The following is a 144,179-nucleotide window of genomic DNA, read 5'->3' on the forward strand; positions in this document are numbered from 1 at the left end:
GTGGTCTAATATGGCCCTTTTTCCCACAATGATGACAAGTGACATTTGCATTGCGCCCACGCGACTTACTACGCGACTTGCCACGAGATTTAGACCGACCCTTCTGCGAGTCACGGCCTCGGCCATTACCACGGTCATACCTGTCATTCCTGCCTCTAACTGTCAAAGCATGACTACCACAAGAGGCATCCAAGTTTTTGCGATTCACCTCTTCCTGAAGAAGAGCACTCTCAACATCTGCCAATTTTAGAGTAGCACTAGAGGCACAAAGAGCAGTGCGGAATACATCCCATGACTCATTCAGAGTCCCAAGCAAGAAAAGAGGAGTTACTTCCTCTCCAAAGGTGATATCCTGTGAAGTCAGCTTCTTCAGTATAGCATGGAACTGGCTCAAGTGAGCAGACATAGTCGCATTATCCTTCATGCGCAGATCCATAAGCTGCTTCAACCAGTACATCTGACTCGCCGGACTTTTCTTATCATAAAGATTCTTGATCTTATTCCATAGATCCCATGCACTCTGTGCTTCCTCAAATACATTATAATGTACCTATTCAGTGAGAGACAATACAATCGTGGACTTGCATAGCTCATCAAGTTCAAGCCAGTCGTCAATGTCCATAGTTTCAGGCTGCTCCCCACTCAACCGAAGTGGCTTAATCTGAGATTTCTGCACCAAAACCTGCCATATTTGACTCTTCCAGTAAGAGTAGTTGGTACCATCCAACTTTGTAATGTTAAAGATGGCACTATCATGCGAAGATGATGCCATTATGCAGGCTGGAAATGCCCAAACAGTCCAAAACTGCTTGCTGTTTTATTGCAGAAACTGCCCAAAAGTGACCAAAACGGGGTCCAAAGGGCGAGCAAAGTGTGCCAAAAGTTGCTGCCCACTTAGTACTAGGTGCGGTACACCAAATCAGGATATTTCAGCATGAAAAGTACACCTCAGTCCACCAATAACTGCTTGCTGTAATAAATTGCAGGTATGCAGTCTAGAGAGCAAACTGTCCCAAAATAGGATCCAATGTCAAGCAAACAATGCTAGGTCCAAAGCCAACATGAAACGGACATAAGCAAGGCCAATGACAGTGAAAAGAATATGAGCTCAACACCGAAGCATGTCAAAATAACATCTGCCAGTGAAAGGCACACCCCCAGACACTCTATGCAAAGTGTTCCTGTAACTGCCAAAACTTGACACAAATAGGTGTCTGCTCAAAGAGAAAGATCCAAATATGAGACTCGACTCATAAGCATCCTGTGAACCAAGAGTACATCAATGCATATCCATAAAGATCGGAGTATGATCCCAAAGTCTCAATGCGTATGTAGCTGCTCAAGACATAAACTGCTCCAAATACATGTAAGTGCTCCAATAGCATGCAACTGTCAAAGGTCAAGCAAGCATGTAAAATGCTCCCACTGGCACAAAAGGCGTACAAAGCGAGCTTAGAAGCTCAAACAACCCAAGAGAAAGCACCAATGATAAGTGACCCTGTCAATGCATCAAGCGCATCCAAGAGAGCATGACATACATGAAGCACCGGTCGTATTAACCATGAAGCAATACATAAGCCCAAATAAGCTCTCGGTCAACTCAATGACATCCAAATAGCAACCAAGATCAGTGATCAAGTAAGCCGGGAATGCTCAAATACATCCAAATCCAAGCTCCAAATGTCGGTATGGCATACATGAACCAAATAGCATATGTCACGAACCAAAGCATGTAATGCAAAAGCCTAACTGTCAAGCAGAGACATGAGGCATAGGTGGTCCATAAGCATGCCAAGTCGGTCCAAATGCCAGTGAAGATGGAGCTAATGCGAAGCTCAAAAGCATCCCATAATCTCATACATATGCTCCAAGTCGTCCCCAAATGTCAGAGACATCATGCCAAAGCTCAAAGCATACATCTGGTATCCGTAGGTAAGTGCCAAAGCATGTAAAGTACCTTCAGCCCACTGTTATTCCAGCATGTATTTACTATTCTAAACAGTAGATTTCAGCCCCGTATTCAAGCCAAAAACATGGTCAAACCAAATGCTTACATCCCCAATACATCCGGGTAGGAAGTAGACCGCATACGGGCATCAAATAAGGTAACCGGAGTAGAGTATAAGCATCAAATGCCAATGCCAAGTGTGGCTGCCCTGTTTCCAGCACTGTATAACAGTAAATAACAATCCCAAATCAGCCAATATTTCAGGCCAAAATCATGACATAATCATGTGCATACATTCCCAAGGCACTAGGCATCATGTAGACCGCATACGGGCATCAAATAGCACAACCGGAATGGAGTATAAGCAACAAATGCTAATGCCAATGGTGCTGCCCTGTTTTTAGCCTGTTATGACAGTTTATGACAGTCCCAAATCTGAAGAGATCAGCCCCGAATGATCAAGACCAATGCCCAAAGCTTGAATGACATCAAACATGAAGTCTATAGCCCTCTTGATCAAGGTAGAGAGCAAGAAGCAATGGCCAAGTGTGGAGCTGAAGTAGATGAGTGCTCACAGTTTGGAAAAAAATGATGCAATCTGCCCTATTGGTGCTGAACTTGCTGCTGCTCCACATGGGCTGAAAAGGGGGTAATGGGGGCTCAAGAAGGGCCTATCAAAGGCCTATGACAAGCCTCTTTGAGCCTTGATAGGTGTAAGGCACAATATGAGGGGAATAAGCTTCAAGGGTTTGAAGCCATGGCTACCCTTGCTGTTTGTAACCTGTAGACTGAAATAAAACCCTAAAAGAATGATCAAATACCTCAGTATCAATGCCTTGAAGGTGCCTCAATAGGCTGGGAAGGTGCTCGGGAAGCCGGGGAGTGACGGGAGCTCGGGGAGATCGGATATGGCTGCCGGGATGGAGACCCAATGCATGAAGCGAGTCGATGCGAAGGTCGGGAAGCACCGAGTCGAGCTCGAGCAAGAGAATGCCAAGCTCTAATACCAATTGAAAGGTGAGAAGGATCGAAGCTTGCATGCGAGCTATGGCGGGAGAGCAAGAGCAAGAAAGAGAGAGACAAGAAATGGGAACTCCAACAGTCACAATGTGTGACCGGGCCTTAGTTTGAATACTAAAAGAATAAAGAATAAAGTGACGCGACGGGCGCCCGCCACCTGCAGTGTGCAGTGGCGGGTACTGTCAGTGTAGTAATACACGGGGCGGCACGGCGGAGGCGCCTTTATCCCCAACAATTTGGATGCATTAGAGTAGGAGAAAACAAAGAAAAACAAAGAAAATAAGCATTAGGGTTACTGTTGCAAAACAGGGCAGAAACAGGGCAAGAATCATGCAAAAGTGGTAAAAAACTTACTTGTGATGCCTAAGGTCGATAAGTGAGTTATTGGGGGTGCCAATACCATACCTGGAAGAGGGTATAAGGGCCAAAAGTGGCAAGAAAGGCCACATTGTGCATTGCAGGGTTTCAGGAGAGCAGGAGAGAAGAGGAAAGCTTAACGAGGAAATCCGCTTCAATCTTGGCATCAGGGAGATCTTTGGCTAGCCCAGGTAATTCTACACCTCCCCCTACAGTAGTAGGACCAATCTGGAGTTGCTCGACAAGGGGGAAGACCCCCAACGCCTTGCACGATGAATTTTGCGAGCTTCGGCGAAAAAACACGCATGACGTTCGGCGCATCCGAGTCACGTCGACTCTGGTCCGAGGCCCAGACTCGGCCCTCGGACCACCCGGTCCACTCGGCCAAACCCTAGTCGGCCTCCAACCGTCCGAAGAAAAACCCATCCGAGACTCAAATTCGGCCCTCGGCCACGTCCCACATTCGGCTCTCAGCCCAAGTGCCTCGGCCTGCCCGAGTGACCGTGTTCGAATTCGTTCGAATCATCCGAACTTAGCCCTCGGCCCATGCGCCTCGGCCCGTTCGAGTGACCCACTCGGACCCTGCAATTCGGACCTGTTAGGCCGAATTTAGATTTTCTCAAATTTTAACCTGAAGGCAGTGAAATTAACCAAGAAACCATATAGAGTTGAAACCATATCACAGATCCATTACCGGGCTGAAACCGAGAGTAAGTGGTTCAAATTTGGCTATAAATGGTCCTCCAAATTGTGCATGGCTTTTACCGTAATGGCCCTGCGGGCCGGGGGGACTGCCCCCCCGGACCCCCGCAGAGGGGGCTTTCCCCCCTCCACACCTCCCTCGAGTAGGTTGGAGAGAAAATGCGCGCTGTGACAGGTCCTTCAAATTGGACCCTAGTGTAGCAATGGCTCTACACGAGCATGGAGTCTCACTTGCAATAGAGCAACCAAAAGCCCATATCCGAACAGAGAGAAACAGAGACCCTAGAACATCAATGGGCCAATCTAGCCATCAAGGGCAAAAAGGCCACACCATGAGAACACAAAGACATTGTGTTCAAACCGTGTCTAGTCAGAGCAAAATGCAACTTCAGCAAGCTACAAAGGTGAGGATGACTAGACACGACACTCTTGACGAGAGATGTACCTTGAATAGCATTGCACTGACGATCCAAGACAGCAGTGGAGAATCCACATCTAGTCCTGTAGTCAAGAACTCAAGGGCATCTGTCAGAAGGCTTAAATTTACAAGCCAAGACCCGGAAGATGAAGACATAGTACCACCTGCTTATCTTAGGGTCAAACTCACCGCGAAAAGAGAGCATACTATTGATGCTCTAATTGACGAAGGAGCAGATTTTAATAACTTGACCTATGAATCATGGACCCTACTAGGCCAACCAGAGCTCACACCGACAGATGCAACTCTTAATCCTTACGGGGAACACCCACAAGCACTTCTAGGGAAGTACAGAATCCTTGTAACAATTGAAATAGAAAGCTTGCCACTCCTGTTCTATGTTCCTCCCAATAGCAAGAATGGTGGAAAGGAAATCCTCCTAGGAAGGCCCTTCAAAAAGGCTACCAAGTGTGAGGCGGACTACGTAGCTCAGAGGATACACTTGACACTACCGGGTGTGAGGATAGTCATGACCTTTAGCAAGGGTGACCTCAGCAAACCTCGAGGGAAAGGCAAGGAAGGTGCTGACATAATAGTCAAGCCCATTAATGAGAGCAAGGACTTGTTGGAAGAGTTAATACAAGCACAGGTCGAACAATGAGAGCCAGTGAGTGAGGCCATGCCTGAACCAAGAAGGTCAAGAGACAATGCCAAGGACAGGCTTTGGACTTACAAATATCGTAGAAGACCCCAAAAGAAGCCCAAGCCTTATAGACGCAAGCATCGATGGAGAGCTAGCACAACACCATGATGGATACCCAAGGCATGGCTTCGGGCTCAAGGGTATTATGCAGGCAACCGATGGATTTGGGTGCCAAAACCCCTTGCTAAACCTCCATGGTCAACTGAAGGCCAGATCGTATCAAGAGCAAAGAAGTGTAGGAGGAGATCTAAGTGAAAAACCAAGTCCGAGTCAACAACAGTGGAGTGACCAAGCCCCTCATGGTCGAAATCAAGAAACCAAACGGGACCAATCAGAGGGTAGATCCTCAGCCTAGCGTGGAAGATGCCAGATGTAATCGTTGAGGATACGTAGAAGCCGCTAGTGCCCAAGGAGCTTTTGATTCCCCAAGAGGATAGCATGCATCATAGGCACAACATTGCTCAGGGCAAGGTTGAACGCTCAATAAAGCAAATAGCACAATCATCTAACAGCCACGAGCAAATCTCCAAGCCAGTGTCAAAGACACTTAGGAGTCCTAAGTCTCCTGCACCCTCTTCCCCTACACGGACACAGGAAGCACAACACTCGTCAGGTGCGGCTATTCAATCCCAATCTCGACCTACATCAAAGCTTCCAAATGTCCAGGAGGCAGGACACGACACCATCCATGGCTCTCGGCCCAAGGATATGCCTATGCAACCTAAGGTGGCTAGCTCAACTGATACTCGGCCTACACAAGGGAATGCTCTAAGAGCAACAACCACTTCTAATTTCCCTAAGGACTTGACACCGCAACCCACCAAGGGTAGCCAGCCCACTAAACTAGCTGCTCCTACTTCCAATCAGGAATCACAGCAGTCACAGCCCTTAGCCGTGACAAGACCCCTTGTGGACGGTATCCTTAGTAGTTTACCTATGGAAGAGGTGTCGCAACCAACCTCCTCGAAAACTCCAGCACTTTCCGAGTGCCTAAAGCCTAGGCTGGAGGAGTTAAACTCAAGGGAGTTGGTTGAAGAGCTAGACTCTCCGAAAAGGGAGGTAATTGTGCTCTCACAACCTAGCAAGGCTATTTAGGAGGCCACGGCCATGTCCCCTAAGGACACACTAGAGGAAGAGAATGCTGAGGCCCAACCAAGCACATCAATGGTTGATCTAGTTCAGGGTCCTGAGTCGTTGAGCGATGCACCTTCATTGACCAAGAAAAAGAGGAGAAAACAACGAAGGCAACAACAATCACAGGTGGTTGTGAACCCCAAGAGCATTGAGACCAAGAGCGATGGAGAACTGGGGAATAAAACATCGAGTCCATCCACCAATGAACCCGTTAACGCCTCTCCTAATGGCGGTGAACCCTCAGACGCGCCCGCATGCTCTGAAAAACCAAAGCAACCGTTGCCATCAACAGTTGCTTGCAACACTCTATCCACTGACAATAGAACTCGCATTGACCAATCAAGAGTGGATACAACGTCATCACAACAGGGTGACAAATCTATACCAGTCACATCCAAGAAGAACCATGACGAAATAGCATCAAAACCTCAGGAGAAACGTGAGAACCCCAAGAGCATAAGAAATCCTAGCGTTGACCAATCTTGCTCATCTAGACCTGAGCCCCCAGCCATGCTAAAGCCTAAGGAGACTCTTAGAACTTTGCATGAGATAGCAACTAAGTAAGCCCTCATTGAACATAGAAGTGTCACAGAATGCTTAACTGAGTTGGATGCTAAGCTCAAAGTGGTCGCACGTGTCTACATCCTGGCGAACATGGGCACAATCCCCAAGGAATAGCTTGGAGATTACTTGACCTTCCCTCTATCATGGGAAGAGCAAGAACGTCTTAACGAGCACTACGACAGGCTCCTGCATGAACGCATGCGACTCATCTCTGACGAGGAGGCTGACGAACTGTGCTTAACCATCACGTTCAATGAAATGCTCTGCCGACTGAATCTTGTAGACATAGAGAAACTAAAGCGACTGTCAGCAAGCCAGAGTCAATTTGAGCAGTGTTGGTGAGAAAGCCGCGTTGTAATGGCCGAACTAGGGGCTCAGATCATGACAGTCTTAGAAGAGCGATTGGCCAAATGGCAGTCTCTCAAAAGGACCCAACCTATCTAGCACCAACTTCCCTTCGAGTGCTAACTGACATCCGAGGTACGGACTTAGCTGGAACTAGACTAGAGGGCCCTTTGATTGATAAGGTTCTCATTGAGGAGGAGTTACATATTGCCAGTAGACTCGGTCAAGGTTCCATGCTACTCGACGTGGCAAAATATCTATCGGTATTAAGTAAGCTTCCGCGAATACTAGATGCGTGTGCCATTTATGGCTGTCCCATCCAGCTCATTTAATGCATAAGTAGCACTATCAAACACCTGTCTTACCACATAAGGTCCAAAGCATCTTTTGGAAACTTTACGCATGGCATTATGCTAGTTGTCTAAAATATATCATAAACCAATACCCAATCCCCATCTTGTATGGTTCTTGGCCTCAATCTATGTCTTTTGTCAAATTGTTTCTTGTTCTGTATCCTTGTTGCCCTTAACTTTGCAGTTGCTGAATCTATGTCTTCTGACTTTCTTTCCAACTGTCTAATGCGTAAGGCCAACAACTCGTCTTTGTTCAACTCCTCTTCCCAAGGTAGCACACTCCATGTGACTATCATCTTTTCTATCGGCATGATAGGTTTTTGACCATACATCAATTCTGCAGGCATATATCTTGTAACATCACTATGAGTTGTTTTGTTAGCCCACAGGGCATAAGGGAGCAATTGTGGCCACTCTTTTACCTTCTCTCCACATGCTTTTGTCAATGCCTTCACAATAGGTGGATGACCTCTTTTACTTTTGCCATTTCCTTCAGGGTTATAGGCTGAAGTTAAAGCAAGCTTTATCCCCAACCATGCAAGGAAATCATGAACTTCATCTGCATCCAACTCACCCCTATCTGCAATAATTTTTTCCACATAGCCATACCAACGAAAAATCTCTTCTAAGAGAAAAGTACACACAACATTTGTTGTCTTAGTACGTAGAGCTCTCCCTTCCACTCGATTAGTCAAGTCTTCACGGGCACGCAGAAGATATCTCATTTGCCAAAAAGACATGTAGGCATTGTGACCAAATCCACCACCCACTTAAAATGAAGAGACAATGGATATGTGGGCTGCAATCCATCCCGATGTCTCATAGATAAATACATTTTGACATGTCGTACATGTTTCCACAAAGTGAGCAACATCCTTGTACATACCTTGCCACCAATATCTTTCTTTGATCTTTGCAAAAGTACCCCAAACACCTCCATGACCAGCCCATAAACTTTCATGAAATTCTTGCATAAGATTTACTTGTGAAGCTCTATTACCCAAAACTCGCATTGGCATACCCTATTTCTTTTTAGCATATTTCCATAAGTATCTATCTTTTAAGAAAAACCCACAGGCTTTCCTCTTGATCTTCTTAAACTCCTCATCTGACCATTCATCTCTCTTTGCTAATGTACTGAGATATTGACCAATTCTCAACCACTCTCCTGCATATTTGTCTTTCAGAAACGCTTTTACACAAGATGCAAAACATCTAAAGTGTCTTCTCTTTGTTGTCCAAGCTTCTGTTAATGCTGTAGCAACACCTTGCATTGCTAAATTCACTCTTACAACATCATTTTCAGCCGCAAGAAAGTCATCTTCTTCCTCCTCATCCATCATCCCATCTTCATTCTTATAGCATGCTCGAGATAACATGTCTGCCATTGGGTTATCTCTTCTTGCAATATGCTAAAATTCAGGGTTCAAAGATTTGATATATGCAATCCACCTGAGCATAGCAATGTCCACGGTAGCACAACTAGTAATCATACCCAATACCGTTAAACAATCAGTCTCAATGACTACACGAGCACCCATAAAATACTCCTTATCTCATTTAAGGGCTGTCACAATTTCCCATAATTCTCTTTTTGCCTATGGATACCTTCTTTGTCATTTTGTCAATACTTTAGCACCAAAGTGAATTGCATACATTTGCCCTTCCTCATCATCTTGCCCAATTGCCCATCCAATCCCGATTGGGCTTGTATAAACAGTAATAATGATAGGCTTTCCATGTGAAAGGGAGCGACAGATCCAAGATTGGACTCGAGAGCTATGGCAAGAGGGAGAGACTAGAAATGGGAATTCCAACAGTCACAATGTGTGACCGGGCCTTTCTTTATTCAAAGTCTCACTAAAAGAATAAATAATAAAGTGACGGTGATGGGCGCCCGCCACCTGCAGTGTGCAGTGGCGGTGACTGTCAGTGTAGTAATACATAGGCGGTTAGGCAGAGGCGCCTTTACCCCAACAACCTCCCACTTAAAGGCGAATCTGCCCCAATGAGGAGTGAAAAGAAAAAGAAAAAAGACAGTACAACATGTACACATGTACAATAGGATGAGGAAAGACTTCATCTCATCCCACACCCATCAACCTCTTGAGGAAGGCAAAGTGCTTTGTAGAGAGGCTTTTCATGAGCAGATTTGCAGGATTCTGGTCAGTCAAGATCTTGACAAGATCAACACACTTGTCCTCAACAACCCCACATATGAAGTGATACCTCACCTCAATGTGTTTCTTCTTTTCATGGAAGACTGGATTCTTGGCTAATTGAATAGAACTCATAGAATCCGAATGCAGTGTAGGGATAGCATCAATACCAAGGTCAGTAACTAAACGACCCAACCAAATGGCCTCCTTGCAAGCCTCAGTGGCTGCAACATACTCGACCTCTATAGTAGAAAGGGCCGTGCATTTTTGCACCCTCGACATCCAAGAAACAACGCCTCCAACATAGGTGAATACATAGTCGGAAGTGGACTTCCTACTATCTGCATGTCCTGCATAATCAGAGTTAGTGTACCCTATGACTCCTGTATCCTGGCAGCCATAGCATATGCACATATCTGCAGTGCCCTTCAGGTACCTCATGATACCCTTCACGGCATCCCAATGCTTCTTGCTAGGTGTAGCCATATAGCATGCCACAATACCAACTGCAAAGGCAATATCTGGACGAGTGGCTATCATGGCATACATAAGACTGCCCACTACGGATGCATAGGGAATCTTGGCCATCTCGGCACTCTACTCATCTGTCTGTGAACAATCAGCTTGTGATACCTTCACATAAGAAGGCAATGGACAGTCAATAGGCTTTACGTCCTACATGCGGAAGCGCTTAAGGACTTTATGAATGTACTCCCTCTGTGACAAGTAGAGGAGTCCCTGATGCCTGTCGCGTCTAATGAGCATACCAAGTATGTGAGCGGCCTGTCCCAGATCTTTCATCTCAAAGCTCTTCTTGAGCTGAGCCTTAAGAGCATCTAGCTCATCATGACCTTTCCCTGCTATTAGTATATCATCCACATAGAGTACCAAAATCAATAAAGAACCATCACGGGCTTTCTTCGTGTAAAGACACGGATCCATAGCACTCCGGTTGTATCCCTGTGACTGCATAAAGGCATCAAACTTATGATACCAGTCCCTAGGTGTATGTTTCAAGCCATAAAGACTTTTCTTCAATTTGCACACTAGGTGCTACCTACTAGGTTCTGCAAAGCCCTTAGGCTGCTCCATATAAATCTCATCATGCAAGTCCCCATGTAAGAAAGTCGTCTTGACATCCATCTGGTATAAATCCAAGTCAAGCTGAGCAACCAAAGCCAAGACTAAGCATAGGGTGGTCATCTTAACCACAGGAGAAAAGACCTCGTCAAAGTCCACACCATGCTCCTGCTTAAAACCCTTTGCTACCAATCTAGGCTTGTATGCCGGCTTGGGGTGTCCAGGGGTACTTTTTAGCTTATACACCCACTTGTATGGCAAAGCCTTCTTGCCCGTAGGTAAGGAAACCAAATCCCAATTGTCATTCTTATGCAGAGAGTCTATCTTAGACTGCATAGCCCTCTCCAGGAGTGATTGTCACCCCTGCGCATAGCCTCATCATAGGTGAAAGGCTCTCCTGCATCTGTAACCAAGACATAATGCATCGAGGGTTGAAATCTATCAGGTGGATGTCTATCTCTAGTAGACCGTCTTAGGGTAGGCTCTGCTGCTTGCCCAGCTGCCTGTCCAACACCCTGACCATGAGCATCTGTTGTAGCTATAGGCTGTCCAACTGGCTGTACGAGAGCTCTTGGCCCCTCCTGAAATATGACCCTGCGGATCTCAACAACTCTCTCAGGCTGCCTATACATTTTGTCTTCATGGAAGACTACATCATAACTGCGGATGACTTTCCGCGCTTGCGGATCCCAGAGATGGTAACCCATCTCGCCTACATCCCCATAACCAAGGAAAATGCATTTGACACTCTTGGGATCCAGCTTACTTCTCTTGTCCTTGGGCACATGGCAAAATGCCTCACATCCAAAGACATGGAGATGTGCATAAGAGGGAGGTTTTCCAGTCCATACCTCCTCTGCAACCTGGAAATCCAAACCACTAGAGGATGATCTGTTTATGACATGCACAGCTGTACTAACTACCTCAGCCCAAAAGCTTTGTGGTAGGCCTGCATGGCTAAGCATACTGCGTACACACTCCTGGATAGTTCTATTCATCCGCTTAGCCAAACCATTCTGGGGGGGTGTAGGGGGTGGTCAACTAACGCTTAATACCCCTCTTATCACATAACTGCTCAAAAACATGCGAGACATACTCATCCCCATTATCTATCCTTAGGCATTTTAGCCTATACCCAGACTAGTCAACCAATGCAAGCCATCTCTGAAACACAGCCAAGACATCGGATTTCAGCTTAATGGGATAAGCCCAAACTTTCCATGAAAAATCATCTATGAACGTAACAAAATACTTTGCACCACCCATAGACTGACAAGGCATGGGCCCACAGACATCCGAATGTACCAATGCCAAGGGCTCATTCATACGTGGCCTACCAGACTTCTTATGCGTAGACCTAGTTTACCTGCCATAAAGACAATGCTCACATGAATTAAAACATGCATAATCAAGGGGCGGTAAGTATTGCAAACCAGAAAGCATTTTCATTCCCTTCAAAGACATATGGCCCAAATGGGCATGCCAAAGAGATACATGTGGGATAGAATCCACAGACAAAACATGATCAAGGGAAGAAGGTGATACAATCAAGGGGTAGAGACTACCAGCCTTGGCATCTCTCGCAATCACAAGTCTGCCCGAGTGATCTTCCATGCAGATTCTCCAAAACATACATGATATCCTGCATCATCAAGCTATCCAGCTGACATGAGACTACGTGTCAAAGTAGGTACATGACGTACATCCTGCATAACAAAACTGCTGCCAAAAGGAAACTGCAGCCTAACATCACCAATGCCCACAATATCAAGAGAGCTGTCATCACCCAAGCGCACAGAACCCAAAAGAGTACGGTATGAATGAAACCACTCTCGGCAAGGTGTCACATGAAAGGACGCACTTGAGTCCAAGAGCAAACACTATGCATACATAGAGTGTATCTCTGTCCTCTGCGAAGCACTAGAAGAAGCTGCTAGGATATAATCATCATCATCAACATTCTCAGGCTGCATAACATTGATCTTTTCAATTTTAACATTGGACTTTGTAGGTACTATGTTGCGATTAGAAGACTTATCCCGCACTTTGTCTTTCCCCTTATCTTTGCTCCTTTCATTGCACAATTCATGGCATTGTGGCCTAATATGGCCCTTTTTCCCACAATGGTGGCAAGTAACATTTGCATTCCTGCCACGAGATTTGCTACATGACTTCCCATGAGACTTGGATCGAGATTTTTGAGAATCCCGTCCATGGCCACTACCACTACCATGCTTTCCATATCCATCATTCTTGCCTCTAATTGTCATAGCATGAGACACACGAGAGGCATCCGAATTCTTACGGTTAACCTCTTCTTGCAGAAGAGCACTCTCAACATTAGATAATTTCAAGATAGCAGTAGAGGCACATAATGTAGTGCGGAATACATCCCATGACTCATTAAGAGTACCAAGAAAGAAAAGAGGAGTGACATCCTATGTAAAAGTGATGTCCTACGAAGTCAAGTTCTTGAGTATAGCATGGAACTAGCTCAAGTGAGCATACATAGTCACATTCTCCTTCATGCGCAGATCCATAAGCTGCTTCAGCCAATACATCTGACTCGCTGGACTTTTCTTGTCATAGAGATTTTTGATCTTTTCCCACAACTACCATGCACTCTATTATTTCTCAAAGACATTATAGTGAACCTGTTCTGTGAGAGACAATACAATATGGACTTGCATAACTCATCTCATCTGGCATAGTTGCAGGCGGATGCCTGCTTAACCTCAAAGGTTTAATCTACGATTTCTGCACCAACACCTGCCAAATTTGGCTCTTCCAATAAGAGTAATTCGTACCATCAAGCTTAATGATGTTGAAAATAGCATGATTAGTGGACGAACTCGCCATAATGCCGGCTGGAAGACTATAGACAGTTCAAAACTGCTTGCTGTTTACTGCAGAAAATGACCAAAACATCACAAAATCGAGGAAAAATGGCGAAGAAAGTGAAATCAAAGCTGCTATCCACCAAGTACTAGTGAAAGTACATCATTTCAGAGTGTTTCAGAATGAAAAATCCATGTCAGTCCATACATATGTGCTTGTTGTAATAAATTTCAGATTTCAGTAAAAGAGAGCTAACAGTGCTAAAAATAGTCCCAAGGCAATCAGATACTGGCAAGACCAAAGCCGGCATCATGCGGACATAGCATAAGCATATTGTGGGAGCTTTCGCTCAACTGCCAAGACACTCGGATCGCTTATTGTTTCAAGCATTCCAAGCCAAGCACTAATGGCTACCTCTCACATAGCCGATGCGCCATCCATATCTATGGGTGTAGTGAGCTTACCTCCATGTCGATCGAGTTACCTCCTCTCTTGCGCACTTCTGTAGCTCCACAATCCAAGTGCAAGCTTCAAGCAAGCTCCATCCTCAAGCTCCATGCTCCAAGCTCCATTGCCGTGAGCAAGACAAGAGAAGGGAAGAGAAGAGAATAAGAGAGGAGAAGATGGAGAGCTTCTCCTCCCCGGTCCCTCACCCTCACACACTCACTCCCTCACACTCTCACACTCCCTCTCTCAAGCACAAGCTCAAGCAAGCAAGAAGAAGAAGAAGAAGAAGAAGAAGAAGAAGAAGAAGAGGAGAGCCACTTTTTGCCACACACAAGAATGAGCTTCTCATTCACTTTTCAACTTTATATACAAAAACCCTAAATCCCTTTTGGGCGGTCATCCCCTTATCCCCTTTTTTACATGGCCGGCTGTGGCCTAGGCCCTTTTTCCCATTGTCCTTTTATCTTCATAGCTTCCTTTCCACCACCCATCTACATTTACAAATTGCACGGGTGAGAGCCCAGCGCTCCTTAAATTAAATCATGATGTGCTTGTGCTCTTTTACAAAAGTAGTGACTTGCGCTTTTCCTTGTGCGCCTTTCTCCCTTATTTAGGACTCTTCTCCTTGTGCATCTTTGTCTTCTGTTTCACTTTGCCTTGGTCTTTGTCATCTGCTTTAGCTTTTTCAGATTTTCTACCTTGTTCATCAGAGGGTTAACACATATGACGGTCGATAAGCATGAATCCAACACCCAAGTATGTCATACAAACATCTGCCAATGAGTAAGCACACCCCCCAGGCAACGGGGCAAAGTGTTCCTGTCCCACTACCAAAACTTGACACAAGTAGGTGTCAATTCACAAAGATACGGATCCAAAACTGAGACTTAGTTCATAAGCATACAGTGAACCAATACATATGATGTATTATCCCAAAAGGTAAGAATTCCCAAAGTCTCAAGTGTCTGTAAGTGCTCAATAGTATGTAACGGCTCAATGCATAAAAGTACCACCTGCTCAATGCATAAAAGTACCACCTCCTCAATGTCTGATAAGCATTAAAAAATGCTCCCATTGGCACAAAAGCCGTATGTACGAGCTCAAGAGCTCAAGCCAAGGCAAGACATAGTGCCAATGACATAAGTCCAAGACAATACATCAATAGTACATCCCGAACATATAGGCGGTAGAGCATCCGTATGTAGCATCCATAAGCATGTAAGACATCAAGTACATCCCAAGATACAACTCTGGCAAGCTAATAAATAGCTCAAGTAAGCTTCGAGAATCCAAGGTCAAGCCAAGACCGAGCTCCAGTAGCAATAGGCTCCAAACAATGTAACTAGCATGTAGTAATGGCATAGGCTAAGGATGTCAAGACCGGTCAGACATAAGCAATATACATGCCATAAGTACATCCAAGACGGAGCATCCAAATGCTTTGCAAAGCGAGCTCATGCTCAACCAATGATCTCGAATCAAAAACAAGCTCTATGTCGAGCCCCAAGTGTCAATATATCACCATATATGCCCGAAACATAGCCCGAAAGCATATGCATAAGTATACATGAGTAAAATGACTTCATCCCAACTGTATATAACAGTGATTTACTATTCAAAATTGAGAATTTCAGCACCAAAATCAACTCCAAATGGTTGCCAAACAATAGGTATACATTCCCCTAACATCTGGGCATCAAATGGGACAACCGGGTCTCAAATGACAATGCCAAACAAGCTGTAACATCAAATGTTAGTGTAACACTATCATAAACTGCCTGTGGATTGTTATGACAGTCCCAAAACAGTGTTAAATCAGTCCAAATGCTATGCCAACACATCAACCATCAAAACCAAGCATCAAAGCATGTTCATATGCCCGAAATGGAGCCTTTCCAAGTGCCAATAGAGAGGGAGAGCTGCTGTTGTGACTGTCAATGCTGAAGAAACATATGGAAGGGCTGCGTGATTCCGACAACTGTAAATGCTGGTCATGGGGCTGCAAAAAATGGTGGCCAAGCTTCGAAGGGGTCCGGTTAAAGCCAAGGAAGGCCTCAAACAAGCTCCAGCAAGTCTTGTTCAAAGGCAAGTGAGATATGAAGCAAGGGAGCTTCAATGGTGGCTACCCCAATCTTGTTTACAGCCTATGAGACCTGAGAACTGAAGTAAACCCTGAAGAAAATGATCAAATACCTTTGATGTAATGCCCTGAAGGTTCCCAACAATGCCAGGAAGGTGCTCGGGAAGTTGGGGAGTGACGAGAGCTCGAAGGAGTCGGATATGGCTGCCGGGAAGGAGACCCACTGCAAGTAGGGATTCGATGGGATGTTGAGAATGCCACGAACCAAGCTTAAGAGTCGGAAAGCAAAGCTCTGATACCATTTGAAAGGGAGCGACGGATCGAAGATTGGACTCCAGAGCTATGGCGCGAGAGCAAGAGCAAGAAAGGGAGAGACTAGAAATGGGAATTCCAATAGTCACAATGTGTGACCGGGCCTTCCTTTATTCAAACTGTCATTAAAATAATAAAGAATAAAGTGATGGTGACGGGCGCCCACCACCTACAGTGTGCAGTGGCGGTGATTGACAGTGTAGTAATACACGGGCGGCTAGGCAGAGGCGCCTTTACCCCCAACAATATGTGAATAGTCAGCCTTTCTTAATGTAGGAGTAGATTTTAAGAGCTGCTTCAATTTCTTCATTGCATTCTGATACTTCCTTTCCCAATGAAATCTCTGACCTTTCCTCAAAAGCTGATATAGATCATCAGCTACATGTGCAAAGTGAGGAATCCATATCAAATAGAATATACATGCTCCCAAGAATCTGCATCTCTGAGACATTCATGCATACATATTGCATATTATCAATCCCATCTATTTTTGCTGGTGATGGTATTCACCCATAGGGCCCACACATATGCCTAACAATCAAAACCTCTTCAACTCCAAAGACAGACTTTTGTCCAAAAAGAGTTAAATGCACCTCTTTTAGACATTGTTACGCGAGCGGTGATCGAGAGCAAGCCTCACTCACAACCCGATAACGAGACGTTAAGGAGTGCCGGTTGGGGTAATTGACTTTATTGAATACACGACACAACTTGAAAAATTAAAATATTTGACAAAACATCACGAACCACACACGAAAACAAGACAACACACAATGCCTCTCGAAGCTCAAAACAACTAAAAACTCGAATGTGGGTAGAGCATCACACAACCACAACACAACGAAAATCGAACAATTCGAAAACAAACCAAGTGAGATATATTTTCGTACTTTAACAACCTTGAGCCGATGCTCGGCATTTTGACACCCAAAAGCTCCAACTTCCAAATTGGCATGACAAGAGCTCACTCTAGCATGCGACCCTCCACTCTCCTCTCTCACAAAATACAATTATAATCAAGGGGGAAGGCCCTTAACTCTTCAATCTCCTCTCCTTATATAGTTTTCTATCCACACTCACACACATTAGGCTTTTTGCTTTTAGCTTTTGGCTTTTGCTTTTCTACTGCTTTTCACTATTTTCATTTTTTCTGCTTTATGCATGTTTGCAACTTATTTGGATCATAACTTCGTCATTTGAGCTCTGAATATAATTGTTTGGGTACTCAAAACGATCGGAACACATCTAATCGACAAGTTAGCGTGGGCAGAATTACGGAAATCTATGAAAAATGGGCAAAAATATTGTTTTTTGTAAATCGTATCATTTTTTCCATCTTTTATCTTAGACGACTTATTCTCTTCCTTGGCCTATTGTTCTTGTAATTGCACACACTTTCAGGACACATCTCCTCTTTTTCTTCAAGAAATACTCGCTGACGATGTAAAACATACGATCTTTTCCTTTGATCCTTGAGTTTTTAAAATAAATATTCTCTGGATATAAACCTATTTTTTATGCAGTGTGCCCTAGCAAGAATATGGTTTTTTGAAATGAACTCCATGCACAAACATACATGATTTAGAATAATATGCAATTTATCGAATCCATGACATGCTACCATTCAAATAATGCTCACACAAAAAATATGGATGCATTTGAAGAATTGTGCCTAGCCTATCTACATGTGATCGTGCGTCATGCAAAATGTAAACAAAATTCCTTGATTAATTTAAAATTCCTTATCCTCACCTCTCAACGCTCTTCAAAAAAATATAACATACTCCGCTCCTCCCATCCAATTCTCACAATCACTTTAGAAAATGATAGTTCTTAAGATGTTGACCAGATATGAACAACCCATCTCACAATTGGTGGCATCCTTCACGACCCTCTAACTCACCCAACCTCCTTACACACTCAACCAAAGGTTCCTAACTTTATGATGAGCATCCCAAATATCGTGCGTGTAAGAAATGTGCGTGCTCAATGACAGGTGCTCTCTCATATGCATGTGCATCTAAAACTTACTGCATATAGTTGCAACGGACCTCATGCCGTGCTAGTGCTCAATGATGGTGCAAAATGTGCATAATCCCAACCCATGGGATGGAAGTATTTGATAAGAAGAACAGGAGACGATCCCCGAGTGTAGTGCATCAACAAGTGCAACGTGAAGTGCTCGTGAACCCATTATCCCGTGATGTGCAAAAGTCTCGACAAGAAAACATACCTAGCTCCACAAATTTTGGTAGCTAATAACAAACTCCTACTTCAACCTGTCCAAAACAATACCAAGCTCGACCAAGGCTATCAAGTTTCACACTCAATAAATCAAACAAAATGACAAAAGCAAATCCTAGGCTAAACAAACACAAGAAATCTGACTGCGAAATAACAAAGCAAATTGTCATGCAAATAACTAAGCTAGCAAAAACCTAACTACAGTTTGACTAGGGCTTTTCAGTTTTCAAAAAAACACTTGACAATGTGTCAAAATCTTCTTACAATCCACAATATGGTCTGCAACAAACTGTCTGCATCCATGAGCATCCATCTCTTCATTTTTTTCATCCATTGCACACCCTTTGATTGGAACATCATCCAAGAAGGGCATTGTCAATTGTGGTATAAAATCCATGAGTACTCTATTCATAGCATTTGTGATGTGTGCCACTGAGTTTGTTGCACCCTGCGAGAGAGTACACATTCGAACTAACCCTAAAGGAGTCTTCATGGTTATGATATCCCTGCTCTCAATTGCAAGTTGAAATTGATCATACCCCGAGTAAAGATCACCCAAAGAATAGATCACTCTGCTTGCAAAAGCCTGTGCAATTCATCAACCATAGGACCTGCACCCACATTTCTTATGGTCACTTTATTGACCAGTTGCATATCTTGAATAAATCTCAAAGCCCCATTCTTTTTGGGCACAATAAACTAATGATTTGAGTACGGGGCTGAAGAGGGCTCCAAGATCTTCATGCGAATCTTTTCATTTAACAAATCCATCAGCTTTGGCAAGTAAGCTTTAGGTACTAGAATAGGCCTCAAGTTCCATGGTACATGTGGCATAGTAAATATTACCATAGGAGAGACAACATTTGAATCCACACAACCTATTTCAGTTGACAAAATAGGATCCACACAACCTATTTTAGTTGGCAAAAATGCAAATGCCTTTCCATGCCTAGCCAACATCTGCATAAAACAATCTCTTTCAATAGGCAAAATAAACCCTTCTCCACCAACTTTCAATTCCTATAATGTTTCAGATGTAAACTGATGACCTATATCTTTAGGATCCCGTAAGCTTGGCTGCATTGACACTTTTTTATACAAACCCTCACTTTCTGGTGGAAGTGGCAAAGCAATTGGTTTCACCTCCAGTACTTACTTCATGCGCATATTCAGCTCGAATACCCAACAAACCAGTTTGCTCTTCAAATTGCAATAATGCACTAGTGGTATCACCATGAAACTGATGCTTCCTCTTAATTATGTCAATGATCTCATCATGAAATTCTTGCTTGACGATGCCAAGCACCTCTCCTAAGGTGAATTCCACCTGACTGTTTAAGATCCGTTCTTCAAGAACCTTCTTAAGATATGTGGTTGTCTCAATGTTAGACTGCAACTTATGTCATGGCTGCTTGCCCTTCTTTTTGCCCTCTTGTTTGCTATCCTATTTTTGCTCATGACTGACCTCTTCTATAATATGCTAAGGAGGTGGTTGATTTGTAGCTTTAGGTTAATCTACACTTCTTCTTGTCACTGTTTTAGATGTCCCTGCATTATCTTAATCTCTCTTTCGTTTCTCTTCCACAAGTATATCCGTGTTTTGTACCTTTGCTAAATATGCATACACTGAATATGCATCTACAAGTGATTCCTAACCAGTTATGTCACGAATGTCTTGCCCTGCATTAGACATTTCACTATTAGTAACCTTTCTCTTTTCAACTACATGTAAAGCATGTGTCCATATTTCAACCTTTGGACCAACCATCACTTGGCCATGCATTCTATCCAACTGTAGACCAAAAGTAGAAGCATGTACAGCGGCATAAGCATTTCAGATAGCCAAGTCTTCCAACAACTTCTGCATACCTCCCTTTCCAAAATTCAAAGCAAGAGGCAATCCCATTTCTTGTGCACGGATCTTGCTATCTTTCCAAAAGATGAGCTGTCGTGCCAAGGCCTCCTGATAGGCAGCACAATCTTTTCTCTCATACTGCAAACTATCGCACCATATAGATCTTTTTCTTGGCCTAGGGGCTACTACCTGTCCCCTTTTCTCTTGTCCTTTTTCATCCAATTTTGCAACTTTCAATTGAAAATATCACATCCCTTTGACCAATTCATATAAGACATATTTGTTGGGGGTAAAGGTGCCTTTGCCTCTTGCCCGTGTATTACTACATTGACAGTACCCACTACTGCATAGTGCAGGTGGCGGGCGCCCATCACTATCACTTTATTCTTTATTCTTTTAGTGATAGTTTGAATAAAGGAAGACCCAGTCACACAGTGTGACTGTTGGAGTTCCCATTTGTGTCTCTCTCTCTTCTTGCTCTTGCTCTTTGCCATAGCTCACTTCTACCAAGCAAGATTCGATTCTTCTCACCTTTAAATTGGTATCAGAGCAAGGCTTCCCGACTTTCCAAACTTGGTTTGTGGCATTCTTAGCTTCCATTCAAATACCTACAGCATTGGGTCTCCTTCCCAACAGCCATATCCGACCTTCCCGAGCTCTCATCACTCCCCGGCTTCTTGAGCACTTTCTCGGCCTATTGAGGCACCCTAAGGGCATTGCTACAGAGGTATTGAAGTGTTATTTCAGTGCTTTTATTTGGTTCTCAGGTTGCAGTCAATTAGGGCAGCCATAGCTCAAACCCTTGGAGCTTGTATCTTGGTCCCTCTTGCATTTGGGCACTTGAGGCTTGTTGTGTGCCTCCCTAGGCACCCCTTGGACCTCTAACCACTACCATTGAGGCCACGTGAATGCATTTGATGCTCTATCTTGGATGTACATATGGCATGTATGTTACCTATGTCTGATTGGTCTTAACATGCTTGGCCTATGCCACTACTACATGCTAGTTACATTGTTTGGAGCCGATTACTACTAGTGCCTTGTCTTGGCTTGCATCTGGCCTCTCGAAACTTACATAGGATATTTCTTGGCTTGTCAAAGTTGTATTTGGGATACAATTGATGTCTATGGATGCTGTACTTGGAAGCTACATAGCCTATATGCTCATGATGTCTAGTCTTAGAGCTTTCGTCAATGGTGTTCTTATATGCCTTTCTTGAGCTTCTTGGCTTGATCCATACGGCTTTTGTGCCAGTGGGAGCATTTTTGGATACTCGACAGACATTGAGCAGGTGGTTTATGCTATTCAGCTTTGAGTCTTCTGAGACTAGGATCTTTTTCACTTGGATGTTGCATGGTTGATATGCCTGGTCCGCATACATGTACTTGGGCTGATTTGGGCTTCACACTCCCTGAGCATACACCTCTTTGTGTTAGGTCTTGCCATTGTTGTGTACACTTTGCCCTATTACACAGGGGGTGTGTCGGCTTATTGACGGATTCGTTTGACATGCTTGGGTGTTTTCTCAATGTTCGTATGACTGTCATATACTGATTTATGCCCGCTTGATGCTGGTTATGCTTTGACAATCCGTGGTTGACTTGGTGCATTGATTTTGCCTACAGTTTGCTCTCATTGTACCTAGATATAATTTATTATAGCAAGCAGTTATGTATGGACTGATGTGGAATTTTCATGCTAAATCATCCTGATTTTATGTACTTTTGATATTACTTGGTGGGTAGCATCATTAACTATTAGTTCGTGGTCATTTTGCCTTGGTTTTGGTGGTATTTTGGTTGTTTATAGTAGAAAATAGCAAGCAGTTTTGAACTATTTGCAATGTTTTGGACTGCATTATGGGTTCTTCTTCCACTAACAGTGCTATCTTCAACATCATTAAGCTTGATGGTATGAATTATGCCTATTGGAAGAGCCAAGTTTGGTAGGTATTGGTGCAAAAATTGCAGGTAAAGCCACTAAGGATGCATGGCGAGCAGCCTGAAATTATGACCGATGATGAATGGGATGAGCTTGATGAGTTATGAAAGTCCACCCTCATCTTGTCTCTCACTCAACACATGCATTATAATGTGGTTGAGGAAGTAGAGAGTGCTTGGCAGCTTTGGGATAAAATTAAGAACCTCTATGACAAGAAAAGTCCAGCAAGTTAGATGTATTGGTTGAAGCAGCTTATGGACCTGTGCATGAAGGAGAATATGACAATGTCTACTCATTCGAGCCAGTTCCATGCTATTCTCAAGAGCTTGACTTCGCAAGATATTACCTTTAATAATGAGGTTACTCCATTGTTTTTGCTTGGGACTCTGAGTGAGTCATGGGATGTATTTCGCATTGCCTTATGTGCTCCTGCTACTATTTTGAACTTGCCTAATGTAGAGAGTGCTCTTTTGTAGGAAAAGATCAACCGTAAGAACTTAGATGCATCTCGTGTGTCACATGCTTTGACTGTTAGGGGCAGAGATGGTAATGGAAAGAATGATTGTGGGAATGGCCGTGGCAGAGACTCGTAGAAGTCTAGGTCTAAGTCACGTGGTAAGTTACACAGCAAGTCTCGTGGTAGAAATGCTAATCTGACATGTCATCATTGTGGCAAGAAGAGTAATATATGCCCGTAGTGTCATGAGTTGTGTAATGAGAAGTGCAAAGAGAAGGGGAAAGACAAAGCTCGGGAAAAGTCCTCTAATCGTAGCATTATGCTTGCGAAATCCAGTGTGAAAATCAAGGAGATAAATGTCATGCAGACTAATGACTCCGATGGGAGTACATACTTGCAGCTAGTTCTTTGTTGCTACATCGTTGAGGATGTTCACTCTATGTATGCATAGTGCTAGCTTTTGGTTTCTAGTGCTTCATTTCATGCTGCACCATGCCGTGAGTGGTTCCACTCCTACCACAGTGTCTCTAGTTCAGTTCCCTTGGGTGATGACAAGTCACTTGCTATTGTTGGTATTGGGGATGTATGGCTGTAGTTCTCTACTGGCAATACTTTTCTGTTACAGGATGTACATCATGTACCTAGGCTTACACGGAGTCTTATGTCTGTAGGTTAGCTTGATGATGTTGGGTTTCATGTTTCATTTGGGGATTCTGCCTGGAAGATCACAAGTGGCAGACTTGTGCTCGCTAGAGGTGCCAAAGCTGGCAGCCTCTATCCTCTTGTAGTTGATGGGTCCTCTGTTGACCATGTTTTTCAGTGGGTTCCATCCCACATGTGTCTCTTTGGCATGCTCGTTTGGGCCATATGTCCTTGAAGATGTGAGCATTGTCTCTATGATAGACAGACTAGGAATACGCACAAGAAGTCTGGTAGGACACGCATGAGTGAGCCCCTGGCATTGGTACATTCGGATATCTCTCTCTTCTTGCTCTTGCTCTCTGCCATAGCTCACTTCCAAGCAAGCTTCAATCCTTCTTACCTTTCAATCTTCCCTAAGAGTGGAACAATAGCATGTACAACCATAAGGTTAGCCAGAAGTGGGTTGCTTACTGGACACTTCAATTGTTTTGCCCATAATAGTGGGCAAGCTAGAGACATGCAATATTTCTCTTCTTCTATGCTTTTACACAAGTGCAGTAACAAATTTCTTGACATGTCTCCACTTTGTTTTAAGATCTGTCTCTGTGGTTTCGACCCTCCAGCAAATCATCAAGCTTCTCTTGAAGCTCAAGATTTGTTGCTTATAAAAACAATTCAATTTTCTGACTTGCAAGAGCTTGCTGTTCTGCAAGATCCAACTGCTCAAATCAACTTTCAAATTCTCTTAACAATTCTGTAGCCACAAGACCCTTATTGGGTTGTAAAACCCACTCCTAAAAAGTCTTGCCGATAATCAAGCTGGTATCTTCAATGTAAAATTCTTCCTTGAGTGTCTTCTTGAAAGCTATCCAGTCAGCATCCTGCATGTATAATTTAGTAATTCATGCTTTCAGTTCATGTACAGTGATCCGAACAAAATACTGGCTTCATGCAAGTTGAGCCACTTCAAAGAATTCCATCTTTTGAGCATAGGTATGTACATATGCAAATACATTCTTGCCATTGAATAACTTCATCTCATGCTTAGCTGCTTATAGGGCATTCGTCACAACACTTTCTGTTTGAGCAGAAGCCTGCATCACCTATTGTTGTTGTTGTACTTGCATAAGCGCATTCATATTTTGCACCAACTGTTGCAAAACATAACTGGAGATTGTGTTCAAAGGTTCTCCCATCCTGTCTTTCCTTCTTCTAACGACCTTTCATGTCGGGTTCACCAATGTCAAAGGGGTTTCTGTCGAAAGGTCGAATCCACTAGGGATCAGAGATAGAAGGAAGTAGAGATAGGAGATGGAAGAGAAGAAAAAGAATAGACAAGAGGTAAACATGAAAAAGACAAAGAAAAATGAATTGAATCAATATGTATTGATAGAACCTGATATTCTTTTGTCTGGCACTACTCAGAAAGCAATCTCTAGGCATTATATCTCCTGGAGCTTCTTCATCAAACAAAAACATGCATCAAAATAACAGCTCCTTCTCTATTGCTCGGAGCCCAAATCTAATGGCTTCGTTGGCTTCAAAAGGGGGGTAAAACCTCAGGACTCAAGACTCCTGGTCAGGGATCTCCCAGACCACTTCTTTTTCTTCCAATTCAAAGTGCAGACTTTAGCTTGTCAACAGCGATCGCGACATGCTTGATTTCGTCAATCTCTCTTTTTTATGAAAAATTCCATAATTGGCTGAAAAAGTTACTTGCTTTTTGCATGCCATCCTAATCTAGAAGCTTTTCTAACTTTTTTAAATTTTTACAATAAATAATATAAAAAATAGGCTAAAATTATCAAAAAAATAGTATTTTTGGACCATTCATGCCACTCACACTAGTACTAATGACTTAGATCACATTGACTCTCTTGATCAATAAGAAAGTCGGATGATGATTGTAATGAAGCATTCAACCAAGAAAAGAAATCTAACTAACAACTGGAATAGACATAAAATAACCAGAGAACTATTGCATCAAGACATCTTGCCATGTATTAATGATGAGAGTTCCAAAAATACATGACAGCCATGGCTGATGCTTCATCTAGCAAGAATGAAGCTAACATCAAGAAAGTGAACAACAAAACTTAGTGAATGAGCCAAAATATGTATTCTCTTAGCCTCTTGCCTTCTTTATCCTAACCCCTCGTTTCCAAAGTTAAGGGCACATTTACATAGGCAAGGGCTAAATTTACAAGGGCTGGAAATTACTAGGTATGGAATTAGCATGATTCCAAAGTACAAAAATATCAAAGTATTTTTCCTTCATGACAAACCATCTCGTCCTAAGATGGTTTTGTCCTCAAAACCAAGGATAAATGGACCAAATCCATGCTAAGGATGATAGTAATCATGCCCTTGTAGCTCCAATATGATAGGAAAGCACTTTCCATGTAAGAGAGACCTTTATGTATACCAAACTGTGAGTAAAATGGCTATTGTCAAAACAGGGCTGATTTACAAAAAATTGTCATAGCTTTTGATAAAGTGGTCCAAATGACACATATGAGGTATGGATATGAAGTATACAATCCCTAGTATCACTTCATAACATCAAAATCAATTTTTGATAAAGTCACGACAATTTTATTGCCGACAGTAATATCTCACAGCAAGTAGTCCTTGCTCAGTCTATCATGTATCATCCTGTAATAAGCAAGGAAAATCATTCACATAAGTGGATGGTTGCCAAGAAGATTCTAATGCGCAATAGCCTTCGAGCAGCTCGACCTTAAACCCACCTACATCAAATATCTGGTGTGGTAAGTGTCATGGTTATGGCCATGTGGCTACTGAATGTCCGACGCCTTCGCGATTAATGCCTGATCATCCTCCATTTTGTACTTTTTGTCTAAAAATAGGCCATTTAGAAACAAATTGTTGGCACAAGATCGACCAACAACAACAACAAGATCGTTCGATGCAAACAAATTACAATTACATGGATCGTAATAATACTACTTATGAGATCGGGCCACCCAATCAACCTTTCAGGCCCCGTGGATTGCCTACCCAAGGCAGACCTCCAGTGCCACGAAACAATTATAATAGTGATGGAAACCGAGGAAGAAATTCTCCTTTTAGGAGAAACAATGGTAACTTTCGTAATCCAATGGGCCAGAGTGGACAACAAAGGCCTAGAGGACCAGTAATTTGTTATCAATGCCAATAGGAAGGTCATATAGCTACTTATTGTCCAAATGCATGAAAAAATCAGGACTATACTCCCCTTTGTAGGAGGTGTAGCGGTGAAGGGCATCATGAAGAGAATTGCCCTAAGCGAGAGGATAATAAAAATAATGATAGGGGTAAACAAGTTTCTAATGAACCCTCAACCTCATCCGCAAATTTAGTTGAAGTAGAAACAACAAGGCAAGAGATTGGGTTTAGGTCTAAATTCATACCACGTAGGGTGACCTTTAAGGCTGACCCCATGATTGGTGTTGTTACTAGAGCACAAAAGCAACAACAAAAGGAGCATGGTCTAGAGGAAGGAAGTCCCCAATCAAAAGAAGCCGTGAAGGATAAATCTAAGGACATAGATCCTAACATAGAGCTACCTGAATCAGATTCTCCTCAGCAGTCTTCAGACCATTCGTTATTGCCCGTGCCTCTAGCAAATCCTAAGATTTAGTTGGGGGTGGCTCCTTTTCCTGAAAGACTTGTACCTCCAAAAGAAGGGAGTAAAGAGCAAGCGGAAACAGTGAATAAGGCCTATGATCTTTGGGCAACATTGGAGGAAATAAACTTAACAATTAATCTCAGGCAGCTGCTTGAAGTAGCGCCTATATGTCGAAGGCAGCTTTATCATAAGCTAGTTCGACGTACGAGGAAAAGGATTGAGACTAACGCTTCTAAAGTAATTGCAAATGCATCCAAAAGGAGAACGACTAAGGAAGTAAAAATAGTAGATTTATTTGTGGATCCAGGAGCACCAGTTATAGACACTACCATCAATGGACATTTGCTGAGTGAAGTACAATTGCATGGTGGTTCAGCAGTCAATTTAATGACAGACCAGACGATGCAAGAATTAGGTTTGAAGAATTTAGAAACTACTCATATAGTTTTACATATGGCTGATCAAAGGAAAGTGACTCCTTTGGGGTTACTTCGCAACGTGAAATCTGTAATTGCTGGACTAGAATTTCATGTAAATTACTTAGTAGTTCGCTCATTGTCGAATATCTCTTCATATTCTGTGTTGCTGGGTCGACCTTGGTTGTACCAAGCAAGGTGCACTCAGGATTGGTATAAAGGTTCAATTGTGATTGGTCCTCGAAGTGATAGGGTCAAGATTCAAGTTACCACAAAAGGGTTTTTGAGGGAGTCAGGAGATGAAATAGTTAGTGAGATGGATGAAAAGTCTAATAGTGAATTCTATGATTCAGAAGTAGAGAGGACCGATAATGAAGGGCCTTATGCTTGGTTATTTAAAACACAACGACCAGCAAAAGCAGAAAAATTAGAGGTTAATATTGTGCATCAGCCTAGCAAAGCAGAACAAGTGGGTATTGGTGAATATGCTGTTAATTTTTCATCAGACAATGATTCTGATAGTGATATTATTCGCTGGTTGTCTACCTCGGAAGATACAACCCTAGACTGTTTAATGGTTTCAGTAAAGGAGGATAAATATCCTGTGGATGTAATCCATGAATTCAATGATTTGAATGATTCATTTTTCGATGCATGTCCTGGATTTGGTAGAAATGAGGAAGAAGGTGACCTTGGAGATGCATTTTTTGCATATAACAGATCGGAAATCTTTTCCCCTAATGACTTAGAAGAGGAGGGGGAGAATGAGGCAGGAACATCAGACTTAGATGAAGCTTCAGTAAGCTCCTCTATGGAGGAAGTCAATACTATTGAGAATGATCATGACGAACCTGAGGAGAGTTTAGTTACAACATTTCCTTATGAGTTAGATATTCTGCCTTTTGGGTTCGAACAACTTCCAGTTGTTGCTAAAAGATCTTACTATCGTCAGCTAGAAAAGAAAGAAAGAGAAAGAAGAAAAAGGAATGGTTGCAAACCTTTACAATAGTCGATATTACATGATGATAGAGATGACCCATCTCCAGCTTTAAATAGATTTGCGCATACTTTTAATGAATGCCATGGTAATTATGATAGGATAATCAATGATTTAAATGAGACTTTGGAAATAGAACGTGAGGCAGCAGTGACAGCTGTGAATGAAGCAATGAAGAAAATTGCGGAGTTACAAAAAGAAAAGTCAGAATTCCAATTTAGGGAGAGGCGGTATCTAGAAGAAATTTCACTTCTAGAGATGTATTTAGAAGAGCAAGAATCTAAATTAAAAAATGATGTACAACAAATGGAATGAATATCGCCTATTCCTAGGAAATGCTCAGTGGAATGTGGGCAAACAAATGAATTTTATACAAGAAGTAAACCTCTGGCTATTTCTGGAATTGGATTGCAAGAGAAAAAGAAGAAAAAAATAAAAATAAAAAAACGTACCAAATAATCCTTTTAAAAAAACTTTTGATTTGTTGTTAACTTCATATTTTAGGTTTTTGCGCACCTTAGCTTAGTTAGTCTTCACCTGGTTAGGTAGTTAGTTGCACGCACGGTCGGGATACTCCTTAAGTTTTTGCTAGGAACTTATTACACGGGAGTTTGACTACGTGGCCAGTTTCTAAAGGAGTTTCATTCTTTATTGAGCTAACCTATTAATGGTTTAGTGGTTAGTGGTTGCGTTCTGTGCAGGTTTAATGATTTTTGCAAATTTGTGAACCACTACGTGTTTATTCTCGCATTATTTTGGAGCCGCCACGTCAACATTCATAACAGGTTGTTTCATATCTAATCTATCTATTTATATTCGTTTGAAATAAAGGACAATAACAATCTCTATAACTTGATTGAAATAATTTAGAGATTTCACAACCTAAGTAATTACAGAAGGAACATAAAACATTTAAAACATAAATACATTGAAAGATACATAAACAATTTAGTCTATATGAGAGTCCACTCACATGGGATGGGACTTAGTACCAGGGAGTGCTTAAAAGGGAGTGATGTGTGTGCATGACATAGTGAATTCCATTTTATGGATGTCTAATTAGGAATCCAATCGAGTTTTCCCTGGACTTTTTGTCACTTTTTAGCGATGTGGGGTAGCTAAATAACAAGGTTCTCTCCACGAAATTTTGACTAGGAGTAGAGTGGAAGAGAGATGTTGAGCTGGTGAGTATCTTTGCTTGTCATTTGCCTAGGCAAGGTGACTGATAGTATGTGCTAGATTAGATTCCTCGTGCGACGCTGTTGAGCTAAAATGTTTGAAAGTTCAATTTGGTGATGTATTCCTAGCCTTCTAGTCATTCCTATAAGTCACGAGATTCAAAACTAAAGTAATAATAATAAATTAAGTTCGGGAGAGTCGATCTATTTATTCTTCTAAAAAGACAAAGAATAAAAAGAAAAAGAAAGAAAGGAAAAAAAAAAACGCCCTGAGACTGCAGGGTTGAAAAGAAACAAAAAAAAAAAACAAAAGAAGATAACCATCGCCTCTGAGGTCCTGGTAGGCTGTAGGGATTTCCTTGACGGGTGCCCTGCGTCCGATGCCTTGCATCTCTTTGGGGTGGGACCTTTTGGGAAGGAGAATAAATATATATACTCTTTTGAATTTTTTTTAAAAAAATCCAAAAACAAAACAAAGAAAAGTTATTCTAAAAAAAATCAGGAAAGTTTGGAGTTAGGGACCATTTACTGGTTGTTCTAGTAGAACATGGAGGGTTAGCAGTTAAACCATAGGAGTCCTATTTGGTATTGTAGTATTGGATTGCCTTGTTTGGGTTCTTTGATAGGCATGGACCTTATCAGTGACGCTATTTCAGAAGCAATATTTCTAGTAGGATAGTAGTGTGGCAATTTATTGCCTAGAGGGATTATTGTTGTTTAGCGGCTCTAGACAGCTTCCTAGTTGGTATATTCAATGCAATGGATGACCCTCTGTTATGCACTTTAGTGGGTAGAGTGAGTAAGGGGAATGTTAGTTTGCACTAGTTTTTACATAATTTCCTTGACATGTTTGTATTGTTTGCGTTTTACTATGACACCAATCAGTATTTTTTTTACCTTTGCAGTGTCTACTAGTTGTCCATGTGTGGTTTTGAAGATTTTGTAGCTGTGCTCGCGAGGACGCTTCGCAATTAAGTGCGGGAGAGAATATTTTTTCTTGAAGTTGCGTAGCAGTGTTTGTGATGCTGAATGTTCGTGAGGAGATGTGCTCGTGAGGACACTTCGCAATTAAGTGGGGGAGAAATGACAACACCTAGAAACAATGCCTAGCATTGCAAAACTTTTCAGCAATATTCTATACAATTGGCACACTATTACCAAATTTTCACATTAATTTAATGCAGATGCAATCGTAATTTCGTCTTTGGAGGACGTGTCTCTGTAGTCTGACAAGTGGAAAATCCTAGTTCAAAGGATTTTTGTGCTAGAGGGTGGACCTAGGAAAATACCAAATAGAATTCTATAGTTTTATCTAATTAGAAGGGATTATTTTTTATTAGTGGAACCATGAGTATTTGAGTTAATATGAGCAAGGAGGGGAAACATTTTGATAATGGCAACCTCATAGGCAAAAATGCAAGAGAGGTTAGTCGTATAATGAAAGTGGAAAAGTAGCTAACATTTTAGCCTAACAAAAAAAATATTATGTAAGAGAGGATGCTAGTTGAAAGAGAAGGGGGGTGTTCTTTTATGTGTTATGGTTCTAAAGGTTAGGAAATGAGTTTTTTTAAAAAACCATAACTAAAAGAAAAAATGTTGCATGTGGATTTGAAGAGGTTATGACCAAGGAGAGGGCGCCCTCATCCTAGGGGGCACATCATAGTGGGAGATGAAGAGAAGAATGGGAAAAGACTAACTGAAAGAGGAAGAGGAAAGTGGGAGGAAGTCCAAAAGCCAATTGGAGAAGAGGAAGGGGAGGAGTTAGTGGAAGTTGAAGAGTCATGAGAAAGAGAGGAGGGGGTACCATCCTATAAAGAGGGAGAGAGAGCAAACTAAGGAGAGAGAAGGGCGCCATCATCAAGAAGGGGACACTATCATCCTGAAGGAAGTGCCATCAATTCAAGCCATCCAAGCAAGAGGATTTGAAGAAACAATTGAAGTTGGAGAGAGCAAGAAGAGAGAATTGAAGCCCATGCCTATTCCGTTAAACAATTATGAGATGTGATATTTTTTGATAAATTATGTATTTTTGGAAGTATTTTTAAAAATTTCTTGAATTTTTGAAAACTGATTACTATATCTTAAAAATAAAAAATAGTTATTTTGGATGAACATTACATTATTTTTTGATAAAAATCATGTTTTTAATTCATCCAAAAATTAGGATCTTCTTTAGAAAACTTAAGAATATAGTTTTGGCTATTTTATGAAAAGTTCTTAGGGTTAGAGAAAAATAAAATTAATTTGATGATATCTGTTTGTTTGAACATTATTAATATAAAAGATGATGTGTCTAACTTTATGCAAATTAAAAGTGTTGACGAGGTATTAAGTTATATTAACATTAGAAAAAGATTTTTTAAAAAAATAAAATTAGAGTTTATGGGATTGAGGGATGTTAGTTGATTTGATAATAAAAGGAATGAGAAAGAACTATAGGGTTTATGCTTTGAAGTTAATTCGCGAAGGGATTAAAATCCTAGGGTTAGTATTTAAGTGTCCAGTATAGAAATAGAGATGAAGAGCAAGATTAAGCAAACTTTTTGAGTTTTCGATATTAAATTAGTTGGACTACTACAAACGAGTGTCGTAACTATTGAGGAAGGCTAGTACAAATCATAGAAATTAGTTATCAATATCACCTATTCAGTGCAACAACTCCTAGGAGTTGGCTTGACATCCGGGTTAAAAGTGGCTTGGTCTTTGGCGAGTCATTTTTTGGTGCGTCTGCCGGGAGCCAAGTGCGCTCGAATGGGTGATCAATTTTCCTAGGGTATTTAAATCCTAGGTGTTATTTATGAGTGAATACACAGTCTCTTTTCTAAGGGACTATTTTCCTAATTTGCCCCAGGAGTGCCAAAGAAGAGTGCTATATTGGGCGAGAGATACCGAGTTAGTAGAGGGAGGTGAATATTTTGGCCCTAAATTAACTGTGGACATAGAGCAATTATCCTCTTGGAGTTGGGGTTACAACGATTGTGCACAAACCATAGTTCTACTAGCAACACATTTTAGGCTAATAGACGCAGTAGAGGTAAATACAATTAGTGTATCGTACCACTTCGATTGGTATTATCGCAGCTCTTACCGAACCATAGAAGAGTGGTCTGGGATGATGTGCGGCCCTGGATACGTGTGTCTAGAGGTTTAAAATTTACTTTTGATACAAAAGACGTTAGAGAGGTTGCTGAAATCTTAGGCTTAATCCCCAAGCAAGAAGAAAAGTTACCTTATGGGGAAATAGACCTAGAGTTGTCGATTATATTGAATCTTCTAAGCGCGCATACAAGCGAAAACCTAATTTTATAGCTTCAAATAAACCGTGCGTAATTTTGGAGTATGACAGTAAGAGCTAGTTTAGTAATTGTGGATGAATTCAGAAGAGAGACGGAGGCAGCAAAACGAAGCTAGAGATCAGCGAGCTAGAGAATGAGCGGCGCGACAGGAGGCTTGGTTATTAGAAAGGCTTGACAGGGTCAATGAATTACTGAACTTAGGGATAGACACTGTGTCTAATTCAAACGTAGAATCCTTAGAGCCTAACATATCATTTGATAGAACACCATCAAAGGAAAGTGAAGCAACTTCATTCCAGTGGGATCGACTGGTTTCAAGCACTGATAGTGCCACTGAGGTAAAGAGTACACAAAGTGAGAGCGTGGAAAGTGAAGCTAATGCCACTATAGGGAGTAATGAATCTACAGTTAGTTCGAATTTAGAATCTATTTTTGGGTTAAATTACTTATTTAATGCGCCAAAAGAACCTTTGTGGATAGATAAAGTGACAGATCTGGGATTACGTTCTTTGTTTCGTATTCCCCGTCAAAGAGAGCAATCAAGAGCCGTATATGACTTTGGACTAAGATCCTTATTCAGAGAATGCAAGGGACCCGTGTGGTCTGACTCTATTTCAGATTTTGGACTAGGAACACTATTTAAGGAAACAATGGCTCGAAACCCAGTCAGATTAGCTGACTTTACGCAATTTGGGGGACTGTGGGACGAAGATCCCGATGCCTATTCGCAAAGATTTGAGGTTACCTAAAGGCCAACGAGATAATAGACGACGACCAAAAGCTTCATATTTTCCCTGCAACATTAAAAGATGAAGCAGCGAGGTGGTATGGGAACCTGGATGCTCAACATAAAGGAACCTATGCTGCCTTATCAAGAGCTTTTCTCGAAACATTTAGGCGACAAGGTTTTCAAGATAGATTGGCTCTGCAATTGGATTATTTATCCCAAGGGGCAGCTGAAAGTGTCGAACATTACATTGAGCGTATGGAGACAATTATACGAAAGATGAATCCAGCTCCTAACGATCCCATGCAAAAGTGTAAATTTATTGATGGGCTTATCCCTGAAGTTCATCAGCATGTTAGTTTACAACGACCAGCCACACTAGCAGATGCTAAAACACATGCCAGATGGTAGGAAGAAGTGCAGCTTAGTCAACAACGATGGAGGGATTCATTCAAAGAACCTCGGATGGAATATCCGAGCACTTCAGGCGGGGTACCTAAGAACGTGCCTTATGTGACCGTTCCCTTAAATCCATCGGCAACTGCAAATTCCAATGTATCAAGTGTACCTTTAAATCCGTACACTTCAATTCCAGCCTATATGATGCAGACAGGGATGCCCTCTATGCCTCAACCTCAGTCCCCTCTTGATGAAGCAAAAGTAGCAGATATTATTGCAAAATCTTTGGGAAAGTTGAAGGAGGAAATCATGGGTGCAGTACAAGCACCCTTGAAAGAAATTTATTCGATAACAACACGAGGTTCTAATGCGCAACAGCCTTCGAGCAGCTCGACCTTAAACCCATCTACATCAAATATCTGATGTGGTAAGTGTCATGGTTATGGCCATGTGCTACTAAATGTCCGACGCCTTCGCGATTAATGCCTGATCATCCTCCATTTTGTACTTTTTGTCTAAAAACAGGTCATTTAGAAACAAATTGTTGGCACAAGATCGGCCAACAACAACAACAAGATCGTTCGATGCAAACAAATTACACTTACATGGATCGTAATAATACTACTTATGAGATCGGGCCACCCAATCAACCTTTCAGGCCCCGTGGATTGCCTACCCAAGGCAGTCATCCAGTGCCACGAAACAATTATAATAGTGATGGAAACCGAGGAAGAAATTCTCCTTTTAGGAGAAACAATGGTAACTTTCGTAACCCAATGGGCCAGAGTGGACAACAAAGGCCTAGAGGACCAGTAATTTGTTATCAATGCCAACAAATAGGTCATATAGCTACTTATTGTCCAAATGCACGAAAAAATTAGGACTATACTCCCCTTTGTAGGAGATGTAGCGGTGAAGGGCATCATGAAGAGAATTGCCCTAAGCGAGAGGATAATAAAAATAATGATAGGGGTAAACAAGTTTCTAATGAACCCTCAACCTCATCCGCAAATTTAGTTGAAGTAGAAACAACAAGGCAAGAGATTGGGTTTAGGTCTAAATTCATACCACGTAGGGTGACCTTTAAGGCTGACCCCATGATTGGTGTTGTTACTAGAGCACAAAAGCAACAACAAAAGGAGCATGGTCTAGAGGAAGGAAGTCCCCAATCAAAAGAAGCCGTGAAGGATAAATCTAAGGACATAGATCATAACATAGAGCTACCTGAATCAGATTCTCCTCAGCAGTCTTCAGACCATTCGTTATTGCCCGTGCCTCTAGCAAATCCTAAGATTTAGTTGGGGGTGGCTCCTTTTCCTGAAAGACTTGTACCTCCAAAAGAAGGGAGTAAAGAGCAAGCGGAAACAGTGAATAAGGCCTATGATCTTTGGGCAGCATTGGAGGAAATAAACTTAACAATTAATCTCAGGCAGCTGCTTGAAGTAGCGCCTATATGTCGAAGACAGCTTTATCATAAGCTAGTTCGACGTAGGAGGAAAAGGATTGAGACTAACGCTTCTAAAGTAATTGCAAATGCATCCAAAAGGAGAACGACTAAGGAAGTAAAAATAGTAGATTTATTTGTGGATCCAGGAGCACCAGTTATAAACACTACCATCAATGGACATTTGTTGAGTGAAGTACAATTGGATGGTGGTTCAGCAGTCAATTTAATGACAGACCAGACGATGCAAGAATTAGGTTTGAAGAATTTAGAAACTACTCATATAGTTTTACATATGGCTGATCAAAGGAAAGTGACTCCTTTGGGGTTACTTCGCAACGTGAAATCTGTAATTGCTGGACTAGAATTTCATGTAAATTACTTAGTAGTTCGCTCATTGTCGAATATCTCTTCATATTCTGTGTTGCTGGGTCGACCTTGGTTGTACCAAGCAAGGTGCACTCAGGATTGGTATAAAGGTTCAATTGTGATTGGTCCTCGAAGTGATAGGGTCAAGATTCAAGTTACCACAAAAGGGGTTTTGAGGGAGTCAGGAGATGAAATAGTTAGTGAGATGGATGAAAAGTCTAATAGTGAATTCTATGATTCAGAAGTAGAGAGGACCGATAATGAAGGGCCTTATGCTTGGTTATTTAAAACACAACGACTAGGAAAAGCAGAAAAATTAGAGGTTAATATTGTGCATCAGCCTAGCAAAGCAGAACAAGTGGGTATTGGTGAATATGCTGTTAATTTTTCATCAGACAATGATTCTGATAGTGATATTATTCGCTGGTTGTCTACCTCGCAAGATACAACCCTAGACTGTTTAATGGTTTCAGCAAAGGAGGATAAATATCCTGTGGATGTAATCCATGAATTCAATGATTTGAATGATTCATTTTTCGATGCATGTCCTGGATTTGGTAGAAATGAGGAAGAAGGTGACCTTGGAGATGCATTTTTTGCATATAATAGATCGGAAATCTTTTCCCCTAATGATTTAAAAGAGGAGGGGGAGAATGAGGCAGGAACATCAGACTTAGATGAAGCTTCAGTAAGGTCCTCTATGGAGGAAATCAATACTATTGAGAATGATCATGACGAACCTGAGGAGAGTTTAGTTACAACATTTCCTTATGAGTTAGATATTCTGCCTTTTGGGTTCGAACAACTTCCAGTTGTTGCTAAAAGATCTTACTATCGTCAGCTAGAAAAGAAAGAAAGAGAAAGAAGAAAAAGGAATGGTTGCAAACCTTTACAACAGCCGATATTACATGATGATAGAGATGACCCATCTCCAGCTTGAAATAGATTTGCGCATACTTTTAATGAATGCCATGGTAATTATGATAGGATAATCAATGATTTAAATGAGACTTTGGAAATAGAACGTGAGGCAGTAGTGACAGCTGTGAATGAAGCAATGAAGAAAATTGCGGAGTTACAAAAAGAAAAGTCAGAATTCCAATTTAGGGAGAGGCGGTATCTAGAAGAAATTTCACTTCTAGAGATGTATTTAGAAGAGCAAGAATCTAAATTAAAAAATGATGTACAACAAATGGAATGAATATCGCCTATTCCTAGGAAATGCTCAGTGGAATGTGGGCAAACAAATGAATTTTATACAAGAAGTAAACCTCTGGCTATTTCTGGAATTGGATTGCAAGAGAAAAAGAAGGAAAAAAAAAAAAAAAACGTACCAAATAATCCTTTTAAAAAAACTTTTGATTTGTTGTTAACTTCATATTTTAGGTTTTTGCGCACCTTAGCTTAGTTAGTCTTCACCTGGTTAGGTAGTTAGTTGCACGCACGGTCGAGATACTCCTTAAGTTTTTGCTAGGAACTTATTACACGGGAGTTTGACTACGTGGCCAGTTTCTAAAGGAGTTTCATTCTTTATTGAGCTAACCTATTAATGGTTTAGTGGTTAGTGGTTGCGTTCTGTGCAGGTTTAATGATTTTTGCAAATTTGTGAACCACTACGTGTTTATTCTCGCATTATTTTGGAGCCGCCACGTCAACATTCATAACAGGTTGTTTCATATCTAATCTATCTATTTATATTCGTTTGAAATAAAGGACAATAACAATCTCTATAACTTGATTGAAATAATTTAGAGATTTCACAACCTAAGTAATTACAGAAGGAACATAAAACATTTAAAACATAAATACATTGAAAGATACATAAACAATTTAGTCTATATGAGAGTCCACTCACATGGGATGGGACTTAGTACCAGGGAGTGCTTAAAAGGGAGTGATGTGTGTGCATGACATAGTGAATTCCATTGTATGGATGTCTAATTAGGAATCCAATCGAGTTTTCCTTGGACTTTTTGTCGCTTTTTAACGATGTGGGGTAGCTGAATAACAAAGTCTCTCCACGAAATTTTGACTAGGAGTAGAGTGGAAGAGAGATGTTGAGCTGGTGAGTATCTTTGCTTGTCATTTGGCTAGGTAAGGTGACTCATATTATGTGCTAGATTAGATTCCTCGCGCGACGTTGTTGAGCATGTTTGAAAGTTCAATTTGGTGATGTATTCCTAGCCTTCTAGTCATTCCTATAAGTCACGAGATTCAAAACTAAAGTAATAATAATAAATTAAGTTCGGGAGAGTCGATCTATTTATTCTTCTAAAAAGACAAAGAATAAAAAGAAAAAGAAAGAAAGGAAAAAAAGAAACGCCTTGAGACTGCAGGGTTGAAAAGAAACAAAAAAAAAAACAAAAGAAGATAACCATCGCCTCTGAGGTCCTGGTAGGTTGTAGGGATTTCCTTGACGGGTGCCTTGCGTCCGATGCCTTGCATCTCTTTGGGGTGGGACCTTTTGGGAAGGGGAATAAATATATATACTCTTTTGAAATTTTTTTAAAAAAATCCAAAAACAAAACAAAGAAAAGTTATTCTAAAAAAAATCAGGAAAGTTTGGAGTTAGGGACCATTTACTGGTTGTTCTAGTAGAACATGGAGGGTTAGCAGTTAAACCATAGGAGTCCTATTTGGTATTGTAGTATTGGATTGCCTTGTTTGGGTTCTTTGATAGGCATGGACCTTATCAGTGACGCTATTTCAGAAGCAATATTTCTAGTAGGATAGTAGTGTGGCAATTTATTGCCTAGAGGGATTATTGTTGTTTAGCGGCTCTAGACAGCTTCCTAGTTGGTATATTCTATGCAATGGATGACGCTCTGTTATGCACTTTAGTGGGTAGAGTGAGTAAGGGGAATGTTAGTTTGCACTAGTTTTTACATAATTTCCTTGACATGTTTGTATTGTTTGCGTTTTACTATGACACCAATCAGTATTTTTTTTACCTTTGCAGTGTCTACTAGTTGTCCATGTGTGGTTTTGAAGATTTTGTAGCTGTGCTCGCGAGGACGCTTCGCAATTAAGTGCGGGAGAGAATATTTTTTCTTGAAGTTGGGTAGCAGTGTTCGTGATGCTGAATGTTCGTGATGAAGTTGTGCTCGTGAGGACACTTCGCAATTAAGTGGGGGAGAAATGACAACACCTAGAAACAATGCCTAGCATTGCAAAACTCTTTAGCAATATTCTATACAATTGACACATTGTTACCAAATTTTCACATTAATTTAATGCAGATGCAATCGTAATTTCGTCTTTGGAGGATGTGTCTCTGTAGTCTGACAAGTGGAAAATCCTAGTTCAAAGGATTTTTGTGCTAGAGGGTGGACTTAGGAAAATACCAAATAGAATTCTATAGTTTTATCTAATCAGAAGGGATTATTTTTTATTAGTGGAACCATGAGTATTTGAGTTAATATGAGCAAGGAGGGGAAACATTTTGATAATGGCAACCTCATAGGCAAAAATGCAAGAGAGGTTAGTCGTATAATGAAAGTGGAAAAGTAGCTAACATTTTAGCCTAACAAAAAAAATATTATGTAAGAGAGGATGCTAGTTGAAAGAGAAGGGGGGTGTTCTTTTATGTGTTATGGTTCTAAAGGTTAGGAAATGAGTTTAAAAAAAAAACCATAACTAAAAGAAAAAATATTGCATGTGGATTTGAAGAGGTTATGACCAAGGAGAGGGCGCCCTCATCCTAGGGGGCACATCATAGTGGGAGATGAAGAGAGGGAGAATGGGAAAAGACTAACTGGAAGAGGAAGAGGAAAGGGAGAGGAAGTCCAAAAGCCAATTGGAGAAGAGGAAGGGGAGGAGTTAGTGGAAGTTGAAGAGTCATGAGAAAGAGAGGAGGGGGTACCATCCTATAAAGAGGGAGAGAGAGCAAACTAACGAGAGAGAAGGGCGCCATCATCAAGAAGGGGACACTATCATCCTGAAGGAAGTGCCATCAATTCAAGCCATCCAAGCAAGAGGATTTGAAGAAACAATTGAAGTTGGAGAGAGCAAGAAGAGAGAATTGAAGCCCATGCCTATTCCATAGCCATTACCATGTCTTCTCCTTCTACCTCCATTTTGGAGCCTTTCTCTTCTCTTCTCTCTTAGTCATCAACATAAAACCATGGAAGCTAAGCTCGTATGTTTGGACTTAATCAAGATTAAGTCTTAAAAGAGTTACAAGTGGCTTTTCCATGGCAACAATGCAATTGACCAATTGATCTCTTGGGAGAGGGAAAATGATGAGCTCGCCATTGGGAACGATTGGATAGACTCCCACGGCTCCCAATTACGAATCTCGTACTTTATGTAAGTGCCTTAACTTGTTTAACATTAAAAAATAATTTTACATAAATATTTCTTTAGTTTGGAATTTTTATAAAATACCTTTGAATCTCAATTTCAACTCTGGATAGTTTTTAGAATTTATCTAGGTCTTATTTTATTTTAAAAATAAAAAACTTTTAAAAATATTTTAAATGGCTTAAAAATGATATAGATAAATTTTTATGAAATATTTGGTTAAATAATTATGAGATGTGATATTTTTTGATAAATTATGTATTTTTGGAAGTATTTTTAATTTTTTCTTGAATTTTTGAAAACTGATTACTATATCTTAAAAATAAAAAATAGTTATTTTGGATGAACATTACATTATTTTTTGATAAAAATCATGTTTTTAATTCAACCAAAAATTAGGATCTTCTATAGAAAACCTAAGAATATAGTTTTGGCTGTTTTATGAAAAGTTCTTAGGGTTAGAGAAAAATAAAATTAATTTGATGTTTTCTGTTTGTTTGAACATTATTAATATAAACGATGATGTGTCTAACTTTATGCAAATTAAAAGTGTTGACGAGGTATTAAGTTATATCAACATTAGAAAAAGATTTTTTAAAAAAAATAAAATTAGAGTTTATGGGATTGAGGGATGTTAGTTGATTTGATAATAAAAGGAATGAGAAAGAACTATAGGGTTTATGCTTTGAAGTTAATTCGTGAAGGGATTAAAATCCTAGGGTTAGTATTTAAGTGTCCAGTATAGAAATAGAGATGAAGAGCAAGATTAAGCAAACTTTTTGAGTTTTCGATATTAAATTAGTTGGACTACTACAAATGAGTGTCGTAACTATTGAGGAAGGCTAGTACAAATCATAGAAATTAGTTATCAATATCACCTATTCAGTGCAACAACTCCTAGGAGTTGGCTTGACATCCGGGTTAAAAGTGGCTTGGTCTTTGGCGAGTCATTTTTTGGTGCGTCTGCCGGGAGCCAAGTGCGCTCGAACGGGTGATCAATTTTCCTAGGGTATTTAAATCCTAGGTGTTATTTATGAGTGAATACACAGTCTCTTTTCTAAGGGACTATTTTCCTAATTTGCCCCAGGAGTGCCAAAGAAGAGTGCTATATTGGGCGAGAGATACCGAGTTAGTAGAGGGAGGTGAATATTTTGGCCCTAAATTAACTGTGGACGTAGAGCAATTATCCTCTTGGAGTTGGGGTTACAACGATTGTGCACAAACCATAGTTCTACTAGCAACACATTTTAGGCTAATAGACGCAGTAGAGATAAATACAATTAGTGTATCGTACCACTTCGATTGGTATTATCGCAGCTCTTACCGAACCTTTAGAAGAGTGGTCTGGGATGATGTGTGGCCCTGGATACGTGTGTCTAGAGGTTTAAAATTTACTTTTGATACAAAAGACGTTAGAGAGGTTGCTGAAATCTTAGGCTTAATCCCCAAGCAAGAAGAAAAGTTGCCTTATGGGAAAATAGACCTAGAGTTGTCGATTATATTGAATCTTCTAAGCGCGCATACAAGCGAAAACCTAATTTTATAGCTTCAAATAAACCGTGCGTAATTTTGGAGTATGACAGTAAGAGCTAGTTTAGTAATTGTGGATGAATTCAGAAGAGAGACGGAGGCAGCAAAACGAAGCTAGAGATCAGCGAGCTAGAGAATGAGCGGCTCGACAGGAGGCTTGGTTATTAGAAAGGCTTGACAGGGTCAATGCATTACTGAACTTAGGGATAGACACTGTGTCTAATTCAAACGTAGAATCCTTAGAGCCTAACATATCATTTGATAGAACACCATCAAAGGAAAGTGAAGCAGCTTCATTCCAGTGGGATCGACTGGTTTCAAGCACTGATAGTGCCACTGAGGTAAAGAGTACACAAAGTGAGAGCGTGGAAAGTGAAGCTAATGCCACTATAGGGAGTAATGAATCTACAGTTAGTTCGAATTTAGAATCTATTTTTGGGTTAAATTACTTATTTAATGCGCCAAAAGAACCTTTGTGGATAGATAAAGTGACAGATCTGGGATTACGTTCTTTGTTTCGTATTCCCCGTCAAAGAGAGCAATCAAGAGCCGTATATGACTTTGGACTAAGATCCTTATTCAGAGAATGCAAGGGACTGTGTGGTCTGACTCTATTTCAGATTTTGGACTAGGAACACTATTTAAGGAAACAATGGCTCGAAACCCAGTCAGATTAGCTGACTTTACGCAATTTGGGGGACTGTGGGACGAAGATCCCGATGCCTATTCGCAAAGATTTGAGGTTACCTAAAGGCCAACGAGATAATAGACGACGACCAAAAGCTTCATATTTTCCCTGCAACATTAAAAGATGAAGCAGCGAGGTGGTATGGGAACCTGGATGCTCAACATAAAGGAACCTATGCTGCCTTATCAAGAGCTTTTCTCGAAACATTTAGGCGACAAGGTTTTCAAGATAGATTGGCTCTGCAATTGGATTATTTATCCCAAGGGGCAGCTGAAAGTGTCGAACATTACATTGAGCGTATGGAGACAATTATACGAAAGATGAATCCAGCTCCTAACGATCCCATGCAAAAGTGTAAATTTATTGATGGGCTTATCCCTGAAGTTCATCAGCATGTTAGTTTACAACGACCAGCCACACTAGCAGATGCTAAAACACATGCCAGATGGTAGGAAGAAGTGCAGCTTAGTCAACAACGATGGAGGGATTCATTCAAAGAACCTCGGATGGAATATCCGAGCACTTCAGGCGGGGTACCTAAGAACGTGCCTTATGTGACCGTTCCCTTAAATCCATCGGCAACTGCAAATTCCAATGTATCAAGTGTACCTTTAAATCCGTACACTTCAATTCCAGCCTATATGATGCAGACAGGGATGCCCTCTATGCCTCAACCTCAGTCCCCTCTTGATGAAGCAAAAGTAGCAGATATTATTGCAAAATCTTTGGGAAAGTTGAAGGAGGAAATCATGGGTGCAGTACAAGCACCCTTGAAAGAAATTTATTCGATAACAACACGAGGTTCTAATGCGCAACAGCCTTCGAGCAGCTCGACCTTAAACCCACCTACATCAAATATCTGGTGTGGTAAGTGTCATGGTTATGGCCATCTGGCTACTGAATGTCCGACGCCTTCGCGATTAATGCCTGATTATCCTCCATTTTGTACTTTTTGTCTAAAAACAGGTCATTTAGAAACAAATTGTTGGCACAAGATCGGCCAACAACAACAACAAGATCGTTCGATGCAAACAAATTACAATTACATGGATCGTAATAATACTACTTATGAGATCGGGCCACCCAATCAACCTTTCAGGCCCCGTGGATTGCCTACCCAAGGCAGACCTCCAGTGCCACGAAATAATTATAATAGTGATGGAAACCGAGGAAGAAATTCTCCTTTTAGGAGAAACAATGGTAACTTTCATAACCTAATGGGCCAGAGTGGACAACAAAGGCCTAGAGGACCAGTAATTTGTTATCAATGCCAACAGGAAGGTCATATAGCTACTTATTGTCCAAATGCACGAAAAAATCAGGACTATACTCCCCTTTGTAGGAGGTGTAGCGGTGAAGGGCATCATGAAGAGAATTGCCCTAAGCGAGAGGATAATAAAAATAATGATAGGGGTAAACAAGTTTCTAATGAACCCTCAACCTCATCCGCAAATTTAGTTGAAGTAGAAACAACAAGGCAAGAGATTGGGTTTAGGTCTAAATTCATACCACGTAGGGTGACCTTTAAGGCTGACCCCATGATTGGTGTTGTTACTAGAGCACAAAAGCAACAAGAAAAGGAGCATGGTCTAGAGGAAGGAAGTCCCCAATCAAAAGAAGCCGTGAAGGATAAATCTAAGGACATAGATCCTAACATAGAGCTACCTGAATCAGATTCTCCTCAGCAGTCTTCAGACCATTCGTTATTGCCCGTGCCTCTAGCAAATCCTAAGATTTAGTTGGGGGTGGCTCCTTTTCCTGAAAGACTTGTACCTCCAAAAGAAGGGAGTAAAGAGCAAGCGAAAACAGTGAATAAGGCCTATGATCTTTGGGCAGCATTGGAGGAAATAAACTTAACAATTAATCTCAGACAGCTGCTTGAAGTAGCGCCTATATGTCGAAGGCAGCTTTATCATAAGCTAGTTCGACGTAGGAGGAAAAGGATTGAGACTAACGCTTCTAAAGTAATTGCAAATGCATCCAAAAGGAGAACGACTAAGGAAGTAAAAATAGTAGATTTATTTGTGGATCCAGGAGCACCAGTTATAGACACTACCAACAATGGACATTTGCTGAGTGAAGTACAATTGGATGGTGGTTCAGCAGTCAATTTAATGACAGACCAGACGATGCAAGAATTAGGTTTGAAGAATTTAGAAACTACTCATATAGTTTTACGTATGGCTGATCAAAGGAAAGTGACTCCTTTGGGGTTACTTCGCAACGTGAAATCTGTAATTGCTGGACTAGAATTTCATGTAAATTACTTAGTAGTTCGCTCATTGTCGAATATCTCTTCATATTCTGTGTTGCTGGGTCAACCTTGGTTGTACCAAGCAAGGTGCACTCAGGATTGGTATGAAGGTTCAATTGTGATTGGTCCTCGAAGTGATAGGGTCAAGATTCAAGTTACCACAAAAGGGGTTTTGAGGGAGTCAGGAGATGAAATAGTTAGTGAGATGGATGAAAAGTCTAATAGTGAATTCTATGATTCAGAAGTAGAGAGGACCGATAATGAAGGGCCTTATGCTTGGTTATTTAAAACACAACGACTAGGAAAAGCAGAAAAATTAGAGGTTAATATTGTGCATTAGCCTAGCAAAGCAGAACAAGTGGGTATTGGTGAATATGCTGTTAATTTTTCATCAGACAATGATTCTGATAGTGATATTATTCGCTGGTTGTCTACCTTGCAAGATACAACCCTAGACTGTTTAATGGTTTCAGTAAAGGAGGATAAATATCCTGTGGATGTAATCCATGAATTCAATGATTTGAATGATTCATTTTTCGATGCATGTCCTGGATTTGGTAGAAATGAGGAAGAAGGTGACCTTGGAGATGCATTTTTTGCATATAACAGATCGGAAATCTTTTCCCCTAATGACTTAGAAGAGGAGGGGGAGAATGAGGCAGGAACATCAGACTTAGATGAAGCTTCAGTAAGCTCCTCTATGGAGGAAGTCAATACTATTGAGAATGATCATGACGAACCTGAGGAGAGTTTAGTTACAACATTTCCTTATGAGTTAGATATTCTGCCTTTTGGGTTCGAACAACTTCCAGTTGTTGCTAAAAGATCTTACTATCGTCAGCTAGAAAAGAAAGAAAGAGAAAGAAGAAAAAGGAATGGTTGCAAACCTTTACAATAGCCGATATTACATGATGATAGAGATGACCCATCTCCAGCTTTAAATAGATTTGCGCAGACTTTTAATGAATGCCATGGTAATTATGATAGGATAATCAATGATTTAAATGAGACTTTGGAAATAGAACGTGAGGCAGCAGTGATAGCTCTGAATGAAGCAATGAAGAAAATTGCGGAGTTACAAAAAGAAAAGTCAGAATTCCAATTTAGGGAGAGGCGGTATCTAGAAGAAATTTCACTTCTAGAGATGTATTTAGAAGAGCAAGAATCTAAATTAAAAAATGATGCACAACAAATGGAACGAATATCGCCTATTCTTAGGAAATGCTCAGTGGAATGTGGGCAAACAAATGAATTTTATACAAGAAGTAAACCTCTGGCTATTTCTAGAATTGGATTGCAAGAGAAAAAGAAGGAAAAAATGTAAAAAAAAAAACGTACCAAATAATCCTTTTAAAAAAACTTTTGATTTGTTGTTAACTTCATATTTTAGGTTTTTGCGCACCTTAGCTTAGTTGGTCTTCACCTGGTTAGGTAGTTAGTTGCACGCACGGTCGGGATACTCCTTAAGTTTTTTCTAGGAACTTATTACACGGGAGTTTGACTACGTGGCCAGTTTCTAAAGGAGTTTCATTCTTTATTGAGCTAACCTATTAATGGTTTAGTGGTTAGTGGTTGCGTTCTGTGCAGGTTTGATGATTTTTGCAAATTTGTGAACCACTACGTGTTTATTCTCGCATTATTTTGGAGCCGCCACGTCAACATTCATAACAGGTTGTTTCATATCTAATCTATCTATTTATATTCGTTTGAAATAAAGGACAATAACAATCTCTATAACTTGATTGAAATAATTTAGAGATTTCACAACCTAAGTAATTACAGAAGGAACATAAAACATTTAAAACATAAATACATTGAAAGATACATAAACAATTTAGTCTATATGAGAGTCCGCTCACATGGGATGGGACTTAGTACCAGGGAGTGCTTAAAAGGGGGTGATGTGTGTGCATGACATAGTGAATTCCATTGTATGGATGTCTAATTAGGAATCCAATCGAGTTTTCCTTGGACTTTTTGTCGCTTTTTAACGATGTGGGGTAGCTGAATAACAAGGTCTCTCCACGAAATTTTGACTAGGAGTAGAGTGGAAGAGAGATGTTGAGCTGGTGAGTATCTTTGCTTGTCATTTGGCTAGGCAAGGTGACTCATATTATGTGCTAGATTAGATTCCTCGCGCGACGTTGTTGAGCATGTTTGAAAGTTCAATTTGGTGATGTATTCCTAGCCTTCTAGTCATTCCTATAAGTCACGAGATTCAAAACTAAAGTAATAATAATAAATTAAGTTCGGGAGAGTCGATCTATTTATTCTTCTAAAAAGACAAAGAATAAAAAGAAAAAGAAAGAAAGGAAAAAAAAAAACGCCCTGAGACTGCAGGGTTGAAAAGAAACAAAAAAAAAAACAAAAGAAGATAACCATCGCCTCTGAGGTCCTGGTAGGCTGTAGGGATTTCCTTGACGGGTGCCCTGCGTCCGATGCCTTGCATCTCTTTGGGGTGGGACCTTTTGGGAAGGAGAATAAATATATATACTCTTTTGAATTTTTTTTAAAAAAATCCAAAAACAAAACAAAGAAAAGTTATTCTAAAAAAAATCAGGAAAGTTTGGAGTTAGGGACCATTTACTGGTTGTTCTAGTAGAACATGGAGGGTTAGCAGTTAAACCATAGGAGTCCTATTTGGTATTGTAGTATTGGATTGCCTTGTTTGGGTTCTTTGATAGGCATGGACCTTATCAGTGATGCTATTTCAGAAGCAACATTTCTAGTAGGATAGTAGTGTGGCAATTTATTGCCTAGAGGGATTATTGTTGTTTAGCGGCTCTAGACAGCTTCCTAGTTGGTATATTCTATGCAATGGATGACGCTCTGTTATGCACTTTAGTGGGTAGAGTGAGTAAGGGGAATGTTAGTTTGCACTAGTTTTTACATAATTTCCTTGACATGTTTGTATTGTTTGCGTTTTACTATGACACCAATCAGTATTTTTTTAACCTTTGCAGTGTCTACTAGTTGTCCATGTGTGGTTTTGAAGATTTTGTAGCTGTGCTCGCGAGGACGCTTCGCAATTAAGTGCGGGAGAGAATATTTTTTCTTGAAGTTGGGTAGCAGTGTTCGTGATGGTGAATGTTCGTGATGAAGATGTGCTCGTGAGGACACTTTGCAATTAAGTGGGGGAGAAATGACAACACCTAGAAACAATGCCTAGCATTGCAAAACTCTTTAGCAATATTCTATACAATTGACACATTGTTACCAAATTTTCACATTAATTTAATGCAGATGCAATCGTAATTTCGTCTTTGGAGGATGTGTCTCTGTAGTCTGACAAGTGGAAAATCCTAGTTCAAAGGATTTTTGTGCTAGAGGGTGGACTTAGGAAAATACCAAATAGAATTCTATAGTTTTATCTAATCAGAAGGGATTATTTTTTATTAGTGGAACCATGAGTATTTGAGTTAATATGAGCAAGGAGGGGAAACATTTTGATAATGGCAACCTCATAGGCAAAAATGCAAGAGAGGTTAGTCGTATAATGAAAATGGAAAAGTAGCTAACATTTTAGTCTAACAAAAAAAATATTATGTAAGAGAGGATGCTAGTTGAAAGAGAAGGGGGGTGTTCTTTTATGTGTTATGGTTCTAAAGGTTAGGAAATGAGTTTTAAAAAAAAACCATAACTAAAATAAAAAATATTGCATGTGGATTTGAAGAGGTTATGACCAAGGAGAGGGCGCCCTCATCCTAGGGGGCACATCATAGTGGGAGATGAAGAGAGGGAGAATGGGAAAAGACTAACTGGAAGAGGAAGAGGAAAGGGAGAGGAAGTCCAAAAGCCAATTGGAGAAGAGGAAGGGGAGGAGTTAGTGGAAGTTGAAGAGTCATGAGAAAGAGAGGAGGGGGTACCATCCTATAAAGAGGGAGAGAGAGCAAACTAAGGAGAGAGAAGGGCGCCATCATCAAGAAGGGGACACTATCATCCTGAAGGAAGTGCCATCAATTCAAGCCATCCAAGCAAGAGGATTTGAAGAAACAATTGAAGTTGGAGAGAGCAAGAAGAGAGAATTGAAGCCCATGCCTATTCCATAGCCATTACCATGTCTTCTCCTTCTACCTCCATTTTGGAGCCTTTCTCTTCTCTTCTCTCTTAGTCATCAACATAAAACCATGGAAGCTAAGCTCGTATGTTTGGACTTAATCAAGATTAAGTCTTAAAAGAGTTACAAGTGGCTTTTCCATGGCAACAATGCAATTGACCAATTGATCTCTTGGGAGAGGGAAAATGATGAGCTCGCCATTGGGAACGATTGGATAGACTCCCACGGCTCCCAATTACGAATCTCGTACTTTATGTAAGTGCCTTAACTTGTTTAACATTAAAAAATAATTTTACATAAATATTTCTTTAGTTTGGAATTTTTATAAAATACCTTTGAATCTCAATTTCAACTCTGGATAGTTTTTAGAATTTATCTAGGTCTTATTTTATTTTAAAAATAAAAAACTTTTAAAAATATTTTAAATGGCTTAAAAATGATATAGATAAATTTTTATGAAATATTTGGTTAAACAATTATGAGATGTGATATTTTTTGATAAATTATGTATTTTTGGAAGTATTTTTAATTTTTTCTTGAATTTTTGAAAACTGATTACTATATCTTAAAAATCAAAAATAGTTATTTTGGATGAACATTACATTATTTTTTGATAAAAATCATGTTTTTAATTCATCCAAAAATTAGGATCTTCTATAGAAAACCTAAGAATATAGTTTTGGCTGTTTTATGAAAAGTTCTTAGGGTTAGAGAAAAATAAAATTAATTTGATGTTTTCTGTTTGTTTGAACATTATTAATATAAACGATGATGTGTCTAACTTTATGCAAATTAAAAGTGTTGACGAGGTATTAAGTTATATCAACATTAGAAAAAGATTTTTTTAAAAATAAAATTAGAGTTTATGGGATTGAGGGATGTTAGTTGATTTGATAATAAAAGGAATGAGAAAGAACTATAGGGTTTATGCTTTGAAGTTAATTCGCGAAGGGATTAAAATCCTAGGGTTAGTATTTAAGTGTCCAGTATAGAAATAGAGATGAAGAGCAAGATTAAGCAAACTTTTTGAGTTTTCGATATTAAATTAGTTGGACTACTACAAACGAGTGTCGTAACTATTGAGGAAGGCTAGTACAAATCATAGAAATTAGTTATCAATATCACCTATTCAGTGCAACAACTCCTAGGAGTTGGCTTGACATCCGGGTTAAAAGTGGCTTGGTCTTTGGCCAGTCAATGTGATACGTGTTGTTATAGCAAAATTCAGCAAGGTGGATCCAATGATCCCATAAAGCTTGTGTGTCATGACAATAATGCCTAAGGTACACTTCCACGAAGTGATTAACTCTCGCTGTTTGCCCATCGGTTTGGGGGTGATAGGCTGTACTAGGAGTGAGAAAAGTACCCATAGAAGAGAATAGACTTCTCCAAAAGTTGCCCATGAATTTTTTATCTCTATCCGATACTATTCTCATTGGCATACCATGCAACTTGAAACACACCTTCCATAAATTGCCCAGCCACTTGCCTTGTTGAATATTGTATTTTGGTTGGAATAAAGTGGGTTGATTTAGTCAATCTATCAACAACCACATAGATACTATTCCATCCATGGCTAGTAGTAAGTAATCCTGTTATAAAGTCCATGGAAATATCGGCCCATTCGCCCGTAGGAATAGGTAAAGGTTGAAGGAGTCCGGCTCGTAATAAGGTGGAATCCTTATTTTGTTGGCACTCTAAACACTCAGATACATGCTCCTTGACGTCCTTCCATAAACCCTTCCAATAAAAACTTTTATGGACCTTGTCAAAGGTCTTGAAAAGACCCAAATGACTAGCCATTGGTGATAAGTGCATCTCATGGAGCACTTTTAGCTTGAATTTACTGTTAGGAACCAAGTACACTTTACCCTTAAACCATAAGAGTCCATTATGCACTTTGAAATTTGGAAATTCTTCATCATGTCCTTGCTATAATTTCTGTAAAATCTGGACAGCATGCTCATCCAGCACATATTCTTCTTGGATGTCATTTATCCAATCCTTATAAATTGTAGGCACTGTAGATAAACTGCATGCCCACATTCTAGATAATGCATTAGCCATCCTTTCCAGCCATGTATGCTATTTCAAAATCATATGACTGGAAGGTAGCTAGCCATCTCTTTTGCTTAGGAGAAAGGTTGGGCTATGAGAAAAATACCTCAACACCCTATGATTGCTTTTGACTTTAAAATGTATTCCATAGAGATAATGATGCCATTTCTTGATCACATGTAGAATAGCAAGCATCTCTTGCTCGTACACATGCATCTCCCTCTCTTTATCATCAAATTTTCTGCTCTCAAATGCAATGACACCATGCTCCTGAACCAAAACAACCCCTAAACCTCTACCACTAGCATTTGTGTAGATGGTAAAAGTCTTGGAAAAATTAGGGCAACCTAGTATTGGTGCTGAAATAAGCAATTGCTTCAGCTCATTAAAGCTCTTGTTGACGATTTCGTCCCAAAAGAAGGCATCTTTTTCCAGCCGATCGGTAAAAGGAGCTGCAACATGAGCATAATTCTTCATAAACCTATGGTAAAAGGATGATAACCCAAGAAAGCCTCTTAAAGAAGTGGCATTAGTTGGAGTAGGCCATTCTTTGACGCATTGCACCTTCCTAGGATCCACTTTGATTCCATCTTCTCCCACTATATAATCCAAGTATTCAACTTCCTTTGTCATGAATGAACTCTTAGTTGCCTTGGCAAATAGTTTGTGCTTCCTCAATATATCGAAGACCTCTTTTACATGCTGTAAATGGTCCTCTTTGTTCTTGCTATAGATCAAAATGTCATCAAAGAACACCAAAACTATCCAAAATAGCAAAGGCTGAAGTATCTTATTCATAAGAGATTGGAATGTGGCTGGAGCAAATTTGGATAAACCAAAAGGCATAACCACGAATTGATAGAGGCCTCTTTCCGTCTTAAAGACTGTTTTAAACTCATCTCCTTCCTTCATACATATCTGATGATACCCCAATCTCAAGTCAATCTTGGAGAACATCTTAGCATTCTTCAATTCATCTAGGAGGTCATCTATTCTAGGTATTGGATACCTATTCTTGATAGTGACCTTGTTAAGATCGCTGTAGTTGATACACATGCGAAAAGAGCCATCTTTCTTCTTTACAAGAAGGACCGGAGAGGCAAAAGGCAATTGGCTTGCCTTGATGAGACCCATTTCTAATAGCTCTTTCACTTGGCGCTCTACCTCTTCCCTTTCCACTTTGGAGAGGTGATATGGTGGTTTGTTAATAGGCTTGATGTTGGGCAGCAAGTCTATAGGATGATCCACTTCTCTTTTGGGAGGAAGAGAATTAGGTGGCTGAAAAATATCATCATAATCCTTCAACAACTTGCAAAGACATGGATCTATGTCATTGGTAGGAGGAGAGGGCTGATCCTCTCATCAATCTTCGAAAGAAGAATAGTGAACATGCATGCCTTTGCATTTATCTCTTTTTTTTATCTTCTTGGGGCTGATCACCTCCATTTTCTTCTTCTCAACACCATGTAGAGTTACTTGTTGTCCACACCATTGAAATTCCATTTCTAGCTTGTTAAGATCCATAGTAAATCTAGCCAAAGATTTCAGCCAATTGCAACCAAGTATAATATCAATGGGACCCATTTCTAATGCGATCAAACTCACTGATGTAGTGCACAATGGAGATAGAGTAATAGGAACATTTGGGCATCATTGATTGCTATTTTCAAAGTCTCCATTTGCCATTTGGTTTTTGAGGGAAGAAGGCATATTATGTGTACTCAATTTCAGACCATTGAGTGATTTGGAATTAATGAAGCTATGTGTGCTTCCCGTATCAATGAGTATGTGAGCGGTCCTCCCATTGATTTGGCCTTTGAGGCATAGGGCATTTTTTCCTCTTGAACCACTCCATGCATCATTTGATATGGAACATAGCGAGGGATGTAAATCAGTCCAAGAATCATCCATGTAATGACCGCTCAGATCAAAAGGAAAGCCATCCATTGGGTCATAAAACTCATCATGGATACTCTCTTCATTTTTATACATCTCTTCTTGAGTAGTAGAGCCTTCAAGCTGTGCTAGACTCCCCTCAATAGGTTCAGCATCAGAATCATCTTCATAAATCATGCTAACCTTCAAATTCTTAGCCTTACACTTGGACTTATGGTTGGGTGACCATTTCTCCCCGCACTTGAAGCATAGTCCTTTGGTATACATTTCTTTGAGCTTGTCATTAGTATGCACTTGCTTGCCTTGGATAGGGGCTAAAATTTTGGCACTAATGTCAATATTTTTTCCATCAAACTTATTTTCAGCATTAGATTTGAAATTGCTGCCTTGCTTTGGTCCATAAACAGTGGGGAAAGTTGGTATCTTGATGTAGGTGTCACTGTGAACATTTATTGACTTCCCGCCATGCTGAAAATCAGTCCTTATATGCCTATAATGGCCAGATGTCTTTGGGGACTGTGTAGGCTGAAATAAATGCCTTGTTTTTGGCTGAAAACTCTTGTATTTCTGCCCATAACGCTCAACCAATTGAATGGCAGCTTGCAAATATGTACGCTTCATGGCTCCAACTTGGATGATAAGGTAGACTCCAAACCAATGTTCAATTTGGCACTATCGGAGACTCCATGAACATACATTGAGAGGTTTAAAAACTGATTTGAATACTCTCTAACCGAGAGACCACATTGCTCAAGGGCTTACCATTTCTTTTCTAAGCACTCTTTTTCAATGGGAGAGACAAATACTTCAATCGTAGCATTCTTTAGTGCTTCCCAAGATAAGAAGTCATGCCGAATTCTTGTCATATATCTCCACCAAGTATGTGCATAGCCTTCTAAATGAAGGGTTGCAAACTTCACTTTGACATTTTCGGGCCTTGGATAAAGGGAAAAGTACATCTCCAATTTGTCAAACCACTCCTCCAACTCTGTGGGTGCAGGATTCTTTCCTTTGAAATTTGAGATAACAATTTTCTCTTTATACTCTCTCTCATATTGAGGTGGCTGCCCATTGTGGTGTTGCTGTCCAAAAAAGTTACCAAATGAGCCTTGCCTAGGGAATTCATTATTCCAAGTTCCTTGTGCATATGGGGTTTGATGTCCATATTGCATACCATAACCTTGTGGCTGGAAACAATGTCCTTGAGGCTGAAAATGAGTGTTGCCCATATTGGAAGGTTGTCCATGGTACCCTTGATGTTGTCCAAGCATAGGAGTATTAAATGGTGGTTGTTGCCCACTGTTTTGTTGAGGCCAACCATGATTGGATAAGGGGCTTGGTCTATTAGGCTGAACTTGAGTATGAGAATTGTATTGTTGCTGTCCATAGGAGTTTGGGGCTGAATTCACATGCCCTTGTTCATGCCCACCAATATTTAGTTGAGGATAGAATTGTTTATAAAATGGATTGCAATAGTGAATGTCCTCTTCATGCCTAGAGCTTGCTTGAACCCTATCATGTGGATCTTGCCCATGTGGCTAAGAATAGGCCTTTGATTGATGGGGCTGAGGTTGAAATGAAGTGGGCTGAATAAAATCTTTAGCCTTTGATGATTCCCCAATCTCAAATTGTGCTACCACCTTTGGAGTAGAGGGTTTGGGTTGCTCTTCAGCCAAAGGAGGGTTTGGAACATTAGGACTAGCTGTAGGCAATATCTTTTCACTAAAGATAGCCACTAACTTGTCAATACCCATCCTCATACCATCAAGGCCTGATTTCACATCTTTAATATCATTTTAGAGTTGTTGTAGACTATTAGAGTTCATGGAAGCATGGGACATCTCAACTCCGTTCGCTGGTTGATTGATAGGAGAATGAGTGGAGCTTACATCAACCTCTTCATTCTCATAACACATGTGGTATATAGCTTCTTGAGGGGTTTCATGTTCATGTTCATGTTGGTATTCTCTCAGCTCTTCATTGATGGTCTCCAAAATAGGATTCCTTTTCTTATTTCTTGCCATGAGTAACTTCCTATCCTGTATATACATCAGAAGAAAAACTCAAATATCTTGAGTTCTAGTACTCGGAATAACAAACTCTTTGGCTCTGCTTGAAGCTTGAGGAGTCCCCTTTCTAATGAGCTATCAAGTATTGAAAGGAGTTGAGTACATAAAATTTTGCAAATAGTTTACTGTAGCTATCTGGAAATTCTTGCAACATCTGCCAATACTGAAAATAAACTTTGCAATAAACCAAGGATTTAACAATCCCACTATATGCTGCAAAAGAAAGGTCCAATCAATGGAACTTTGCTGGAAAACCCTGTTCCAACTCTTTTACTACAGACCCAATTAACAAATGCCAACAATAGCATTCATTGCTCAGCATAACTCTGTTCACATTTGTCACTTGCATTGCATTATTTTGCCATACATTTGCTTTTGCATCATGTAATCCCATGCCAAATATACCATGTTGAAGGCTGAATTGTTGTTCCCTTGAGTGGTACCTGCACCTGAACTTAAATGCGTGGGATCCGAGACTTGAGGGGTGTGCAAATTTCCCTCTCAAGCTGATTTGTGGTCCCCTTCAAGGTCCTTGTCAGTAGGGGAGGGCCACCTCTCTTTTGTCCTACCAACTCGCCTGACATCCACTTTTCCTCGTGGGTATATACATCGCAGTTCAATGCTAGGCTCTAAGAAAAATCAGCATGAAATGCATGGAATGAAAAGAATTTGATTGCCCTTTTATGATATGCAAGAACTGGAATGGAATAGGCTGAAATTTAAATGGGGATATGTAAGGGATAACCTTAGCACTGACTCACTGCTTAACAATTCTTATTCCACTTACCATTGGGTAAAATTTCACTCATGTCAATGAAACAAAAAGGCAAACAATTCAATATCAGGGTTAGGTAAAAGAAATGAGAATTTGAGGTACTTGGAAGTGATTATTTCAGTGAATGAGAGTGATTATGCAATGATCAATCACTAAGATAGCTCTGTGGATTTCACTTGAAATGCATTTGATAGAATGGTTGGGATTCTTTATCATTTTAATCCCTCTTTCATCAATTGGACTTAGCTCAGTAAGAGGATTTAAAGAGATATTAAAAGATGATTAGAGTACCTCTTAAGCTTTTAGGAGAAGAGTGTTGTTGTTGAAATAGGAATCTCCCACAAATAGAGCTTGACTTTAGCTTCAAATCCATCCAAGAATTCCCAAATCTCAAGAATGCTCCATAAATAAATAGGCCTCAGCTTCATTGAGTTCCATGGTTGCTCCAATAGCTTCATGAATAGTTGATGTAGGTAAAATTCTTCTTCTACTTGTTGTAGAGCTTGAAGGACCAATGAAAGAAGCTCCAATGTAGTGTGTAGACTTCAAAATTTGAAGAGAGAAGCCAAAATTTCAGTCACATTGAAGGTACATGCTGTCCATTTACCTTCCCTTGATCAATGTTGGATCAAAACTCTCCAATGTTGGATCAATGTTGATGAAGACTTGAGGGCAAATGCTGGAGGATGCTCCAGGGATGATTTACCACTAAAACCCCTTTCAATTGCTTCAAGAATTTAGAAATTCTTTGATGTTGTCCCAAATAGTCATGTCCAGGGTTTCATGAAAGAAGGGAAAGCTCAAAGATGGAAGAAAGGTTGTCAAGCCTTGAAGGAGAGCTTGGCCAAAGGTAGAAGAGTGCTAGTTAAGCTCTCTAGAAGCTCTCTTGCTCCATTTTTCCCACGATGATGCAGGAGTATGTTTTTGGTGCAGTCGCGGTAGCAACATACTCTTGTCCTTCTTCAAAAAAATTGAGCTACGATAGCCATATGAGTATTCCAAGTGAAGCTAATGAGGTGAGGAACAAGGCTACATGATCCATTGACATGATAGAGATCCAGAAGAAGAGATTAGATCAGTCTATTGCCATGGATTCTTGAAGGCAGCTTGAAGGGAAAGAGAAGAAACCCTTGTTTCTTGAAAAGTAACTCTAACTTTTACCTTCACTAAGTCCTGTAACCCTCAATTTGTCCAACTTACCCCAATTTTTGGTCCAAAACTTGGTCACGAGTTGCCAATTTGGTTGGAGCCCGCCATTGTCCACTGGTTCATGCCAAGAACCTGTAAGAGTTCTCCATGTCAGGCCATGGTTATGGAAGAACTAACTCTTGTACTGAATTTTAACTGCGGTTTTCACTCCCTAGTCATTGCAACTGAATCTATTGCATGAAAATGACTTCTGATAGGATCTAAACTAAAGCTCTGATACCAATGTAATGAAGCATTCAACCAAGAAAAGAAATCTAACTAAAAACTGGAATAGACATGAAATAACTAGAGAACTATTGCACCAAGACATCTTGCCATGTATTAATGATGAGAGTTCCAAAAATACATGACAGCCATGGCTGATGCTTCATCTAGCAAGAAGGAAGCTAACATCAAGAAAGTGATCAACAAAACTTAGTGAATGAGCCAAAATATGTCTTCTCTTAGTCTCTTTCCTTCTTTATCCTAACCCCTTATTTCCAAAGTTAAGGGCACATTTACAAAGGCAAGGGCTGAATTTACAAGGGCTGGAAATTACTAGGTATGGAATTAGCATGATTACAAAGTACAAAAATATCAAAGTATTTTTCCTTCATGATAATGATACACTCCAGAGTTTTTCACACTGTGTCCATGTAGTGGCACGACAATACCCCCCCCAAAAAAATTCACCTGATAGAGGAGAGGGGGGCCTTTTTTTTTTGCAACAAAAAAAAGGGTGCATTCTAAAGGTGACGTGATGTTGATTGGGGGGGGGGGGGGCTATGGAGGTCAACAGCAAGGCTATGATTCGATTGCTCCAGCACAATCCTCAAAATTTTCACTCTATTTCACCGGTCTTAGATCCAGAGATAGCAGCCTAATCACAAAGATTGAAAATCAGTCTTTTTCTCTCCTCCCTCCCTCTCCTCTTAAGGGATGTTCATGCGAGTATTCTTTGGAGAAGGTCGATTGTCCAACTTGCTGGATTGATATAACATCATGTCCACACTAAGGAGTGATGACCAACACTATTTGAAGATCAATGGCATGTCCAATTGATGTTCGAATAATCAATTCTTGAGACCCCCAAAACCTGAAAAATGGGGGTAAGCCTCTTTTTAATAGAAATTTGGATTCTTTTTTACAAATCATGGTGTAAATTGTGTTCATATGTGATGAAAATTTGTTTGAAGCTTGGTTGTGATGTGTTTGAGGACTGTGAATCATAAAATGTAGAACCTCTATCCATGCATGTTAGTTATTAATTATTGATATCCTAAAATGTGCATTTTAAGAGGAAAAATGATGTTTTTCTTAGTTTTGGGTGATCAAATCATGTTCATATGGAATAAAATTAAATGTGATGATGAATTAGAGTGTGAATTGATTTTTTGATTCATTTTTTAGAAAATATATATTTTTATATAAAAAATAAAAATACCAAAATTACAATTTTAGATTGAAAAAAAGTAGTTATTACATTCAAAAAATTATAAAAAATTAGAATTATATTTATACATGTATAGCAAAGGTAAAGCATGAGGTTTAGCCTCGGTTTACCCCCGTTTGTATGTCAAAGTGCGTGTTTATCACTTTCTACCTAAAGAAATATATATAATATACCCTTTTAACCTACCCATCAAATACAAAATCTTAAATGGTAGGGGGAAGGGGATTGCGGGAGTTATGTATCATTTAAATTATAAATTGTTGCACATTATAACATATAGGATTCATTTGATTTAAGTCTTAAAAGGGTAGTAGCATGGGTTGTTCCAATGTTGCCTTAGCAAGGAAGCAATATGTTAGAGTGAAATCTTGAAATAGCTATTTGTGCACATCCACAGTGATTGATTTAGAGTTTACTTGTTCGAGTACATATGTTATTCACCTTGCATCTACCTTTTCATAAATGGTATCAAGAGAATTATCTCTTGGATGCATAGCACTTGATCTTCATATTGACCCACATTGAGTATGAGGTTCCCTAAGCTATAGGTCTAGTGTTAACATTTCTTGTGGGGACTAATTTGGTAAGGATCATATTATCTCTTGGATCATTTTATCAAAAGAGAGGACTATATTGTTTATGTGTTTTATATTAAGACGAAGTATCCTGGGGCTAATCCCTAGGGTGTAGGAGAGTTGTAGTAGGGCCACAACGATAAGCTGGGGGATGCTCCCTTCATTTGTGTTACGAGGTACTCACCAGCAATATGTTTGGATACTCCTTTTGCTTGGAGTTGAGAAGAGAATCATGTTGGACTACAATCTAGAGATAGTATCTACAAACACGTTCTCTGCATAAATAGGTTTATAGTGTCTATATGCTTCTATTTGGATACTCCTCTTGGAGCCATAGTGGGGCCACAACAATAAGCTAGGAGGTGATTTCTTTGTTTGTGTTACAAGGTTCTAGCCATTGATATGTCTGGATACTCCTTTTGCTTGGATTCGAGAAGGACATCATGTTGAACTACAATCTAGAGATAGTATCTACAAACATGTTCTTTGGATAAATCAATTTGTAGTGTCTGTACGCTCCTGTTTGGGTACTCCTTTTGCTTGGAGATGGGAAGGGCATCATGTTAGACTACAATCTAGAGATAGTATCTACAAAAGAATTATTTGGATAAATCAGTTTATAGTGTCTATAAACTCATGGGCCACAAGGTTGTGGGGTTGTTTAGGTGAGTTTAGGAGGCTCGACTAGAGCTTAGAGTCAGTGTTGGGCCCATTTTTGGCCCTAAGAGGTGGTGCATTTGCTGGGAGCCGCTAATAAGTGGCAGTTTCTAAAATTTGGCTATAAGGGACTAGCTATTTATAGTCTCTAATTGAGTGTTGCCTTGAAGCAGTGGATGTTGAATTAGATTGATTAAAACCTCAAACATCAACATGACGATTAATCCAAGGAATCCCCATAACTTGAAAGATACTTTGTCCATCCTGAATGGTTTACTAGGATCTTTGGTTAGCTATTTTATCCTTTGCCATGAAAGTGACACCATGCTCGAGTTTGGGCTATGATGGGGAAGTATCTATGGAATGGCCTTTGTGAGTACTCATCCATGGGAGTAAGGGGAAAGATTGGGAAGCAAAAGTGATGTTAGAATGGCACAATCATCTATGATACTTGATAGCGATAACTTTTTAGAGGTGAAGACTATGATGCCAATGATCGGAGTAATACATGACTATGATTGAAAGATACATCCGATGCTAGTGCCTAATACAGTTGGGTACCCAAGTGCAATTTCTACGATCCATAAAGCATTGGATGATATCTATGTATGTGGAAAACCATTGTTAGAGAGGAAAGTTCTATTGGGACCTTCTTCGCTTCTAAGAAAATGGTGGTAAATGAGAATAGAATTGCTAAAGTACCACTAGTAGGGGATGGGGCACATTCCCTATTGCATATCATAGGACTCCCTAGACCACTCTATGAGTTGGAAGAAAGGGATGTTAGTGGAAATATTGAACTTCCTACACTAGTAAATGTGGAAGCACAAGAGATTAGAGCCCCCGAGACGATGGGATTAGGTCAAGATGAATATGAAGATCTAGAGGACCCAATCTTGATCCCAAAGAAGAGAACTAAATGCCATCCTCCTTGTAGGGATCTCCCAATGTTTAATGGGCTGTCAAATGAGGATATGATGTTGCATTTAAAAATATGTCATGATTTGCCTTGTGAGTGGGTTTGATGATATATATTGGATGCTTGTGTTCTCAAGTATCCTCAAGGGAGAGGCCAAGAAATGGTATTGGGGCCTTCCAAGAGGGTCAATCAGAACCTTTGAGGAACTATGTGATAAATTCCTAGATGATATACATCGGATGCTTGTATTCTCAAGCATGCTAAAGGAAGAGGCCAATAAATGGTATTGGGGCCTTCCAAGAGGGTCAATCAGAACCTTTGAGGAACTATGTGATAAATTCCTAGATGCGTATGAGAAGAAGGTTCCCATGACTCAGGACTTGGGACAACTTATACACATTCAACAATATTCATATACCTGTGTCAAGGAGTACACAAGAGCCTTTGATGACATTCTAAAGCTTTGGCCAAGGAAAGTCAGAGTCAATTACCAAAAGATGTGCTTGGTGAACTCTTTGTCAGTGGCTTGGAAATAAATATGCAATTCCAAGTTAGGATGAGAAACCCTAAGTCACTGAAGGAGGCAAAGGTTCAAGCAGGTGATTATGAGAGATATATTCAGAGGTGTTGGGAGAGCTATTGGAGTTTTCCCTGCACCCTAGAAATTCATAAGGATTTGCAACATTTGTTGAATGTTAGTCATGCTGGAGGTGCAAATGAGAGGCATACTAGGGAGAATTCTGGCATTAACTATGACGATCCCAAGGTCCAAGAACCCTGGCACCCTAGTGCAACCAATGCTATGTTCCAAAGTCATGAGCTAGATGGAAATCTGTGTAGACCTAATGAGGGAAGTAGAGTAGTTAAGAAACCCATGAATGGTCCAAAATTGGAACAAAATTATGTGAATGAGATGATGCATGCTATCACGTGGAGGCCATCCCAACAACTGTTGGGAGTCCAGGTGATAGGAAACCTAGGGTTCATGATGGTAAAGACCCATTTAGGGTTGGATCTAGTAAAAGGATCCGATTTAGAGAGACTAATAGGTAGCAAGTTAGCCAATATAGATCAATCATCATGAAAGAATATAAAAATAGAAGAAGTGGTGGCATCCAATCAAGCCATGAAATGATAAAAATGAGATAGGTTTGGAGGTCCAAAACCTCTAAAAGTGTGGCTAGTGGATTAGATGAAAGGCAACGAGTTCCAAGTGGACATATCGTGGTCCCAAGTAGATGAGACCTGATGTCATAATGATACATCTAACAATGTGCACCACTTTGGGATGCATCTAGGTGATGAGCCTAGGACTAAAACTCTACCTAGTTTGTGCTGTAACAATGACATATGCAAATACCCAAATAGGGAAGGTATGAATGATATGAATGACCCTAAATCTGGGGATCTCCCTATAGGAGAGGTCTTTGGGAAGCCAAAATGACTAGTTTGTTTGAATGATAAGACACTTGAGCACTATGAGGTCATTCATTTAGCTAATAGCACCAAGAAGAGATAGCCCACATTGGCATTATACCAGTGGGAAAGGCTTGGACTGGTGGACATATAAGAGCCCAAGATTAAACTTTGATGATCTAATTGCAGTGAGCTACCTTGCATATGTGGTATGAGGCTAGTGCTTGCATTTTGTGACTTTTTTTTATCTTGGTTAGTCTGATAGGATGCAATGTATATATGCCAAGTAAACCGTGTGTTTGATGAATTAAAATGACCCACTCTCCTTAGGCCAAGAGGACCGTTCTTGTTGGATTTAATGTTTGATTTTGTAAGGCCAAGAGGGCCATTTATTTGTTTGGTGCAAGTGCGGTTAATGCTTTCTTGTCATAGTGTTGTACTAAATGGATTTAGTGGAATACCTAGAATGAGCCTCTTGCTGCACAAAGCTTCTTGTGGCTAAGTCTAGGTGATGTCCTTTCTTTACGAGTTCTTTTCCTTTGTTCTATATATGTATATGTGTGTGGGGACTTTTCTTATATGTATATGTAAATTTGGGGGATGTTTGTCCGCCCCCTATAAAGATATTGTTGGGCACTCTAAGAGGTATTTTTGTGAGTAGTCCCTAGTGACCCTATCTTACTAGCCTACTAGGTAGCTATTTTTAGGAGCTTCTACTAGTTGTGAGGTAGCTAGGGAAGCTTGCCAAATAAAAGAAAAAGAAGAACCAATTAATATATATAGAAGCCTTAAAAAATACAGAGATGTGTAAAAAAAGGGGTTCTAACCCCTGGAAAAAGAAAAGAAAAGTAAGAAAATACTAAGAGCAAATGATCATTGCCTTGCAAAGACTTGGTAGATTCCTGGGGATGAGTTAGCAGGCGGTTCTTAGGTGAGGCCGATGCCCTATTCTCCTTGGGTCACAATATGCTCAGCTCCCTCCTTTTTACACCCCCAAGTATCAAGTCTTAAAGTATAAAAAAGCGATAAATGAAAAATAACTAAAAATAAAAGGCCAAGCTATAGGAGTCCTCACCTAGGAGGAGTTCTTGGTTCAATTGTCCTAGGTTTGGTAGGTAGGTGAGACCGCCACTTAGGATGACTCCTTTGATAGTTTTTTTTAGTCAATCTCTATTAGAGTAATTGATTAGCAACTAGCCCTAGATCTCTGTCCAACTATACTTGGCCTATCTCTTGTAGATATTCATGCCTTGATTTTGTTAGGGGGTAGGGTGAGAGCTGTGCTTGTGTTTTATTGTGTATTTTCGATGTAGCAACTTGATCCTCTTTATAGTTTTTGTACATGCAGATTAGTTCATGGATTTGACAAGGTAAGTCACCTATTGCGTGGTCGCCAATGAGAGTGGATTTTGCAACAAAACATATACCAAATTTTGTCAATTTGAAGCAAAAATGAAAGCTCAATGAAAGCGATCGGGCACAGACTTAACAATTTTAAGCGATCATAGAAGGTGGAATTTAAAATCACTTTGAAAGACGGATCTCGCAGTAGTCTCAAAGTTTTAATAAATTTTCCAGGTACCAAAATGAAGTGCAGCAAGTTCCAAGCATTGTGGGACTCTAAGAGGTTAGGCAAAAATTTTTAGACTTGAAATTGAACACTGAAAGTCAAAGTTGTCAAGGGCCAGGCGACACGAGGGGTCCAAAAGCAATGTAAACAAGACTTTAATAAGGAAAGGTTGTGCCTTTTGGGGCCAAGGGCCCCCCCAAAATTTTTGCATGAGGGGGGCACTAGGGGGGTTGTTCTTTTTCGCGATGAAAAAAAAAGGGGCGCATTTTGATAGGGCGACATGATTTGATGGGGAGGGGAAGCTATGGAAGTCAAAAGCAAGGCTATGATTCGATTACTCAAGCTCGATCGTCGATTTTTTCACTCTATTTTTCCAATCTTGGATCCAGAGATGGTGGCTTGATCATCTAGATTGAATATCTATATTTCTCTCTCCTCCTCTCTCTCCTCTTGAGGGTTGTTCATGCGGGTATTCTTTGGAGAAGATTGGAAGATCGGTTGTCCGGGGCTTGAACAACCAGATTGATATAAGATCATGCCGATGGTGAGGAGTGATGACCAATGTTGTTCGAAGATCAATGGAGGGTTTGGTCAATGTCCAAATAATCAATTCTTGAGACACAAAACCCAAAAAATGGTTTTAAGCCTCTTTTTAATAGAAATTTAGATTCTTTTTGACAAATCTTGGTGTAAATCTTGTTCATATGCGACAAAAATTGTTCAAAGCTTAGTTGTGATGTGTTTGAGGGTTGAGAATCAAAAAATGCAAGACTCGTGTCCGTGCGTGTGAGTTATTAATTTTTGAAACCTTGAAATGCGAGTTTTAAGGGAAAAAATCATGTCTTTCTTAGTTTTGGGTGACCAAATCATGTTTATATGGGACAACATTAAATGTCTTGATGGATTAGAGTGCGTATTAATTTCTTGACTCAAAAAAAAAAAAGTGTGTGTGTGTGTGTGTGTATAATTTTATATTAAAAATTTCCTAAAAATATGGTTTTAGATAAAAAAAATAGGAAAAAATAGTTTTCACGTCTAAAAATTTATTAAAAATTAGAATTATATTTGCACATGTATAACAAAAGCAAAGCATAAGGTTTAGCCTTATTTTACCCTCATTTTTATGTCAAAATGCATGTTTATCACTTTCTACATAAAATACCCTTTTAACTTACCCATGGAATGCAAAATATTAAATAGTAGCGAAAGGGGATTGTGGGACTTATGTATCATTTGAATTATATTTTTTTGCACATTCTAGCATATAGAATTCATTTGATTTAAGTCTTAAAAGGGTAGTAGCATGGGTTATTTTGGGTGTTGTCTTAGCAAACGAAGCAATACATTAGAGTGAAATCATGAAAGGGTTGTTTGTGCACATTCACACTGATTGATTTATAAGTTTACTTGTTTGAGCACATATGTTGTTCACCTTGCATCCGCCTTTTTATACATGGTGTCAAGAGAATTCTCTCCTAGATGAATAACACTTAATCTCGATATTGACCCATGTTGAGTGTGAGGTTCCCTAAGCTATAGGTCTAGCATTAACATTTCCTTTGGGGATTGATGTGGTAAGAATCATATTATCTCTTGGAACGTTTTATCAAAAGAGAGGACTATGTTGTATATGTGTTTTATATTGAGATGGTGCATCTTAGGGCTAATCCATGGGGTGTAGGAGAGTCGTACTGGGGCCATCATGATAAGCTAGGGGGTTGCTCGCTTTGTTTGTGTTACAAGGTGCTAGTTCACTGATATGTTTGGGTACTCATTTTTCTTGGAGTTGGGAAGGGCATTGAGAGCGGAATTTAGGTGACGGGAAGTGCTTAAAAATAGCTAAAAATTATGAATATCAAGGGAAAAATATTCAATGTCAAAGGCGGCGGCTCGATCTAGGACGATTTTAAGCGCCAAAGTGCTTTAAAGGCGCCCGAGCGACACTTGTTGTTTTTTCATAATTTTTCAGAAAGTCGTGCGGGTTGACACGAGCTACTGGCCAATGCGGGATGCTAAGCCGAACGCCCAGGATTTTTTAGAGCTCGATTCCGAGATCGGACGGGGGAATAGCCACAAAGTGGGCAAGATTTGAAAAGGTGGACCAAAGTTTGGCCAAATGGGCAAGTGACCTTTGGGAGCCCAAACTTAAAATGCCACATGAAAGATTAGAACAAATCGTGGAGAGAGAAAGGAGGAGAACATCACGCCATACTGCGCCCGAAAAATGCGCCTCATGCATGATGATGCCATCTCCAGCCTCAACACAACCCCTGTCAATCATCATTGCCCCTCATTCCCCTCTGAATCCTGACTCTATCGCCGCCCTTCGCTCACGCAATGATGCCCTCTTTGAAGATATCTAATTTCAGTCTTTCTCTCTCCTCCCTCTCTCTCTTCTAAAGGCAAGTTCATGTGGGGAGAAGAAGGAAGAAGAAAGAATGATGGAAGCTTGTCCGGCATGGATCGGATTGCTCCACGGGCTGGAAATTGTGATTGGTGATTGTGCTGGACATGAAGTGCTGCTGATTTCCAAATTTGCAGCCATGGACATGAAACCCGAAACACGCAAATAAGCGGTAATTTAAAATTTTCAAAGGAAATTTGAGATTCTATAGCTTTTGATTGATGAAATGTTGTTCATGTGGGCTAAAAATTGTTTATGTTGTTGTTTTCCATGAGTTCTTGCTGGTCATAATCAGAAAATCAGAAAAAATATGCATCTTGTGGTTCAAAATAATATGCTAAAACACGTAAAACATGAAAAATCAAGGGAAAATGATGGTTTTTTGGCATAAAAATGGGAAAGTAAATAGGAACATCAACTAAACTTTCATTTTTCTGCAAGAAGGAATTAAGGGCCACAGCCCATAACCTGTTCTTAATTTTCAGTAATTAAATCATGTAGAAAAATAAGGGAAAATACAAGAAAAGGGTGAAAAACCCTAAAAAATAGGGGAAAAATACATTTTGGTTTCCGAAAAATAAGGATAAATAAGAGCAATGTTTGTGAATGTTTGTGGGGATTGAAGCATGAGGATTTGCCTCAGTTCAACCCCACCTTCTTGTTCTTGTGTGTCTTTTTCCGGTTTTTTCACATAAAATGATGTCAAAATACCTTATAAACCTATCCAACGATGCAATATTTAAACGGGGAAGGGAAGAGGAGTTGAAATATGTCTAAATGCCGTGTGAGATGATGGGAAAGTTGCTGATTTCTATGCATAGCATTTAGGACGAATGATAATTAAAATTAAGAGCTTAGTAGCACGAGGATCACCTCGGTGCTAGGCTCATGCAACGAAGCACGAACGGTAGTTGGAAACCATTAAAAGAATGTTTTTACACTTGTGCACAATACTGTTTGCTAAATGTTTGAGCACTAGGCATCCACCAAATGCATAGAGCATGAAAAGAATTTAAAAGTATCAGTGATCAGCTCCTGGACATGCATTGCAATTGGTTTATGAGGACATGACCTACGTTGAGAGGCAGTGAGGTACGCATGCTGTAGGTAGACGCGGGTCCCACAGGGGAAATCAAGTAAGGACAATGGTACATTCCTGGACACGCTTATTTGGTACCTTGAGCGACTTTTGTGCGATGTGTCTATTTGTTGAGCGACGCACTGAGGGGCCAATCCCCAAGGTGTAGGAGAGTCGCAGAGGGTTGACGGCATTCAGCCGTAGGAGGAACCCCATGTGTATGTGATTCGAGCCTTTTGGCTATGTGAAAGGGACTCCCTTTGAGGAGTAATATTGGGTTAGGATCAGTTGGACTACAACGTATTACAAACGCAATGTTTAGGAAGGCAGAGATTTTGATAGACGCTCCTGGCCGCGAGGCCGAGGGGTTGTCTTGTGCGTAGTGACGAGGCCCGACTAGTGCATGAGCCAGTGCCGGCCCGTTTTTAGGTCCATCAGTGGTGCGTCTACCGGGAGCCGCTTAAAAGTGGCGGTTCTCGAATCCTGGTTGTTTAGGGACCAACTAGCAGTTTATGCCAAAGGATACTGAGATTGATCCGTTATTTATTGATAAGCATCATCTAGCAGAAATCCAAAAGCAAGAAAGAGACGAAAGAGCTAGGCGACGTGCTGAAATTTTTAGGAGATATTCTCCTAAGCGTAGCGGCACTGAACCCTTACGAGGGAGTGGATCTAGTGGTCTTAGTACCACAAGCAGTAAGTTAGGAGAAGGCGGAAGCTCTAGTGCTCCCCTTCCTTCTATAAGCCAGTCCACGTCAAGTACGGGAGGTGTAACCCCACCGTCCCCTATTCCTAGTGCAAATCCAATCCTTGTCATGGCGCAGCCTATTGCAATTCCAGCAGGAACGACGGATTTGCCGGCTCTAGGTTACCCGCTACCCATTTTTAATGGGCTAGTTGAGGAAGATGCGGAACTCCACATTAGGGAGTTTCAAAAGCTGATGTTTAACTGTCGCATCCAAGAAGAAGGACATTTAATGATGTTCTTCAATATGACTCTCAAAGGAAGAGCCGCTATATGGTATCATGGTTTAGAAGCCGGAACCATATTGAACATTGATGCATTTTATGGAGCTTTTCGAAGGGAGTTTGCCCCTAAAAGGGGTGGGCAATATTGGTTGCGTGTACTCAACATGACCCGCCAAGAACCACACGAGGATATTCGTGCTTATGCGAAGAAGATAAAAGAGGTTTTCCGTAAGTTGGACACCTCTATTCCTATCCCCGCAGCTGCCCAATTGCAATATTTCCTTCATGGTTTGGACTTTAATATCCAATTGCAGTTGAGTAGTGTCCCCTTGGGGGATATAGATACTGCCATTACATGAGCACAAGAGGTGGAATCTCGACTACAAGCAGCCTATGCTTCTCGAGGCAATTCGAACATGGGTTTAGTATTAGGAAATAATGTGGCAATGGCCAATGGCAGTAGTGGTCAAGGGATAGCGATGGCTAACCCTAATGGGAGAGGAAACATGATGCAGAATGTGCCTTTATTACCAGCTCCCCCTAGCATGTCGATGCCTACGGCCAGTCAAATGGCTCCAAATGGTGGAGGCCAGGCGGTCAATTCTAACACCATGCCTGTGGCTCAACAACCAGTGCCTAATCGAATTGTTAGGCCGATGGAACGACATGGTAATGACCAAGGCTATGAGTCGAGTTCTTCCAATGTTCTTGGCGAGGTTAAGGACATGATGAAGCATTATACCGACATGATTACGGAGCAGTATCGGCAAATAGCCGTTGATGTCAACTTCCTTAAAAAACAACAAAATTTGATAGGAAGTAGATACCCAGATGAGGGTGCACCTTCGAGGTTTAGTTGCAAATGGTGTGGTGGGCAACACTATCCAAGAAATTGCCCAAATGTTAAGTGCGACATTTGTGGAAAATCCGGCCATTTAGCAGCTACTTGCTGGAGTAAGATCAGTTCCCTCCAGCGAGGTAGTCGGCAACCAGGGCCTGTTAATCATCGTGCCCAAGGAAATGATTCCCAGCGAGAGGACGGGCCTAAACAAATACTTCAACGACCAAAGACTACAGTGGAGGAGCTACCAAGTGGTAGTGGGGTTAGTTTGATTGAGGCTGTACGCGTTAACGATGCTGAAACCTCTAATTTGCGAGCTATACTTACAAGAGGTCAAAAGGGTAGAGAAGCCGACAAGGATAAGTCTGTCGATGGAAACCCTAAACAAGGTGACAAAGGGACGCAAGTTTTGGATCCTGCCCTGGAAGGGGGACCTTTGAAGCCCGTAGAGAGTAAAGCTGATAAGGAACCACCAAAGAAGAAGGTGAAAGTTAAAAAGGAGGCATTAAAGCCGGTTCAGCGACCTAAAGAGCGGATGGTTTGGCGTGAAAAGCGAGCTCTATCAAACTATCATGAATTCGATTTGGCGAGCTCTCTTCGCGAAGTCAAGCCGGATGTGAATCTTTTACAGCTTATTAAGCTTTCCCCAGGAGTACGCAAGGAATTCAGAAAGATCCTACGTACTGGGTATATCGTAGAACCTTTGGGTATTGCGCGAGTTGGTGATGACTGGTTCGAGCATGTTGAGAAGCATTGCCCAAGGGTTGCAGCCTATGTCGATGGGATATTAGTAGATTATGCCATTGTCGACACGGGATCATCTGTTAATATTATGAGTTCTGAACTGATGGAAAGGTTGGGTCTTGCAATCTAGAAAGATACCTCCACAATTCTCAGAATGGCAGACGATAGTTTGAGACAGCCGGAAGGCTGCATTACTAAGGTCCATGTCACTGTTGCAAATGTAGAATGCCTGTTGGACTTTAGGGTGATTCGTTTTGCAGGCCGTCCAAGTTACCAAGTATTACTCGGATGACCTTGGATCTTGCAAGCGGACTGCCAAGTAGATATACCCGCCGGTCGACTAATATTCGACAGAGGTGCCCAGCGTGTGGTGGTTGATGCTTATCCTGAGTCCCCGTAGAGTGAGAGAGCTCCTCTATCTTCTACAGAATTGGAGACACTAGAGGATTTATCTGCCAGTGAGATATCATCGAGTGATGAGTCCAAAGAGGGATCCACCACGGAAGACATCTATCAAATCACTTTGAATGAGCCGATAGAGGGCCAAGATCGTATAAGAGATGCAGATGTTATCGAGCTAGACCTTGGTATGCCTGATGATTCGCGGCCAATCAAATTAGGTTCTATGCTCAGCTCAGCAGAAAGGGAGGACTATGTGGCCTTGATCCAAGAATTCCGTGATATCTTTGCCTGGAGTTATGATGAGTTGAGAGGCATCCCTCCTAGTCTTGCTGTTCATACAATTCCGTTGAAAGAGGGCAGTTGTCCTGTACGGCAGAAAGTAAGGCGTATGCCTTTTGAACTGAGGGACGGCCTGTTTGAATAGTTATAGAAGCTCCGAAAAGTGGGTTTGATTTTTCCTGTGCAACACACGGAATGGTGTTCACCAGTTGTGATTAGAAAGAAGAAGAATAATCAAATCCGTTTATGTGTAGACTTTAGAGAGCTGAATAAGCAGACAGTTAAGGACTACTACCCGTTGCCATTTATTGACCAGATTTTAGATCAATTAGCGGGTAGGGAGATATATTCGTTTATGGATTGCTTTGCAGGATACAACCAAATGGCAATTGCAGAAGAGGATAAGTTGAAAACAACTTTTATCACTGTATTTGGTACTTTTGCGTACCATGTGATGGCCTTTGCTTGTGCATGATAAGAAGACTAGCACTACCCCTTAAGGAGAGACCACATGATAGGTTTTCCAATTGCAGGTATTGAAGACTCCAACGACGGTGTTGTTTGCTCTTCATCAACACTCAACTCTGAATTTCTATCCTTATCACCTTGTAAGCCTGCCAAGAATCATCATGTATAGAATCCCTAAACAAACCGCCACTTGTACTCCATTAGTGCAATCTCCTCAAAGAACAGCCCTACCACCAACTCCCATTGCCCTACCACCTACCACTTAACAAACCAATGTGCCCTCAACGACCTTCCTCCCCACCACTACCAACACTCCATCATGGCAACCACAGACATCCTTGCCACCCACGTCTTTGGTGCATGCTAACGCCTGCTACCTACGATGGTGAGTGCCATGGGACTGTCACTCGTCTAGTAGGGGGGTAATGTTAACCCTCAAACAAACAAAGGTGGAAAATCCAGAAAAGCTAAAGCAGAAGACAAAGACAAAGGCCAAGGCAAAGAGAAATGGAAGACAAAGACGCACGAGGAGAAGAGTCCTAAATAAGGGAGAAAGGCGCACAAGGAAAAGCGCAAGTCAAAACTTTTGTAAAAGAGCGCAAGCGCATCATGGTTTAATTCAGGGAGCACTGGGCTCTCACCCATACAATTTGTAAATGTAGATGGGCGGTGGAAAGGAAGCTAGGAAGATAGAAGGACAATGGGAAAAAGGGCCGGCCATGTAAAAAAGGGGAAAAGGGGATGACCGCCCAAAAGGGATTTAGGGTTTTGTATATAAAGTTGAAAAGTGAATGAGAAGCTCATTCTTATGTGTTGCCAAAAGTAGCTCTCCTCTTTTTCTTCTTCTTCTTATTCTTGCTTGCTTGAGCTTGTGCTTGAGAGAGGGAGTGTGAGAGTGTGAGGGAGTGAGTGTGAGAGGGTGAGGGAGTGGGGAGGAGAAGCTCTCCATCTTCTCCTCTCTTCTTCTCTTCTCTTCTCCTCTCTTGTCTTGCTCGCGGCAATGGAGCTTGGAGCGTGGAGCTTGGGGATGGAGCTTGCTTGAAGCTTGCACTTGGATTGTGGAGCTACCGGAGTGCGCGAGAGAGGAGGTAACTCGAACGGCATGGAGGTGAGCTCACTACACCCATAGGTATGGATGGCGCGTCGGTTATGTGAGAGGTAGCCATTAGTGCTCGGCTTGGAACGCTTGAAGCAATAAGCGGTCCGTGGGTCTTGGCGGTTGAGTGAAAGCTCCCACATTTTGACCCTCAAACGAACAAAGGTGGAAAATCCAAAAAAGCTAAAGCAGAAGACAAAGACAAAGGCCAAGGCAAAGAGAAACGGAAGACAAAGACACACAAGGAGAAGAGTCCTAAATAAGGGAGAAAGGCGCACAAGGAAAAGCGCAAGTCAAAACTTTTGTAAAAGAGCGCAAGTGCATCATGGTTTAATTCAAGGAGCGCCGGGCTCTCACCCGTACAATTTGTAAATGTAGACGGGCGGTGGAAAGGAAGCTAGGAAGATAGAAGGACAATGGGAAAAAGGACTGGCCATGTAAAAAAGGGAAAAAGGGGATGACCACCCAAAAGGGATTTAGGGTTTTGTATATAAAGTTGAAAAGTGAATGAGAAGCTCATTCTTGTGTGTGGCTAAAAGTAGCTCTCCTTTTCTTCTTCTTCTTCTTGTTCTTGCTTGCTTGAGCTTGTGCTTGAGAGAGGGAGTGTGAGAGTGTGAGGGAGTGAGTGTGAGAGGGTGAGGGACCGGGGAGGAGAAGCTCTCCATCTTCTCCTCTCTTCTTCTCTTCTCTTCTCCTCTCTTGTCTTGCTCGCGGCAATGGAGCTTGGAGCGTGGAGCTTGGGGATGGAGCTTGCTTGAAGCTTGCACTTGGATCGTGGAGCTACCGGAGTGCGCGAGAGAGGAGGTAACTCGAACGGAATGGAGGTGAGCTCACTACACCCGTAGGTATGGATGGCACATCAGTTATGTGAGAGGTAGCCATTAGTGCTCGGCTTGGAATGCTTGAAGCAATAAGCGGTCCGTGGGTCTTCGCGGTTGAGCGAAAGCTCCCACATGCAATTAGAGTATGACTCATTACAAAAAAACATACATGGGATTTGGTTCCTTTGCCCAATGGGAAAGGTGTATTACTATGGAAGTGAGTGTACAAGTTGAAGAGTAACCCTAAATGCCCTAAGCTAGTATATAAGGCCACATTGATTGGGAAGGTTTTCAAGCAAGATCATGGTGTTGACTTTGATGAGATCATTTTCTTGTAGTCAAGATGACTATACTATGCTTAGTATTGCCCTTGGTTGCTCAATCAGATATGGATCTCTATCAAATGGATGCACGATGGCTTTCTTACACGAGGACTTGCATGATGAGATTTATATGCAATAGCCTAAGAGGTTTCAAGAAAAGGGCATGGAACACCTAGTGTGCAAGTTGAGAAAGAGCCTTTATAGTCCAAGCAGACATCTACAAAATGATATCATAATTTTGATACATTTATGCAGTCACAATCTTACTCTCATAGTGATATGTATCCACCCCTCTATAAAAAGAAGGCTTATCATGGTAGCATTATTATCTTGGTACTTTATATGGATGATATGTTGATTGTTGCTGAGAGAGCTCATGATGAGTTGGATGCTTTGAAAACCCAAGTCAAAAAGAGCTTTGAGATGAAGGACATGAGACATGTTCTACATATTCTTGGGATGCACATCACCTTATCATGCCACTACGTGGGCACAGTGTGAAAAACTCTGGAGTGCATCATCATCCGACTTTCTTATTAATGTAGAGAGTCAATGTGATCTGCGTCATTAGTGCTAGTGTCCGTGGCATGGATGGTCCAAAAATACTAGACTTTTTTTAGCCTATTTTAGATATGTTGGATATTATTTATTATAAATATCCAAAAAAGCTAGAAAAAAATCTAGATTAGGATGGCATGCAAAAATCAAGTTGCTTTTTCAACCAGTTATGGGATTAAAAAAAAAAAGAAAGACGGGCAAAATCACACGCATCATGATCGCAGTTGACAGCTAAAAATCAACACTTTGAATTGAAAGGAGTAAACCGGGAAATTCCAGACTAGATGTCTTGGGATTTTACCCCCCTTTCGGAGCCAAAGGGACCATTAGATTTGGGTTCCGAGAAACAGAGAGAAAGTTGTTATTTTGATGCACATTTTTGGTTTACAAGGGAGCTCCAGGAGATCTAATGCCTGAAAATTGCTTCTGAGTAGTGCTAGACAAAGGATATCAAGTTTTGTCAATACATATTGATTCAATTCATTGGGCTTTGTCTTTATTGTGTTTACCTCTTGTTTATTCTTTTTCTTCTCTTCCATCTCCTATCTCTATTTCCTTCTATCTTTGATCCTCGGTGGATATGATCCTTCGACAAAAACCCCTCCGACATTGGTGAACTCGACGTGAAAGGTCACTAGAAGAAGGAAAGACAAGATGGGAGAACCTTCAAACACAATCTCCAGTGATGTTTTATAATAGTAGTTGGTGCAAAATATGAATATGCTTATGCAGGTACAAGAACAACAACAGGTGATGTAGGCTTTTGCTCAAACAGAAAGTATTGTGATGAATGCTCTGCAAGCAGTTGAGCATGAGATGAAGTTATTCAATGGCAGGAATATATCTGCATATGTACATACCTATGCTCAAAAGATGAAATTCTTTAGGGTGGCTAAACTTGCATGGAGCCCGTATTTTGTACGTGTTACTGTACATGAACTGAAAGCGTGAATTACTGAATTATACATGCAGGATGCTTATCAAGTAGCTTTCAAGAAGACACTCAGGGAAGAAATTTACATTGAAGATACTAGTTTGATTACGCGCAGGACTTTTCAAGAGTGGGTTTTACAACCCAATAAGGGTTTTGTGACTACAGAATTGTTAAGAGAATTTGAAAGTTGATTTGAGCAATTGGATCTTGTAGAACAGTCAGGTGGAATTCAGCTTGGTAGAGGTGCTTGGCATCGCCAAGCGAGAATTTCATGATGAGATCATTGACATAATTAAGAGGAAGTGTTAGTTTCTTGGTGATTTCTTCTTGTAGCAATATGCATGGTGGAGTAAGGCAGATGCAACAATATGGGGAAGAGACTCTAGGATTTATTCCTCAAAGTTATTACAAAAGAAATCCTTGGGCCAGGGCTACCACTAAAATGGTAGTGAAAATAGGGGAACGTGCAACTCCTTGTGTTGCTTTAATTGACCATAGGTATGAGATAAATGTCATTGAGTATGGATTGTATGAAAATGGTACATGGCTTGTGGACAACTCATTAGGGTTGGCATATGAGGGATGCAAATAATTCTTGGGGAGAGCTCTATGCTGCATGTCCTAATGTAAAAGTGACGATGTGTGATGTACAAGAAGAGCAACACTTCTTTGTGCAAGATAATTCCTCTCATATGCAGTGATTTTGGGACAACTCTATATTACACAAGTGTGTATGGAAACAAAGGTGCTTGATAATGGTTCTGCTTATGCAAGAGTCAGAAGCAAGGATGGGAGGAAAGCAATCCAATTTCTTACTGTTTGTGTTAATCATCCTAGAAATCAGGATACGCTTTGAGAGTCTTCTTTTCCTCCAAATGCAAGGGAATTCAAAGACTTGCATTTTCATTAAGCACTACTATAATGCGGGGCTACAATAGTGTTGCTCAGAGGATGTACTCGCCTCTTGATGGAATGAAGCATGTATTTACTATTGGTTATTCTCAGTTTACAACAAACAGTTCATGTTGGTTTAAGCCTATGGAAGCTATGTGGAAGGTTAAACCCATATCTATGAAACTGGCTACTAAGGAATTGAGAGCATTGGGACTATTAGCTGAAAATGAAGGCATTTTAGGTATCTTTTATGGGCTAAGTATTAATGACACTATGTCCAAAATTTAAACAACTATACATGCAGAAAATGAGGCTAAAAACAAAGTATTGTCAGTATGTTCTTTGGACATGTATGATGTTATAGCATTGTTTGCTCAACAGAAAGAATTACAGTGGCTTGAAGCACTTGTGGAGACAAAGTATAAGACAATTGACAAAAAGTTGAAACCAATTGCTTTGCCACTTCCACCAGAAAGTGAGGGTTTGTATGAAAAAGTGTTAAGGCAGCCAAGCTTATGGGATCCCAAAGATATAGGTCATCAATTTACATCTGAAACATTACAAGAATTGAAAGTTGGTGTAGAAGGGTTTCTTTTCCTTGTTGAAAGAGACTGTTTTATGTGGATGTTGGCTAGGCATGGCCAACTAAAATAGGTTGTGTGGATCCAAATATTGTCTCTCCTATGGTAATATTTATTGTGCCACATGTACCATGGAACTTGAGGCCTATTCCAGTGCCTAAAGCTTACTTTCCAAAGCTAATGGATTTGCTAAATGAAAAGATTCGCATAAAGATCTTGGAGCCCTCTTCAGCGCCATACTCAAATAGTTGGTTTACTGTGCCCAAAAAGAAAGGGGGTTTGAGATTTATTCAAGACATGCAATCGGTCAATAAAGTGACCATAAGAAATGTGGGTGCAGGTCCTATGGTTGATGAATTTGCAGAGACTTTTGCAGGTAGAGTGATCTATTCTTTGGGTGATCTTTACTCGGGGTATGATCAGTTTCATCTTGTAGTTGAAAACAAGGATATCACAACCATGAAGACTCCCTTGGGGTTAGTTCTTGGGATGTGTACTCTCCCGCAGGGTGCAACAAAATCAGTGTGGGACACATGACAAATGCTATGAATAGGGTCCTCAAGGATTTTATACCACAATTGACAATGCCCTTCTTGGATGATGTTCCAATCAAAGGGTGCACAATGGATGAAAAGAATGAAGAGATGGATGCTCATGGATGCAGACAGTTTGTTGCAGACTATATTGTGGATTGTGAGAGGATTTTGACGTATCTAAAAGAGGTGCATTTAACTCTTTCTAGACAAAAGTTTGTCTTTGGAGTTGAAGAGGTTTTGATTGTTGGGCCTCTGTGTGGGCCCTATGGGCAAAGACCATCACCAACAAAAATAGATGGGATTGATAGAATTCAAGGTGTATGCACGAATGTATTAGAGGTGTGTAGATTCTTGGTTGCATGTGTGTTCTATTTGATATGGATTCCTCTCTTTGCATATGTAGCTGATTCTCTATATCAGCTTTTGAGGGAAGGTCAGAGATTTCATTGGGAAAGGAAGCATTAAAAAAAAATGAAGAAATTGAAGTAGCTCTTAAAATCTACTCCTACATTGAGAAAGGCTGACTATTCACATGGAAAGCCTATCATTATTATTGTTGGTACAAGCCCAATCGGAATTGGATGGGCAATTAGGCAAGATGATGAGGAAGGGAAAAAGTTATGCAATTCACTTTAGTGCTAAAGTATTGACTGAATGACAGAGAAGGTATCCACAGGTAAAAAGAGAATTATGGAGAATTGTGACAGCCCTTAAATGTGATGAGGAGTATTTTATGGGTGCTCTTGTAGTCATTGAGACTGATTGTTTACTGGTGTTGGGTATGATTACTAGTTGTGCTACCTCAGACATTGCTATGCTTTGGTGGATTGCATGCATCAAATCATTGAACCTTGAATTTCAGCATATGTCAGGAAGAGATAACCCAGTGGCAGACATGTTATCTCCAGCACGCTATGAGAATGAAGATGGGATGATGGATGAGGAGGAAGAAGATGACTTTCTTGCAGCTGAAAATGATGTTGTAAGAGTGAATTTAGCAATGCAAGGTGTTGCTACAGCATTAACAGAAGCTTGGACAACAAAGAGAAGACACTTTAGATATTTTGCATCTTGTATAGAAGTGTTTCTAGAAGAGAAATATGCAAGAGAGTGCTTGAGAATTGGTCAATACCTTAGTACATTAACAAAGAGAGATGAATGGTCAGGTAAGAAGTTTAAGAAGATCAAGAGGAAAGCCTATGGGTTTTTCTTAAAAGATGGATACTTATGGAAACATTCTAGAAACAGGGTATGCCATTGTGATTTTTGGGTGATAGAGCTTCAGAAGTAAATGTTATGCAAGAGTTTCACGAAAGCTTGTGGGTTGGACATAGAGGTGTGTGGGGTACTTTTGCAAAGATCAAAGAAAGATATTGGTGGCAAGGTATGTATAACGATGTTTCTCACTTTTTGGAAACATGTATGACATGTCAATTGTATTCACCTATGAGACATCAGGATGGATTGCAGCCCACATATCCATTGTCTCTTCATTTTAAGTGGTTGGTGGATTTAGTCACGATGTCTACAGATCTTTGGAAAATGAGGTATCTTGTACTTGCCTGTGAAGACTTGACTAATCAAGTGGAAGGGAGATCTCCATGTACTAAGACAACAAATTCCATGTGTACTTTTCTCTTAGAAAAGATCTTTTGTCGGTATGGCTGTGTAAAAAAAATTACTACAGATAGGGGTGAACTAGATGGAGATGAAGCTCATGATTTCTTTGCACGATTGGGGATAAAGCTTACTTTAACTTCAATTTATAACCCTAAAGGAAATGGCAAAAGTGAAAGAGGTCATCCACCTATTGTGAAGGCATTGGCAAAAGCATGTGGAGAGAAGGTAAAAGAGTGGTCATGATTGCTCCCTTATGCCTTGTGGGCTGACAGAACAACTCATAGTGCTATTACAAGATATATGCCTGCAAAATTAATGTATGGTTAAAAACCTATCATGTCGATAAAAGAGATGACAATCACATGGAGTGTGCTATCTTGGGAGGAGGAGTTGAATCAGGAGGAGTTGTTGCTCTTACGCTGTCAAGCATTTTTTTGGAATCTGAAAACCCCTAGTAAAATTGTAGTTACGTTTGATTTCTGCTAGCTTAGTTGTTTGCGTGACAGTTTGTTTTGTTATTTTATAGTTGGATTTCTTGTGTTTGTTTAAGCCTAGGATTTGCTTCTGTCATTTTGTTTGAATTGTTGAGTGTGAAACTTGATAGCCTTGGTCGAGCTTGGTATTTTTTTGAACAGGATGAAGTAGGAGTTTGTTATTAGCTACCGAACATTGAGGAACAAGGTATGTTTTCTTGTCGAGACTTTTGCACACCACAGGGGATAATGGGTTCACGAGCACTTCACGTTGCACTTGTTGATGCACTGCACTCGAGGGTCATCTCCTGTTCTTATCAAATACTTCCATGCCATGGGTTGGGATTATGCATGCTTTGCACCATAATTGAGCACTAGCACGGCATGAGGTCCGCTGCAGCTATATGCAGTAAATTTTAGATACACGCGCACATGAGAGAGCACCTATCATTGAGCATGCACATTTTTTGCACGCACGATATTTGGGAATTTCATCACCAAGTTAGGAACCTCTGGTTGAGTGAGTAAGGAGGTTGGGTGAGTTAGAGGGTCGTGAAGGACACCATCAATTGTGAGATGGGTTGTTCATATCTGGTCAACATCTTGAGGACCATAATTTTCTAGAGTGATTGCGAGATTTTGGATGGGTGGAGCGGACATTGATATTTTATTTATGAGAGTTGAGAGGTGAGAATAAGGAATTTTAAATTAATAAAAAATTTTGTTTGCATTTTGCATGATGCACGATCACATCTAGATAGGCTAAGCACAATTCTTCAAATGCATACATTATTTTGTATGTAGCATGGATTGATTGATTGCATATCATAGATCTGACATTGCATAATTTTTCTAATCATATTTTGGTTTTTCACAGAGTTCTCTTTCATAGCATATTCCTGCTAGGGCACACTACATAAAAAACAGGTTTATATCCAGAGAATATTCATTTTGAAGACTCAAGGATCAAAGGAAAAAGGTCGTACATTTTACATTGTCAGCGAGTATTTCTTGAAAAAAAAGAAGACATGTGGTGAAAGTGTGTGCAATTACAAGAACAATAGGCCAAGGAAGGGAATAAGTCGTCCAAGATAAAAGATGGAGAAAAATGATGTGATTTACGAATATCAGTATTTTTACACATTTTTGATGGATTTTTATAATATTGCTCATGTTGGCTTGTCGACCAGATGCGTTCCGATCGTTTTGGGTACCTGAATAACTATATTTGGAGTTCAAATGACGAAGTTATGATCCAAACAAGTTGCAAACAGACATAGGGCAAAAAAAACGAAAATAGTGAAAAGCAGTAGAAAAGCAAAAGCCAAAAGCTGAAAGCAAAAAGCCTAATGTGTGAGTGTGGATAGAAAACTATATAAGGAGATGAGAATGGAGAGTTAAGGGCCTTCCCCCTTGATTAAAATTGTATTTTGTGAGAGAGGAGAGTGGAGGGTCGCATGCTAGAGTGAGCTCTTGTCATGCCAATTTGGAAGTTGGAGCTTTTGGGTGTCAAAGCGCCGAGAATCGGCTCAAGGTTGTTAATGTACGAGAATATATCTCACTTGGTTTGTTTTCAAATTGTTGGTATTTTCGTTGTGTTGTGGTTGTGTGATGCTCTATCCACATTCGAGTTTTTAGTTGTTTTGAGCTTTAAGAGGCATTGTGTTTTGTTTTGTTTTCATGTGTGGCTTGTGGTGTATTGCCAAATATTTGAATTTGTATCCGATAAAGTCAAGTACCCTAACTGGCACTCCTTAACATCTCGTTATCGGGTTGTGAGTGAGGCTTGCTCTCGATCACCGCTCGCGTAACATCTCTTTTTTGGTGCCCCAGGTGAGGAGTGCCGAAATTGACATTGTTGTGATTTTGAATGTGAGTTTGTTTTGATTTCTTGTGATTATTGAAAATGGTTGATAATTTTCCTGAGTTCCATGGTAATCATACTGAAGATCCCAAAAGATTTTTAGAAAAAATAGAGCTGTGTTGTTTGATAGAGAGAGTGACTAATCTTGAGGATAAACTCCACATTTTTAGATATCAATTGCAGGGAGAAGCACGAAATTGGTTGCTTGACTTTCAGAGAAGCTTAAAATTTAGGAGACAAAATTTGGACTATGAGACCATTAAAAATGCTTTTCTATCTAGGTTTAAAAAAAGAGAAAGTCAAAGTGAGATTTGGGCAAAAATAGAAACTTGTGTTCAAAAAGATGATCAGTGTGTTGAGGATTTTGCTAGGGAGTTTGAAAGATTGTGGAATCGATAGAGTTTAACATTGTTAGAAGGTGATATAGCCCCAGTTATGTTAAAGATAATGTATTTTATAAATGGATTAAAATTAGAAGATTGGAGAGTGAAATTAGAGGTAAAAAACCCTAAGACTTTTGAGGAAGCGGTGAAGATAGCTCAATATCAAGAGAGGATGACCAAAAGAAAAAAAGAGTTAGGGTTTGATGAACCAAGGGAAAGGTTGAGTTTAAGGCGGGTTGAGAGAATAGTTTTTGAGGAGAAAAGAGTTAGTTATGCCTATCCTGAGAGAGGTATACTATATTCTCTGTTTAGGAGACATGAGTTGACTTGTGAGAAATCAATTGAAGTATGTGAGGAGAAACTCCCTAGGGATAAAATTCCCAAATATCGTGCATGCAAAAAATGTGCATGCTCAATGACATGTGCTCTCTCATGTGCGCGTGCATCTAAAATTTACTGCATATAGCTGTAGCGAACCTCATGCCGTGCTAGTGCTCAATGATGGTGCAAAGCGTGCATAATCCCAACCCATGGCATGGAAGTATTTGATAAGAACAGGAGACGACCCCCAAGTGCAGTGCATCAACAAGTGCAACGTGAAGTGCTCGTGAACCCATTATCCCCTGTGATGTGCAAAAGTCTCAATAAGAAAACATACCTTGTTCCTCAATGTTCAGTAGCTAATAGCAAACTCCTACTTCATCCTGTTCAAAAAAATACCAAGCTCGATCAAGGCTATCAAGTTCCACACTCAACAATTCAAACAAAATGACAGAAGCAAATCCTAGGCTTAAACAAACACAAGAAATCCAACTATAAAGTAACAAAACAAACTGTCACGCAAACAACTAAGCTAGCAGAAATCAAACCTAACTACAATTTTACTAGGGGTTTCCAGATTCCAGAAAAACGCTTGACATATTTAGCCCTTCCCCTAGTCTGCAAACATTCATGTGCAGCAGTTGTTTTCATAAAACGATGCAACATTTATGAGCCAATCAAAAATCAAATCCAATTATCTATCCACAATCTTCTCAACAAACACAAATGGCACATTTCTCTCAAACAACTCCTTTACATGTAGACAAAACTCATCCATGAAATTCTCATCAAAATCCTTGAGACAATCCTCTCCATCGAAGGAAAATACATCATCCTCTAAATTCTTCAAATCTCAACCATAATCCAACATCTTCAAACCCCTCAAATTGCAACCACACTAAAAAATGTTCATATCCCACCCATCCTCCCTAGGAAAAACCATGTTACTTCTAGAGTCTCTAAATAAAGTTTTGACCCTTTCTTTGTTGCCAATCTCAAATTCATCCACTGATTCATCTACAACTTCTCTTAAACATACTATGCAAGGATCTCCCAACTCAATATCCAAATCAAACCCAACATCAAAGTCAACTCTAGACTCATAACACCACAAGAACCAACAACATCCACAAATGGGGTCACTTCATCATCAACAATACAAGACTCCATCGAGTCTTTCACACACAAAGAGTGGTAAACACCTTCCATAGTATCCTCACAAGAAACCTCACAAGAAACTAAAGAAACTTTCACCTCTACATCATCACAAATAACATCTTCACAATACAACAATTTTGGGTCTAAAACCTCAACCAAACACTCCTTAACTACCAAATCCCCAACTACCTCCTCACAAATACCTTTCAACTCTATTTTCTTGATTTTAAACTGCTCTTCCCTCAAATTCTCAATCCTTTTTAAAGCCTTACTCAAATTCTCTCTCACATCCTTATCAATGCCACTCTCAAGATCCTTAAAACCCCAATCAGAATCATCACAAACTTCAGGAGAACTCAAGGAAACCACAAGACAATCAGATGAAGTTTTCTCTTTGACATTGTTGCCTAAATCAACCAAACAATCATCATCACAACTATCAAGAAGTAAGAGATTAGGTCTACTCAAAATAACATCATCAACACCAAAAACAAAAGCCTCTCCAGGGCTACTCAAAACATCACTAACCAACTCACAAGACTCAATTGAGTCAACAACACCAACACCAATATCACAACAAGAGTCAGAACCTAAAACCTCAATACTCTCTTGATTAACAAACTCATAACCAATCTCAACAAACTCATCAGGCAAAAAATTCAAACCCTTAATTTCATCTTGAAAACTTACAGTTTCTAAGGCCTCCCCCTCATGGTCTTCTAACAAACTCAAAAATTCATCCTCTATTCTCTCTTCATCTTTCAAGCAATCAGATCCATCTATACTATCACCAAGGCAAACAAACTCACTCTCTAAATTGTCTTTACTCTCTTCAACATTGCCATGACTATAAAAAATTTCATCACACCTTCCCTCATTAGAAATATCAAAACTTTCTTGACTCTCATCCTCTCCCAAGGAACATGAGAACTCTTGGTCCTTAAAACAATCTGGCCTCTCATTTTCTTCTTTACAACTCAGATCCATCTTTGGCTCATCTCTATAGTCCTCAAGCTCCAAAGTATCATCAGTCGATCCCTCTTCTTTAGTTAAATCACTAATCACAGGACTAGAAGTATCCGTGGTCAATGGGTATGAATCACACTCCTAGACTCTTCACTCCAATCAGTCAAACAAGTATTTTTCTCCTCAATATAAACCCACTTACATCCAATAGCTTTCTTTCCCTTCGGCAATGATACTAGATCCCAAGTCTTATTGGCCTCTAATGCAGCCATCTCCTCATCCATTGCTGCATCCCAATGAGCAAGACCAACAGCCTCCTCAAAACATGTGGGCTCAACATCCTCAACTAGTTTCACCATATAAGCATAATGGTGAGCTGCATAACCTTCAAAACCAAATCTTTTAACAGGGTATCTCACCCTGCTAGACCTGCGTACCACTGGATCACTCAATGGAGTCTTTGCATTAACGCGTGCTCTCTGCACACCTGGAGTCCTCACTGACGGAATGCCAAGCTCATCATCCAAGCTCTCTGAGCCACTGGAGTCTCCATCAAGAACTGCATCAATGCTTTCTGACACCTTATTCTTTCCTTTGTCTTTACCTGTAGTGCTACTAGATGCACCCGAAGATGTAGAGGTACTCCTTAGTCTCCAAGACCAAGGACTACCAGATGATGTCTCTGGTCCACTAAGAGTTCGTGATTCTTGCTTTTCAGCCTGCACATGAGTGTCATGATCATCATCATCATCCAATGCATCACCACTAGATGCATACCAACTGCTCATTTCATCAAAGATGACATCCCTGCTCACTCTGAACTTACATGTGACAGGGTTGTAACAGCGATACCCTTTCTACTCTAAAAAGTATCCAATAAAGACACACTTTTCAGCCTTTGGATCCAGTTTCTTCCGCAACTCATCTGGCACATGAACATGCGCAATGTAGCCAAATACTTTCAAGTGTGAAACATCAGGCTTCTTACCTGTAAAACATTCTTCGGGGGTCATACCATGAACTGCAGCTGTGGGAGTTCTGTTCATAATATAAACAGCAGTATGAACAGCCTCAAACCAAAAATGCTTAGGCATATTCTTTTCAGCCGTCAAGGCACGTACAACTTCTGTAATATGCCTGTTTTTCCTTTCTGCAACCCCATTTTGCTGTGGGGTATATCTGCATGTGAACTGTCTCTTTATCCCATGAGACCTCAGAAAATCACTGAACTCATTGGAGAGGTACTCTCCTCCTCCATCTGACCTCAAGCACTTTACTTTTAAGCCTGTTTCTCTTTCAACTACAGCCTTGAAAGTTCTAAAGTGCTCAAAAGCTTCACTCTTTTCCTTCATAAAATATACCCACAACTTTCTAGAACAATCATCAATGAAGGTGACAAAGTATGAACTGCCTCCAAGAGATACATTTTGTGTAGGCCCCCAAATGTTTGTATGCACAACATCAAGGATATTTCTGCTTACATCTCTGTCATGTGAAAAGGGTTGTCTTGCCTGCTTACCAAACTGACATGCTTCACATACCTTCTGAAATTTTGCAACTTTAAAAGTAGGCAAACCTGTAACCAACCCTTTGGATTGCATTAATTTCAGCCTTTGTACATTTGCATGTCCAATGCGATTGTGCCAAATTTCAATGTCTGCAACAATACCTTTTCCTTTGGCATACATAGCAGCATTCATAGTAGGAATTCCAGCATCTAGAGTGAACATACGTCCAACTCTACTTCCCTTTGCTACCAACCTGCACTTGTCATTGAAGTCTTCTACAAAGCAGCCCTTTGCATTAAATCTGACTTGCAGCCCTTGCTCTACCATTTGACCGACTGACACCAAGTTCTTTGTAATAGATGGCACATGCAGTACATCTGAAAGACTCTTTGTCTTACCATCATGCAAGGACAAGGGAACTTTTCCAATGTGTGAAATTGGGTGGCATGAGTCATCACCCGTCTTCACATAACCTGCATTCTGCAAATCCTGCATCTCTCCAAACCATTCTGCATGGCTGGTCATATGATTGGATGCACCTGAATCAACATACCAAACATCTTCATGTGTTCCCTTTCCTGTAACAGCATTCAGCATATGCTGCATAACGAACAAACGTTCATTTTTGTCTTCATTCTGTCATGAAGACGATGCATAGTTTCCTTGCTGCAACTTACCACTGCGGATATCATCTTTCTTAGCATAACATTGGGCTGCAATATGACCTGTTTTGCCACAGTAGTGGCACACAATACCAGAGTTGTTAGAGCCTCTGTTGTGCCATCCACCTCTTCCTCTAAAGCTCCCCCTGCCTCTAAAGTTACCACGACCTCCTGAAACTTGCATATCGCCAAATTGCTGATTCAATCTGTTTTGCTGGTTGTCACTACCACGTCCTGTACCACGGCCTCTTGAAGAGAACCTACCACGTCCTCTTCCAGAACTAGAGTAGAAAGCTTGGACCTGTTCACCACTTCTTTCAGATGTCTCACTGTGCATGTTGATCTCTTCAGTGATCATAAGGGAGACCAATTCTTCGAAATCTGGAAATGGCTTTTTGACATATACGGAAGTTACAAAAGACTTCCAAGCCTTTTCATTATTAAGTCCACCGAAGGTAGACGACACCAAATCATCATCATTGGGCATTGCATCAATCGCTGCCAATGCATCTGCAATGCTTCTTACTTTCAGTGCATACTCATTGATAGACATCTTCCCTTTCTTCAATGTATTCAACTCTTGCTTGAGTTGAATCTTTCGTGCCTTTGTATTTACAGAAAATATACTTTCAAGTATGGTCCAAGTTGCATATGCATTCTCTGCATTTCTAATGTGTCCCAGCATATTATTGTCAATTACTACAGACAACCAATACATGACCTTCTTGTCTTTTGCATTCCATTCCTTTCGTGCCTTTGTCTCTTCTGCAGTTGGAGGATCACTCACCTCCGGCTCCTTTTCTTCACCTGAAACGAACTCGTAGAGGTCTTTTCCAATAAGGAAGTTCGTGACACGAAACTTCCATGATGGGTAGTTGTTCTTGTCGAGCTTCTCAATGATGGGGCTTCCACTATTCTCTGCCATTATTACAAAACTAATACCAAACAGCAAGCAAATCTTTTGCAACCCTTGACCTGTAGTGCACAGCAGTACACCAGATAGCCTTTTTCACTGTCTGCTCAACAATACATGCAATCTGCAACCAGTTTGTAGATAAACCTTGTGTTTACTCACTGGTAGACACCTTTGAACTTACAGATCTGAAATCTGTAACCTGCGCACCCACGTTCGGTCAATACAGTCGAAGTCACAGTGTACCCCGAAACTGCTGTCCGCAACCTTGCAGCTCTAAAACGGGCCCTGAAATGGCCTCAAATGCCCAAAATAACTGCGAATAAGCCCTAAAGGTCTTACCTACAGAATATACAGCACTCTTCCCGAACACCAAATCTCACTGCAATCTGAGATTTTTGCTCTGCCCTGCTTCCGGTGCCTCCACAAGCACTATCCAAGAGAAGGAGTGGACGAATGGGAGAGATTCCTACCCGTAGCTTGCTTGCTTGAACCTTGCTTCTTCTCCTTCACTTCAACCTTCGAAATCAGCCTCTCTCAATGGCGCGGCTCTGATACCATGTCAAGAATTGCGTGGTGGAGGGGGTTGCTCAAGATGCTGCGCCGAACACATACAGAATGCACAAAGAGAAGCTCACTCAAGAGACAAGAAGAGAGATGGAGGCCAAAACGTTTTCTTGCTGATTTCTTCTTCTTCTTCCACACTCTTTACAATGTACACAAAGTATAGATAAGATACAACATAAAAGGAAAGTGGCCTACTAAGTCAAACAATGCATAACCGACTACACTAGTCGACTGGCGCTATAACTATGCCAGCTGTAAATAGGTGTAACAACCTGAATATAATAAGTAATGAGTCAGTGGCCATGTGAGAGTCATAATGACCACCGACGTGCTAAGTGTAGACGTGTGGACCCATCTAACCAGGCGGTCCATCATCAATGTCCGCATGTGTTGAGCTTGTCATCTCAACAATTTTATACTCAAATTCTTGGAAAAGAAGCATCAACCTTGCCAATATTTCTGTAAGCTAATGAGGTACAATAAAGCTTGATGATCCACATGAAAAATTAATTGACTCCTAAGTAAATAATGTTTAAACTCTTATAATACAAATATCATTCAAATGGCTTCTCTCTCAGTCAATGTGTAATTCTTCTTAGCATGCTGTTGTTGTTGTAAGCTTTCTACTTGCATAGTAGATAAGTCTAAACTATCCTACATTAGGACTACACCCACTGCAATGTCAAATGTATCAACAAATACATGAAATGGAATGTCCCACTGTGGAGGTTTTAAAATCAATGCCACTACAAGCATCTTCTTTAATACACCAAAAGCTCTATGGTGATCATGCCTCCATATCAATTGAACTTCCTTGTTTGTAAGAAAAGTGAGTGAATAACAAATATGAGCTAAATAGAATAGATATCTACTATGCCTTTTCACTTGCCCCACAAAGCACATCACTTCTTGAACTATTACATACACAACAACTTTCTGAACTGCTTGGATTTTATTGGGGTCAATAGCCATACCTTTTTGAGAGATAATATTGCCTTAAAAACCCCCTCTTTTAGTAGCAAAAATTTATCTAAATGGATTAAAAGACATCCCAAATTGACAACATTTTTCAAAACACAGCCTAAGATGCTCCAGGTGGTCTACTTTCTTGCCAAACATATAGAAATCATCCATAGAAACTCTCATAAAGATAGTAAGATATGGATCCAATGTTTGCTACAACCTGAAACTCCGGTGGTCTATTCTTTAACCCAAATTTCATAACAGTGCTTATAAATGCTACCCATTCAATTATGAGTCAATTATTAAAGTGGTTTTTTCCATGTCATTCGGATGCATTTGAATCTGATTGTGTCTTGAAAAACCATCCAGAAAATTATAGATCTTATGGCCTACTACATCATCCAATAAAGAATCTGTAAATGAAAGAGGAAATGGATCAGTTATTGTTGCTACATTCAATTTTCTATAATCCACACAAATCCATATCTTGCCATTCTTTTTTGCCACCACTACAATAGATGACAACCAAGTCACTTTGTTCACATGCTTAATAAAGCCAACTCAAAGAAGTTTTTCAATATTTTCTTTCACGTGTTTAGCATAGTTGAAACTCATGCTATACTTTTTTTGCATGATAGGTCTGGCATCTACCTTCAAGTTGATTCTATGCTGATACACCCTTGGATCAAATCCCTTCATGTCAATATACTCTCTAGAAAAAATATCATGGAATTCTTTGCATAAATTAATCAAATATTTCTTGAAGTTTACCTCAAAAAATACTCACCTTTATTTGTTTGGAACTTAATTTAGTTTCCAAATACACTTCTTGAACATCATCTTCAAGCACTCTAGCTCACTTGCTCATAGTACGTTCATATTTCAGCTCAACATCAATAATGACTTGCTGGCTTGCTCCATCAAGATCCTTCTATGTCTCTGATGAATCCTTTTCCTTCTTTTTGAGAGTCTCCATATCAGTTCCCTTATTCCCCTTTCGGTTATCATTGCTTTCTATATCCAATTTAGTGTCCTATTTTATTAGCTCACTATTTGCCTGCAGTGGTAAACGTGCTACCTTGGAGCAGTAAACCTGCTACCTGCAATGATATTGCTATAGATAAATTATATTTAGACATAATATTCTCAACATTTACCTTAAAAACTAGAACAATGCTAGGATTAGCCTGTAAAAAGAGTTCCTTTTCATCATCTTCAATCTCAAGTGCAACATTTATTATCTGAGGGGAAACCAAGGGATAGTACTTTGAATTCAATACCACTTGATTGACTGTAATTAACTTAACCTCCTTACCACCATGAGGAATGATTACTGTATCTAAATCCCAATCCTACTTGAGCTCAAATAATCTAAATGATGGTCTTTCAAATAGCATGTTATATGAATCTCCTAGACCTTCCATGCGTAGAACAAAAAAGCTTACCTTAAACTCTAGCCTTGAAATTCAAATAAATTGATTCTTCAGGATCCCCAAAGGTTAAAGTCTTTGTTGGTCAGCCATTCTAGATTGAAATGGTGTTGGCATAAGTCCCTAGAATTTGTGTGACAAATATAGCTCTTTACGTACAATATATACTCCCAAACCTCCATCTAATAATATATAATCGAATTTATTGCCCAAATATTCCACTTGAATAGTTGGTACTTTGTAATCCACCGCTTCTAATGATGTGGGGATAATAGCTTGACATTCTAAAATCTACCTACTATCAATGGCATAGTACTTTCACACTTTTTCATGATTCAATATAATCTTTGCTATAAGCTTTTCCTTGAATCACTACAAGATACAGGCCTCATATTGACGTTCAAAGCGACGAAAATATGCACAAAAAGAATTACCCCCATCATCGTTAAACACATCGCTATCAGCGATGGCATAGAACTGTCACTATCAACATCACTATTTGGACCGTCATTTACATCGCATTTGCAATGCAAATAATGATGCAAATAGCGATAGTTTGCAATGCAAAATGTAACAATAATAGCGACACGTGCAAGTAAATTTTGATGCTAATAGCAACGGTTACAAAGAAAAAAGAATTTTTGTGGCAACGCAGCAAGCTACTGTGCCATATGTAGCACTATGTGATGTATTTGGACCATACAAAAGGGTTAGAGTAAAGTGTATAATGGTCATCAAAATGATGGCTAAGTGTACTTGAATCCACAAGACTGATACATAAAATAAATACAAGATCACTTAATAAAAGCACTCATGGAATCATGGCAAGATACAAAGGATGATAATAACATAGTGCATAGAAAATGCCTACATAAATCAGAGGACAAGAAAGAAGAGAACATGTGCTCCAAAGATCCAAGTGCGAGCTATAGATCCTTGCCATCCAAAAGCTCGTCCCCCTGCAAAGGAGCATCAAAAGGAGTCTACAAAAAAGAAACAACCACACATCAGTACACCATACAATAATGGATTTTAATTAAAATTAGTAACTATGGATAAGAAAGATGAGTGACTTATTGGGTTGCCGCATGCATACAATCTATCGATCAATGCAGTGAGATCGTGTCTCTCTGCATATCGAGTCTCTAGGCCGGTGGAGTACTAAAAAAAAAACAAAATACAACTGTTAGAAACACGATTGTCAGTACAAGTGATATTGCAAAAACATAAGTGAGAAGAATAAAAGAAAAACTTACAAAGTCCTCCAGATAAGTCCCATGGCCGCCACTCCCAAGATGATGGACCACTCCTGCCTTCACTGGTGCCCTCATTACCTTGTTTTGCTTTCTCCAACGTCCCCTGGAGAATCTGTAGCCTCCTCCCTCAGTTATCTGTGTCTAGCCACTCGGGCTTTGAGGCCCCACTCTTAAATGCCTTGCGTGTGTTTGTCCGCTGTATGATATATAGCACACATGCACTCCATTATCTAGCCTGTGGAAAATCTATCTACTGCGATGGGTATTGGAAAATCCTCATAAAAGGATGCTACTATGTAGTCCTTACTCCCCTTTGGTATGTTTTTCTAATGATCCAAGACATTCTGCCAAAAAAATTGTTGGCACAACTCTCTCATACGAGCCATCACCCTCCTTCGCTCATCATTCATGATGGCGGCTCATGTCCTATCCTCTACAAGGTATCCATACCCATTTGGGTTATGTCTAAGATGTGTCCTCTCCCACCTGCAACCGCGCTCTTGGGAATATCTAGGAGACCCCTCTATGTCTGGTGTACCCACGAGGGTGGTATCTCTTGGAGTAGCACCCATAGGGATACCACCTGTGGACAGCTTGGAGTGACTAGAGTAGATGTCTCCACAGGTGTGACATATCCCACATGTGATGCAACTCTAGTAGAACAATGAGATCTAAGAGAACGGCCTGATGGTGTCTGAGATAGCTCCGTCATATCTTTGAATCGTACCATCTGATCTAGAGACATATGCATAAAGATCTCATGTAGCTCCTCGTCGCTCATCCCTCAACTCATTGTGTTGTCCAAATATCCACAAAGGTCACCTGCACATATAGAAATGGATGTTAGCATGATCAATATAAAGATTCTAGCAAAGCACGGTAATATAACACTTAAAAAAGGATCTTACTTAGAATGCATATTCTAGAGTGCCCTTATAATCGATTCATCAATGAATTGAGTAGGTGGATGCTCCAAGTATGACGTAGCCTATGGTCCCATGTCAATCTCCTAACACAACTGTGCATACACTAGAAGGTCGATAGAAAGGTCACAACAAAAGGATGAGTCCACCTTGTTCAAAGAAATCATGGCCTCTTGTCTTTCTATCATTGTTACCTGACTTTGCCTCCTCTACATGCTCTAAGCTTTGGGTGGTCTCCATCCCTTGCAATATCCATCCCTCTATCTACATATTATTCTCATCTATATTGGGAACATTGCTTTCATCATATACTCTAACACTTCAAGGAGCTGAAGGTACAACATACCACCATCGAGGTTGTCAAGCGTTTGGATAGAAAATTACATGTTCAAAATCCCATTCAAGAGAGATTTAACATTTGTGACATATACCATGTCGTAATAAAATTTTAAAAAATATGAGTTCATGCACATGTTCACAATAAGCCAGCAATACAAACGTGTCACACAAATCCATCCATCTTTTTTTGGAATCTATTCTGAGAAATCTAGATTATCCTCATCAAACAATTGCCCCAGCTCCTTCTAGTACTACTTTCAACCATTGCACATCGAATAGGATCATGGAGAAGCTATGATGATCCATTGTTATAATACTTTGCAAGTTTAAAAAATACTCCATCTCATCTATAACAATGTTTGGATCTATGACTCACTATCAACTCTCTTGCTCGAACTTTGCCATGATACCACAATCCATTTTGGGATGCATTTTATCAATATACTGCACGCGAAAATGTTGTCAGTGCGACCACATCACACTATATATTTTGTGTACTGTACATTGAAACAGTTAATTAGTTGTCATATATAAAATCTAGATACGATAGCTTATAAAACATATGGTCACCTTTGGACTACATCCCCTCGAGAATTCCCACTCCTCAGTTGAAACCTCCACCCCTTCGCGAGAGATTGCGATCAAAGCTCCATGTAACCATTGCATTGACATAAATCGCGGCATCTTCTCCATGCCCTTGGGATATTGAATCATTTGATGGCACATACTATGTTGAAATTTGGATTGTGCTTCTTCCCGATATTTATTGGCTTTCTTGTACCTAGCGGGCCATGTCTCCATGGAGGAATGGTGCAACATACAAAAAAAATTACTTTCTCCTCCATTGTAGCATCCATACTTTTTTCTATCCCATTTCCAATCACCATATTTCCGATCAGTCTATCATCATCCTTCAGTGACCATAGCATACTCTTATTTGAATCCAATGTTGATAGCCATTGTGAAATATGCACTAACGTCTTAGACACCAACCAACCTTCAACCTCCTGATTAGACCAAAAATGGGCCGCACTAGCTATAACACTAGTCGGACCTCATGCGCACAATAGACACCTCCACCACCACACGGCCTAATCATTTGACATTGGCGACCATGGGATAGGGCGACTCATCCCATTGAATCCCATGAACAGATCTGCACATACATAACCAAATGAAGTATCAAGCTGATACAAGATATAAGCAATAAAACACATCGTAGCTCTCACCCTACCCCTTGACAAAACCAAGACATGAAATCCACGAGGAGTAGGCCTAGCATAATCTGATAAAAAGCCTAAAGCTAGTCACTAACAAATTGTCCCAACACAAGCCAAGTTGAAAAGAACTATCAAAGCGGTCATCCTAAGTGGTGATCTAAGCTACCTACCTAGCTAAGGACAGCTCAACTAGGAGCTCCTACTAGGCGAGGACTCCCAACAAATATTATCTTTTAGCACATTGGTCCTTTAGCCTCTTATTTTCCATACTCGGGCATGTAAAAAGAAGAGAGCTGAGCGTAGTGACCTAGGGAGAACAAGGCATCGGTCTCAGGTCCTGTGTTGGTACCCAAGAACCTACCAAGCCCTTGCGAGGTGACACTTAATCCTTTTCTAACGCTCACTTTTATTTTCCCTCCTACCTTCTTCTATTCTTACTTTTCCAGCTAGATGCCACCCCTAGGAAGACAAGGCATCAGCCTCGGGTCTGACTTGTCTCCCTAGCAACCTCGCAGGCCTTCGCAAGGTGATAAACAACTGCTCAAGGATTTTTCTTCCTTTTCTCTCTCTCTCTCTCTCTATATATATATATATATATATATATATATACATACATATATATATATATACATATATAAATATAAATATAAATATAAATATAAATATATATATATGGGTTAGACCCCTTTTTACACACCTCTGTGTATGTATTTTTAGCTAGATTCAGAACTTGTTCTTCTCTTGATATTTAAGTGCAGGCTTCTCTAACTGCCTCAAAACTAACAAAAACTCCTAGAATGGCTGCCTAGCAGGTCAGTAAAATCGGGTCACTAGAACTCCTGTCAAAAACAGGTCTTCGAATGCCTAACAATGCCTTTATAGGAGGCAACGACTACTCAGACCTCCCATAGACATACATAACCTGAACCTGGGACTTCATGCCTCAATTGGTGGTTCCCAACAAATAAAAAGAAAGTACCCTTGACACATGTATCGTTATTTGCTTAAGGAGAAAACTCGAAAAGGGGACGAAACCACCTAAAATGGCCATAAGAAGCTCCTTTGCAGCAAAGGCTCCCTCCAGCGACTTCATCAACCTGTATGATGCAATCATTAAAACAACAAATCATTAACTGTACTTGCACCAAACAGACATAGGGCCCTCTTGGCCTAAGGAAATAGTACATTTGTACTGCAAACTAACTGGCCCTCTTGGCCTAAATAAATCAAACATTAAAACCTTAAGACAATTGGCCCTCTTGGCCTAAAGAAATCAAACAACCTAGAAACCTTAAGACAATTGGCCCTCTTGGCCTAAAGAAATCAAACAACCTAGCTCATATAGATCCCCCATTGAAAAAAGGTAGATATATGAAAATATGGTCTATTCCAAGGGGAAAAATAGGGCTCTCAGCCCTAAACTAAATGCATCAAGTTGTGACCCATACCTCTAGCATATACATCAAGAGGTGTATACATAACATGTCGTCTGACCAACCTATGGGTCCAGGACAATAAAGATAGATGGGTCTCAGCTACTCTTTTCATTACCCATATCAACCATCGCCTGCCATATAACACTTGGTTTGATAACATTCTCCACAAATGACCAGGTCCTGTCTCATATCAAGAGCAACATCCGAACTAGGACCACAGTTGAAGAAGAGGTCCTCTTCATAAGAAAAATTGGCTAGTGAATCCACAAATTGATTCCAAGAACGTGGAATTAGCTGAAGAGATACGTTCTCAAATTCATCAAGTAGGGTTATAGTAGCTCGATGATACATATGAAGGATAGGATTCCGAACCGTATATGTCTCATTGAGTTGATTTAAGATCAGCTGGGAATCCCCTTTTACTAACAACTGCCAAATACCACCTTTCTTGGAAATATTCAATCCCATAATCAAGGCTTTATACTATGCCATGTTGTTAGTGAATCCTACCCCAAGATAAGCAGCTAATTTCATTGTAACTTTATGTCAAGGATCTCAGATAACTACTCCAATACTCCCTTTTTTATTAGGGCCCCTAGATGCCCCATCAAAATATAATATATACATCCACAATGGGTTTACACAGCCAGCCATCCAGAACTCTCCTATTCGTAATTATGATAGTCAAAATTCAACATATTGAGAGGATAAACTGACGGCTCCATCCCACCTTCATCATTAAAGACTATAGGGACGTTCATCAAAATTTGCAAATAGTGATGACAGAAGACCTTAATCTCCCAAATGAATGTCCTGTCGTCGTGCTTAGTCACTTTATAGCCTTTACTCCACCAAATGAGCTTTCCCTGACGATATCATTGCTCGAAGTATGGGTGCTCCAAATAAGGGATCAATCGACCCATCAACCTCTATCGTTGTTTCCTTGTAGATGTCTGATCACTTGCACATAGACTTGCAATGCACTTATATCATCAGCACAATCAGAAATAATAAGGTTTAATCTTATTAAGATTAATCTTATTCTAAAACTCCACACCCTCAAGATCTACCAATAATGTTGTGGATTTATTCTTCTCGATCCTAACAATCCTATAAGGACCATCCCATTTGGGCTCCATCTTTCCTGGAAATAATTCTCTACGTGCATCATAGTACAACACTAGCTGTCCTTTCTTAAAAGTGTATTTCTTTGCTTTTAGGTCATGGAGTTGCTTCATCCAACGCTTGGTTACCTCCTGATGTAGCAAGCCCTACAATTTAATCTCATCGAGGTGTGCCAAAGTCATAAAGCACTCTAAGAAGGAATCCCCATCACCCAAAGAATGATTGATCGCAAATCTTATTGTTCAGCAACTCAATCTCTAGAGGTAGGACACACTCCTCTCCATATACTAACTTGAATGGGGTGTGACTAGTAGCTCGTTTGAATGTCATATTGTATGCCCACACTGCCACGTACAACTTTTTGTCCCAATCTCATTTCTTTTCTGATATTACCTTAGATAGAATGCCCACAAGCTGATTGTTGGTACTCTCCACCTGCTCTTTGGCTTGTGGATTATAGGGGGTTGTTTTATTGTGCTTGATGTGCCAAGCCTGAGTCAGGCTTTTTATCACCTTGTTCAAAAAATGTGTCCCCCGATCCGATCTTTTGGTGGACCAAATCGACATATTATTTGCTCTCATAAGAAATTGGTGGTTTCCTTTGCATTGTCTTTCCGTGTCGCACGTGCTTCCGACCACTTGGTAAAATAATCAGTTGCTATGATAATATATATTTTTTGTGTAGTGGACGACAGAGTAATAGGGCCAACAAAGTCGTTCCCCCACTTCTCGAACAGAAGGATTGCCATAATAGGAGTGAGTGGTTGCTTCCTATTCTCTCGGCTATCATGTTGTTGGCAGATGTCACATCTTTTAACATACTCGAATGCATCCTAGAAGATGGCCGGCCACCAATATCCCACCCTTAAGGCTTTTTGCGCAGTTAGCCGCCCAGCAAATTGACCTCTGCAAGCATAGTCATGGCACTCTTCTAAGATGAAAGGGACCTTATCAGGCATTATGTATTGGCGGTAGATATCGTCTACCCCTTGTTGATACAACGTGCCTGGGATTATTGTGAATTTTAAAGCCTGATGCTTGATCTTTCGCTTTTCTGACTTTGATAGACCAACTGCAATCTCTCCCGTTGACAAATAATACGTTATCGCCGCATACCATGGGGGAATAGATGCCGTGTCAATCTTGAAGAATGAGTCACAGTCACTGCCTTCAGCCAGAGCTTCCTTTGGCTTACCGAAAGTCCACAAGGCACTCTAGGATACCCTACAACCTAGGTGGCTTGCTCCTAACCTCATAGTCGAAATCTTGCAAAGTGATTTACCACTTTGCCAAACGATCGGGCAATTGTAGCTTATTCATCAGCAGTCGTAGCCCTTCTGCCTTTGTATAAAGAACAACCTTCTCATAAAGGATGTAGTGCATGAAATTTTTAGTCCCAAAGTCCATCGCAAGGCACAAATTTTTCATATAAGTATAATTAATTTCAGATACACCCAATTTCTGATTGGAAAAAGCAATCGGGTGATACCACTTCTCTTCCCACATCTGTGCTAAACAACAACTAATGCTATGCATGGTAGCTGCTGAAAAGATATAAAAAATTTCACCCAGTTTCGGTGCTTTTAACATAGGTGCTCTTACGAGTTCATGCTTTACATCCTCGAAAGCCACCTTACAAGGGTCACTCCACATAAACAAATAATTGAAAAATAATAGATTTGCCAATGGCAACGTTCTTTTTGCCAAAGCGTTTATGAACCCTCCATAATATCCAACTGATGACCGAAAGCTATGGACTTCTTTGGGGATGTGTGGTGGACTCATAGTGACTATAGCTTTGATCTTTTTAGGATCCCTCGCAATCCCTATCGAGCTAACTACATGGCCTAGCAGGAGCCCATGAGGTACGCCAAAAATGCACTTTCTCGCATTGAGAACTATACAAAATTGTCTGCATTGCTAAAAAAAAATTCGTAAAATAATCAAGTACCTTTTTCTCACGCTGACTTCCCCTAAATCATCAATAAATACCTTCAGCTCCTCAGGGAAAATGTCACCAAAGGTTTTATTAGTAGTTCATTGCCAACAACCAAGCACATTACATAGATCAAATGCCATCACATGATACGCAAAGGTCCCAAAGACTATTATGAACATCATTTTGAGCTTATCCTCTTTTGCAATCGCCATTTGATTATAGCCTGCAAAATAGTCCATGAATGAATATATCTCTCTACCTGCCAATTGATCCAGAATTTGGTCGATGAAGGGCAGCGGGTAGTAATCCTTAATTGTTTGCTTGTTCAACTCTCGAAAGTCCACACATGACTGGATTTGATTATTTTTCTTCTTCCTGATCACAATTGGTGAATACCATTTAGTGTGTTGCATAGGGAAGATCAAATCCGCTTTCCGTAATTTCTGTAACTCCTCGAACAGCCCATTCCGCAACTCAAACGAAATATGCCTAGCTTTTTGTCGCACTGACCACTTCTTTCCTTCAACGGAATTGTATGGAAAGCAAGCTGGGAGGAACGCCCCTAAGTTCATCGTAACTCCAAGTGAAAATATTGCGGAACTCTTGGATCACAGTGATATAATCCTCCCATTCCTCCGCATTAAGCATGGACCCTAGCTTTATTGGCCGCTCATTGTAGCTCGTTCAACATTACTTGATAGATGTCTTATGTGGTCGATCCCTCTTTGGATTCATCAGTTGACGATGTCTCGCGTGTAGACACATCTTCCATTGTCTCTAACTCTGTAGAAGATAGGGGAGCTTGCTCACTTTGAGGTGGTTCATGATATGCATTGACTACCACCCGTCTAGCACCTCTGCCAAATATCAATCTACTAGCAGGTATATCTACTTGATAATCTGCTTGCAAAATCCAAGGTCGACCGAGCAATACTTGGTAACTTAGACGCCTTGCAAATCGGATTACCCTAAAGTCCAACAGGCATTCTACGTTGATAACTGTCACATGGACTTTAGTAATGCAGCCCTTCGGCTGTCTCAGACCATCGTCAGCCATTCTAAGGATTGTGGAGGCATCTTTCTGAATCGCAAGACCCAACCTCTCCATCAATTCAGAACATATAATATTAACCAAGGATCCTATGTTGACGATAGCATTATCCACTAGAATCCCATCAATATAGGCTGCAACCGTTGGGCAATGCTTTTTGGCTTGTTCAAAACAGTCATCCCCTACCCACACTATTCCTAAGGGTTCTATGATATAACTTGTACACAATATCTTTTTGAATTCTTTGCATACTCCTGGCAACCACTTGATTAGTTGCAAAGATTCACGTCTGGTTTAACATTGCAAAGGGAGCTAGTTAAATCAAAATTGTGGTAATTCGCTAAAGCTCGCTTCTCGTGCCAAACCATCTACTCTTTAGGATGCTGCACCGGCTTTATTGCCTCTTTTTTAACTCTCACCTTCTTTCTCGACATCTCTTTATCTCTCTTGGCGTCATCCTTACTCTCTACAGGCTTCAGAGGTCCCCCTTCCTTGTTAGGATTTAGAACTTGCGTTCCTTTATCATCCTGGTTTCTGTCGATAGATTTTACATTATCTTTGTCGCCTTCTCTATGTTTTTGGCCTCTTTTTATGACACGTAGGCTAGAAGCTTCAGTGCTATTAACCTACACAGCCTCGATGAGGCTCACCCCACTACCACATGGAAATTCTTCGACATTAGCCTTACCCCTTTGGAGTATTTGTTTCAGCCCATCATCCTACTGAAAATTGTTTCCTTGTGCACCATGATTAATAGGCCCTAGTTGCCAATTGCCTTGCTGGAGGGAACCGATCTTGCTCCAACAGGTGGCTGCTGAATGGTTGGACTTCCCACAAATGTCACACTTGACATTTGGGCAATTACGTGGATAATGTTGCCCACCACACCATTTGCAGTTGAATCTAGAGGGTGCACCCTCTTCGGGGTGTGGACTCCCTATTAGATTCTATTGTTTCTTTAAGAAATTAACGTCAATGGCTATTTGCTGATATTGTTCAGAGATCTTATTTGTATAGTGCTTCATCATGTCCTTGACTTTGCTAAGGACATTTGACGCACTCAACTTATAGGCCTGATTGTCTACCTGTTGGTCCGTTGGCCGGTCCCTTGGCCGCACAATTTGATTAGGCATTGGTTGCATTGGTTACTGACCTACAGGAAGGATGTTTGGGTTCATGGCTTGGCCTCCCACATTTGGAGGCATCTGAGAAGACCTCTTTGATATTCTTGGCATATGCTAGTATATCTTCATGTGGTTCTTGGCGTGTCAAATTCAACACGTGCAGCCAATATTGGCCACTCTCTCAAGGGTGAACTCCCTTCAAAAAGCTTCATAAAATAAGTCCACAGTGGTTATGTTTCTTACCTTAAGGCCACGATGTTACAACTATATATATCATCTCTCACTTGACTTGGGTCTCACCTATATATACTAACTCTACATCAATATGAATCATTCTTTGGGAGCATGTCTTGTGTATCTCTCTCGTACTCTTCTCTCTCTCTCTCTCAACATGGTATCAGAGCTATGGATGCATAGCAACAACAAGGAAGATAAGTTGTCTGCCAACACTCCCATTCTTTCAAGCTCTACCAAGGCTAGCTTTTTGGGACAGTATCTTTCTTCCCCTTCCACTATTCATTGGAGTGCTGCAAAACGTATTCTTAAGTACCTCAAGGGTACTAAGGAATTTGGTCTTATTTATCGTCGTCGAGAGGATTCTTCTTTATCTTCTTCAACTTCTCTTGACCTTATTGGATATACAGATGCTGATTGGGCAAGTTCACACTTATCCATGCGATCTACAAGTGAAAATTGTTTCTTTGTAAATGGATGTTTGGTTTCTTGGTCCAGCAAGAAACAACGATGTGTTGCGGTTTCTACAACTGAAGCTGAATATGTTGCTGCATCATTAGCAGCTCGCGAGCTAGTTTGGCTTCGACAACTACTTGCAGATTTGGGACATCCTTCATCATCTAGTACACCTCTTCGATGCGATAACCAAAGTGCTATTAGTCTTACCAAAGACTATATACAACATAGTAAATCAAAGCATATTGCTATTCATTATCATTATGTTCGACATCCCAGTGATCAAATGGTTGTAGACATCTTCACAAAAGCTCTTAATGAAGCTCACTTTAGCTCATTAAGACATGCACTTGGTATTGTTCCAAGTTTTTGTCTCACTGATTGAGGCATGTATCATTGTATTCAAGAAAACTTTATAGTAAATCATTTTTGCATCGTAGGTATGTGTAGGGGCTCGGGTTTTTCCCTTGTTCTCTCCAAGGGTTTTTTCACTCGTAGCCAGAGACCTTTGTTTGAGTGGGGATGTTACAACTATATATATCATCTCTCACTTGACTTGGGTCTCACCTATATATACTAACTCTACATCAATATGAATCATTCTTTGGGAGCATGTCTTGTGTATCTCTCTCGTACTCTCTCTCTCTCTCTCTCTCAACACATGATACCATATAGCTGCCCTTCCCTTTAAGGTCATGTTGAAGAACATCATTAGATGCCCTTCCTCTTGGATGCGACAGTTAAACATCAGCTTTTGGAACTCCCTTATATGAAGCTCTGCATCCTCTTCCACTAACCCATTAAAAATGGGTAGGGGAAAACCTAAGGCTGTGAAATTCACCGTTCCCGTAGGGATTGTGATAGGTTGCGCCATGGCAATGATCGGATTTGCTAATGGAACTGGGATAGACAAAGCTATCACACCACTCGAAGTGGTGTGATAGCAATTAATTTGCCCACTCAAAGTGGGCAGATTAATTGTGAGGGGGAAAGTACTAGAACTTGCACCTCCTGATGGACTTTGATTCAAGCTAAGCTTACTAAGACCCCACCCTTGAATAGGTTCAGGACTACTCCTTTTAGAAGAATAATGCCTATTGATTTCGGCCCTCCCTCTAGCCCTCTCGGCTCTCTCATGTTTTTGGAGTTCCGCTTGATCGATCTCTTCAAAGGACATCAACTAACTAGTAGGTCCCAAGAAACCCTAAATTCGAAAACCATCACTTTGAGGTGGCTCCCGAAAAATGCAACACTGATGGGACCGAAAATGGACCGGCATTGGCTATGGCAGTAGCCGGACCTCATGCACACAATAGACACCCCCACCACCACATGGCCTCACGTGCCAGGAGCGTATGTAATAACTAAATGCACACTAGATACAGCTAATATCGAGTTTGTAGCTAGATAAGAGTCCAACAGCATCTTCCCCAAAACCCCTCAAAGGGGGTATCCCACACATATTCGCAATAAGTGCCACGTATCACAAACATAGGAGGCATCCCATTTGCCATAGCCCCACTGCAGCTCTCCTACATCTTGGGGATTGGCCCCTTGATGCGCTGCTTTTACATATAAACACATTCGCACAAGAATCCTCTCTTTGTCAGCAAGATCGAGGAGATACCATGTTTCCTCACCAATAATTTCCCCCAAGAAACGAACAACTAACCTACAGCAAGGGGAATCTCACCTTCTCAAGCGTGGGTCAACTATAATTCAAACAATTGCTATGCATTTCCAAGATCTGATACCACATGTCTGATCAATGCAATAGTGGGTGTCTCATTGTGCATAAACAGTTATGTTTCGAACTTAGCCTATGTGCTAGTATGCAAACAGTCTTTTCATGAATTCCAACTAATAAGTATATACTTCGCTGCAAGAATCTAGCACCAAGGCAAACCTTGTGCAAACCTTGTGCTACTAGATCCCTTATTTCCAATAGGCCATTTCCTAAATGCTATACATAGAAAATTTGACGAAGGAAATTCGGTATGGCAGCCTCTATACTATGCCAAACTCCCTTCTGCTACAAAGTGAATGAGGTAAGGGCACCACCTAGTCATGGAAGAGCGGACTAGGACGCTATGCAAGAGGGAGAGGAGCTTGTGAGGGAGAAGAGAGGAAAACTGAGAGAGAGAGAGAGAGAGAGAGAGAGAGAGAGAGAGAGAGAGAGAGAGAGAGAGAGAGAGAGAGAGAGAGAGAGAGAGAGAGAGAGAACTACAAAAAATAGATGAATCAATAAAACTTGAGAGGGCACAAGAGATGGAGAACCCTGAAGACATAACCAATATACACAATATGGACACCAATAGCATGGGCTTATTACACTGTAGAGCATGCATAAGCTATAGTAAGGGAATGAACTGCATAAGCTCATGAGAGAGAATGGGGAAGGCTCAATAGGGCTGAAGAAGGCCTCTTGGCTCTCTCTCTTTTGCAAATTACAAAGGAGAATGCCTCTTTATATAGGCCTTGAGGGTGTTTAGGAAGGAGGTTAAGATAGAATAGGAATTAACACCACCAAAGCTGCATTAAGGTGGTTCCACCAATGTGGAAGCTCCATCCAGATGTTTTATTGACCAATTTTGTACTTAATCAAGTTCCATCATAGGTGAGTTTTCTCCATTCTCCCCCCCATAGCTTGAGTCCAAGAGCTCTCCTATAAAAAAAATAGAGAATCTTCATAAAATAAGATCATATCTAGCAAGAATGGAGAGAGAGTAGTGAGAATGCATACATTACTACTACAATTAAGGATGATTTGATGGTGATTTAGGAGGGAAATTTTAATGGTTTATTAGCTTGAGAGAGAGGAGAAGAGAGGGGAAAGGGTTGGGAGTCTAACGAATGATGTTTTATTGGAAGTGTTAAGTGTGGGTGTGTATAAAATTGGGAGGTGGTCTCCACCGCAGTTGGAAAAAGTTGGCGTCCAACCATTTTGGCCATATCTCTCGACTCGTAGCTCCAAAAAAATTATAAAAAAATATCAGCCAAAACTTCAGCTCATGTGCTACAACTTTCATGTTGAAAAGTTTTTTTGAATCGGAGTGGAAGTAGTTTTTAAAAATCTTACAAAATTATATGCCTGATTTTTTTTACTAATGCTTCGAAGAAGGATCCCATTTGTTTGAATTATCATAAGGCTCCAAAGCACATTTCATGCCCTTTGTATGGCTCCAAATCAATTTCATGTCTTTTCTTTTCACATTACACATTTTTCCTTCACCTTCCTCCATTGATCTTTACTCTTCACCCCCCCTTGGTAAACTAGTCCATGAAATATTTCCATCCAGTGATTTTTTGGATTTCCCAAGAGGTTGTTCCCACACTCTTCTTTATTTCAAACCTCCAAATGCACAAAAAATCAACAAAGTGTTAGAAAAATATTTTTTTGGTGATTTTCTCAGATCATATAGCCCCCCCCAACCTGGCTAGAAGTATTTATGCCTCTAGACACTCTTTGGTATCTTGAGCTGACCCCACCCTGATGTGATAGGGTTTTAAGCACCATCCATTTACCCTAGTCTTGTGCACTTTTTCGTCAATGCCTTGAAGTTTGTAGGAGCCATTGTTGAAATTTTTTGTGATGCAAAATGGTCCCTCCCACCGGTAGAAAAACTTGCCATCCTTTCTTTTCTTAAAGCGATTGTAATATCGAAGCACTAAAGATCCCTCCTTGATATTTTTATCTATTAACTTCTTGTTAAACTTTTCTCTATGCTTCTCAGCTTCGTGGGAGTAGTGGTTGATGGCTTCTTCACGATCCAATTGTAGCCTCTCTAGGTCTAGTAATCTTTGATGTAACTTCTCCTTTTGAGAGCCTATTGTGCCACCTAATACCCGAAGGCTAGCTAATTTCACCTCAATAGGCAAAAGAGTCTCTTGTCCATAAACTAGATGAAAAGGTGTGAACCCTAACATGGTTTTGAAGGAGGTTCTATAAGCCCATAGAGCTCCACTAAGGTGCTTGTCCCAATCCCAAGGCCTTGAATGTACCTGTTTGCTTATGATTTTACAAATCATTCCATTTACCTTCTCCACCAATCCATTGCATTGAGGGTAGTAAGGGGTAGATTGTCATCATTGAATATTTAGCTTTTGCATGAGTTCACCCACCACATTAGCTGTAAACCCTGGTCCTCTATCTGATAGTATTTCAAGAGGGGTATCAAACCTACAACAAATGTGGTCAAAGATGAATTTACTCACTTCCTTAGCAGTGATTCTTCTAGTTGGCATAGCCTTGGACCATCTAGTCATGTAATCTACCCCCATGATAATATACTCTTTTCCTGATGGAGTGCATGGTAGAGGCCCTATGGCATCAATTCCCCACTTCTCAAAAGGGTCCATAGACCTTGATTGGGGTTTGGGGTTCTACTATGAGCCATCGTGGTCGTGATTTCTAACATTCTTCACATGTTTGACACCGATATTTGACATCTCCGTGTAGACTGGGCCAAGTAAAGCCGGATTGTAGAATCTTTCTACTTGTGATGTTGTGTGCAAAGTGGCCTCCACACACATCATCATGGCAAGATTTTAATATTTCCTCAATTTCCCACTTTGAAGGCACTTTCCTAAGCACACCATCCTTACCAAGACAATACAAACTATCATTTACCATGCGATATCTTGTAGCCTTCCGAGCTAGCCACTGTCTTTCTCCCTTAGTCAGGTGTTTGGGAGCTTCTCCTTGCTCTAAGAGGTGTAGAATATCTTCTAAGTCTTCCTTGCCTTGCTGAAGTGAGGTTTTGATAGCCACTGCTCCCACCATTGACCCATTCAGCTTTGATGATGCTAGATGGTCGGCATCCTTGTTCTTGTCTCTTGGCACATGATGTACTTGTGCCTCCCTAAATCTTCTCATAAGAGATTTGGCCTCTCTCATTTTACTAGAGAGGTTTGTATTTTTGCATGCCCATGTACCTTGCATCTGCCTTACCAATAGCATGGAGTCTCCAAAAGCATTCAACCTCTCGATTGAATTACTAAGACACCAACAAAGACCATGAATTAAAGCTTGATATTCTACCTCATTGTTAGAGTGGACACCTTCCAAGATGATTCCTTCACCATAGATATTCTCTCCTAAAGGAGAGAAAATAACAATGCCTGCGGATGCCTTATCCTTAGTTCTCTCGTATGCACCATCAAAGTAGAGGCTATAAGCATCTACAAGAGTCTTTATGGATGGGGATGGTGGAAGGTCCTTTCTTTTCACCCTGAGATTTTTCTCATAACACCTGTTTGTCAAAATATCAGCCAGGCATGCTCGAGTTGTTTTTTCAACCTGCACTGTATAATTAAACTTTTGAAGTCTGACCACCCACGTTGCTATTTTGTCAGAGATTTCCATATGTTGTAGTGCGTAGGGAAACATATCCTCCATAGTGATGATCAAAACTTCTTTGGAAGAAAATATGGCTGAAATTTGGTTACTACAAACATGAGGGCCAACATTAGTTGTTCCATGGAGGTATAAGCCTTCTCTGAGGCTTTTATGAGGTGGCTGGCAAAATACACAGGCCTCATGAAGGATGTTTTTGGATCTTTTTGTTAGAGAGCAGCACCAATGGCCTCTTCTCCCATGCTAGGGTTTACAAAGAATGTTTCTTCCCAATAAGGATGGAGGATTATAGGAAGTGATCCCAACATTTTCTTTATCTCCTTAAAATGTCATTCACTTTGTTCACTCCATACTAGTGTTTCTTGGCGTGTCAGTTGCTGTAGGGGATATATGGCCTGAGAGAGTAAGTGTATAAATCTACCCAAATATCTTAGCTTTTGTAAGAAGGAGACTAATTGTTTGATGGAGGTTGGGGAAGGTAGAGCTAGCAATGTTTCTACCTTTTTTGGATCTACCTCAATTCTTTCAATTGACACTACATGCCCTAGTAGTGTAACCTTGCTTTCCCCAATGTGACATTTATCCTTATTTAGTTGTCCAACAAACCTAGCTAAGCGAGTAAATCCTTCATCAACCTTGCGTAGATGTATATTCCTTGAGCTGTAAATACAAAAGTCATCTATGAAAACCCTTATGGACTTACCAAAGTAAGGTTGGAAGACCATATTCATGAATCATTGAAAGGTTGCTGGGGCATTTGTGAGACCAAAGGGCATGACTTGAAAGGCGAAACAACCCCATAGTGTGATGAAAGTGGTCTTCTTTTGATCCTCCTCTGCAATGCGAATCTGGAAGTAGCCAGAGTAGCCATCACACACTGTATACCGCTCATGTCCGGCTACTTTATTCAAGATTTCATCCTGAAATGGGAGAGGGAAGTGGTCCCTCTTTGTTGCAGCATTTAGTGGCTTGTAATCTATACATACTCGTCACTTACCATTTTTCTTTGGCCTCACTACTACTGGGGAGACCCATTCTGAATCTTCCACTGGGTATATGAATCTTGCATTCAAGAGTCTCTTTACCTCCATCAACAGTGTATCCTGTTGCACAACTCCCCGTCTTCTCCATCTTTATACTACATGTTTTCTTCCTTCTTTGAGTTGGACGTGATGCTTCAGTGCAGTGACACCTGTAATGTGAGTATAATTAGAAATAAAAATGATGCATGCTTCTTGAGAACATTCACATAACCCTCCCTTTCTTCATCCTTTATATCCTTGGATATCATCTTCTCTAGGCTAGCATCCCACACATCTTCTCCTTGGATTCTTGGGTTGTCTTCTGATGAGGTAGGTTCCTTTAAGGTGACACCCATAACTTGGAGAGTGCTATCACTCTCTCCACTTGAACTCTCTTTCTCTTCTACCGATGAGGAACATCCACTTGAGCTCCACTCATCGGTAGACGTTTCTAGTTCAAGGTTCTCTTAACACCCACTCTTCAAGTTGTAAACCACCTTTTGATCATGGTCACCCACCTTACGTGGCCTCAACTCCAAATCCCCTGTTGCCCAATCTTGCCTAGCTCCGATGCCCATAAGCCAAGGTCTCCCTAGGATGAGGGGATATCCTTCTCCCTTTATCGGCATCACATAAACATCCACTGCTGCACTGATTCAAAAAACAGAAACTCTCAAAGCTTTCACTACACCCACACATGTGACCGCATCATCGTTGGCCATCTTTTCCCTAAAGGTTGAGGATTCCATTACTTCTAAGCCTAATTGATGCATAAGATTTTCTATCATGACACAAACCTTTGCTCCACTATCGATGTATGTTTTTCGAATCCGTTGACCTTTGATTTGAGCCTCCACTAAAGGCACTATATCGTTGAGGCCATATGCCTTGATTGCACTAACAATTTTACCTTGCCTTGCCCTTGTGCTTACCATTTTTGACCATTGTCATCATAGCTTTGGAGAGGCATGAAGTAGTTGTGGCCTAGTAATTTTTGGCCCTTGAGAGCTCACATCTATTATTAGATCATAAGGTTGTGTCCGAGAACCCAAAGGGAAGTCGGAGATATCAATTTTAGACCTAGTTTGAGTCTTTCTCTTCTTCCATTCATCTTTAGGTGCCCGTGATGTACTTGCCTCATTGATTGCTTCCTTGCTTGCCTCAGTTTGGATACGTACCCACTTAATAGGCATGGTCTCTACTATATCTACCTTCATCTTACCTCTCGCTATTTCTTCTTGGAGCCTTCTATCCCTGACCACCTCCTCTATTTTTATGACATTAACATTTGGTCAAACAACAGGGGTTTCAATTTGAACATAAGGTGGTTGTAAAATTGCAGGTCGTGACTGCTCTTGCTCTTGAGTCCTAGCACAAGGAGGGCTCACTTGTTGTTGAGGACCTCTAGCAGGGTGATCATATCTTCTAGGGTGAGGAAAATTGTACATGCCATGTCCATTTTCTCCACAGTTGTAACACAACATCTCCCTTGCTTGTCGCTGCATTTGTGGTCGCCATTCCCCCGGATAGGACTTCTTGAACCTTGCACAAGATTCACTCTCAAAACTCTAGTTGATTTGTAAGATTTTTTATTTTTTGGATCATGTCTTCTTGACCTCTAACAAGGCCTGGTGCATTAGATACATTTGGGGGAACTTGAGAGGCCTCCATAGTTGTGATATTGTTTTCCAAAACTGCTTGGCTAACTTGGGCTTGGTAGAGAATCTTTGGATTATTTTCCCTAGTGATTCTCAAAGCATCTTCAAAAGTGTTTGGAAATTTCACCTTTACCTTCTCCCTAAGCAAGGGGTACAAACCTGAAATAAATCGACCCTTTTGAAGGTAGTTTGGAGCTCTCTCACTAGGATTCAGTGAGTCTGACCACTGTCCCCACAGCTTCAAAAACCCTTCCTCATAAGTTGCATAACCATAAGGATCACTTTGATGGAGGGCCAAAAGTCGTTGCCATAACTCTTCAATTGAGTTAGTTTGTTGAAATCTCTGCAAGAAAGCTGCCTTCAATCCCTCCCATTCAGCTCTTTGGGCCGGATTTAGAGTTTGGAACCACATTCTAGCTTCTTCCTTGAGCACCAAAGGAAAAGTCCTCAACTTTAATGCTTCATCATCCCTCCCAGAGACAAGGAAGGACATCTCAAGGTTGTCCAAAAAATCCATTGCATTTTTCCCATTGCACCCAAAGAAGTTTGGAAATGCCATGTTGCCTTAGTAGAGTACAAAGATGAATACGTCTAGACTTAAGTTGTATTTTATGAGGGGAAGAATGAATGGGTTCACAGGTGCATTGATTTCAACAAGACGTCTAGGCCCCAGTATGCTTCTAATAATTCCTTGGAATCGAAGCTTTGTGCTGGCTACAATATGCACAGTTTGCATAACAAGAGGTTGGATTGGTCCACACAACTCGCGGTGATTCATGAGAAACTATTATAATAAAATAAAGACATGTACATTGAAGGATGCATTGTAGTCTAGAATTTGGAAGATTATAGGTTCTGGTGATACAAGAATCTCCCTTAATCTTTCAGCCCCAAAGTACATGACAAGACACTGCCGGAAGAAAATCTTCCTACTGATGCATACATTAACTCAGATTTTTTGTATAGAGTGGAAGGTGTAGAAATTCGGGCCATTATTATTATTCATAAGTGGAGACTACTTAAGGGAGTAGAGAGAATGCAATTTCTTGAATTATAAAGGATTTTCCCCAAAGTGTTTCTTTCTAGAACCCACCAACTTTGCTATACAGAGAATTTGCTTACGAGTGATTGTTCTTGTCTTAGTGTGTCCATCCTCGGCGACATATATTTCATAAGGTGTGATGACCACCTTTTCAACCACACCCAACCTTCGAGCTAGCAACAGTTGAAGGTAGTCTCCATACTTTGCACCTCTACAAAACTCCACACCGTTCATGCATAGTTGTCCTCCTTTGATGTGGATTAGGCGAGAGAGAGAGAGGGATTTGATGATTTGGAGACGAGGACCTCCCGGAAGGGCCTTTACTTTGTTTGAAAAACACTCACCACAATTACAAGAACCTAGCAATTCATGGCAACATGATTTTTTCCGTTGTGAGAGAATGGAATTTCTAAGGTGAACACCTTTTACCCGCATACGTGCCATCATCCGATAGGTATACTTCCTTTCTGCGGCTTCCTTGGGAGACCATTGTGGGAGTTGTGGACTTCAACCAGCTTCAAAAAGGGTTGGTGAAGGCATTGGAAAAGAGCCACTTCGAGCACTTGTTGTAGAGGATGCACCATTATGTGTTATATCGTCCCGCATAAGGAGGTAGAGAATTGTGGATGAGAATGTCCTTAGTGGAGACACCAATTTATGATGAAGAAAATTCGGTATGGCTGCCTCTATACTATGCCAAACTCCCTTCTGCTACAAAGTGAATGAGGTAAGGGCACCACGTGGTCATGAAAGAGCGGACTAGAACGCTATGCAAGAGGGAAAGGAGTTTATGAGGGAGAAGAGAGGAACACTGTGAGAGAGAGAGAGAGAGAGAGAGAGAGAGAGAGAGAGAGAGAGAGAGAGAGAGAGAGAGAGAGAGAGAGAGAGAGAGAGAGAGAACTACAAAAAATAGATGAATCAATAAAACTTGAGAGGGCACAAGAGATGGAGAACCTTGAAGACATAACCAATATACACAATATGGACACCAATAGCATGGGCTTATTACACTATAGAGCATGCATAAGCTATAGTAAGGGAATGAACTGCATAAGCTCATGAGAGAGAATGGAAAAGTGTTTAGGGAGGAGGCTAAGATAGAATAGGAATTAACACCACCAAAGCTGCATTAAGGCGGTTCCACCAATGTGGAAGCTCCATCCAGATGTTTTGTTAACCAAATTTGTACTTAATCAAGTTCCATCAGAGATGAGTTGTCTCCATTCTCCCCCCCATAGCTTGATTCCAAGAGCTCTCCTATAAAAAAATATAGTGGATCTTCATAAAATAATATCATATCTAGCAATAATGGAGAGAGAGTAGTGAGAATTCATACATTACTACTACAATTAACGATGATTTGAGGGTGATTTAAGAGGGGAATTCTAATTATTTATTAGCTTCAGAGAGAGGAAAAGAGAGGGGAAAGGGTTGGGAGTCTAATGAATGATGTTTTATGGAAGTGTTAAGTGTGGATGTATATAAAATTGGGAGGTGGTCTCCACCGCAGTTGGAAAAAGTTGGCGTACACCATTTTGGCCATATGTCCCGACTCGTAGCTCCAAGAAATTATAAAAAAATACCAACAAAAAATTTAGCTCATGTGCTACAACTTTCATGTTGAAAAGTTTTTTTGGATCGGAGTGGAAGTATTTTTAAAAAATATTACAAAATCATGTGCCTAATTTCTCTTCCACTAATGCTTTCAAGAAGGATCCCATTTGTTTGAATTATCATAAGGCTCCAAAGCCATGACATTATGAGCCTCACATGCCCTTTGGATGGCTCCAAATCCATTTCGTGTCTTTTCTTTTCACATTACACATTTTCCCTTCACCTTCCTCCATTGATCTTTACTCTTCACTCCCCCTTGGTAAACCGGTCCATGAAATATTTCCATCCAGTGATTTCTTGGATTTTTCAAGAGGTTGTTCCCACCCTCTTCTTTATTTCAAACCTCCAAATGTACAAAAAATAAACAAAGTGTTAGACAAGTATTTTTTTGGTGATTTTCTCAGATAAAAAATCAATCAGAATTTGTATTATTTCAGCTCTCAAACTATTGTACAAAGTCCTTCTCCCTCTCATCGTTTAAGTTTTGATTTGTTACATAGATGTATAGATGTTGTTTTGTCATGGTTTAGTATATAAAGAGTAATAAATCACAACATGTGAAAAAAAGATAGGGCAAACTGAGGCCAAACCCCATGCTTTGCTCCACCATACATCCACTATCACTTATTATATTTTTTCCTATTTTTTAAAGGCATATTACTATTTTTCTCTTATTTTTTTCTATTTTTCTCTATTTTTCTAATAAAAATATTGATACATATTTCAGAGTTGTGGCTCTTGATTCTTAAATTAGTAGAAATATAGATTTTATTGGCATTTTATCCCATGTGTATTGGTTTATTCCACCCGAAAACATAAAAAATCCCATTATTCTCATAAAAATCGTGTCTTATGGGTTTCTAAAAATTATTTCCAATATTTTAACTTTATGTTTCCTAATCTTTTCATCATGCAAGCATAGAACAAATAGTAAACAACATGTCTATCAATTTTCACTCCATAAGAATAACATTTGCTCAATCAAATATAACAAACAAGCAATTTTCCTTTGTAAAATAGAGTTACCGGTTTTTTCCTTCTTTGTGGGTTTTAAAATCTGATGCAGGATTGCAGATCAGCCCTCATTCAAGGCTCAACCCACCTCCAGATAGCCAACTCTAGCCCTCCATCCGGTACCATGCTGGACAGGCATCCTTCAACCGGTTCGCTTCTTGATTCTTCACACAGGAATTGCCTGTTGGAAGAGAGAGAGGGAGGAGAGAGAAATAGTGATTTTCATTTCCATCTTTAGGCAGTCATTTCAAAGGGCCAAGGCGGCGATAGGAAGCGTAGACAAGATGTAGATAGGGGATGCACTCAGTTGGGGGGTGTTTGCAGCCAACATAGCCCCTCCATCCCTAAAAAATTGGCGCTATGTTGTAGATGTTGCTTTTGTTCTCCATGCACCTGAAGAAAATGCCCCCCCCAACAAAATCAAATTTAGGGGGTGTACAAGTCTTCAAAGGGTGGCACCCCTTAAACTCTCAAAGTGGTTGGCCAATTTCTGACACTCCTCGTGCGTCCGATATCCAAATCGACCTCCAAAAATTCCTGGGCATTCGTCTCAAAGTTCCCCACTATTGGGCATCTCCAAAAGTCCTTTCTGAAATGCCAAAAAATTATGAAAATTTCCCAACTACCACTCGGTGGGTCTTTAAAGTACTTTTGGGCATTGCCACTTAAAATTGTACTGATTGTAGCTGCCGCCTTCGACGAAGTCTATTTTTTCCCTGAAATTCAGAGTTTTTGGCTATTCTGAAGCACTTCTCGATGTAAAAAATTATTTGTTAGCTCCAAGAAGAAGATCCATCGCATATGGATAGGTCCATCAATCTCCACTTCATCTACAAGATGCACCAAGAGGTGGGTTTGTATCGTGAGCATGTTGGTGGGTAGGTACTTCTCAAAGAGACAGACCGTCTCCACTAATCCCCGCCTTGCCGATTCAATAGAGGATGTTTTGATCTCCTTTTGTGAGATCCATTGAACTAAATTTGACAACTTGTAAATCTCCAAGCGTATTTTTTAGTGTAAGGCATCTTGCGATCGCGATTGGTAGTAAAAATTACCACAAATGAAGAAGCATTATGAACAATGACTACACTCCAAATAGCAAAATATGCAAGCCACATACAATCCATTCATAGTACAAACCTAACATATCTTATGCCAATCATGGGATTTTAGCTCTGATAATTTGTTATCTTTAGAAAACGTGGATATGAGAGAACACATCATACCCGTCGGAGTGTAGATAGACCTAATAATTTGCTTCACAAATGAGAAATATTTGGTTTCCTACCAGTATACCTCTCCTTTGGAGTCATGCCATGTATTGCTGCAGTTTTTGTTGCATTGCCTATGTTCATGTGCCAGATGAGTTGAGATCCAAGTTGGATCCAAAAGCTGAGAAGTGCATCTTTATTGGTTACTCTCTACAGCAGAAAGCGTATAGATGCTATAACCCTTCTACTCGTAAGTTTACAGTGAGCAGAGATGTTTTTTATGAGATGAGTAGCTCGTATAAACCAGTAAATGTGATTGATAATGTAGATGCACAAAATGGTAATGCTGCACAGAATTCACAGCAACTGTCACAAGATATTAGTGGACCTAGAGTGCCCTCTAGTAGTGGTTCACATTCTTCACCATGGACAAGAAGATTGAGATCAGGAGAATCTTCTCAAAGCAATGCAGATAGTGGTATGCAGGTATCACGAAAAGGAAAAGAGAAGGTAGATTAGCCCATGTTTGATGTGAATGCAGGTCACTCTTATGTGGATGCCTTGGAAGCAAATGCTACATGGGAATTGATACATTTGCCTAAAGATAAGAATGCAATTGGTTGTAAGGGGGTTTATAAGGTGAAGCACAATGCAGATGGTTCTGTGAACAGATACAAGGCAAGATTAGTAGTCAAGGGGTATGCACAAACATATGGCATTGATTATGAAGAAACATTCAGTTCGGTTGCAAAGATGGCAACCGTAAGAGCAGTCATTGCTATGGTTGCATCAAAGGGATGGTCTTTACATCAGATGGATGTAAAGAATGCCTTCTTACATGGTGATTTGCAAGAAGAGGTCTATATGGACCAGCCACCAGGTTATGTGCATGTTGTTCATCTTGAGTTTGTTTGTAGGTTGAAGAAGGCCTTGTATGGCTTGAAGCAAGCACCTAAAGCATGGTCTGACAAGATAGGACAATATCTTGTCACTATTGGCTTTCAGATTTCCAAGGCAGATTTCTCAATTTATGTGAGAAAAACAGAGAAATATATTATGTTGCTTGTCATTTATGTTGATGATTTGATTATCACACGTGATAGTGATGAAGATATCCTTCATGTGAAAATGCTATTGAAGCAAAAGTTTGAGATGAAGGATTTGGGGAGTTGCGTTATTTCTTGGGCATTGAGGTGATTAGATCACCAAGTGGGATATGGCTCTTACAGAGGCAGTATGGATTGGACATGCTATCTAAATATGGGATGATAGGCTGTAAGCCTATTTCAGTTCCTTTGGAACAGAATATGAAGCTGAGCGCAGATGCAGGTGAGCTTCTCAAAGACCCTATTATGTACAGACGCATAGTAGGAAGTTTGATTTATATGACTATTACTAGGCCATATTTGAGCTATGCTATTAGATTGGTAAGTCAGTTTATATAGGCTCCAAGGAAACCACATTTGGATGCGGCTAGACGCATACTCATGTATGTGAAGTCCACATTGCACTATGGACTACTTTATGAGACTGGGGTTCAGATACAGTTGCATGGATACACTGATGCTGATTGGGCTGGTAGTATTTTCGATAGACGATCTACCAGTGGATATATGTTCTCTTTTGGGAGTACTGCAGTCACTTGGAGCAGCAAGAAACAGCCTGCAGTTGCCTTATCAAGCACAGAGGCTGAGTACAGGGGTGCAGAAATGGCTACATGTGAGGTAGCTTGGTTGCATAAGCTACTTTATGATATGCATCAGCCTACAGATCGGCTAGTTGTCATTTATTGTGACAACATGAGTAGTATACACTTGGAAAATAACCCAGTCTATCATACTATAACAAAACACATTGAAGTCCGTTATCACTATGTGCAGGAGAGGGTTTTACTAGGTCTTATTGATCTAGTTTATGTCAGCATAGAGGATCAAGTAGCTGACATATTCACGAAGGCATTGGGCGCAGAGAAGTTGCGCAAGTTCAGAGACCTGCTTGGTGTGTAGGAATTGGGATTGAGCTCGAGGGGGAGTGTTGAGATATTGAGCTCCACTCATGATATGCTAGGTGAACGTTGTGTATTTATGTCACCGACTTGTTAGCTGCAGATGCGGTTGGTACACCGCCCATGAATAATAGCTAGATGACAGCTATCCTTATCTACTCTAGTTCATGGCTCAGTTTTAGTTAGTTGAGTTTGGTTTGAGACCCATATATAGGGTTCTTCTATTTCTTTGTATTTGAGTTCTTTTTGGCTTACACAACTAAGAAGAGGAAAACTGTTTTCAGCCTCCACCTGTGTGTGTATTCCCCCATTGTGTAAGTGAGAAAGCTACAAGTGAGACTCCTTCCTTCTCTCCCATAATCTTGACATAGAGTAGATCCACCAATGGAGTCCAACGATTATCAGTGGATTCACTTGCATGGAGCTACATTGACTCTACCTTTCCAGGCTTTGCAAGAGAGCCAAGGAATCTTCGGCTTGGTCTTGCTATGGATGGCGTGAACCCATTCGGTCTCCACTCAACTTCTTACAATGTGTGGCTTGTAGTCCTTGTTAATTACAACACCCCACCATGGCTTTCTACAAAGAAAGGACACCTAATCCTTAGCTTGCTTATTCCTGGCTACTACAAAGTCAAGAATATGGATGTCTATCTCTGTCCATTAGTCAATGAGCTTAAGATTTTGTGGAAAGAGGGGGTCACCATCATGGAAAATATGAGCAAGCGTGATGGTCGATGGTGCGCCAATATACGAGCCATTCTCATGTGGACCATGCATGACTTTCTAGGATTTGGGGAGTGCTCAAGTGAGTAGGCTTTCGTTCTCATTGGTAATATCTATCATAACTCATTCAAGTTTGTATTCACAGGATAGAGGTGTTGGGACAGGTTTGGCTATCTCAGGTTCTCATGCATGTCCATTGTGTGGGCCACAATTAGACTCTCGAAGGTCACGAACCATTAAAAAGATAGTATATCAAGGCCACGTCGCTTTATTTCCGAAGGGTCATGAACTGAGGGAAGGTTTTCTTAGACGACCTCTATCACGAATGAACGCCCAAAGCTGGTATGAGTTGAAAATGGTCCACACAAAGTCGCATCCAAATGGAATGCAACGGTTTTCAGTTTTCTATGAGTTGGACCCACTTACAGATCAATGAGTTGTTGGATCCCATGCATAATTTCAAGAATGTGGGCAGCTTACTATGGGAGCATATCAGCGAAAAGAGAGACACTGCAGGGGCACGAATAGATTTAAAGCACGTAGGCAAGATGGAGGCACTTTGACTGTAGTGGCCACATCAAGTGCTATTGGTCGCTTGCAACTACCTCCCACTCTTTGGGTTTTGTTCAGGGAGTCTTGTTCATTATGTAGACTGCTGTAGCAATTGCCTCAGCCCAGTAAAAATTTGGCAGGTCTTTTTCATTGAGCATGGCACAAGATACCTCTCCAATATGCCTGTTTTTTCTTTCTGCAATTCCATTTTGCTCTGGGATATGACTACATGAATATTGCTGCTTTATGCCATGCTCCTGTAAGAACCTTGCAAACTCATTTGAGAGGTACTCTCCCCCTCCATCTGACCTTATGCATTTTATTTGCGGGTCTGTTTCTTTTTCAACCATAGCTTTAAGAGTTTTGAAATGCCCAAAAACTTCACTTTTCTTTTTCATAAAATACACCCAAACTTTTTTGCTATAGTCATCAATAAAAGTGACAAAATAGTGACATCCTCCAATAGATGCAGCTTTAGTAGTCCACACATCAGAGTGGATTAATTCCAATGGCTTCTTACTCTCTTGAACATGTCTAGGAAATGGTTTCCTTGCTTGTTTTCCAAATTGACAGGCTTCACATATCTTATGCATTTCTGCAACCTTGAATTTAGGCAATCCTGCAATAATATTTTGGGCCTGCATTGATTTAAGTTGTTGTACATTAACATAACCAATGCGTTTATGCCAGATATCAATATTTGCAACTACACTGGTCCCATGTGCAAACATTGCTGCACTCAATTCAGGCATGTCTGCATCCAATATAAACATTATGCCCTTCTTCTTTCCTTTTGCTATCAAGCGACCTTTATTTTTTATATCCTCAACAAAGCATCCATGAGGATTAAATCTGACCTGCAAGCCCTCCTCAACCATTTGACCAACAGAAACCAGGTTCTTGGTGATATTCGAGACATGAAATACATCCAACATGTATTTCTTTTTCCCATCCTGCATAGACAAAGGAATTTTTTCAATCTGCACAATAGGATGTGCAGTATCATCACCAGTCTCCACAAATCTTGGTTTTTCCATTTTCCTTGTATCTTGCATTCATTCTGCATGACCTGTCATGTGGTTTGACGCACCTGAGTCAACATACCACACTTCATTGCTTTTTTCTGCACTTGTCACAGAATTGTTCATGTGCTACACCATAAAAAAATGATCATTTCTGTCATCACCCTGTCTACTAGAAGATGCATAATTCCCTTGTTGCAATTTTTCATTCATGATGTCATTTTGCTTTTTATAGCAGTCTTTAGCCATATGACCCATTTTACCACAGTAGTAGCATTCAATATTGCTGTTTGCATTTTGGTCTCTTTGCCATCCCAGCACGACCTCTTTGGCTCCCCCTGCCTCTAGAGTTACCACGTTCTCCTCCATAGGACTGGTTTTCTTGAGTTTGCTGCATATTTTGATTTCTACCACGGCCTCCAGATCGGCCTCCTCTACCTCTGCCTCTACCTCTTCCAGCATTTGAGTAGAAAACAGCTTCTTTTGAAGTTCCTCCTGAAGAAGATGCACCACCATTTCTCTGCTCCTCAGAAATTAGAAGAGCAATCAACTCCTCAAAATCAGGGAATCTTTCACGGACAGAAATGGATGTTCGAAACTGTGCATAATCCTTTCCTAGACCATTCAAGGTCACAGAAACTAAATCATCATCTTCCACTGGCGACCCAATGGAAGAAAGTGCATCTACAATCTTCTTCACCTTCATGTGGTAGTCATTGATGCTCATACTTTCTCTTTGCACATTGTGCAACTCTTGCTTGAGCTGCATTTTCCTAGCTTGCGTATTTGTACTATACATTTTTGACAAAGTATCCCATGCCTCCTTTGGCGTACTTGCATCCTGAATATGCACAATCATAGAGTCTGAAATACTGATAGACAGCCAGCACATAACTTTTCTGACTCTCTCATGCCATCCTTTAAATGCATACATTTGCTGTTGATTGGGAACATCAAGAAGAACTGGTTCTTCTTCATTTCCTGCAACGAATTTTCAATATACTTTTCCCATAAGGAAATTTGTCATTCTAAACTTCCATGCTTGGAAGTTGTTCTTGTCAAGCTTTTCAGTGATAATCAGTGAAAGAGAATCAGACACCATTACAGAATACTACAAAAAATTCTATCACTACAAAAAACACAGCTTCAGCCTCACAAGGGAAAATCTGCACAACTAACAAAAGTGGTATTTGACCACACAGTCACTTCCTAGTGACAATTTTGCATCAACAGGCAACAAGAATGATTCTGTAACTCCCAATGTCTCTGCGCACAGGCATACAATGCAATTTCTACGGTAACGTTTCACCAACCTGTAGAACAGTGGTCACACAGCAAAAAACAGGGCCTTTTCCTGAGTGCATGAGGAAATTTTCGCCTCCAAAACAGGCCTCGAAATGGCCTCGAATCAAAAAAATAGGGGAACCAAGGCCTAAAGCCCTCTCCCGCAGCATATACTGTCCTCTTGCTACACTGTGAAGGGCGTCTCAATCTGAGACAATGCACTCTTGCACTTTCCGGCTGTGCTACCTGCAGAGACTTGCTCCCAAACTCGAAAAATGAAAGCAACAATGGTCCTCTTACCAGAACACCACGAACTTGGTTTGCTCTCTTGAGCTCCTTACCACGAACTAGGCTCTGATACCATGTCAAGATTATGGGAGAGAAGGAAGGAGTCTCACTTGTAGCTTTCTCACTTACACAATGGGGGAATACACACACAGATGGAGGATGAAAATAGTTTTCCTCTTCTTAGTTGTGTAAGCCAAAAAGAACTCAAGTACAGAGAAATAGAAGAACCCTATATATGGGTCTCAAACCAAACTCAACTAACTAAGGTGGCATACTAATTGAGGCACGAACTAGAGTAGATAAGGATAGCTGTCATCTAGCTATTATTCATGGGCGGTGTACCAACCGCATCTGCAGCTAACAAGTCGGTGATATAAATGCACAACGGTCACCCTGGCATATCATGAGTGGAGCTCGATATCTCAACACTCTACGCATGCCACATTGTCAAGCTCTCCAAGCCCGACGTACAAAATATGTGATGTACACGGGGGATAAGTGAAAAGTGTCTAAGAACTTTTTGAGGGATGATTTGCCCTTGCAAGTCCTGTTGATACTTGTGAGCACCACACTTTGGACATCTCTCCATAGTTTCCTATTCTCCTCAAAACATCACAAAATTGTTGACACATGTATGGATGTTGTTGTAGTCTATGCCAAGCTTTTGTAAAATATGTCATGCATCATCACGACACTCAAGCATGGTATTTACAAGTAGTAATATATGATACTTTAGCAACCTGAAAAGAAATCATAAAACACCTTGAAAAAGCACAATTTTTTTTATAATGGTGCCAAAAAGAAATCAACAAAGCATATGTAGAAGGTATTTGAATAACTCGGCCACAGTCACATCGCTCCACCTATATTTTTCTTGCACACTTAGGAGTGCAAGCAACATCTTTAGGTGAGATACTTGGCACCCATCATATAATGGTATGGATGCTCCCTCTCTAAGTGGATCAGATGTTTCACCATCCATGGGCATCAATGCATCGATCATTGCCTCCATCCCAGGCTCCATGTTTGTAGGAAAGTCTGAAAGGCTGCCTATGTCCTCTAGAATTGATGGTATAGACTGGATAGTGCCTTCCAAGTGGTGGATTGGCTCAAGCACTCTATCCAACGGACGCCCACAAACTCTTCTAACTAGTCGCAAAAGGTGCACTCCTCCTTGGGATGAGATGTTACCTCTTTGTAATAAATTTTACAGCCACATCCAATGTTTTTGTATATGATATTCAATTAGTTTGTGAATACAATGCATGATTGATATACAATTTTCTTAGCATTTTCTCAAAGTCTGAGATCACCTAATAAATGATCTCTAATTGAAACTTGCCAAAGCATCGTAGGTGTTCTATAGACAATTGACGTTTTTTTTCTAATTACCAACTTGCATTGAGAGTAATGACATGGGCCACGCTGATTAAGATATGCCTTACGATCTTGGAAATCACAACCTTCATTGATTTCCATTTGGTCTATGTTACGACAAACAATTTGTTTTTGTTCTCATTCTCTTTTTATTTCTTAAATTTTTTGAGAAGGGATTTCTTCTCCTGTAACTCAACAAAATTAATGTAAACTAAAGTCACGGTTTTCTCCCCCTTTCTTTGTTTCTCCCCCTTTCTTTGCACCTTTCTTTGCGCTCTTCGTTTTATGTTCTCTCCCCTTTCTCTTTCATGTTTTCTTTGTCTTAATGTTTATTCTCTCTTTCTCATTTTCTCTTCCTCTTCCTTTCTTCTTCTCCCTCTCTTATTTTCTATCTTTCTTTCTCTCTCTCTCTCTCTTTCTTTGTTGCCCCTCTCTTTGTTTCTCTCCACCCCCTTACGGGCGGGCCTACATTATGTAAAGTCTTATATGCTATGCATGGGAGTGAGGGACTAGCTACCCTACGTCCGAGTGTTCCCCGTCCCGTGGTATTGCACCAAACCTCACCACCTTTTTTCCTTTGTGTGTGACTCAATATGTAAAGCGTAGGCAGAGGTAGCGCAAAGCATGTTAAGAAAGCCATCCATTCACCTCCAAGTCCAATCTCTCTTGCACTTTATCGGGCCTAGAGACACATGCTTTCCACACCTTCTCGAAGCGTCGAATAACACACCCAAGGTGCACCTTTAACAAAACCTCTCTCTCTCTTCCTCTCTCTTTACTACTACTACTACTACTACTACTACTACTACTACTACTACTACTACTACTACTACTACTACTACTACTACTACTACTACTACTACTACTACTACTACTACTACTACTACTACTACTACTACTACTACTACTACTACTACTACTACTACTACTACTACTACTACTACTACTACTACTACTACTACTACTACTACTACTACTACTACTACTACTACTACTACTACTACTACTACTACTACTACTACTACTACTACTACTACTACTACTACTACTACTACTACTACTACTACTACTACTACTACTACTACTACTGCAACCACCATCCCACCTTTCATATATTGCTCAATAGTTTCAAAACATGAGAGTATAACAGACGTGACAACCATTTCTCTCTTCCTCTTCCTTTTTTCTTCTCCCTCTTTGATTTTCTATCTTTCTTTCTCTCTCTCTCTTTCTTTGTTTCCCCTCTCTTTGTTTCTCTCCACCCCCTTGTGTTTTCTCACTCATTCTCCTCTCTCCCTCCCCCTCTCTCTCTCTTTCCCCATTTTTTTATTATCTTTCATGTTTATTCTCTCTCTCTCTCTCTCTCTTCCTTTTCCTTTCTTCTTCTCCCTCTCTCATTTCCTATTGTTCTCCCTCAATGCACCACATTCTCAGTCATCTCTCATTTCTTATCTCATTTCTTGTCTTTCTCCCTCAATGCACATCATTGTAAAAACAAAAAACAAAAAAGGAAGAAATTAAAGAACAAGAACAAAACCTCACTTTGTTTTTCTCTATCCCCTTGTGTTTTCTCATTCATTATCCTCTCCCCCCTCCTCTCTCTCTATTTCTCTCTTTCTTTATTATGTTTCATGTTTATTCCCTATCTTTCTCTCTCTCTCTCTCTCTCTCTCTCTCTCTCGTTCTTTCTTCATTTTTCTTTCTTCTTCTCCCTCTCTCATTTCCTCTCTTTCTCCATCAATACACCACATTCTCAACAAAAACAAACAAAAGAAAATGAGAAAAAACAAGAACAAATCAAGAGGGAGCAATGCACTCAGTGTAAAGGCCCAAGGATGGATTCTTTGTCCTTTTGCATACAGCGATTGACTCCTTCTTCTTCTCCAACTTCAAAATTTCTTTCAAGGCTACTTTCCTAGCCTTTTCTTGGTCATCCCAATTCATGTTTTGGTTGGATTTATTAGCCCTAGTGATGGCTAGGAATGTTGTCTCTTCCGAATAATCTTCCACAATTATACAGTTTGAACAATCATAGTCTACCTATGGCTCTAACCCATGTTTGGTTACATTTAATACACCCTTACTTAGCACCTCTTGCTAAAAAAATTCTTTGATTTTATGTTTCAACTATTGGCTTATTGCCTAGTCCTCTGTGACTTCTGCAGGTATCTCAACTGAGACTGCTCATGTGCATGTCGGTGGTTGCTATCCATGGGGTAGTCCTACAAGTTACATTTTTTGCTACTCTTTAGTTTGCATTCCCCTTTCATCCCTATGGTATTCTCATAACTCGCAATTAGGTCATGATATATGTCCCTGCCCCTGCCACAGTAGTAACAAGACTCTTGTTGCCTCTACTGGGCATTATTCCATTGCCTGGGTCGGTCATTGCCCCATTTCCTAGGCGGCTGACCCTTCACACAAAAACCTCATATTCCTTGTTGTTGTGCCATCTTAGGTGCAATTTGGTTTGTGTTGGGGGTAAAGGCGCCTCCACCTAGCCGCCCGTGTATTACTACACTGACAGTACTCGCCACTGCACACTACAGGTGGCAGACTACAAGTGGTGGGTACCCATCATAGTCAGTTATTCTTTATTCTTTTAGTGACAGTTTGAATAAAGGAAGGCCTGGCCACACATTGTGATTGTTGGAGTTTCCACTTTGAGTTTCACTCTCACTCTTACGCTTGCTCTCCATCCGCCATAGCTCTCACCGCCAACCTTCTTCCTCCCGGGTTCCACTTCCCTTTCAATTGGTATCAGAGAAAAAGCATTGGAGCTTGCCTAGCATTCTCTTTAGCCCGAATTTGAAGAGCTTCAACCCAAGCTTCAATGGTAGCCTGGCACCTTTACTTGCAGGTATGTTTTGATCTCCTGTCTCCTCTGTGAGCTTCTAGATTTCCATTGGCACCTTCCAGGGTTGCATCTGAGCCCCCTCACCATTGCCAACTGCTCCCAAGCACTGTTGAAGACCCCCTAGCCATCAAGAACAACAAAAAAAAATGCAACGCATTTTTAGGGGGCTGGGTTGACCTGCTCTTGGCATTTTCCACTTCTTCCCCGGCTTCCCGGCACTCTTGGCAACCTTCCTGATCATTGTTGGACTCCCCGACATTAGTTCTTGGCTCTCGGTGATCAATTTGAGTGCTTCCTCCCTTCAGCCATTGCTGTATACACAGTCCTAGGACTGTTAAAACAGGGCATCACTTGACATTTACTAATTGATGCTTCTTGGCATTGCCTGTTTGATGCCTATTGATGCACGATGATGCTCGGATGTTATGATATGCTATGTCTATGCTTTGAGATTGATTTGGAATAGATTTGGGCACCTATTAAGCTTCATTTAATAGTAAATTTGCTATTGTAATACAATAGGCTGAAGCTTACTTGGTGTATGCATTGGTTCTTGGATACGGGGGGCTCACTGGAGGTTTGAATGATCATACCGATGTATTTGGAGATTTTCAAATACTTCTTTTTGGTTCTGGAATGCTTTTGAGCTTGGATTAGGATCTGACTATCGTCCTTCATTGGCATTTGGCTTCAGTTGGTATGCTTTGGACCGGTCTATGCCTATTGTCATTGGTTCACATTTAGGCTTCTTCCATTTGTGATTTGGTTAGATATGGATGCCACTTGGTTTGCCCATGCTTGATAGTTACTTGGAGCTTCATCTTCAGATGTATTTGAGCATTTTGGACCTACTAGGCATTACATTTGGTTGTCATTTACATGCTCTTTGAATGCTTTCAGGCTTATGATTTCCGGGTCTTGGGATTTATGCTCCGGATGTTCCCTACTGGGATTTGGTATGTATGATGCTATGCACTCCATGTATTAGAGCATTGCTTGCTCTCTTGGCATCTGACTTTACTTCTAGTGGAAGCCTCTTGGTATATTCGGATGTACACAGAGACTTACTTACACTTGAGGTTGAGCTTGTGGGACAGTTACATGCATTTGCTCTCTTGAGAGCTTTATGTTTGTAGTTAATCTGTAGTGGGCTGATTTGATATGCCTATTGGGGTAGGCACCTATCTCTATCACAGGTTTGTCAATTTTTAATGCATCTTGGATGGTTATGCATTGAGCTTCTTACTCTATCAATTGTGCTTGTGCTTGGTCTCTTCTCTTACCCCGAGACCCATTACATGCATGACTTCTAAACCTATGAGATGTCTCTTGCCTGATAGGTTATTGGTTTGACAGTTCTTGGTACCTTCGCCCCTTGACACTCAATGTTGGATGTACCTTGCTATTTGGCAGTTGCAGTGACATATGTATCAATGATTGCTTCACTTTGGGACAAATTTACATACTGCTATCATTTATTATAGTAAGCTAAAATCTGCAAATTTTGAGCAGTTCTATAAGGGTAATGCTTACTATTTGATGTTATCTTGGTCATATTTTGTGGACAGGTGCTTCTCTTGGTGATATCCACTCTTTTAGCCATTTTTAGCTGTGGTTTTAGTGCATTTTTTGCTAATTATAGCAACTTGCAATTTTTCTTTTTTTGCTTTGATTTGGGATAGTATGGCTGGTCATCTGAAAGACACAACTCTCTTTAACATGGCCAAGTTGGATGGTACCAACTATGGATATTGAAAGTCCCAAATATGGCAGGATTTGGTGTAGAAATTCCATATTAAATCCTTGTGTTTAAAGGGTGTTAAACCCAAGGATATGGATTATGATGTTTGGATGGAAGTTGATGAGCCATGCAAGTCTACCATTATCTTGTCACTCTCAGAAGAGGTCCATCATAATGTTGTTGAAGATGAAAATCAGAGTGCATGGGATTTATGGGAGAAGATTTGGGAGCTTTATGCGCAGCAGAGTCCTATGTCATAGATGTATTGGTTGAAGCAATTAATGGATCTTTGCATGAAGGAGGAGACATCCCTATCATCTTATTTCAGTCAGTTTCATGCTATCATGAAGAATTATTGTCATAGGGTATTAAGTTCAAAGATAACTTGCACCCATTGTTTCTATTTGGCACCTTGCCTGAATCATGGGATGTCTTCCGTACTGCCATATGCACAAACAAGCTTGATGGGCTGAGAATCAAAGACGTTGAGAGTGCTTTATTGACTGAGGAAATCAACAGGAGAAACAACGATTCTTCCTGCTCTTCACATGCATTGACCGTTAGAGGTGGCAGACATGGCAAGTATGATAATGATCATAAGGGCGGTGGACTCTCAAAAGTCTAGGTCTAAGTCACGTGGTCCTAGTAAGTCCCATGGACGGAAGTCTGATCTTTCCTGTCATTATTGTGGAAAGCATGACATATTAGGCTGCAGTGCCATTTTGATTTAGGAGATAGCAGTGATGAAGAGGATACCTCATCAGGTTTCGAGTCATATGCCAAATCAAGTGGCTCGGATGATGACAGGAGTAGAAGAGGCACATAAAAAGAAATCTAGGAAGGATAAGAGTTATTCTAAGGATAAGAATAAAGGAAAATAAAAAGAGAAAAAGATAGCCTTGGGAAAAAGGTTGGAGGAGAAAATAAAGAAATATTTGTTGGACATGGGAGTAATTATGAATACTCTCAAGAAGGTGAAGTCATGTAGCATATGTTAGAAGGTGGGCCATGAGATAGACAACATTACTATAACTTAATGGTGCAGAATACAAGACAGCAAACAACATCACAAATGGTACTAGTAAACTAAAAGGGAAGTGGAACCCAGGAGGAAGAAGCTTGGCGGTGAGAGCTATGGCAGATGGAGAGCAAGCACAAGAGTGAGAGTGAAACTCAAAGTGGGAATTCCAACAACCACAATGTGTGGTTGGGCCTTTCTTTATTCAAGCTAACACTAAAAGAATAAAGAATAAGTGATTGTGATGGGCGCTCGACACCTAGAGTGTGCAGTGGTAGGTACTGTAAGTGTAGTAATACATGGGCGGCTAGGCGGAGGCCCCTTTACCCCCAACAACCTCCCACTTAACGACAAATCTACCCTAGTGAGAGAGAAAAAAGAAAAGATAGTACAACATGTACACATGTACAACAGGATGAAGAAAAAGACGTAATCTCATCCAACACCCATAAATCTCCTAAGTAAGGCAAAGCACTCCGTAGTGAGGCTCTTCGTGAGAAAGTCTGTGAGCAAGTCTGCAAGATTGTGCTCAGTTGGAATCTTAACAAGGTCAACAGACCTGTCCTCAACGACCTCGCAAATGAAGTGATACCTCACCTCAATATGCTTCATCTTCACATAGCAGATCGGATTCTTGGCCAATTGAATGGCACTCATAGAATCCAAATGCAATGTAGACATAGCATTTGTCATACCAAGGTCTGCAATCAAACGGCTTAACCAGATAGCCTCTTTGCAAGCCTCTGTGGCTACAATATACTCGGCCTCTGTAGTATAAAGAGCCATATACTTCTGCGCCATGGACATCCAAGAGATAGCCCCTCCAACATAAGTGAACACATAACCAGAAGTGGACTTCCTACTATCTTCATGTCCTGCATAATCAGAGTCAGTGTACCCCACGACTACTGTATCCTAGCTACCATAGCAAAGATACATATGTGATGTGCCCTTCAGGTACCTCATGATATCCTTCACGGCATCCCAATGTTTCTTGCCACTTGTAGCCATATAACATGCCACAACCCCAACTGCAAAAGCAATATCTGGACGGGTGGCTATCATGGCATACATAAGACTGCCCAAAGCTGATGCATAGGGAATCTTGGTCATCTCGGCCCTCTGCACATCTATCTGTAGACAATCATCCTATGAAACTTTCACATGAGAAGGTAATGGATAGCCAATAGGCTTAACATCCTGCATGCGGAAGCGCTCAAGGACTTTATGAATGCCATCCCTCTATGACTCCCTCTATGACAGATACAATAGTCCCTGAGATCTATCACGCCACGTAATGCGCATACCAAGTATATGAGAAGCCTGTCCCAGATTTTCCATCTCAAAGATCTTCTTGAGCTGAGCCTTAAGAGCATAGAGCTCCTCATGAATTGTCCCTGCTAAAAGCATGTCATCCACATAGAGTACCAAAATCAGTAAAGAACCATCACGGGCTTTCTTCATGTAGAAGCACAGATCCATAGCACTACGGTTGTAGCCCTGTGACCGCATGAATGCATCAAACTTATGGTACCATTCCCTAAGTGCGTGCTTCAATCCATATAGGCTCTTCTTTAGCTTGCACACTAGGTGTTTCCTTCCAAGGTCTGCAAAGCCCTTAGGCTACTCCATGTAAATCTCATCATGCAAGTCCCCATGTAAAAAAGTCGTCTTGACATCCATCTGGTACAAATCCAGGTCAAGTTGTGCAACCAAGGCCAAGACTAAGTGTAGGGTGGTCATCTTGACCACAAGAGAAAAGAATTCATCAAAGTCAACACCATGCTCCTGCTTAAAAGCCTTAGCAACCAATCAAGCCTTATATGTCGGCTTGGGTTATCCAAGGGTACTTTTCAGCTTTTACATGCAAAACCTTCTTAACATAAGGCAAGTAAACCAAATCCCAAGTCTGGTTCTTATGCAATGTGTCAAGCTCAGACTGCATAGCCCTCTCCCAAGAGTGACAATCACCTCTTCGCATAGCCTCATCATAAGTGAGAGGCTCTCGTGCATCTGTAAGTAGTAATAATCCATAGAGGGCACAAAACGATCAGGAGGTCATCTATCTCTAGTAGAACACCTCAACCTAGGCTCTACTACATGAGTGACATCCTATCTAACGTTAGCATGTCTAACATCTCAGCCATGAGCATCAGGTGATCTTGCACGATGTCTAGCTGGCCGTGGAGCAGGCTGAACAGGAACACGTGGCTCCTCTTGAAAGATAACTCTATATACCATAACCACTTTCTCAAGCTACATATGCATTTTGTCCTCATGAAAGATGACAGCATGGTTGCGGATCACTTTCTACACCTACGGATCCCATAGACGGTAACCCATCTCTCCTGCATCTCAATAGCCAATGAAAATGCATTTGACACTTTTAGGATCTAGCTTATTTCTTTTTTCCTTAGGCACATGGCAGAATGCCTCACATCCAAAGACACGCAAATGATCATATGAGGGGGGCTTCCCTGCCCATACCTCCTCTGCAACCTGAAAGTCAATGCCACTACTAGGTGACCTATTAATGAGATGCACTGCAATAGTGACTGCCTCAGCCCGAAAGTGCTGTGGTAAGCCATCCTTGCTAAGCATGCTACAGACCCTTTCTTGAATGGTCCTATTCATGCGTTCAACCATATCATTCTGTGGAGGGGTGTAAGGGGCGGTCAACTGATGCTTAATATCCCGCTCATCACAAAACTGCTCAAAAGCACATGATACATACTCACCCCCATTATCTGACCTTAGGCATTTTAGCCTCTTTCCAGACTGGTTCTCTACCAATGCAAGCCAATGCTACCTGAAATGTGTCTAAGACATCGGATTTTCTCTTTATGGGATAAGCCCAAACTTTACATGAGTAATCATCTATGAAAGTAACAAAATACTTTGCCCCACCAAGTGATTGATAGGGCATGGGCCCACATACATCTGAGTGCACAAGAGCCAAGGGCTTACCCATGCATTTCTTACCAGAATTTTTATGCATATTTCTAGTCTACCTGCCATACAAACAATGATCACAAGAATCAAAATGCAAAGAGTCAAAAGTCAGAAGATACTACAAAGCACGAAGTATTTTCATTCCTTTAAGGGACATATGCCCCAAACGAGCATGCCAGAGGAATACATGGGGGATAGAATCCATAGACAAAACATGATCCAATGTAGCTCTAGATACAAGTAAGGGATAGAGGCTGCCAAACTTGGCACCTCTTGCAAGCACAAGCCTGCCATGAGTAATATTTCATGTAGAGTCTCCAAAATACACAAAATACCCTGCATCATCAAGCTGTCCAGTTGACATAAGGCTACGAGTCAATGCAGGTACATGGCATATATCATGCCAAACAAAAGAACTGCCAGAAGGAAACTGCAACCTAACATCTCCAATGCCCACAATGTCAAGAGACCTGTCATCACCAAGACGCACAGAACTAGAGATGGTCCGATAGGTATGAAACCAATCTCTATAGGTTGTCGCATGAAATGACGCACCCGAATCCAAAAGCCATCACTGCGCATACATAGAATGTATCTCAGAAGCCTGTAAGGCATCACATGAAGAAGCTGCAAGTATGTAATCTTCATCTGAATCAGTGGCCTGCATGACATTAATCTCTTCTATCTTCACACTAGACTTTGCAAGTACAATACTGTGCTTAGAAGAATTTTCCTACACTTTCTCTTTTCCCTTTTCCTTGCACTTATCATCGCACATCTTTAGAGTTTGAGGAATCCTTATTATTCTTCATCTTAGATCTGCTCTTGCCAATTCTTTTTTCCACTCGTTGTGTTGCTTCAGCTAGCACATCTATGGTGTTATTATTTCCAACTTTCACATTAGCATTTTCTCTTGCAATAACTTTATCCAATCCCTTAACAAAGTATGAACATTGCAAATCCAAGGAGAGACTATCTTCTTCATTCAACTTATTCAATAGGTTCTTTAAATTTTGTGCATAATCTTGCACTAGCATTGTCTTCTACTTGATTTACTTTAGCTTCTTTAACACATTTGTACCTGTCTTATGTTTTTTAAATCTACTTAGAAAACTAGTTTTAAGATCATCATATGTGGTAAAGTGTCCAGCATTATAAGTGCTATATCAATCCATGGCTTTACCTTTGAAGGTTGCTACAAACTATTGTAGTTTGACTTGATCCCTAAACATATTGTTGAAACCACTAGCTACTCGCCTTGTCTGAAATTGTGTAACATGATAGTTTCATTCTTTCTTCTTGCCAGAGAACTTAGATGCCCTAACCTTAGGATTGAGTAGTTGATTGGGATTTATGGCTCTTGGCTTCTTCTTATTTAATTGAGGCAAGGGATCAAAATTAAGAGACTTCTTTGCAATAACTACTTTAATCCTTAACAATAATGTACTCCCTAACACTAGATGTTGTAATTGTTCCGCTGCATGGTCTATAGGAGTTGAGGGATCATCCACCAAAGTAGGGACTCCAATTCTTCTTCAAGAGAATTTGGAGGAGATTTGGTAGATGTAGAGGGCAAATGATACATAGTAATGGTACTAGCAGAGGAGATGACATCCATGAACTCCTCTCCAAACGATGGTAACTTCCCTTCATCCAAGGTGCCAATTCCTCTTGCTTTACCACCATCATTCCGCAATAACCTTTGTTGTTGTCTCATCAATAACTCTCTTAATTCTATGGACATGCTTCGGGTTAGGATAACATTTGATAGATGCAGATAATTCTCTGACATATATTTCGAAATGCAAAATTACACCTTTAGACTATATCATCCAACTTCAGGGAGTCTACCCGTTGGTTCAGATCTTGATTTTTTAAAAAATATTTTTGACATCAAAGAGAAGTATTTTTATTAGTCTTTGTATATAGAAATAGAGAACAACATAGAACAGGTTGTATAATCTTGCTTTCAAAAATATATTACTACTTCATATAGAAAATTCTACTACATACAAGAACTTTGCTTCATGCAAGAATTTTGCTTCATACAGGAACACTACTTCATGAGGACATACAAATTTATGGCCTCAACCTTTGCCATTTTTTTTGGTATTTTAACATAAAGAAACAAGGAACCAATGGTAGAATTTCCAAAGTGTAACTACCCTAATCTATATATAATGCATAATAGAACAAGCAATGTCTCATAAAGAAAATGCCTAATCTTGTATCACACAACTCAAATATAATCACATAGAAATACAAGAGCACACACTTCATCACCAATACTTAAAGAATCATAAATAGAACACAAAGAACATGCTAGAAATAGAGCAAAAACATAATGAATGATGGCACCAACTATCATATATCCTAATATGAATCCACCATACATAGGTCATGAACATCAGAGATGATCCAAAAAAGGAGAATGACACCAGTTGCCTCATCAGGCCATGCTAAAAACTACCAACATCACCATAACTTCATGAGGCATCTAAGGGCTACCAACACATAGAATTGATACGACCAAGGTACTAACCATATGAAGGGCAAACATAATGTATGAAGTATGAATCCATGGCTAACATAGATCATTGGTGGATGTTGGGATAATATCTTGGGTTGATATTGAATTGATTTGAGCTTGCATTGACTTGTGTTTGACAATTATTTTACCATTATAACATAGTGGATGTTACACATGAAAAATATATACCTGTTGCTCTTTGATGCGAGTCGGGTACTTCATTGGACGTATTGATATATGACATTGATGTTATGCATCTGGAAATGCTCTTGAGAGATTTTAAGCTTTGAGTTTGAGCATTGTGGGATTTGTTTTAGCTATGGTTATATGCTTTGGTTGCTAGAGTGATTGTTACATATGGGCTTGAATATTTTTTTGGGTTTTATGCTCTCAACTATGTATTTGATATATCTTGGATGCTCTGATGTCATGTACATGATGTATTGAGCTTGTCTTTCTTTGTTGGCATTCGGTTTTGTTGTAGTGGGAGTCACTTCAGCCTTTGATATTTGTATTGAGCTTTGGATTTGTACACTTGATCTTGAGCTTCTTTCATTGAGATAATGGGACTCATTCAATTATGTATATGCTCTCTTAATGCTTCTTAGATGCAATTATTCTTCAGTGGGATGATTTGATTCATACTTTGGACCTGACATCTATTTCTATTAGAGTGATGTCAATGACATATACACATTGCTTGGCTATGTATTCAGCTTTGTACCCTTGCTCAATCGCAATTATCTTTTATTCCTCTTGAGACCTACTACATGCATGATATATCTGTCTACTAGATGTATCATTTCGTGACATATTGAGGTTTTAACAAATCTTGGAATCGGTTGCATGTGCATCATTGCTAGTTGATCTTACATATCCCCTTTGTGTTGCAAGATATACCTAGTAGTGCAAGATTGTAATTTCCTATGATCGATTGGCCATAGATTTATATTTGATCCACTACTACATTTGTTATAGTTACAGTACTGCTACCATTGTAGGTTCATGCATTTAGGAGAGCACATGCTTTGATTTGACATTGCATTACTTACAGTTAGTGGAAGCCCTACACTTTGGTGTTTTCTTCCATCTAGACCTTGTCTTGACAATGATTTGGGGCTGATTTGCAATCATTTATAGCAACTTGTCTTCTTGTATTGTGTGTTTATTTGTTGGCATGATAGCTACTGGATCAAATGACAGTGCTATTGTTAACATTGATACATTGGATGACATTAATTACAAGTACTAGAAGGCACATATATGGTAAGTTTTGGTGTAGAAATTGCAGATTAAGCCATTGAGACACAAGGGTGTAAAGACATAACTCTTTGATGTGGAGGATTGGGATGAATGATCTAAATTAACAATCATTTTTTCACTCTCTAGGTAGGTAATCTATAATGTTGTCTCCTAAGGCCAAACTTCATGGCAATTATGAGAGACAATTCATGATGTTTATGATAAGTAGAGACATGTCTCTTAGATGTATTGGCTGAAGAAAATCATGGACCTTTGTATGAAGGAGGGGACTTCCATATCCACCCACTTAAATGAGTTTCATTCTATTTTTAGCTACTTGACTTCATAGGGGATTAAATTTAAGGAGAATCTTCCACCATTGTTCTTGTTGGTCACATTGCTTGAATCATGTGACACATTTTGCACTACTACGTGTGCAAATATGCCTATTGATAGGTTGAAATTGCAAGATATAGAGGGTAAATTATTGAATAAATAATTTAGTAGAAAAAATATTGATACTTCATATAGCTCTCATGCTTTGACAATTAGAGGTAGTAATGATGCTAAGGGTAGTAATAATTGCCGTGGGAGAGACATTCAAAAGTCTCATTCTTAGTCATGTGGAAAGTCTCGTAGTATGTCCCATGGTTGTAATTCTGCATTGACTTATTATTGTGGGAAGTTAGGTCATATTCAGCCATAATGCCATAAAATACATGATGAAAAGTATAACGAAAAGGGAAAGGGCAAAGTGTAGGAAAGGAATGATGATCATAATATTGTCCCTAGTAAGTGTAGTATCAAGATTGAAGAGATTAGTGTAGTGTAGACTAATTTGGATGATGATTACATACTTGCAGCTTCCTCTCTTGATGTTTCATAGTTGACCAATGCCCCATTGGCTTATACTCAGTGTTAGCTGATTGATTTAGGGGCTTTGTTTCATATTACTCCTTATTGTCGCATGTGATTTCATGCCTATCTTTAACATGCACCTTTCCCCTTTTGCATTTGCTTTGGGCTTTTTAAGGTTGCCCCTGCGTTTTTGGCCTTTTCTTTTCTTCTCTCTTCTGTCGGGCTACCTTTTTTCCACCTTTGCCCTGCGTCTTTTTTATTTTCTTTTGCTTTCTTTGTGTTGGGGTTAACAACTACTTTACACAGAAACGTCAGGGTCAAAGTGGATTCATGCTGCACTTGGTTCAAGTAGAATGGGAAACGAGAGGGATGCAAAGCTCGACCTCTCCGCCCATAAGGCATAGTCCCATTCCGTTCCCCTAAAACAACATGAATCAGGATTCTAATATTCTAGATTCTAAGTCATCGTTCCTTGCTGTCAATTTCCTTCGAGAAAAGTTCCCGGCCAACGGGGACCACCCATCCATAGGACGCACCCATGGCCACATCCACCGCACTTTCCTCGAGGTTGCTTTAGTTTTTCTAATTACCTATCACATTTAGTTTGACACACAAAAACCAGCTTCCTTATTTAGCTACTTAATCAGCGGTTCCTTCACGTAATCTTAGCACTGACACAGAAAAAACAATGTCAAACAAGTTCCTTTTCAACATTTGATCTTATTTATCAGCCTTTGGAATACATTATATAATCTAGCCCAAAGGCTAATCCATAATCCGCCCGAAGGCAATCCATAATCCGCCAGAAGGAAATCTAGCAATCCTCAAATTACTAATCTAAGTTTTCGCCCATAGACTAGTATGTGGGCCTTGAGATCCAATCCTAAGTTACGTCGGCCTCTTGTGCAGGACCCGGAGGCAAGGGATTTACGGCCAGAGCCCCCCTGGCACCCAAGCGTCCTCTTGCTCCAAGTAGTGCCCAATGGAGAGATCTCTCGTGGCGAGTTTGGTCCACGTACCCGGCGTGGCTAACACCCCCGTTGGTTAGGGTCAGTCAGACAGTCGGGGGTAACTGATGCTACCTCTTCCTCTAGGCCTTCAACTTGAAGCATTAATTATCTTTCCATCTTTAGTTCTTTGAGCAAAGCAATACAAACAGTGTTCCTAAACTGTACAAACACAATCAATCCAGTGGTCGTTTGTTTGGCCAACTGCTAAGGAGTGAATCCTTCTCTCCGAAGGCATCCAGCATTTGATCCGGGATCAATTGCGACCTGGCAAGATCCCCAAGGGTTTGTTTGTTTACTCTTTTATCCTTGGGTTAGGGTTTATACCCTTGTTAACCCAATTAACAAACACCTTAGGTTGCTTAAATTAAGACAGTAAATCCTGGCGACTTTGTCTCTCTAACTTGATTTGTCAGTTGCTTCCTAGGCAATTCATAGTTACCCTATCTTGGCAAATCAGCCCAAGGAAGGGTGATGTAGCAGGATGACTACTCATTCTCTTAGACTTGCGCTAGAACCTGCCAACCTAGTTCTAAGGAGTGGCAACTCTACTTTATGATGTAACACAAAATCATGCGACATTGCAACTTGTTGCATAGGAGTCGCATCTGACTTGCGGGATCATCTTTCCTATCAAACGGCGTTTCTCGAAATATGTTTGGTCAAGATGTAGGGTTTGGGAGTCCTCTTGACCCAAACCAATCCCTAAACTTACTAGCCCCATAACGTTTGTCCCTAGGGTTTTTAAACTCAATCGGGAGACTAGTATTATGTAACGTGTCCACTAGTATAATCCAGGACACGTCTTAGTAGTCCATCGGAAAGGATGTCTAGAATGCTCCGCCCGGCACTCCCATGGAATGTTACGGGATTTGCGATCTAGGTCTTCCCGCATCTACCACGTAGTGGAAGTATCCTAACCATTCCCACTTAGGATCGACCAGAATTAGGGTTTTCCTGATTGGTCATTACTTAACAGCAACTAGCGTCGGACCCAAGCGAACTACTTTACGCAGAAACGCCAGGTCCGAAGCGGATTCACGCTGCAAGATTAGGGAATTTAGGAATGCCTTGCGACTAAGTGCATCGGCAACTACATTCTCTTTCCCTCGGTACTTGATTTCAAAATCATATTCCTCCAACACTTCAATCCACCGACGTTGCCTCATGTTGAGCTCGTTCTGGATAAAGATCCATTTGAGACTCTTATGGTTGGTTACTAGAGTAAACTTGTTACCCAACAAGTAGTGTCTCCAAAGCTTTAGAGCATGGATGATAGCTAGTAATTCTAGATCATGCGTAGCATAATTCCTTTCATGACTCTTCAATTTTCTTGAAGAGTATGCTACTGGATGACATTCCTGCATAAGTACACACCCCAAGGCAAGAATGCTAGCATCAGTTACTACCTAACTCCTTATTGAGGTCTGGAAGTTTTAGAATAGGTGATGATACCAAACTTTGCTTCAATTTGTCGAAGCTATTTTGTTCGGGAGTTGACCATGCAATGGAAGTTTGCTTCTTCAGTAAGTCCGTCACAGGTGGTGCAATCAAAGCATAGTTTTTGATGAAGACCCTATACCATCCTGTCAATCCAAGAAAGCTACGTATCTCTTTGACAGATACTGGTGTTGGCCACTCAAGCACATCTCTGACCTTGGCTGGGTCTACTGATATTCCTTCTGATGATACTATGAATCCCAAATATTCAATCTGACGCTTGAAGAATGCACACTTTTTCATTTTTGCATACAGCTTACGTGACCTCATTGTCTCAAGGACAATCTGCAGTTGAGGATCATGATCTTCTTCCTGTTTAGAATAGACTAAAGTGTCATCGAAGAAGACAAGCACGAAATCATCAAGATATGGCCTAAAGATGTCCTGCATTAATCTATTGAAGGTAGCATGTGCATTCGTAAGCCCGAATGACATAACCAGGAACTCAAAGTGCCCATATCTTGTATTGAAGGCTGTCTTTGGGATATCTTCTTCCTTGATCCTTATCTGATAGTAACCTGACCTGAGATCAATCTTGGAGAAGATCTTTGCACCCTGAAGACGATCAAGAAGCTCATCTATTCTAGGAATAGGATACTTGTTCTTGACTATTGATTGATTCAACCCTCGGTAATCAATACATAGTCGAAGTGTCCCATGATTCTTTTTCTGGAATAGTACTGGAGCTCCCCACGGTGAATTGCTAGGCCGGATGTAGCCCTGATCTAACAGTTGCTTGAGTTGTTCCTTCAGCTCAATTGCTTCTGGTATGGACATTCTATAAGGTCTCTTGGCAATTGGCGCAGCTCCAGGTACTAACCTAATCTCATGATCTACTTCTCTTTGAGGAGGAAGTTCGGTCAATTCTTCAGGGAATACATCAGCGTATTCCTTTAGCCAAGAAGGTCCTTCATGAGACTCTTGCTTTTGATCTAACTTGTTGAGTTTGATCAAGTAAACGGGTAATCCTTTTCTGACTCCTTTTATGATCCGAGATACTTTGGCCAATTGGATTCTTGGTACTCTTGCCTCACCTTGAGTTGTGACTAATTCCCTTTCAGAGTTTCGAAAGGAAACTTGACCCTTTCCACAGTGAATGTGGGCATCGTTGGGCTTAAGCCAATCCATTTCGAGTAGACACTCATGGATACCTAGATTCATGACTTTGAATTTAACTGAAGTCTTCTTTCCTCCCAGAAAGAATTCCACCTTAGCAATTTGCCTGGTACAAGTTACCTCACGACCATTTGCCAACTCCACAAGCAGGGTAGGTGCTTCTACTGTGGCTATTCCTAATCTTTTTGCACATGCTGGTGAGATAAAGGAATGTGTACTGCCACAATCAATCAAGGTCTTGAAACCTTTACCTTGATAGTTTGATGGTGTCTCAATCACCAAGAACTGGCGATTCGGCCCTTTCTTGTGTAAAGCGGCATGGACTGTCGCTCTTTCGAATTCTACTTCCATGGCATTTTCCTATTGGCAATGCAGGCGGTTCTTCCTCTTCCTCGGGTAGCAGCTCCTTGACCACAGCCTGCTCCTTGGAAAGGTGCTTGGCGATGTCCTCCGCTGAGCTTGGGACATTGCCTCTTGAAGTGACCGGGTTCGTTGCAGTGGAAACAACAGAGGTTTCGGCCATTACTTTGAGTAAGAACAAAGTTGTTGACGTTATTCGTCCTTGCTTTCTTTCTTTGTCCCTGATTATGACCTTGAGCTCTCTTCATTTGAGGTCTGAATGCTCCTCTATTCGGGTCATTATAAGACCAAGTTTTGTTACCCCTTGGTCTAGCTTGCACCTCCTGAATTATAGGTGCCACTCAAATGAGTGCATCCTGAAGATCTGATGGACGCATAGATTCAAGACAGGTATTTATTGGTGGATTTAAGCCCGCACAAAATTTGGACACCTGCTATGTCATATCCATCTGTGGCGCATACTTTAAAAGTAAGACGAATTTAGAGTAGTATGCGTCAAGAGTGAGTCCTAGCTGTTTTAGCTCGTAGAACTCGTTCATTTTCTGCGTGCGATATGCAGGTAGTAAGTATCTACCCTGCACGGCTTTCTTCAGCTTCTCCCAGGTAACGGATCCCTCTGCGATCCCTTGATCCCTGCACCATTGCTTCCACCAAAGTTTGGCTTCACCGGTGAGCTTTAGCTTGGCGAGCATAGCCTGATTGGTGGGTGCAGTACCGGCTGCTTCGAAGTAATCCTCCATGGATTCAATCCAAATTTCAGCATCAGCCTAGACGAATCTGCCTCTCCCGTCAAACTTGGGTGGCTTAATCTGCTTGAGGAGGAACTTCTTCTCCTGGATAACAACAGTACTTGATGTAGGAGGCAAATTAGGAACCTGTACCTGGGTTTGTGCCTGAATAAAGGTTTTCTTAACGTTATTATACGATAATCGACGTTAGCTTATATTACATCTTTAATTCAACTATCTCGTAAATAATGTAACTACTTAACTTTTTATCAACTCTTTACATGGGCATAGCCCTTTCGAATACAACGTTTCATGTGATGATAAGCCAATTGTTACATTTACTTTGGGGAGAACAACGTTGTATTGCATTTATCTACAAGAACTGTGTAATAGTAAGGTTTTGGGTCATGGATCTTCAGGAATCGATAAGTCATTGGAAGTTCAGGATATCCTTTCCGTTGGAATCCATACTTCTCATGGCAGCCCAACACTTTAATCTTGTCGTTGGCGGGGATTACACGACTTACTTCCTCATATACATATGAGTTCATTTCAACCCTCCGACCTCGAATATGTAAAGTCGAATTTACGTGAGCTTCCACAAAAATGAACAGCTTCACGACTTTCAAATCTTCCAACCACTTGATCCTTTTTAGGTTGGTCTATAGATAAGCAAACCGGTGGGCGGCTATATAGTAGATTCCTAAAGCACCCGTCCATCTTCGTTCTATGTATAAAGGTGATGGATTATAAATCTGCTCCAGGATGTTCATCATCCCAATTCTTTGTCTATAAAGCGGAGAATGCATTGCAGTCATAAACATGACCCGAAATACCAAAAACTTGTTCCACGCTTCGTAATTCTGCAAGACAGTATTGAAGGTAAGAAAATGTTTGGACAACAATAATTTCTTTACTTCATTTTATTGAGATTTCATAAAAAAAACAATTCCGTTGTTGATCGGCTCTGATACCAACTATAACGTGTCCACTAGTATCATCCAGGACATGTCTTAGCAGTCCATCGAAAAGGATGTCTAGAAAGCTCCGCCCAGCACTCCCATGGAATGTTACGGGATTTGCGATCTAGGTCTTCCCGCGTGTGCCACGTAGTGGAAGTATCCTGGCCGTTCCCACTTAGGATCAACCGGAATTAGGGTTTTCCTGATTGGTCATTACTTAACAACAACTAGCGTCGGACCCAAGCGAACTACTTTACGCAGAAACGCCACGTCCGAAGCGGATTCACACTGCCATTAGGGCCAAAAACGCTTCAAAAATGGCACTTGTAAGAAAGTGATTAAGTTGCTAATTAGTTGAGGTTTAGGAAGAATAAAACCTCTAAATTTGGTTGTCGAGATGTGATTAATGAGAGAATATTTGGTTCATTGAAGAGGTCGGCCATTAATTGCCCTCATCTTTTAATCCAGATCAGGGGTCACCTTTTTGGCCGTTTTTGTCTTGGAACTTGAGAGATTTTGTATTTTTGAGATTTTCGTACGAACTTTGCATTTCTTTGCTCCCACGTTTTCTTTCTATACACTATTCTCTTTTGCCATTCTTTTTGTTGCACTTGCTTCCTATCACTGTGAGATTCTTGCTCGGTTCATTTTCTAGAATGTCTAGCAATACTACTTCAAATAACACAGGCGCAAGCACACGTAAATACAAGCTAACTATTCAGCTAGATCCGATTTACACATCTTGGAGAAGTATACATCATCGAGTATTGATAGATGAGATTGAAGCCAACAGGTTGCGAACACAAGGAATGAAGCATATAGATTTGTGGGTGGACGGAAATATTTATCCCAGGGATCCTTCTACAGGTAAATCACCTCCTTTTTTCAATGTCCATGACTATATAAGATATGCTGGGGAAGGTTACAATGGGATGCTTGGCTACTGTATGAGGTTATACTCTGCATCTTACACATATATAGCTCAAATGCACGAAATGAAAAAAGCACTAGAAACTACACAAACAAATATTTTAGAGTTGACAAGTCAGATTGATATTTTGAAAAATGTTAACAAGTCATTGCAGGATAAGCTAACACGCTTGAGAGAAACTCTAGTAGGATTTAGAGAGAGGAAGAGACCATTAAAAAATATAACCAACTTGTGTGAGAGAGCAAAGAAAAGGAGACTAAATCTTACAAAGAAATATGTCTCTAACATATTAGGCATCAGTATACGAGAGAATGAGGAAAGAATCAAACTTTTGAAGGAAACCATGAATAAGAAAGATATTTTGAGGATTCTTAAGTCACCCGAAAATGCGGATTTGAGAGGTCCAACTCTCAAAGAGTTAGTGAAGGACTTAAAAGGCACGGTGAAAGCAAATGAAATTATAGAGACATGTGATACTGTGGGTATACGTTGAAAAGGTTATCGTGCTATCTCTGGATTATGGTTTAAAAATCTTAAACGCAATAGGGTAACTATATTTGGATTTCCCCGAGCCCTTGCAGTTTTGACTACAAGAATTGCCATGAATCGCAAGATTCCACAAGTTTTTGGAGATTACATTCACATCGAAAGGTCTATGTCCTATGAAAAACAAAAAAAATGCAAAATTTTATTACAATGCGTTTAACAATATATGGGTTGATCTAAAAAAGGTGCAAATTGCAATGGTTCACATGTATAAAATCACAGTAGAAGAAAGTTATGGTGTTCTAAAGTTCGCCTTGAAGTTGGATGAAGCATAGATTCAAAAGGGACAGAAGATGGAAAGAATTAGCATTTGCCTCATGAACATGGCATTAGACCATAGCAATGGTGAGGGCCAAGCTCCATTGCATAAGATCCAATCCGAGATGGAGATTTGGTGGATTGGTGCGGCCCAGGTACCAATTGAAAATCATCAAACATTGAAATGGTTGTTCAACCATACAGGTATTCCAAATATCATTAAGTCTCAAAGTGAAGGCGAAATGTTGGTAGTTGATGGGGTTGGTAATTTTAATGTGGAATGGCATATGAGTGCTAATTTAAAAACTATCAAATGTATGCTTGGAATATGTAATGGTGCAAATGCAAAATATCCTTGCATTTATTGCATGGAAAGTATTGGATCCAAAGATTGGAGTAGTTTGTGACCAGTAAGAAGAGCCCTAAATAGAGACTCTATAGATTTGAGTAAATTTAAAAACATAGAAGACATCTGGGATCCCATTCTTTCAATCTCTCTTAAGAATGTTCATATTTGTACTTTGCATGCAAAGATTAGAATAATCGATAAGCTTCTCAGGTTGCATCTTGACTACACATATTCCATTAAGCCATTATCTTTATCAGATGAGCGTATTGATAAATGCGAGGCATTACTATCGAAAATGGGATTTCATGGGGGCCAAGTTCACTTGAGAAAGGATCCAATACTTTCAGGAAAAACAAGAGATATCTTGGCCGATGTCTCTATGGGAGGCTCAAAAGCTAGACGATTCTTAGGAAACCATTCAGGAAAGCAGGTGAATGCGGCTTGGGAGTGTTGGAGAGAGCTATCTGAGATCACAACAAATGTTGCAAGCACGCCCAGGCTTGCATTTCTTAGAATGGAGGTATGGATACACCTTGATGTTTTTCTGAAACTCCTCAAGCAACATAAGACAACATATACATATGCGGAAGAGTTCAAAAGATCAATCACAAATCTTGTTCACGCGATAAAAGAGGCATGGGGAGAAAAAGATATCACTTTTTATCTGGTAAAGTAACAATTATTTAATATGGGCTTATTTTGATAGGTTTTTCAATTGGTATAAAATTAGTGTTACTTTGTATTGCAGCATATTCTTCATATTCATGGACCTTACTTTGTGAAGGAGCATGGCGCCTTAGCAACTTATAGTAACCAAGGCATGGAAAAATCCCACTATCAAGCACGCATAAGTTATTTTCGAAGCACAAGGCATGGGGGAGGAGTTACAAAAAGCAATGCTTTGGAGGAGCTATTCAATTGGTTTTTTCGACGATAACTTCAAAGAATGCAGATAAAAGACGGCAATAACACATGAGCAATCACACTTTTATATATAAGAAAGAATATATACAAAGCTAGTTTTCCAAAACTCTCACATTCTCTTCCTCCTCAGGAATCTTTCCTCTATAACGTAGAAATTTTTTTCTCTTGTAGCCAGCTATAGATTTTACATCAGTTCGGTTTGCAGCCAAGGCGTAGGATGTGAATGCCAAAAAGTTTCCTGCTCTAGAAGCAGAGTAACCTGGACCATAGCCAAAAATCCTAATTGCTGCAGTCTTTTCCAAAAACATTACTTTGTGGGCATTATATTGTAATCCTGAGAAACCTAGAAGCCTTGTAAGAGCTTTAATACAAAGTATGGGCCATGCTGCATCCTCTGAGAAACTACTATGAAGTACTAAAAAGGAATCAGGGTCAATCCTAGCCAAGTAGTGGCCGAGTGCAATGTCTTTCAATGTACTACCACCAGCTCTCGATCCTTTGCCACGTCCCAAGAAGTTATCTGTATCAGCAATCTCCAACTACAAATAAAACCCATATTGAATGAGCGTGAAATGCAAACCTACCAATGTGTAAAAGCAAATTCAAAATTATCTTACCACTTGATTTTCATCGTACTCCAATTTAATTGGATTCCATTAATTTATTGATGATGATGTCTCATTGGTATTAATCAATTCTTTAACATATTCAGACTCCTCTCTTCCAAAATTGGAAATCCTAAGTTGGCTTTGAATGCGATCGAAGTCCTCATCAGTAATACTCAACTCTTTCTCAGCTTCTTTGGCCTTTTCAAAACAAAGAGAGAGGGCCTCACCAGCATCAATAAACTTATCGTCTAGAGTTTCTTTATCAAGTTTGAGTATCTCTTCCTTTGATTCATTCTCTGTGTCGATTATCCCATTTGCAGCATCAGAAGCCTCTGCAATAATTGCTAGACAATAATCTTCCTTGAGATTGAAAAGTTTTTGAATATCTGACAGTAAAATGTACTCCTTGTCCTTGAAAGGTATAGATGGTAGAGAAGGAACAGTATGGTGAGAACTCTCATCAGTTGGAGGGTTTGTATCTCCTTGGCTCTCCTCAATGATAGTCTCAGCTTTGAAGTGAGCAACATCCAAATTCTCAGCAATAGAAGCCTCAAAATCTGCATCTGCAACCTCCTCTATTTCCTTTTCATCTGCTAGATCATCTAACATGCAAAAGCTGGCAGACTTTGCTCCTTCCAACTGTTGCTCATCAGCTTTCACAGGATATTTGACAAGGGTGAAAACAATAAAAGCAGCAGATTTTCTCATCATCTTGCAGTTTTTGGAATGAATGGAGCACAATATGTCTCTTGCATAAAACCTATCCAGAGAGTGGGTACCACACTTCTTAGTAAACACTGACTTTTCATTTCCTGTTGACCCAATGGGAACATGGACATATTCATTTGTGCCAACTTCAATAGAAGGACCTGCAAGATTTTCAAACTCCAAAAAGTCCTCCAAAATATATTTTTTACAAGATTTCAAAACACTGTCAAGGTCCCAATCAGGATTAAAGACATTCTTCACAACTCCATAGAAAGAGAGATCCATTCCATTTTGAAGGATAAAATCAAGAAGCCTCTCTGATGGAGTGATATCAGTAAGCTCTGATACTCCTAGACCTCTCATTGCCGACTTTTGCTTCCCTGGAGATGTGCTTGGCATTCTCACACTGGTGGCAGAGCATGGAGAAGAAACAGAATGCACAGGCTCATCACATGTTGATGCCCTTGAGCCTTTTGAAAGCCTTCTTCTTT

This window comes from Lygodium microphyllum, chromosome 26 (assembly GCF_053477565.2).
Source record: "Lygodium microphyllum isolate KBCC chromosome 26, Lygodium_microphyllum_v1.1.10, whole genome shotgun sequence".
Lineage (NCBI taxonomy): Eukaryota > Viridiplantae > Streptophyta > Polypodiopsida > Schizaeales > Lygodiaceae > Lygodium > Lygodium microphyllum.